The sequence below is a fragment of the Ascaphus truei genome, chromosome 3 (genome assembly GCF_040206685.1).
Source record: "Ascaphus truei isolate aAscTru1 chromosome 3, aAscTru1.hap1, whole genome shotgun sequence".
NCBI classification, from domain to species: domain Eukaryota; kingdom Metazoa; phylum Chordata; class Amphibia; order Anura; family Ascaphidae; genus Ascaphus; species Ascaphus truei.
In genome coordinates this window covers 326,358,087-326,470,020 of record NC_134485.1, presented here as the reverse complement: position 1 = coordinate 326,470,020, position 111,934 = coordinate 326,358,087, and the positions used below count along the sequence as shown (strand labels likewise).

Below are 111,934 nucleotides of genomic sequence, written 5' to 3'. Positions count from 1 at the left end.
GCATTCTTATAGGTTTAAGACTCCTATCCTTAACTTGTACAGCCAATCCCCCCGTGGGAATAACTTTTCTCATCTATCCCAGACTTGCCAGTAGCTCAAAAACCTGGCAGAGGTGGCTTCCCGGTTTGCTAAGAGCATGCGCTAACTTGGCACCTCTGCTGCTTAGCATACGGGACCCAACCCCTTACCTGGCGACAGTAAATCTGGGTGTCGGCTACCATTTGTTAATAGCCCGCACTTTACACCGGTACAGGGTACTTTACTGTATCCCGCCCGCCCTAACACTTCAGGGTCACTGAGGCTTTCAACTCCGGACTTCTCTAGACATTGGGGCACCAGCGCAGCAGGGTGCCCTTTGAAGTATGGAGTTGGAAATCCCTTAGCTCATTCATCCCAAACATATGTGCATGTTAATGGATTAACTGCCGGGCTGGCAGGAAAAAAGTTCCTGTCTTCATATTTTAAAATACCTAAAACACAGGTTATTTTTATATGTGATTTCTAGATGAGGTGGTGGTATTATAACAACATGTACAGTATGTGCATGATCAGTCTGTAGCTAACAGTATTCCAAAAATTAGAGTGCTAGCTCCCTCCTAATGTAAGTTAGCTCCTAAATTGAATAGGCTCTGTGATGTGGTTTGCGGTTTGACTTATAATCGTTCTGCGGTTAGAAGCCTGTATACAATGTAGCATTGCTTACTGGGATCAATAACCGCAGAAGCACTAAACCAATTGACCTTAATTGGTTAACGAGACTGCAGGATACATTGTTGCACTCCGCCACTTCAACTCGACCGCAAGCCACTTATCCACTGAGTTTGTGGTTAAGGCTTTACCGGAGGGTTTGCGGTTTAGGAAGTGATTCAGGGCTTCAACGTAGCCGCTCACCACAGGCACGCTTATTCAATTAACTCTTTGTACAGCGCTAAGAGCCCCCCTTGCTTAGCGGGAACATTTTACACATACAGTACATTTTAACAGGACTGCAGCTAGGTTCTTAGCTGCAGAACTGACACTTTATTTTCCCGGTATGACCCAGGGGACATCATAGTTGATATTCAGGGAAAACATGGCATTACGGTGACCATACCATTAACCCCCTCATCCCCAACAGGGTTTAGGGGCAACCATCTGGGCATAATACCTTTATTATTAGTCTGGTTACCCCTTCACTGTCACACTGCTTTGTCCAGACTTTCCGGCGCTGAGCCGGCAGGATGTCTAGCATGACAAATGGGAAAAGATGGCGTTTGTTGCACATGCCCAGTTGCTATGCTGAAGCTCCCAGTGCCAGTCTACACAGGTGTAAGGAATCCGTTCCTGGGTTTGGCTGGAGCTCACTCCTACAGAGTTGGTGAACTCTCAGACAGACCACCCCTTGGATTTGCAAGCACTATCACCTGTGCTTGCAATCACTGCAGCTCTGTCTCTCTGCTCTGGCATTGGATGAATTCCCACACACCCGTCTTGGGATTGGCTATCTGCCCTTCTTATACTGGGCTCTCCCTTTCCCTCATTGCTGAGCATAAACCAAGATTCACTTGGATGTAACTGTGTTTGCCACAAACACTCCTGCCTTAGCCTTGCCTTGTTCCTGAGACCTGCTGCATTCACCCCAGGCAGGTCTGCTTCCTGGTTCCTGTACTGAAGCACTGGATCCCCAGTGCTAGTCTTGCCTTGTTCCTCAGACCTGCTGCATTCACTCCTTGCAGAGACCTTAATCATGGGCCGCTCCCGCTCCTCGTACAGAGTACGCTTCGCACCAGTCCACCTGTTGCCGAACCCCAGCCTGGATATCGACTACTCTGACGTCTCCAACTCTGAACCCGGCTTGTCCATGGATTACCCTGCCTTCTCCAACCCTGAACTGGCTACAATTGACTACAAACTGCGCAATCCAGAACCGGCTTCATGGTCTAATGTCGGTGTATTCACATCCCCACCTCAGCCCCGCGGTCCGGTCCCGGTTTGTGGCGAGCACGTCCGTAACAACAGGACTGGCAAACGCCAGGATAGGTGGGATCATTTATTCCCACGCAGAGATTGGCTGGCCAAGTTAGGTATAGGGAGTTTTAACCCTATAATAATCCGTGCAGCCCATCAGCAATCAGTTCCATCTAAGAGTCATCATGCGGTAACAGTTCCATCTAAGTTCCATCCTGTAACAAGACTTAACATCTTAACTAGTAAGTGTATTTTTTTTGTTGTAATTGTAAATCAAGCTGTGTATGTTCATTGTGTAAATAAATTACAATTTGTTTTATCTCTTGCTTTGCTCAATCAAAGGATCCGGGTATTTTGGTGTTAAAAGTTCTGGTCTCCCGTGACAGTGACATTATACATTAAAGTTATTTATTGGCTTGCGGGCACTTTCCTTCTGTTGATATTTACCAGAAATGCTGATATGTCCTAGGTGAATCTTTTGGATGCTAAAACTGTTGGTGCAACCTGCAAAGAATTATTCATTGCATTCATTATAATGCTATCTTCAATCAAGCAGGTAAGATTTGGGGAGTGATTTGAATTACATTGCTCTTGTTGAAAAGAGAGAACGTTTTCACAAAACGCAAAAAAGTGGAGTTTTCATTTTGAGGCTAAATAAATATATTTAAGGAAGCCAATTACATTGACAAGTTGTTAAAAACAGCAAGTGAAGAATACACGCATGTTTTGCAAGTAAGTGCATTGTTAGCCCTGGAGAGGTTATGGGTTCTAGAGCACGTTCTACATTTCTACAGGGAACCCATGTGGTCTAATTGCTGAAGCACCCAAACCGATTGGAAGTAATACAGTTCATTAAAGTTGCTATACACATTTGTTGCTACCAAACACATTTAACTGGGACAGGGTAACATGAGCTTGCACTATATGTTGGACATCTAAAAATGGCATCAGTGATACTTTATTTATTTTTTAAATGATTTTAATGGGCCTTTTGGGCTACCCACACATTGTGTGACCTACTGGTGGCTCCCCACAGACTGGGCCTGTGCTGGAGAAACTGGCACATTTGGCGCTGTAGGAGAGAGCAAAGAAAAGGAAGAAAATGAAAGTACATCAAAATAGTTATTTTTTTTTCTTACTGTTCTTAGTTTGTAATTTAGCGGTTTAGTTGTTAGTATTATTCCCGATAATATTGATAACACTAAGGCTGCACTTATAGTGAATTGCAACTATCACGACGGCGACAGGTGACGTCATCGGTCGCGTCGCCGTCGCCAATGCGATAGTTGCAGTTCAAGTTTGGGCAAGGTCGCTGGCTACAAGACCAGTGACGTCATAAAAGGGGAAGGCAGAGGGACGGAGAAGATCTCTGATTGGCCACAAGGAGAGACCGTCGCCGAAAAAAAATCAAATTACAGTGACTACCAGATTTTTGGTACCGCTGTCGCTTTGTCGCCATTGCGTGCACTGTAAGCACCGCCGCCGGCAGCAATGCATTTGTTTTTGATGCGACGTCGCAGTCGCTGTCGCCGGCACTATATGCGCAGCCTTAATCTGGTTATTATGGCTCCATAATAGATCTTTATTAGAGTGACCAGATGTCCCGGTTTAGCCGGGACAGTCCCGTTTTTTTAATGCCTATCCCGGCTGCTTGACATTCTTTAAAATGTCCTGTTTTTTTGTGGCTGTCCCGGTTTGACCATAAGAGCAGGGGGGGGGTGGGGCAGCAGAGAGCAGAGAATACAAGGAGGAGAGCAGGGGGGGGGGGGCAGCACGGAGCAGAGAATGCAGGGAGGAGAGCAAGAGGAGCCGGGTCTGAGCTGCGGAGCCCCAGCAGTGAGACCCGAAAGTGTCAGTGAGAACTTCTGGTGTCTGCTGCCATGGCTCAAGATGGCTTCCCCCCACCCATGCAGGTAGGGTCCAGAATGGGGACACACACACACTCACACAATGGGGGGGGGGGGGGGGCGGGGAGAGGCACACAGCATGGGGAAAGAGACACAGCATGGGAGGAGAGAGACACAGAGACACAGCATGGGAGGAGAGAGACACAGAGACAGCATGGGGAGAGAGAGACACAGAGACACAGCATGGGGAGAGACACAGAGAGAGACACAGCATGGGGGGGAGGGAGAGAGTGAGAGAGAGACAGCATGGGGAGAGAGACACACAGAAACACAGCATGGGGGGGAGAGAGACACACAGAAACACAGCATGGGGAGAGACAGAGACACAGCATGGGGAGAGAGAGACACAGAGACACGGCATGGGGAGAGAGAAACAGAGACAGCATGGGGAGAAAGAGACACAGACACGGCATGGGGAGAAAGAGACACAGCATGGGGGGAGAGAGAGACACAGAGACACGGCATGGGGGGAGAGAGACACAGATAATGGGGGGGGAGATAGACACAGATACTGTGGGGGGGAGAGAGAGAATAGGGAGAGAGAGAGACATAGAATGGGGGATAGAGAGACATAGAATGGGGGAGAGAGACACAGAGAATGGGGGAGAGAGAGACAGAGAATGGCGGAGAGAGAGACAGAGAATGGAGGAGAGACAGAGAATGGGGGAGAGAGACAGAGAATGGGGGAGAGAGAGACAGAGAATGGGGGAGAGAGAGACACAGAATGGGGGAGAGCGAGACAGAGAATGGGGGAGAGAGAGATATGTCCCGGTTTTTACTTTTGTAAATCTGGTCACCCTATCTTTATACCTTGTTACATATTAAATAAACCAATCAAGCAAAAGAAACCAGTGTCACTGATTTTTAGCAGTAGTTTAGTCTCACTTATTAAAGTTAGTAGTTTTAGAATAAGATGCCTTTTTATGTTCCTGAGCTCTTCATATACAGCAGCTCAGACTGTGGTCCTTGCGAGCTGTTCGATGAGCTCAGCGCTCTGCATTTACCTCACGTCCTGGATTATCTCTCTCTCGGTAATCGTTTTGTTCTACTGCCTGTCTTCTGCTCGATACGCTCCGCGCTCGGTTGCAGCTCCCTGGCCCGGCTTGTTTGTGCGCTCCGCGCTCGCCTCGCCGCCCTGTCGCCTGGCAGCTGCCCCGGAAGTTGTTGCGGGGCCGGTTTACCTCGGGTGAAGTCTCCGCCGGACACCGCGCTTCCCGCAGCGGGCGGAGTAGACACAGCACCGAGGGAGCAGCGGGACAGGCCGGGCTGGCGTGAATGAGGCTCCCGGGGGAGCCGGAGCAGGTGAGACCGGACACCGGCAGCACCGGGGGGAGTCCCGGGGAAGATGATCCGAGGCAGCCGAGTATGAAGGGCCCGGTGGAGGCCGCCAGTGAGATGTATACTGAGTAACCCCTCCACTGCCAGCGTCATATTGCTATTACAAGTCAATGATATGACTGTGTGTATATATATATATACACACATATAATTCCTGTGATGTGTCACTGAGCAGCCTCAGTTGTGTGGATTACCACCTGGACCCATAGACTTTATAGGGTGGAGGAGCTTACATGATTACATGGCAGTAGATGCCTTTTTTTTCTATTTTATTTATAATTTTAAAGAAAGTTTCCCCTGATTGCAATCCAGAAAAGATGAAGAGACCTCCCTCCCTCTCCTGAGAGCAGCTTGTGATAAATTAGGCTTGGTCCCCACTGGCTGCTGCAGCGCTCGCTATTGCGGGCGCTTCGGGAGCAAGAGCCGCCTCTCAATGGGGCTGGGCCCGCTGCGAGGGGGGGCCGCCGTGCTGCGCGGCGAGTTTTTCTTCCAGACCCGAAAATTGAGATGAACACGGGCGACAGAGAGCTAGGACACGCCCCCCGGCGGTTCAGCCAATGAGGGCGAACCTGCCAGGTAACATCATGGCTGCGCCCTGTTACGCCCCCCGTTTCTTTCCCCCTGCAGCTCTCTGCAGACCTGGGGACTCGGCTGCACGCGCCACCAGCCTCGCAGGCGCGCGTGCAGCGGGGCCTTAGCCTGTAAAGGACCACCACAGATCTCATTCATGCTGTTTAACCACCAAGAGCTGCGACTGCTGTCTGAAGCCTAAATTTAATGCAGGGAAATGCTCTGTTCAGTGTCGAGCACTTTCACCTTTCCCCCATTGTAACAGAATTATTTGAGCATGAGTCTGACTCCAATAAAATCTGAGGTGAGGGGAATGATTGCTATGGACTCGTAGTAAATAACGCTAATAATGACGCTTCAAATAAATGACACATCACACTTGTGTAGTGTAAAAAGGGCCTAATGGTGTTAGGCGGTAGGGATACCAACATTTTATTATGCTTGTTTCTCTAGTCTATAAACACAGATACCCAGCAAGCTCTATGAAACCCCCCAAAAGGGGGGTTTCTTTTCATGCAGCTGGTTGTGACAGGTTCAATGCTAGGACCATCCTGCCTCTAATTATAGAGGTAAATAAGAATTTTAATCAGTTAGTGTAAGGACCTGCGAACTGGTCATTCCTTGAAAGTGTCTCGCAGGCTTATACGCTTTGGCCAAAGGGTTAACTAAATGACCCTTTTTTGAGAGCTATATAGGTATTTCACTGTGTATTTTTGGCACATTGAATGTTGCTCTGGATTTGTTTCTTGTTCTCTAGTCCAGCGTGTGCGCAAACTGGGGGGCGCGACCCCCAGGGGGGGGCGCGAGACTGCCGACGCAGGGGCGCGGGGTTTACAGAGGCCCCGCGCGATCTTCCCGAAGGCACTTAAATTAAGTGCCGGGGGAGCTGCAGGGCCTCTGTAAACCTAACTTACCGTGGCTCCGGCGGCTTCCTCCCTGCGTCGCCATGGCAACGCGGCGTCAAAATGACTATGGCAACGTAACGTCATTACGCCGGTGCGCGGGGAAGTTGGGGTTGGGGGGGGGGGCACGGGAGTGAGGGGACAGCCGGCAGGGGGGCGCAGGGAAAAAAGTTTGCGCCCCCCTGCTCTAGTCTATACCAGATTGTGTGTGTGTATATATAGATACATATAGTTATATATCTCTAAGTAATCATAGTACTGGCACAGGATGCAAAGTTCCCTCCTGGGAACACAAACGTTGGGTTATCTGATGTGGAATGGTTGGATAAACACTGTCACTACTTTTACGTGTGCTGGTACTATGATTATTTTGTTAATCATTTCTTTTTTCTAACAACTATTATATCTATCTCATGACTGGAGCTGCCTTTGAGGGCACTAGCTGCTAGGAGGGGGCAGCCAGCTTGAGATATATCTCTCTAAGTTGTGCTCTCTGTAAAATACTGTATTAAGTTCTATTATTGCGGCCTTTTCGTACATCCAAAACAAAAGATACTTGCCTTGCACACAGGATACAAACAAAACGTATATAGCAATCTATGGATAGTGCAGTCCTTCCTCAGTTACGGGATCCCCTTTAAACTGCCAGTAATATAAATCTAGCCATTAAAAAAAAATGCGGTTAAACGAACACTATACATGGAAAAAAAGGCTCTGTGTTAGACATTTATTATTAACAAGAGAGCACCTGGTCTCTTAATAGTAAATGGACTAAGACCCTTTTTTCTTTTATTGTCTTAACCTCACTCTTTTGTACATCATGAATCTGTGTTTTACAGCTTTCTAATTGGAACATAACTATTAGATCCTTCAGTATAAGGAATACCTGAGCACCCCCATTATCAAGGAGCATCTTAAAAGAAAAGTCTTTGTAATAGGAACATTTCTGCACAGTCCTAAGGAGCCAACATAATATCAATCACATTTGAGCATCCAGGGACATTAGACAGACATAATAACCTGCCCTTTCCTGTGGATGAAGTAGCAGTTATGTACATGCTTGTTATAGTTGCCTATCACAGCCCTGAGGAAATCAATCTTATGAGTCGAACGTCCCATGTGTACCAATAACCTCACCCAGCCCAAGTGTGCCTGTTTCTATTGGTGAGATCCTGTTATGCAACAATTACATTTATTTAGAACCATAGTAGATCCTGTTATTTGCAGCAAAGTGAAAAGACCTCCCAAGTTAAAAAGGTGAGGAGTGAGCTCTGGGGGGAGGTGCTACCTACCTCCATACAACTGTTACCAGTCAGAAATTGATTAACACACACATCCCCAGCTAGCTCAAACTCGTACACCCACCACATCAGAAGTACGTTACTTTACAAGTCACTACAGATGATTAGGTCACTACACCGCTCAAGCATAAGGTAACAGAGTGCTTTATTAACAGCATGGTCCAGCTCCTTTTTTCCCCTTTCTTTAATTTCCCTGTGTGTCAGAGGTAGCAATTACTCTTGAAAAAGCTTCCTATGGCTAAAGTGTGCTTGATCTTGAGCAGAAATTACGTTCGGTCACCCCCATTTGTCCCTGAGCAATGATATTGCGTTCCCATCCTGCATTGGAAGTGGGTTAGGAAATTTGGATGGGGAGTACCAGTCGGCAGCTCTGTTCAGTGCAGCGGCTGCTGCCTTCAGTGATGTTTCTAGGGCTAAGGCCCCGCTCCCAGAGTCAGCGCGCCCGCATTGCAGACAGGCGGGGCGCTGACATACACAGACCGCGATATGCGGTCTGTAGGGAGCCGGAGCGGGAGGTGGGCGGGAGTGGGAGGCTTGAGTGGGAGGGGGGGCGTGGCTTGAGCGGAGGGACCCGCTACTCTCCCCCCCTCCCTCCACGGCTCGGGCTGCTGATTGAAGGTAAGTAAAGCAACACACACACACAGACAGAGGCAGGCACTCACGCACTCAGGCACACACATACACACACACAGACACGCACGCTGCTTTCACTCCACACTCCTCCCCGCTCCCCGAAGCCTCTCCTCCTCCCAAAGCCTCCCCTCCCCATTGGCTCACAGCCACACCACGTGACGCGTCAATGCTAGGGATCACCATTCTCTTGTATCCCATAGCGGCTGACGCGCCACAGCGTGTAGTATGCTGTGCAGCCAGGGGGGACCGGGCCCGGCTCCGCAGGATTCCCCTGCTGGTGGGGAACTCGCGTGTGGCCGCCCGCGCCACCGAGCGCAGCGGGACCGAGGCCTAGGGCTTCGGAAGAGGCTTGGAAGCGTGTAGATCTATACTCTGCTTTAATTTACATTGAAGTATTTTTATGTGGTATTGAAACTTAAAATGCGTACAGTTATTTAAGCATCAGTCAGTCCACAGCAGTAGTTAGCTGATGTTTTCCCAACTCCTGTAATGTGCTGTACGCTCCAGCAGCCCTGGGGGATCAACTGTTTCTACTATACTAATTATGTGTGGTAATAAAAAGGCAGGTGCTGTGTAATGTTTCATAAAGGTGTTGAGCTGGTGTCTGTGTGTGTATTCACCTTCCTTTTATGAAGCACTATTAAGTGTTTATTAATTAATAATCTCCACCTGAGTAAACCGAGACCCCTGGCTGGGACTCAGTTACTGCTCGCAGTTCAGACCTGATAAGTATTTATCCCGGGAATGTACATGCAGAGCCTGTCTCCTTCCAGGCAGTTCCTAACTGTGATGTCGTATCCGTCATGGAGTTTAATACCTATACAGAAAAGTCCTCTGGCAATGAAGTGTTTAATTGATCTTGAGCTTCCCCTGTGTTTTTGTACTTCATTTTAATGCCTAGAGGTTTGATTTTCCTATAACATATAATGTGTTCTGTGTGTATATGTTCACACACTTTTATTTATATGCGTGTGTGCATTTACATACATATGTGCTGTCACGTTATCACAAAGTTGAGCTCATCCTCCCTAGTTTTCAGTTTTGGAGAAATGTTGTTCCATTTTTATTTGGGCCTCTTAAATGGCCACTGTTCTGAATATCTGAGCAATTGCTTTATAACTCGGTAAGGATCACTGCAACTTTGGAATGTTTTTTTTGGTTTCAGCCCCTAACGGACAACATACATTGCACGCTCTGATATGCGTTTGTGTGCTGTACCTAAAAAGCAAATATATCAAATCTTTCATTCCGAGTGAGACCTAAAAATGATACAGAAGGCATTAGATGGCTAAATGCTCCTATTATTTATTGCATCTTCAGTAGGGCTAAGTGGGGAAACCCCTTTTATGCCAACTGAATACACTGCAGATTGCCTGTCCTCATCATAAATTTTATATCACCACTGCGTTATAGGTCCATTTGGCAGCAAAGGGGTAAACCGTTTTATTATCCACAACAACCATCTGTCCCCCCTATTTGTGAGTCGCATGATTTCATGGCTCTGTTAGTGGACAATGCCTTTGAATGCATTCAATGACTGTTAACATGTCTTGATTGAAAATGTAAACTAAGTGGGAGTCTTGTGCTTTCCCCTTTTTAGTTCACTTGGCTTGTGCTTTGCATGCTCCCTCACCCCCCACATCAAGTGCCATTTCAAGATCACTGCATGAGCTGCCATTGAGCAGCGATCTTTAACTGGCCCTCCCTCTGCCAACTGCAGCTCATTTAAGAATTATATTCAGAACGTTCTCTGTGCCCAGTAACCATTCTGCTCTGCATTTATCTGCTGGTGCCACAACTATCAAGACTAGATTGCAAAACCACAGAGCTCACAATCGGTTCTGCCTATGTTGATCGGCTGCACATCATGCCAGTACTGTATGTATATACATTAAATCCGATCTGCTTGTATTTTCTCCTATATACAGATTAGGTTGTACTCCATTGTGTCTTTCGCATTGTACATTGTCAGAACTAGACATACAGTGGTGTGAAAAAGAAAGTACACCCTCATTGAATTCTATGGTTTTACATATCAGGACATAATAACAATCATCAGTTCCTTAGCAGGTCTAAAAATGAGGTAAATACAACCTCAGATGAACAGCAACACATGACATATTACACTGTCATGATTTATTTAACAAAAATAAAGCCAAAATGGAGAAGTAATGTGTGAAAAAATAAGTATACCTTATGATTCAATATCTTGTAGAACCACCTTTAGCAGCAATAACTTGTAATTGTTTTCTGTATGACTTTATCATTCTCTCACATTATTGTGGAGGAATTTTGGCCCACTCTTCTTTACAACGTTGCTTCAGTTCATTGAGGTTTGTGGGCATTTGTTTATGCACAGCTCTGTCCCGCCACAGCATTTCAAGCGGGTTGAGGTCTGGACTTTGATTGGGCCATTGCAACACCTTGATTCTTCTCTTGATTCTTCTCTTTTTCAGCCATTCTGTTGTAGATTTGCTGGTGTGCTTGGGATCATTGTCCTGTTGCATGACCCAATTTCGGCCACGCTTTAGCTGTCGGACAGATGGCCTCACATTTGACTCTAGAATACTTTGGTATACAGAGGAGTTCATGATCGACTCAATGACTGCAAGGTTCCCAGGTCCTGTGGCTGCAAAACAAGCCCAAATCATCACCCCTCCACCACCGTGCTTGACAGTTGGTATGAGGTGTTTGTGCTGATATGCTGTGTTTGGTTTTCGCCAAACGTGGCTCTGTGCATTATGGCCAAACATCTCCACTTTGGTCTCGTCTGTCCAAAGGACATTGTTCCAGAAGTCTTGTGGTTTGTTCAGATGCAACTTTGCAAACTTAAGCCGTGCTGCCATGTTCTTTTTAGAGAGAAGAGTCTTTCTCCTGGCAACCCTTCCAAACAAACCATACTTGTTCAGTCTTTTTCTAATTGTACTGTCATGAACTTTAACACGCTAACTGAGGCCTTTAAATTGTTTGGAAATGGCCTTATAACCCTTCCCAGATTGATGGGCAGCAACAATTGCTTCTCTAAGATCATTGTTGATGTCTTTCCTCCTTGGCATTGTGTTAACACACACCTGAATGCTCCAGACCAGCAAACTGCTAAGGCTTCGGAGGGGGGGCGTGCTTAATTGCGGACGTTCGATACAAATTGTTTAAACTGAATAGCAGTTGTCAGGGTAGCAGCTGCCCTGTTGCCGAAGTACGGAGTTGACGCTTGCTACAGTTTCAATAAACAACTCTAGTTGTTTTTTGAAGCTGCATCAGCGTCACTGGTACTTCGGCAGCCAATGAAATCATTCTTGAGAATGATAGCAACACCGATCCCTAAGCTGCTGTCTGTCGCCCCGCCTCCTGAAAGCTTGAAAAGGTCTGCTGGGGATGATGTGCACACATCGCCCAGCAGACTGCCGCGCGCACACGCGGACGCGCGCCCTCCACCTCCTGTCTCTGGCACCCTGAACTCAGCCTAAAACTTCGGCTTTTATAGAGGTGGTCACACTTGCTGATGATCAATTAATCAGGGTCATTTGATTAGTAGCACCTGTCTGCTACTTAGCATCTTAATTCCTATGGAAGCTGTAAGGGTATACTTAGTTTTTCACACATGGCTTCCCCATTTTGGCTTTATTTTTGTTAAATAAATCATGACACGGTGTAATATGTCATGTGTTGTTGTTGATCTGAGGTTGTATTTACATAATTTTAAGACCTGCTAAGGAACAGATGATTATGTCCTGATATGTAAAACCATAGAATTCAAAGAGGGTGTACTTTCTTCTTCACACAACTGTACATTAAATAGGAAGCACTTTAAGACAGCTCCTCCTTTTACTCTATATTAGTGTGTATACTAGAAGCGCCATATAGAGCCTTTATTGTTAACTTCTGGGGGGCCGAGACTCATGATGTCTTTGTTATCACATGACATCACTGTCAGCCATGTGTACAAATTAGATTTCTAGATTCCAGTGGTTCATTGTACTTTTGCTTCTACTGCCATCGCCATGTCTACATTAGCGTAAGCGTAAGATGTTTGGGACTCTTCCTTTTGCCTTTCTTGTCCTGCCTCCTGTAGACTCTAGAAGTGATCTGGAAACAATCAGTGAAACAAAAGCCTACAGACATCATTAATGCCTTCAGGGCCTGACTGAACCGCAGCACTTTTCAGGCCTTCCAACCCTGAAACTCCACTGCATCATCTCTGGCCCTGGAGTGGCTGACAATACATTATTTTGCCATCAGACAGCTCTGTGTGTCAGCCAAGATCTCAGATTGTTGGTGACGCTGTCTTGTGTCTGGAGCACAGTGCCTTAATTTGAAACATTTGTGAGTTATCCCCAGCGCTGTGTTTGGTTTAATCTCCCAGACTATAATAGTGCAGGTTTTGTTGCTGGAGAGATGTGGATGTCCTGGAACAGGAGTGAAGGAATTTTCCTTAAAGCACCGTGATTCACTGTCAAAGTATTGTAAGTTAGAAAATGACCAATTTTGGCTGTGACTCCCCCTGAGCAAGTGACCTCAGCTCAGGGGTCACTTGCTATCATAAATATCCCCTTACTAATTATTGTGTGTACATACATACACAATTGTAGAATAAACTGTGCACAGGACGACTTGCAGGTAAAACAAATATTTTTTATTTAAAAAAATATTGACGTTTCTGTAAAAAACAGACCTTTATCAAGGTGGCCTTAGTATAGATCCCTTTTTTGAATGGAAATGTCAATAAGGCAAATTCAATTCTATGCCTCTTTTTGCATAAGAGGTGTGTGTGTGTGTCTCTCTCTCTCTCTCTCTCTCTCTCTCTCTCTCTCTCTCTCTCTCTCTCTCTCTCTCTCTCTCTCTCTCTCTCTCTCTCTCTCTCTCTCTCTCTCTCTCTCTCTCTCTCTCTCTCTCTCTCTCTCTCTCTCTCTCTCTCTCTCTCTCTCTTTTTTTTATTTTTTATTTTTTTTTATTTATATATATATATATATATATATAAAACTATATCTCTTAGGCAGGTCTGCAATCCTGCATTTCACCATTATCACATAGCATACAGTGCTTCCACTGCAGCAAGGGATTCTGGGAAATGACATGCAAATGAGCACTCTGTCTCACCTTTTTCCTGGAAAACCATTGTTACATGGAGCCCATATAACCCCCCTTGGAAAGCTGTTTAAATGTGTAGGGAGAACACCAGTAAATATTTTGGCAACCGAAGGGTCTCCTGGGCTAAAAATAACAGGGTTCCGCTCAGGAGGAACCACTCCCCGGTACATATAAGAAAGGATAGGTTCAATGGAAACATTAGTACAAAAGTGAGGCACTGTTTAAAAGAAAACCAAAGTAGCCGGACTACAAGACAAAGTGGCTGTGTCAGTCAAAGGTTAAACCCTGTTTTTCATTCCCTTTAACACAAAATCACATGTAAGGGATCCCAGCTAAGTGCCTGGAGGACTGGAAAATGTGATTCCCCTAGTGGGAAACTATAAACCGTGGTTATAAAGGGGTGTCTTGCAATAGTTTCACATTCGTCATACCTTATGCTATCGTTTGTCCAAGAAACGTATAAGGCAGGTTCATATTGATTCCTTTGTGTTATAAAGTGTCAAGTGTACCTCACGCTTGAGGCGTAGCAGCAACTGATTTCCACCACGGGCTGGACGTATTAAGCGGTCAATTGGCATAAAGCACGAACTGGGTAGAGGCTAGGCCGCTTACCACTGTTTTGTTCTTAGGCAAGATCCTAGATCCCTACTCTAAATGCTTAAGTGATATAGTGCCACCCTTTCCTTGCCGCTCTGTTTTGCCCACACAGTTAAGTCCTCAGGGCCACTTAATTAAGTACACCACAAAGGCGGAACGTTCTGGTGTAATTGGGTTGTTTAGAAACAGTTTGTCCTGTAATTAAACCATTACAAATCACCATTATTTGGTGTCAACTAGTAAGAGGCCGTATTTGTATATCTGTATGTCTGTATGTCTGTATGTCTGTATGTCTGTATATCTGTACTTATCAACCGACTCTGGAGAAACCAGCAGTGCCTCGGGTTGCAGCCTCTCCTGTACCCAGACATTGGTTTTTGATGCCGTTTGGTTGAATTCCAAAGACAAGATATTCCAATTTCTTGATCGCTGACAATAATTGCTACACAAATCATATTTTGAAAATTTTGAAAAATGGGAAGCCCCTTTTTACTCTACTTTACTTTTTACCCTTTAACTCTTTATTTATTGTCCGAGTTCTTCGCTGTTTTTAAAAGACCACTCAATACTACCGGCGAGATCATACAGGTAGTGCGTAGATACAGGACATCAACAGGTAAAATCGCGTAACAGGAAATCTAGTGGAGAGGGAGCGGCTCTGTTTCAAGCAGGGGAGCCTGGTTCAATTCCTGGTGTCGGCTCCTTGTTACCTTGGGCAAGTCACTTTATCTCCCTGTGCCTCAGGCACCAAAAACATAGATTGTAAGCTCCACTGGGCAGGAACTGAGTCTCTGTAAAAGTGCTACGTAAAACTAGCAGCGCTATACAAGAACATGCTATTATTATTATATTATTATTATTAGTACACTTGTAAAAAAAAAAAAACTAAACAAATAAAACCTAGCAAACATTCTATCGTATGGGTACAAAATAAAGATGAAAAGGAAGCATAATAGACACACTAAAATAAAACCAAGTGGAAGAAGGCAGAGAGGACTATGAGGGAATGTGTATGAAGTGGTTAACAAAACTTGACTTTTAACTTGGTAGAAATACTGTAGCCGGTCCCCTCAGATTTTTGAAACGGTTCTCTCTCTTGTCTTGTCATACCAGGTGCACCTGTAGTTGCCTGGCTGTATTAAACCTCCTACATAATATCAGCCACTGAATATGATTCTTTTTGATTTCTTTGGTATCTATTGCCTTGTTAGTTTAATACCTCAGGTCTGATACTTGATTATATTTTTGGTTCTTCTTTGCCTACTTCTCTTTCTATTAGGGCTTTATGCTTTTATTATATTCTTAAATACCCTTTTGTCCTCTAACCACTTATTCTTCTATGGATGACATTAAAACTCTGACCTTGTGTTCACCTTTTCTACTAAATAATGACATAATTGTGACGTCGTTTCATGCATCTTTTGTGATGCGATTGCCCATTTGCTACCAGAAGGTTTCCTCAGACAGAAAATAGGTTTTAAAGAAGGAACATCCAGCGTTGGTAGCAAAATAAGTTACTAATGAAGAAAGGGCATTAAAAGGAACGCTGCCAATTTATTTCAGTGACCTTATCAGTAACTATAAGAGGGTCTTTGTGATATAATACAAAGAAATGTCACAAACACGCCCCTGTCACTGAATGTTCCCTTGACGTGTTGCATTTTATAACCCTGCAGTAACTGTTACCTTGGTAACTCTGAGCTTCCCTGCACTCCAGAAGTTTGGTTATTATTCTTGTCTCATTCCAGTGGCGTCCACTGGCCCGTAATGGGCAACTATATTCTTGTGGTTGCAGTGATGCTTTATGCCCAAGGCCGTAAATACCAATTGGAAACACTCCAGCTCATGTTACTGAGGTAATAATACTTCAGAACATGGTACAGTATTATCAAACTGGTAACCTTCCATGGGAAGGATTCACTAAACCATTAGAAGCAAACTAGCTATTAACGGCCAGTTAGTGCATTGTTTTACATTTTAATCATATGTGATAAAATATACCAGTTTCCTTTATTGTAGTAAGCTTAGTTTGTGCCCTGGAATTATAATACTACTGTATTGTAACTACCGTATTGGGACTACTGTATTGTGACTACTCACATTTCTGTTTTTCCTGTTACTCTCTTTAGCAGGTGATTTTGAACATAACCCAGGCCCCTCCCTTTTCAACTCTGTCCCATACAACTGAGAATACCCCTTTCAAATTCCAAAAAGGTCTATCTCTCGCCCATATAAACATCTGGAGCCTGCTGCCCAAACTGGATGAACTAAGGGCCTGGTGCCTTATGCATAAACCCAAAGCCATCGTTCTTACAGAAACATGGCTAACCCCTAAAACCCTCAATGCAAATATCGCCATTCAGGAATACTCCATTTCTAGGAGAGATAGGTCAAAGAGAGGAGGGTTGTTATTTTATATTGCAGACACCTAAGGCTGAGTCCATAGAGACTCCAGCCGTGCGGAGGCTGAGGGAAAGCGGGTGCTTTCCCTGGCCTTACTACGCGCGCCGCATGGGGGCGGGCCAGTGACGTCATGGAGCTGGTTCGCCCTCATTGGGCGAAGCACTCACGTGACCGGCCCTCTGCTCCCGTGAGCGCTTAAACTAAAAAAACAATTTGTCGGCTACACCTTCGCACACCTGCGGAAGCGTGCGTGATCCCCTGCTAAAGCCGCTCTCATTGCGGCTGCAGGGGCTCACTGGTGAGCGCGGGTCAGCGTCTAAGCGCTGACCATGCCCACGGCCTTTCAATTTACGCTGCTAAATTGCATACCCTCATTTAAAATCCTGGTTGGCAAATTGTGCCTCCCCTTTTCTAAGCCCGTTCTTATTGCTGGCATCTAATGCCCCCCTAAAGCCCCACTACAATCCCTGACTGATATCACCCATTTTCTTGGCTTAATTTAGTTAGTTCTTGGGGATTTCAACTTCAATTGGCTTGACCCTAAAAACAAGAAAATTCAGATACAACTCAAGTCACTTAACCTAAGCCAACTAATTTCTCAACCCACACGGACAAACCTAAAATCTCACAACCATTCCTTGCTAAAACAGAAAGTGAATCCCTGCGCTTCTCCCATTGGGCTAACAATAAATGGGGAAATAAATATACATAGTGAAAACCAAGTCTGTAAGACAACGGAGACTTTTGGTTACATCCTTTGATCAAATAATGCCAAGCCTGCTAATTAACATCAAGGTAAGTCTCCATAGCAGGTCCCTATGCTAAATGCATACAAATGTTCTGTGAAATATACCCTGAAGGGGTTAATATACTAAGCATAAGCTTGTATAACTTAGTGCAGTTAAAAACTGGTACATACCAGTGAAGATACTTACATGTATGCAAGAAAAGTGAAAAGTGAATTTACAGGGACCTTACTGGGAGATTATATACCTTGAAAGCACGCTTCTAGAGGGCACCACTATTCGGGTGTGATTAATGTATTTAGCCAATCCACCTGTAACTGCTTATTGAGCAGCTTGTGGGAGGCCAATCCTCCTTTTCAAGGATTTCCCCATTTATTGTTGGCCCAGTGGGAGAAGCGCAGGGATTCACTTTCTGTTTTTTCACTTATGTATGGCCAATCCTTTCACTAGCATGCACTTTGCACGGAGAAGATAGATATATAATATTTTTGTTTGTTTTACATTCGTTGTTCTGGCATCCTACCTGACATTTTCAGTGACCATGCAATAGTGTAGGGGCGTGCAAACTTTTTTTGCTGTGCCCCCCCCCCCCCCGCCTGCTTTTCTCAGTTCTGAACCTCCTCTCCTTACCTTGCGTGGCGTCAAATGATGCTGCGGGGTCAATTGACCTGCAGTGTCAATTGATGCGTGTCACGTCACATGACCCCGCGGCATCATTTGATGCCGCGTTACCATGGACACGAGTGATGCCGGCAGAGTCGAGGTAAGTTTTAGAGTTGCAGGGGCCTCACGCGATCCCCCGGCATTTCATTTAAATGCTTCTGGGAAGAGTGCGGGGCCTCTGAAACCATCCCAGCCCCCCCAGACAAATCCAGCGCCCCCCACTTTGGGCACAGCTGCAATAGTGTACTGTGTAAGAAAAATCAGATCACCCCAATCAAGCCCTAAAGGTCTCCTCACTAGAACATTTAGAAACTTTAACCCACAACAGTTTCTGGCTGATCTTACCAGCTGCCTGTGGTACAGAATCGACTTAATTCCCGACCCCGATTCTGCACTCAACTATTTCCAATCTGATTTCTTAAAACTTTGTGATACCCATGCCCCACTACGCAGAATTAAGAGTACGGGGGGCCCACCTTCTGTGGGTAACAGACTTTATATCGCTCTACCATCTTAGGGATACGTTGTGGAAAAGCTACAAAGTAACTGGCACTATCAAGGATCTTGATAACTACAGATGCCTGTGGAATATGTGCAAAAGGCAAACAAGACTAGCAATAGCCCAATATTACGCTGGCAATCTTCACCAGAATATATTAAATCCAGCTAACTTCTGGAAGGGTTTCAACAATATATTCCAGCCTTCTAGCCATAAACAACAATGTAATATCATTAAAGAGGATATTACTCTGACACATCCCACTGATATTGCAAATGCATTCAATGAATACTTTGTGAGGTGTGCTACTAACTTACTAGTGAAATGCAACCCGAACTACAAACATGAACCTCATTCTGGGAGTTGCCCTATAGACCAACACTGCCCACAATTTTCAATTTGTCCCAGTATCTGAAGAGGAGATTACACAAGTGCTCCTCAAATTAAAACTAAGCAGCCAATGTGGACCTGATTTACTGCAACTTAAGTTCCTAAGACTTGGTGCCCCAGCCATTGCCAAACCGCTTGCTTCCTTAATCAACTCTATTCTGTCTGCAGGCCATATCCCTAATACCTGAAAAACTGCCAGAGTTGTCCCAATCTTCAAAAGTGGGGACAAAAACACTGTCTCAAATTACAGACCAATCTCTCTTCTCCCAATACTATCCAAAGTTATGGAAAAATGTGTTCACTCCCAATTAAGCGAATTACTATATCAAGACAAATTTGCTGAGCCAATTCCAATCTGGCTTTCGTCCCAAACACTCCACCGTAACTACCCTGCTAAAAGTTTGCAATGAGATGCAGTGTGGAATGGAACTGGGACAACTCACTGGTGCAATATTCCCAGATTTTGTAAAGGCTTTTGATACTGTTGATCATGCTATCCTGCTTAACAAACTCCAGTGCTCTGGAATAGGGAAGCATGCTTTAAACTGGTTTCATTCCAACCTATCTGGTAGATCCTAACATGTGTCTATCTCGGGCTCTAACTCCAACCCCTTGGAAATCACCTGCTGTGTCCCGCAATGCTCTGTTCTGGGGCCCCTACTCTTCTCGGTGTTCAGTAATGATCTTCCCACAGCTTGTAAGGGAGCTTCAATACACATGTATGCGGATGACACAATCTTATATGCACACTGCCCTAACCTCTCTGACCTTGAATACGTACTTCAATCTGACTTTTTGAGACTTGACAATTGGATTTCCCAAAACAAACTGTTTTTAAACATTGACAAAACTGTAACAATGGTATTTGGGACCAAGGCTACATTTCTAAAGCTACAATAATGAGCTCCAGATCAGAACCAACTCTAATACTATCCTTGCCCCTGTCACTAGTGTAAAATATTTGGGCATATGGTTTGACTCCCATTTAACATTCGGGATGCACATTGATACCCTAATATCCAAACTCTATGCCAAACTAGGTGTACTTTATAGGAACAAATCCTCCCTAAGTCTGCTGGTCAGAAATCGCACAGCATAGCACATGCGGATGCCAATTATAGACTACGGGGACCTAGTATATGGCACAGCACCCCAAACTCAATTTGGCAAACTTGATACCCTCTACAACTCAATATGCCACTTTGTCCTCCAATGTAACTACAACACACATAACTTTGAAATGCTCAAAGAACTAAACTGGCCATCACTTGAGTCTAGGTGCAAAGTTCATCTTTTCTGTCTTGCCTTGAAATACTTTCTGGACAAGCTACCCGCCTATCTGAACAAGCTCCTCACCCCTACCACATGCAGCACTACTCCTTCTCTTACAGTGCACCTCACAACTAGAACAATCTATCTGAGACGCTCAAAGCCGCCTCCAGTCTTTCAAACCTAAAGCTGTCTCACATTTGAATCTGGTCTGTAACAGTTACATACGCCTATAATATGTATTATTTCTAACTGCATGCAATGTCTTGTATATAATGTACTAGCTGAGAGACCCAGCGTTGCCCGGGATGTGAACCGTGAATAAGTACAGTATGTGTAAATGTTGTATTGTAAAGTGTTAATGTTTCAAACAGTTTCACACAGTCACAGACACTTACACACACTCACACACACTCACACACACTCTCACACTTACACACACACTCACACACAGTTACAGACAGTTACACACACTTTCACACAGTCACAGAGACTTACACACACTTACACACACACTTACACTCACAGACACTCACACACAGTGTCACACAATTACACACACCAGCACCAACACCCGTTCCCCCCCCTCCTCCTGCGCAGGCAGCGGGGACAACGGTGGGGAGAAGGTGAAGCGGGGACCGGAGGGGCATCCCCCCTCCCATCTCCTGTCACGCGGTGACAGGGGGAAGCCGGGACCGGAGGGGCATCCCCCCTCCCATCTCCTGTCCCGCGGCCTGTCACGCGGTGACAGGGGGAAGCTGGGACCGGAGGGGCATCCCCCCTCCCATCTCACGTCCCGCGGCCTGTCACGCGGTGACAGGGGGGAGCCGGGACCAGAGGGGCTTTCCCCCCTCCCATCTCCGGTCCCGCGGCCTGTCACGCGGTGACAGGGGGGAGCTGGGACCGGAGGGGCATCCCCCCTCCCATCTCCTGTCCCGCGGCCTGTCACGCGGTGACAGGGGGAAGCCGGGACCGGAGAGGCATCCCCCCTCCCATCTCCTGTCCCGCGGCCTGTCACGCGCGGCGCCGGGGTGTGAGCTTGGGGGGGGGGGTGAGCTTGGGGGAGGGGATGAGCTTGGGGGGGTGAGGTGTGTGTGTGTGTGTGTGAGACACTGTGTGTCCTTTGGGCCGTCACTCCGCCTCAGGCCAATGAGAGGTGTGCGGGGGCGGCCCAAGGGACCAATGAGATTTCCCCTAGGGACACCGGACAGGCAGGCAGGCATACAGTGCTTTCAATTATATAGTATAAGATACACTGTTCACTTAAGGTAACTATGTATTGTAACCATGTATTATTTGTTACCTTAACTCTATGCCCAGGATATACTTGAAAACGAGAGGTAACTTCTCAATGTATTACTTCCTGGTAAAACACTTTGTAAATAAAATAACAGTGGGATATGTCAAACAGGGCATTCCTATGAAAATAATGTTATGTAAACCTGCTGCAAGTTACTAAAGGCAAGGACTTGTCTATTCCATAACATGTGATGGTAGTCTGTAACGATTGCTAACAGACATGAATAACTGTTAACAAACATTCATGACTATCACACGTGAGTGAATAGTAACCTCTATCCGTTGGCAGTGTTTCACTGTCTGACACACGTGGAAGCTTTAATGTTGGGTTACACAGAATGTGTGCTTGTGAAGTGTCCATCACTGATCACTAGGCTAAAGCCGTTCTTGTTTTTCTCTTTGCAGAGACGCATGTTGAAGATGGAAATTGAAGACTACAATGGCCGCTCTTACATCTCTGGTATGTGTAACTTAGTCTTTCCCTCTGATGTGCACAGCTCTGTTGGTTTGTGAGGAATCCTTCCCGGGTGAAATGTTACTTTTGAGCTGTCCCCATATGACTTCCCCAATGGTCCTCACATCCACGAATAGCCCAACACTGAGCAGTGGGCATCCTCATTGATGTTCAAAGGTTTTCATTGGTCATGCAGACGTGTAGATGGATTGTAGCTTGTGTACCTTTTAACGCAGCAGTCTGCACTGATCGCCATTTTTTAAAAATGTTTTAACTTTATTTTACTTGACCTTTCCTAAGCGGTTATTATTTAAAAAAAAATCTGATACTTTTTTCAGGAGAAACAAGCTTTTTGAAATATTAAGTGTCCAGGAGGTTAACATTAAGCTTTCTCCAGAGCCCAGTGCAATCTAATGGTCATCATAGTAATCTCAGACACTAGATCAGTGTTTTTCAACAGGGGTTCCTAGGAACTCTTAGATTCCCCTGGCATCCCTAACGGGTTCTCTGCCATTTTCAGGTCAAATACAGAAGAATTTACAATGCACCTGATCTCAGACGCGCTATTAGAGAGGGTTGGGGTTCCGCAGAATTTCACAATATTATTATAGGGTTCCTTAACTAAAAAAAATTGAAACCACTGTGCTAGATATTAGAAAAATTATAATTTTTAACACGAGCACACTTTAAAAAAAAAAATTTAAGAGCAGGACAAACTCATGGAGTTAGATACGAACATTGAGTTACACTTATCTAGGCTTCCTGGGGTGTATATTGCTGCTCTAAGGCAGCGGTGTGCTCTAAGACTGCCGGCGGGGGGGCGCGGGGTTTACAGAGGCCCTGCGCGCTTCCCGAAGGCACTTAAATTAAGTGCCGGGGGAGCTGCAGGGTCTCTGTAAACCTAACTTACCGTGGCTTCGGCGGCTTCCTCCCTGCGTCGCCATGGCAACGCGGCGGCAAAATGACGCTGCGAGGTCATGTGACGTCGCGTTGCTACGGCAACGTGACGTCATAGCGCGGGTATGTGGGGGTGGGGGTTGGGGGGCGCGGGAGTGAGGGGACCGCCGGCAGGGGGGCGCAGGGAAAAAAGTTTGCGTCCCCCTGCTCTAAGGTACAAACATGAGTTCTAACTATATATACAATTACACTGTACAGAGCTTAGTAAACCTCACTGGTTTCTTTAAGTGCCGCGTCGGAAGAAGATATCTGTGAGGTTTCCACAGCTCTGTACACTTATACCATCCATAAAAAAAAAAAAACCTCATGTTGCTCCATTGATGTGCTTCATAACCTGTTAAAATAATAGTCCTTTAATAGCTAGAGGTATTCCTCCGTGTAGCTGTAAACGATTCTGGATTTAGAATCAATACTAACCATTACCGGCTCTGCATCCATTGGAACAATATCAACTTATTCTTACCGACCTGTTCCCTGATCCGGGGATCTCATGGGGAGGCTAGCGCACTTAACTTCCTGTTCATGTAACGCTGTGCTTTCAATCATTTGGTGGGAATCATTCAGACACAATTGTGCTATAACATAAAGGTGCCCTTTTGAGGACCGGGAATGCTGTGTTGAGTTACTGAAGTTATCAGAAGATGCTCATGGGGATGAGATAATTACTTTTTTTGTTGCTTTCATTGATCCATGAAAGATTGATCACATACCATGAAACGTAGGCAGCAATCCCTAATCTGACCCCTCCAGCTGTTACTCTGCAGTATAGCTCCCTTGTGTACGGTTTCCTTTACTGAAAAATATTTCTTTATTGGCTGTGTATGTTTGGCCTTTCCTGCTAAACTCATGTCAATGATGTAAACACTAATTTATAGCAAGCATCTATCTATCTGTCTGCCTCTGTCTTCCTTGATGTATTTCATGCAATAATCCATAAATTGGTATTACCTAATGCTTAGGCTGCGGCCACGCTGCCGCTGAGCTCGCTCATGCTTGAGAGCGGTGACATCACCAGCAGGGGGCGTGGCTATTATGTGAGGGGGCATGTCATTGACTGGATTGGGGCTGTGTCTCTGTCTGTCTGTGTGTGTGTGTCTGTCTGTCTGTGTGTGTGTCTCTCTGTCTGTGTGTGTGTGTCTCTGTCTGTCTGTGTCTCTCTGTCTGTATGTGTGTGTCTCTCTGTCTGTATGTGTGTGTCTCTCTGTCTGTGTGTGTGTGTCTCTGTCTGTCTGTGTGTGTCTCTGTCTCTATCTGTCTGTGTGTGTGTGTGTCTCTGTCTGTGTGTCCCTCCATTTTCTCTCTCACCCCTTTCCCTCCTCTGCTCCCCCCCTTCCATGTTCTGTTTTCTCCACGGAGCTGAAAGTGACAGCACATATTAAAACACGCCCTCTCCCTCCCCATTGGTCAGAGCAGCCTGCTCTGTGCCCGAATGTCAAGCTCCCTTGTCTCCCCAAGCACAAAGCTTGGGAGAGCGTGCGTGCCCGCACATGAGCGCACCTCGTGGGTGTGAGGATAAACATTTGCAGAGGTAAGCGCGGTAAGCGCCAGCGGGGACTCAGCCTTAATTAGACGCGCACATCTTGTGGCCTCTGATTTATAATTGTCGGCCAATTACTACTTGACTTCCCATCTGGTAGTTTACAGCCCAGAAGAAGTTCCCATTGGAATGAAACGCGCATCGGGTTAGAATGACGTTGCTACTTACACGTCACTAGCGTGACTGAGACGCAGGTCTAAATCTTGGCAATATTATAGACAGCGGGCAATGTTTGAACACCATTTATAATAGCATGTTAAATACGATTTGGACCCACACAGGGAGCTACTTTTATCAGTAAATACAGGATTTGCTTCAAGTATAAGCAACCGCATCTTCTCACGATTATATTTGATATATCACAGCACATATTTATGTTGGTTTGTCTTTCACTTGCTTAGTTTTCAATATTTATCTCAAACAGATACATTTGATGTGGACCCCCGGAGGTAACCACTAGCCTTAGGCTGAGTCCCCAGTCTTCACTGTGACACGCGCGCCCGGCGGGGGGCGGCGCGTGCACAGCGCTGCACCGCGATCTGCGGTCTGGGGGGAGAGGGAAGGTTTACGACGGGCGGGGGCGTGGCCATGACGTCCCGCGGCTGGTTTGCCCTTATTGGCTGGTTTGCCCTTATTGGCTGAACCGCCGGCGGGGCGTGGCCACGCCCCAGTCGCAGATGTCGAGGTCAAATTCCCCTGAAAACCTGTCGCGCACCGCTGGGGAAAGGTGCGCGACAAGGTAGGGACTGGGACCGGCCGGACTGGGGGAGGCGGGGCTTGATAGCACAGCGCACGCTGAGCCGTGCGCTGTGGCGGTGACTGGGACCGCAGCCTTAGATGAACGTAGGCTCATTGTGGGTGGGCTAGTGATTAACACAGGTCACTTGTTAACACTACAGCACCACTGTGTGCTCCTCATGCACACACTTACTGTTTGTATATGGTTAGGCAGAGACTGCGATGTGGATCCCTGCAGATATCCACTAGTGTAACATCTACACAATCTGTCTCATTGGAACAGCAGTTTTATTACATTTCATTACACTTCCTGGCTTCTTTGATAGAGGAACCACTTGTATTGAGTTCTCATCACCATAATATATTAATACACTTTATGACTTCTGTATTTATCAATATACACGGCTACACACAGTGCCTTAAGTGGTTCTCATTACTTACCCCAGATACTGTCATATATCTCCTGCACTATAGAGAGGTATTAATCGTATGTTTTCGTTTTGATACCCATTTATTTTATCAGTGGAGGTGGAGTGCATCTAATAGGGACTATTTCCTCTTATTGTACCCCAATCAATTATTTCCCTGATTGCACCACCCCCTCCCCCTCCCCTCCCCTGTACGTTCTGAGCAGGCAGGGACCGCTCCCCTGTTTGCTGTTTACATGTACAGGAGCCGTAACCTCAGAGATCCTTATTATTCTAGTATGTACCTAGTGTCTCTCCAATGCCATTATCACAACTAAAAATCACACACGGATTGCTTTCTGTGTGGTCAGGATGTTCATGGAGTGGCTTCGATTTTAGTTTTGTATGCTTTAATCTCTAAAATGTAGAACTATTGACCTTTTCACTGTGTGCTATAATTACTGTATTGCTTCAGTTTTGCCTGTTAGCAACCCCTTAGTTCAGGGGTGTGCAAATTGGGAGCACGCCCCCCCCCCCTCAGGGGGCGTGGGATTTTCTAGGGGTGGGCGCGGTGTATACTGAGGCCCCGAGCTTCCCTGAAGGCATTTAAATTAAATGCCGGGGGACCACGCGAAGCCACTGTAAATTTACTTACCTTGGTTTCCAGTGACACGTCTCCATGGCAACCCGTCGTCAAACGCCGCCGCGGGGTCACGTGAAAGTTTGCACACCCCTGCCTTAGATGATACCGTTGCATTGCTTGTAATCGGGTATTGTTGTGTCAGTGTATAACTGAAGATGTGTTGAATTTGTGCAAAACTCACCAATATGACTATCAGTAGCTTCCTATTTTAAGTGACACACCAGTTGATCTACGTGTATTTTTTTTACAGGTCAGCTTACATGTCTTTTCACCCTTGTTATGTGATAAAGATGGAAACGCTACTAAGGTTTTCAGGGGTGATGCAAGGGTGTGCTTCCATTCCAACCTACAGTTGTACACTCTGATTGGCTGAAATGTGCTGGCATGGTGCTGATGTATGACTCTTCAAACGGATCAATACAATTTCAAACGTTTTAAAAATGACAATGTAGCAGTTCATTATAGGACAACTATAGAACAAACTAAACGGAAGGGGCAAATGGGTCGAGCGCCCCTAGGCGTCACGTATTTAATGTGAGCCTCACGTTTTCTTATTGTTGTCCATCGGATCCTATCTAAATGTAAAAGCCGTTCTGCTTATAGCTCCATAACATGGCTCCCCAGGTGCAAAGCATTTCTAGAAAGAGAAGCGCAGCCTAGTTGCACTGCGGCCAGAGCCTTTGTCATCATTTCTATTGCAAGTGAGAGGGCAGCTGGAAAGTAAGAGCAGCATAACAGGCCGCCACCATAGACCACGTGGCTGGTCACTTTCTTGTAAATCACCACCCTGTTTGTTCTTTTCACACATCGTTGCTGACAGAATCCGGCTCCTCCATTGGGTCGCCAATGAAATACTGTTATGCGAGCTGACATTGTGCCTGGATATTACGGTTTTTAACCATTGCCTAAAATATTTTTGTTGCGGTCTGTGCATCTTTTACCTTTACATAAACATTTTACTTGTACATACTACACCATGAGGTCTGCCCTTGGTCCAGGAGTGCAGTATTTTCTTTGGCCTTTTCCATATCCAGGAATCCTGTTCCCCTGGATCATATTTGAACTGGGTAAAAACCCAGGTAATTCTCTAGTATCTGGTATATTGTAGATCACTCGCTATTTTCCAATATGTATTTATTTATAAAAATGTTTTACCAGGAAGGAATATGTTGTTACCTCTCGTTTTCAAGTGTCAGTACTGCAGGATTAATGCTTATGAATGACAGTATATTACTGCTAAAAGTTGACTTTAAAAAAGCTGTATCAAATCTGGTATAAACACCCCCTTTTTACCTGTTAGCCTATATTTAGGCATCTTTAAAACAAAACAACAGCAAAGATTGATAATCAACTTCCTGCCTGATGATAAAAATGTCCCCTCATCCCCCTATGGAACCCTTACTTGTTTAATCAGTGTTGTATATCATTCTGCAACGCCGCGTCCGCACTAGGAATAAGGAATAATAGCAGGATATATGTAGGCTGCAAACAGAAGCATATCCTTGATAAGTTTATTTATCAGGTCTTTGGGGTACTTAAAATAAATAAATTAAGTGTTTATATATCTATGTCTCTATGTTGTGACCTTGCTTATTGCTCTATGTGTGGAGTTGTAGTTGACAGTATGAAGAGCCGTGTACTTAAACATTTTGACAGCTTCACGTGGCTCGCGTTATTATTCCATTCCACTTTCTACTTGATTGTTTTATTTAAATGACTAGGCTTATCAACTGTGAGTCTGCATTTTATTTAGTACTTGGTTGTGCAGACTAGCAGTGCTGTTGAAAAATAAATATGATCAGTGGGTAAATACAGATATACAGTGGTTATATACAGTAGTTATTCACTATGTAAGGCTGAGTCCATGCTCCCTGCTTGCTCGCTGAGGTGCGCTGAGGCTCAGGGAAAGCGGGTGCTTTCCCTGGCCTTGCGGTTGCTTACCACATGCGCTGTCAGCGGGCCTTCAGGGGGCGGGCGCGTCACTGGCCGGGGGCGGGCCAGTGACGTCACGGAGCTGGTTCGCCCTCATTGGGTTGCACCGCTCACGTGACCGGCCTGTCTCGCCGGCAAGCGGGGGAATTTTAAATTCCCCTAAGACCTGCGCTTCCGCAAGCGCGCGGAAGCGCAGGTGAGCCCCTACTAAAGCCGCTCTAATTGCGGCTGTAGGGGCTCAGCGCTTCCGCCAGCAAGCACTTAAAATGGCCGAGGCCTAAGACAGTAACAGAGGTGTGACTTGTACCCTTGATTTTGTAATCCTGAGTACGAGTAATCGCTTTGCCACACATCCTGAGTCCTGTATCTGTTGCCTCCTGTGTCCCTTGATATCCTCCAAGAGTTACTGTGTCTCTAATGTGTTGAGTTTGTTTTAGGTAATTGGTATCCTGCCTGGTGCCAACCAACACCCCTCCCAGTACCTGTCTGAACTGATTATTTTCCTTGACACTGCAGCTGGTGACTCCTCTCTGGAAAAGGATTTCTCAGAAGCACTGATTGGACCCACCGTGAGCACCCCAAACAGCCGGCACTCCTCCCCAAGCCGCTCCCTTAGTGGTGAGTACGATCTCCTCCTCCCAACCACCTTTTGCTGCTCTTATGACCGAGGATTCATCTTGCAAAAGCAAGGCACTGAACTTTGCCTGTGATTAGCTACCTGCTTTGCTGTTTCCCTTGCCATTTTATGAACTCGCTGCCGGAAAGCTGGCAGAGTGAGCATACATTCATTGCCTTTATTACTAGTGGAAAAGGGAAGCGCAACATCCAGGTAACAGTTAAGTGTTAACACAACAGTCTCTTACTGCTTTGGGTAGGCAAGCTCGGCTAAGCTGGGGCTCCAAGTGAAGAAGTCTTAATTACACCCAATGACTGTAAGAAATCCTTTTACTGTACTCTTATGCTTAAGTTTACTACAAATATGATAACATCAACAACCCATCATAAACAGAATAGCAGCTGATGGTGTGAAGTTATGCCTTATTTTAGTGGCTGATAATATTTTGTAGTGGGTAGGAGCAGGTCATGCAAAAGTTAACCCTTTTGGGGTGGTGCAAATTTCTTACTACTGTATTCAAGTGATCCTTGCCTTTGTGGACATAAGGGAAGTCATTGAGTCTTCTGACTTACGTGATTAAAGTGTAGGAGAAACGTGTCGCAAATGCTGTGTTCTCATTGAAGTTCTGCCTGGTATTACTGATTTTATAACAAGGGCTTTCTTGTGTTGTTTTTTTTTTTTTAATGGTTTAGTAGTTGGAGAAATGTAATGTGGAAATGTATGTACAGTACAAGAAGTCTGTTTTTTTTTACTGTGGGGCATGGACTATTTATGATTGTATTTTTTAGAATATTAAATTTCTCTTAGTGAAGTCCCAGTTCATAGAGACTCGGGCAAAGGCAGACACAACACCTATTCCATAGGGTCCCATCAAGCTCTTTGTGGCACTCTTGAGCTGGGCTCATCCAATACATTTTTAAATAAGTGTGTGTGGGGGGGAAGGAGGGGCAATGTGTGAAGGTAGGGATGAGAGCAATACAAGAATTGAGATCCCTGTGACTAAGGCAGTAATAAGAAATAAGAGTGCAAATAAAATGGTATACAGGCATACCCCGCATTAACGTACGCAATGGGACCGGAGCATGTATGTAAAGCGAAAATGTACTTAAAGTGAAGCACTACCTTTTTCCCACTTATTGATGCATGTACTGTGCTGCAATCGTCATATACGTGCATAACTGATGTAAATAACGCATGTGTAACAGGCTCTATAGTCTCCCTGCTTACGCACAGCTTCCGTACAGGTAGGGAGCTGGTATTGCTGTTCAGGACGTACTGACAGGCGCATGCGTGAGCTGCCGTTTGTCTATTGAGCGATATGTACTTACTCGCGAGTGTACTTAAAGTGAGTGTCCTTAAACCGGGGTATGCCTGTAATTGATCTTGGAAGTAACAGCTGCTGTTCAGTACAGTGAGCCTGGGTAACATGCAGTAACTTCTATTCTCTTGTGTTGCAGCGAATGCATTATTAATGGTGTGTTGCCCTGCTTCTCACAATATTGAATAGTGACCGAGTGTGGGTACAAAACAAATGTAGTAAAGGTAGTAGATTGGGAAGAGGGACTTTAAATGTGATATGTTCCAAATGGAAAATATTGGAATCAGCACATTACCAAAATATTGAGCAGAACATGGGGAAATTTAAAGGTCTGTACCTCTGTACAGACCTTTGCAAACTGGCACATCCTGGAGAACCTACCAAGGTCTTGGACGCAGGAATGAAACATCACATACTAACCGTGTCAGATTCCAGTACAAGAACACCTGTAGGGTAGCACTTTTGCCAAGCGGAGCATTCACTGTTATTCTTATGTATATTCATTGTTTATGGAAACTTTATATAACATAACAAACTAAATATTTTCAACTAAAATCATTTTAGCAATTTACAGTGCCCATCCTGCCAACCTCCCCACCCCCTAGTTTAGAGAAGATGTTAGCCTAATGCCCCATTGCAAATCCCTTTATTCACCATGTGGTCGATCTTTCCTAATTTTCTTCTGCTAAACTCTCTCTATTCCACCTAAAGACTCCGTAAACTGCATAGTCTAATCTTCTCCCCTATACACCTTCTGGGTGTATATACCTACTGTATGCTTTCTCCTCTATGTGCTGCTACAGTACACATGAAGAAGAGACCTTAGATGAAATTATAATGAAGGCTTTCAAAACCTCAATGTAGAGATCTCCTATTGGTTTATTAAAAAGCATTATAACCTTTGACAAATTCACATTTCCCAGCCAATACAGCTATAAAGTTGACTTACTAGAATGAGCAATATACAGATGCAGCCACCAGTATCCGACGACTTGCCTGGGAAAATACTGTGGCTATCTCACTGTAAATGCTGCAACATTTCTGTGAGATTCTGCAGCCAGACTAATGGCCCATCGGATTAACACAGCCGGGGGTTCCTGTTGTCCCATTCAGTTTGAAGGGGAAGAAACAAAAAAGAATTGGGCAAACTCAAGAGGGCGTGTGATGCATCATGCATGAGTGGTTAGAACCAGAAATAGGATAGACACTAAAGAAAATGAGGTATTTAAGGCAATAAAAGGATGGTGAGCGGAGATGTCAAATATGTAATGGAAATAAACAAAGTGACCAACAGACCATTCCATTGTCAATAAATAATTTCCATCAAGGCATTGATCCTTTATGTATGGTGTTGTAGTGCAAGATCTATCTATGCTATATTGTGAAGTAAAGAGAAAAGGAAACCATTCCAGAAACTGATTAGAGGGCAAATAAACTGTATATAACGGAATATCAGAATAAGAAAGATCAGAAGTTTCACCAGTATAGTGTGTTGGGGGAGGCTAATAATTCGTAGCTCTGCATTTGGATTGAAAACCTTAAGCATTTGTAAAAATGTGGTAGAATATAGAGAAAATGATTGACTGAGCCTCTCCTAGAAAATTAGTAGGTATGGATGTATGGCATACTAAGTAATACTAACAACGTTATTTACAGAGTGGTTTTCTTACAATGGGATTCAAAGTGCTTCACAATTAAATAAGATAAATGGCTGCTGGTCTCACAACTTTTGAATTGTATAGGGACATCGCTCCCATCATGTATTGAATCTGTATGCACCTTTTGTACCTTTTCTCTGATTTTTCCAAAATGCAATAATTTAATCTACCCTTCCCCTCCCTTTTTAATTTCTGTACCCCTCCCAGGACCACTGTCTTACCACCTCTTACCAACTTTAAAACCCAATCAAATGTAAGTTTAAAAAAACAAAACATTTAAAGCTATAAAATAAACCCAGATGTAGCATGTACATGGAAAATTATTTGTGATGTAAGATTGAGCCCTATGCCATTTCGCATGCAGTGATCAGAGGAGTATATTCCTGAAGACACACACTGCGACCTGCCAGTGAGAACATCTGAACCAGTTGAGAACTGTGCCATCCAGTCCACAGAAATCCTTTATGCCCTCAATTAAAATTCCTTGGCCCAAGGTATCAAATATTGCAGACGGGTCAAGGAGGAGTAAGATTGATTGTGTCTTTTGCCACCAGAAGATCATTAAGCTCATGAACCATAGCTGTTTCAATACTATGCCGTCTTCTGAATCCTTACTGGAATGGGTCATATATCTTGGGTTGAAAGCTGGGTTTCCAGTTGGGTTACAACCACCTTTTCAATCTCCTTCCCTAGAAAAGGAAGTTTTGATACAGGCCTGTAATTATACATGCAGTCTGGGTCTAATGCAACACAGAAAAAAAGTGCAAACCCAAACCACCTAATTACAATTAAATAATACAACATTTATATCACCATCTTGGGAGATGCAGCTGGTATGAGGGTGTTTCTCAACACCCTAAGATAGACGCAACAAGAACACTCCAAAGCGCAAAACTCCCCTAAGGCATGTGGAAAAAAAGAAAACATAGTGCAAATGTGTATTACACAAAAATACAATTAATAAAAGGATGAGTGCCCACTCACGTGGTAAAAATATAATTCAGGTGCTTCCAGATTTCTGATCTGGAGCAGATATTTGGCAGGAACTCTCCTGGACCATAAACAAAAAGAAGAGGAAATATAGTGTAACACAATTTAATTTAAAAATACATATATGAGCAGTGAGCCCATCAAACTCACATGCTCCCACAAGAACACAAGCAGATTGATCGTGCTCAGCTGAAGCACCAGTAACTGGAAGCGGTATCCCTGCGAGTTTCTCCTCCGTAACACAAATCTTTCCTGTCTTACCTTCAAATACTTACTGGACAAATTATTCAATTATCTGAGCAGCCTTCTAAGGCCTGGGACATAGTGCACAAAACAGTGCTTTCCCTGGCCTTACACAGCGTGCTGTCCGTGGGCGTGTCGGGGGCGGGTCTGGGGGCGGGCCAGTGACGTCACGGAGGGCGAACCGCTCACGTGACTGGCTCTGCGCTCCGGCGAGCGCCAAATTTCAAAACTTCGTCAGGCACGCTTCCCCAAGCGTGCGGACGCGTGCGCGAGCCCCTGCTAAAGCCGCTCTCATTGCGGCTGCAGGGGCTCAGTGCCGAGCAGCAGCGCACCTCAGCACGGGTCGGCGCATAAGCGCTGACCATGCCCGAGGCCTTATGCCTACTCTACACTGCACTTTCCATAGATCCTCCTTCAGAAACCTTCTTATGGTTCCAAGGTTCAATAAATAATCTGGTCACTCTTCCTTCTCTTACAATGCACCCACTTCTGGAACAATTTACTGGAGTTCCTCAAAACCAGCTTCTGTTTAAGTTCTTTCAATACATTAGCTGTTTCTTGCTTTAAACATATTTGTAACTGCAATGTTGTGAACTTATTATTTTGTGCCCAGCACATACTTGAAAACAAGAAGTAACTCCATGTATTTTCCTGGTAAATATTTTTATAAATCTGCAAAGAGCAAACTATTATTTTGGCAAATACTGGGATGATTACATCCACACACTATAAGCATGTGTGCTGACAATTCACAGGTAGTGGGATGCAACCCCTGGGTAGTTTGAAACAGATTTGCGTGAAGACACAAATGCAGTCCCAGGGTAGGGACATCCTCTAGGAGAATCAAGTGCTTAACCCTGGCTATGTTCTTCAGGTGAAAGAATGAGGATTTAACCACAACTGAAACCTTATGTTTAAGTAGCAAGCCACAATCCAGGACAAAATAAAGATTCCACATACACATTCAGATGGTCAAAGCTAGCCCATGGAGCCAGAGAATCCGTGTTCACGTGCCTAGAACCCCAGCACTCGGACAGCACTGTTGAAATTCTGTCCCGGAAGGAGGATAACTTATCAGCAAAGTAGAGGGCAAACTTCAAACTGTGACTGGAAAAAGACTACAGGCATCCTGGCTTGCAAAGCCTTTCCATGGTGTGAAAGAGCTGTCCCTGTCTATTGTCTGCTGCCACAATCTCTCGTGACAGGAAATCTGACTTCATAGAAGTGATTGTGAACTGGTATTTCGCGATATGGTTTATCAGTTTAAACTCGTCCTCAACAATTCAAGTTCTACCGTCAACGCCATTCAAGTCTTCAACGATTCTTCTTTAATTCCTTTCTAGTACTATCGAACCAAGTGGTGAGGTCGTATACAAACAGGTCTGTTAGTATCCATTGTAACCATAATACATCTATTATAGTTACGGACAAGAGCACCGTGATCCTCACAGGCACCCATTATGTCAGAGAGATCCAGGGTTGCTAGAAGGCCCTAGGGTAGCGGTTCTGAACCTGGGATCCATGGACTCCCAGGTGGTATACAGAATGTGACATCTGTACCATATCACCATATGATTTACAAAGAGAAGTATCTGTGATTTTGTTTTATGTCCGATTTTTAAAAGTCCCCTAGTTTAGAACCTCCAGTTTTTTTTTTCCTCTCCCAAGCCACTGATGTTTGATCGTGGGTTTTGATTGGTCGTTGATACAGGCCTGCCAACAATGGCCACAGGAACGTCCGGAGAGTTGCCACATTAACAAGCATGTTTTGTATAATTAAATGCATATGACATTGGCAAAATACTTGCAAGGTTTTGGCAGATTTTCTGCTTTCAACAATAAAGACCAGAACGAGCAACAAGCTCAAAGTCAAACATGACATTCTTGCGACTCTCTCGAAGGTGTCGCCTAGAATCAAAGTGTTGGTTGGTAATAACCAGTCCTTGCCGTAAGGCTAAGTTTTGGCATGAAGTTGTGCAACTTTTTTCTGTGATGGAATGACGTTTGTATAAAGTGAAAAAATCTTTGTATTCTCAATCAAGTTTTTTGAATGATTGTATCTTGGTCTTTGTGATGGTGCACATACTGTAGCATAACAATACAAATGACTGAGTCACCATTGAGAGGGTGTACGTAACATCTCCCATTGAAACCAAGGGGTACGCCAACCAAAAAGGTACAGAACTTCTGCCCTGAGGGGTCAGAACCCTAAATGGGTAATACTGTGTCATTTCCTTGGGGGGGAGGCCGATGGGAGGGGGGGGGGGGTGGCTCCATTGAGCATAAAATCGAGTGATGATTTGACCAAACAACTTAGTCTGTCAGGTCAAACTTTTAACCTGGAAAACCAGATCAAGTGCGTGTCTACTTTTATGGGTAGCAGAGGAAACAAATTACGTGAGGCCCAGGACACTCATCACGCAGAGGTAATTGTAAGAGTTTATCATTGACCAGGTATTAAAATCCCCCAAAATAAGCCACCTGGCTTTCTCCAGGTTTGGGCCAACAACGTTATGCAATTTCCTTCAAAAATATATTTTGGACTTATTTGTATTAGTAACAATATTACTGACAAGTCACATCTCCAACAAAATGCTTGCAGTGGACACATGTCTGTTAAACACTGTTTAATTCCAATTGCTAACAGTAAAGAGCAAAACTAGCAGTGCAGCTTCAATAATGCTCTGCCTGCTGGATTGTGTGCTGCCACACACTGAACTCATGCATACAGCCGTGTACATTAGTCTCAATGCATCTCCCTCTGGCAAGTCGACACTCCATACAGTATTTCCTTCTGCCAGCCAGTTAAAGGATTAAGTCACCATCGGGAGTCTGATTTGCATTGTTCATGTTGCAGTATTCATGCAGGACATTTCTCTTAGACTGGAATGTTTGTTTAATTTCTTTGCCTTCAACCTATTTTTTTATTTTTTATTTCTTCCTCTGTTGCCTAACTGTTTTAATTAAACTGGCAAGCCAACGATTTAAAAAATAAATTATTTTTATTTATTTTGTAACTACTTTGTTCACTCAAGCCTTATGTCCCTGCTTAAAAGTATATCCCCACATTAAAGTGGCAATCCCACCCAAATTTAAACTGTATTCATACCAGGGAATCCTCTGGTGCTTTCCCGCTTTATTTTCACCTCTGGTAACCCACCTGTTGCCGAGATACTTGCTTTTGGGCGCAGGTACACTTCCTGGTTATTTAAACATGGCGAGCATGGTCGTCAAATAATAAGCTGCAATATCATCCGTTGCAGTCCGCCGGCCGTTTTTGATTTCCCTGGGATAGAGAGGAGAACACTGGTACTTTAATAAACCTCTGAATACTGTAAGAATATCAATCAATAAAATAAATACAGAAACAGGTGGGATTACTGCTTTAAAAAAAGATGTGCTAAGATTATTTTACTGCCCATTCAAATATAGTAAATATTGCCCAGTCTTGCAAGTAACAACTCCTAGGCGCCTTTTGGTTCACATCTACTTTCTCCAGGGTCATATAGTACAGGGGCGCGCAAACGTTTTTTGCTTTACAACTGCCCCCCTCCCACCCTTGCTGGCTTTCCTCCTTGGCGCCCCCCCCCCCTCCTTCGACGCCGCGGGGTCGTGTGATGTCACGTAATTTGCCGCCACGTTACCGTGATGACTGGAACTTGTTTGTGTATATCTACTATACTAGGGGTGCGATCCCCAGGCATTTAATTTAATGCATTGGGGAAGAGCGCCTCTGCAACTGCCCGTGCCCCCCAGAAAATCTCCCGCCCCCCAGTTTGCGCACCCCTGGTATAGTAGATATACACAAACACGTTCCAGTCATCTGGGAAAATAACCTGGCTCATTTGCAAATGTTATATTTATATTTGCACATTCCCTTTTTTTGTCACAATTTGTTTCAACTAAACCTGATATGAGTCTTCATTATAAAATGTCTCACGGAACCCATTGTTTATACATTGTGTTGATTGCCTAATTCCAGAAGTGCATTCCTTTTTCTGGAATATACAGTACCACAATTGTATTCCGTTCTGAACTTATAAATACCAAAAAGGCTGCTTACCTTTGGAAAGTTTCTGATAACTGCAGGTGCAGGTGAAGGTGACTTGGCTCATTTTCTTGTTTGCTACAAAATGAGACTACATTTTAGATTGCTAGGTACCCCCAAGCACCATAAAAAAAATAGTATCATGTGTATTTCTATATACGTGGATGTAAGGGTGTGACTCCAGATAACACAGAAAATGGATAGGATTCAATGCAAGGTTGGAGCAGTATATCCCAACATATTCTGTATCACACCAGAAGGAACAATTAAGCCCACGACATCTGTGGTATTTTTATTTGCGGGAGTCCGCTACCAAGGGTACTTTAGAAGCAAGAATAAATGCAACGGTCACGTATGGCACTCCCTGTGAGCACGTGACCTGCATATGGAACAAGGATTTATACACCGCTATCTAGCTGACCCACTTCTCACATTCCGCAAAGGTCCCTCAAATGAGTAATATCTCCCCTCACTCCCACCATTATACTGTCACAGGCAGCACACTTGTGAGCAAGTGACTTATATATGTGTAACACCCCTTCCCTCCTCCACAGGGAGATTTGGCTGATACGGGTGTTATGGTGCTAACCTGTTAGGCTAACAAGAGGCCTAAACCTCCACGCTTGGGGAGCCTGGGGTGGCTGGTGCAGTGCCTCCACTCGTGAGGATCCCTGCATTGGCGGGATAGCCCCTCATGGGAAACGGTATACCTATATGGTATGCCACCAATAACCACAAGGTATATGCGACCTATTTACTATGGTCCCATAGTCTCAGCAATACAGTATACACACACAATCACAGTAACTGTCCCCCAAAGTACTGAGAGTGCCCTGGGCACCGGAAACCCAATGTCCCTCCCAGAAATATGTGAGGGCCGCGCTACCCTCCCTGTGTGGTGTTGGTGCACTTGGGTACCTTCCTGGGTACACCAGAGTATATTCAGGCCGCATCCATGATCCAATGATGCAGGGCCTCCGACACAATCACCGTCTCGCCTTGCGTCCGGTAGCACTGTGTGGCCGTTCACCCAGGCCTGGGGGAATCCTCCGCTGCGGTTCCGTCTGTTCCGCTGGATCTTCCGCACACTAAGGGGCATGTCCCTTACTATTGGCCAGCTCTACAACACCACTACAGTTTAGGGGAACTAGCTGGGGCCTACAAGGGAATGGGTCTGGCCTAGTCAAGGGGGCTTGACTAGCTCCCCGGACACTACCTCTCCCTTTGCCGATTTCTGTCAGGACTGATCACGTCGCCTCCAGTCCGCGGAGGAAATCCTGAACGACAGGATCTCATCTTCCTGCAGCGCCAACCTCAAGATGACCGCTGCCTTACACACAGTCCCTATGTATATGGCTGCGCCAACCACAACATGGCCGACACAGCTCACTAAACCCTCCCACGTGACGGGACCACTGCCAGGGAGGAGGCAAGGCAGGGTACCCTGCTACATATGCAACCAGGGTTTATACACACGGCTAAACTAACCAACTCGTCTTTCGCCTCCGCAAGGTAGTTCAAATTAGTTAATATTTACCCCTTACTCGATTGCATCGGTCCACCACCACCACCACCCAAGAAATATCAAATATGAAATATGCAGAGTCTAACAAGTGTATTTTTCATACAATTTCTAACCAATGTTAACCCCTGAAGTGAGATTTGATTAAAATACTTAATATCTCATGATATTATCATGACAGCAACATTAGATTATTTGTGGGCATTCATATTTGTTTACTTTGTCTGCAGTAGTGTGTATAGTTTCTTTCTTTTGTAGCCCAGGAAATACCAAAAAAGAAAAACAAAACACAGAAGTACTGCACATCTAAAAGCAGCAATTCAATTTCCCCTCTCCCCTCTTTCCCTTCCTCCCCCCCCCCTTTTCCCCCACCCTCCTCCTTCTTTCCCCACCCTCCTCCTTCTTTCCCCACCTTCCTGAATCCCAATGTGCTGCCACTCTCTCCCATGGGTGCCTCGGCTCCAGGCGAAAACTCAGCTGGCCGCACTGCCTGGAGATACGGAGGCTGCGATTTGGCTCTTCTCTCTCCCACCACAGAGGAGAGAGAAACCTCTTCATCTGCAGGCAGCGCAGGATGTGTCCACTGAGCAGCTGACATGTTTGGGGGGGTGGGAAGAAGGGCTTTGTTTTTGGAGACGCGTGCGTGCGTGACGCGTGCGTGCGTGTGTGTGTGTGTGTGTGTGTGTGTGTGTGTGTGTGTGTGTGTGTTGCGTGTTGCGTTGCGTTCTGAAAGTAGAAGTGCTCGAAATGTAAAAAATCCTTCATGGTTGCCTCTGCTCAAAAAAGGTTGAACCACTGCTCTATAGTTATCCAAAGTCAATCTATCAATTGGTAGCGGTTCTGCAGGTTTCTGTGCAGGTATCCAGAGTGTGGCGATCAATGGAAAGATGCTCTCTGATTTTCTGGTTGACAAAGAGCACAATGTAGCAACTCTCAGCAAATTTCTACGAGGCAGATATTGGTTAACAGATGCTATGCAGCGTCCGTAAGTGTTTTACTGAAGCAATGCTCTGTAAATATCCAATCGGTGAAGCAGTGAGTAGCAGATCGATCAAGTAATCCACTTATTTTCCTTTCCCATCTATCTACCTTTACAGCAAACTCCATCAAGGTGGAAATGTACAGTGACGATGAATCTGGCCGCCTTCTCGGACATGAAGACCGGCTGAGTGAGAGAGAGGATGGGGCCATGGCTGACGACTCGCTGGGCTACTGCGACGGTCCTGGACATGACCCCCACTCTCCGGGAGGCATCCGCCTCCCCAACGGCAAGCTGAAGTGCGACATTTGTGGGATGGTCTGCATCGGACCCAACGTTCTGATGGTGCACAAGAGAAGCCACACGGGTGAGCCAGGGTACCAGAAACTACCAGGGCACAGGGAGAAACTCGGCATGCAGGGTGGTACCGAAGCTCCCACCGTAGCAGATACAGACACCCTCCGTGTCTTATATCCACGTCCACCAATGATGCCGGGCCGACACTCTAGCAGTTCCCTTTGACCTTTGGCCCATGTTTTAGCAAGTGGTGCAATGCCATAAGACACCTGGCAACGGAAGACACCTTACAGCCCTCTTCTGGCGAGTGAAGGTGTCTTATGGTATTGTACCACTTAGTGAATAGGGGCTTTAGTCTATTAAAGAGAACTGCAGATCAATCCTTGGCCCTAACAACGTCAAATCAGTTCACAGCACGTGACTTTTGCCCATTCCCTTGATACTGACAGGTCCTTTTCAGTGTGATATTTAAACGAACAGATTATGTTCTTTAAGCATTTTAGAGCACTGCTCTCTTCCTCAAATCACACAGTACTAGTATTTTTATCAAGTAAAGAAGCAGAGTCTCATGACACTTTTCAACAGGTATCTAGTTTTAAAATGGAAAATGCTACTTTACCCATCAAATTGACTATATGGAAAGACTTCATAGAGCACAAATCCGTGTTTGTGTCACCTTGTGGTGGGAGGGACAGAGTAGATGGGCCGTTGGTCCCATGTGTGTCTGAGTTACTAACCAACTTGCTGTTGTGTTGCAGCACTCAGCGGGGACTTTATGTTTGATGCTGTTTCAGGTGAGCGGCCCTTCCACTGTAACCAGTGCGGTGCCTCATTTACCCAGAAGGGGAACCTCTTGCGGCACATCAAACTGCACTCGGGTGAGAAGCCCTTCAAGTGCCCATTCTGTAACTACGCATGTCGCCGTCGGGACGCACTCACAGGTCACCTACGCACCCACGCTGGTGAGTTTACTTGATGTATTTTGCCCTTCAATCCATCTTTTCCCACTAGACCCCAGCGTCATTAGCCAGGTAGCCCTACTAGTATTAATTGGTACTCTGCCATGCAGAAGTGGCATCGTTTCCACACCACCTTGTGCAGAGTAAACGTTAATTGTAAAATCCGTCCAAATGAAGTGCTCACCTTTTCTCTGCAACTCTGAATCCCCAGAAAATTAGAAGATTTGGATATTTCTTTGGTGACAGCAAGAAACTAAAATCTATTATCACGTCAAGGTTTTTATAAACAAAACGGTCCAATAAACGGTATCATACCCCCTACTCCCTCCTTTACTATATCGAATAAAGGACCAACGTGGCTACCCACCCCGTCTTTGATAAACAAGACGTGATCATTTATTTTAAAAATCATTCTTCATTGATAACTTTGTTCCTATATTCTATTCCACTTTTCACCTGTGAGATCTTTTCAGGACTCCATGAAATAGTACCACATTTAAAATGTGGGTAACACAAGTTTAAAGAATATTTCTGCACTGTCTCTTGTCGAACAAATGCAGAGTAAGTAAGGTAGTGAACCACAAGAGCGTACGTGCTCATGGCTTTTGATGGCAAATCAATGCAGCCCATACTGATCCCATGTTCATCTTGTCCTATCAGGGAGTTTTTCTTTTTCAAATGAGATCCAAGTATTTCAAATATTAAAGTGTCCAAGAGGAGGGAAACCAGGAGTTGCCTGGAGCTCAATTGCATTATTTTCAGCTCCGGGGACCACGTGGTTACGCAGATACATACCGGTAAAGGTACTGCTGGTGCTTCCTGGAGGGGAATGCAATGCACTACCTTTGCCGGAAGTATCTCAGAAACCAGGGGGACGCCAGAGCAGAAAAGATTGCGTTTTTGCTCTGAGGACCCCAGGTTTCCCTCCACCTCATCTCCCCCCCCCCCCCAAAAAAGGAAGGGAACTGCTGCCTTAACCACAGTGTTTAACACCTTGACCGTCAAACATTTAAAACACCAACCACATCCCGCTTATTAATTAAGCAACTAAAAACATTCCTACTGTTATTTGACCCAATTGGCATGGGTTCTTCAACTCCAGGCTTCCTCTTGCCCACTTGAGCCACCAATCCAGATGTGGCCTAAAAGTAGAGATGTGTGAACTTGCTAGGATTCGCTTCGCCACGGTTTCCCTCAAACTTTTCAAAAAGTTCCAAAATTTGCAAACTGCCCCTCAAACTTTTTTGATCAAAAAGTTCTGAAAATGTTGCTTCAACATGTTGACGTTTTAGTGTAATTGGTGAATTTCACCTGCGAATCTGTAGTCACACAACATCCAGATTCTGAGCTAGGGCTTTCTTTTCTTAAAAAAAAAATAAATAAAAAATAAATAAAAAATATATATATATATATATATATATATATATATATATATATATATATATATATATATATATATATATATATATATATATATATACATACATATATACACATACACACATACACACTATATATTTCTGAGTTCACTGTATGTCTGCGTCCCTAGCGGCAATCTCATTGGTCCCTTGGCCTGCCCGCCCCCGCACCTCTCATTGGCCTGAGGCGGAGTGACGGGCCAAAGGACACACAGGGACACCCACACCCACCCACCCCCCCACCCCCCCCCCCTCTCCCGGTGCCCCTCACTCTCTCCCCCCTCCCCACCTCACCCAAATCCCCACGCTCTGCAACATCCCCAGCCGCAGCATCACCCTCCCCGTGCGCCGCGGAGAGCAGCAAACTACAGCCTCCTCCTCCCTCGCGGCGCGGCCCGGGCCTCCTGCACTCCCCCTCACGTGCGCCGCTCCCGGAGGAAGCGCGGCCCGGGCCTCCTGCACTCCCCCTCACGTGCGCCGCTACCGGAGGAAGCGCGGACCGGGCCTCCTGCACTCCCCCTCACGTGCGCCGCTACCGGAGAGGGGAAGCGCGGCCCGGGCCTCCCGCCTCAGATCCACGTGGGAGCTGCCGGACGGATGACTTCACCTACCCTCACCCCCCTTCACCCAACCCTCACCCCCCTTCACCCAACCCTCACCCCCCTTCACCCAACCCTCACCCCCCTTCACCTCCCCTCACCCACCCCTCACCTCCCCTCACTCCACTTCCCTTCCCCCCCCCTCCACCTCCCCTTCACCCCCCCTTCACCCCCCCTCCACCTCCCCTTCACCTCCCCTTCACCTCCCCTCCACCCCCCCTTCCCCCCACCACCTCCCCTCCTCCTCCACCTCCCCTTCACCCCCCCTTCACCCCCCCTCCACCTCCCCTTCACCCCCCCTCCACCCCCCCCTTCACCTCCCCTCCACCCCCACCTTCACCCCCCTCCACCCCTACCTTCACCCCCCTCCACCCCCACCTTCACCCCCCACCTTCACCCCCCTCCACCCCCACCTTCACCCCCCATCTTCACCCCCCTCCACCCCCACCTTCACCCCCACCCCACCTTCACCTTCCCTTCACTCCCCCCTTACAACCTCCCACCACCTCCCCCCTCCTCACCACCTCCCCCCACCTTCACACCACCTCCCCCCACATTCACACCACCTCCCCCCCCCTCCCCCCCTTCCCACCACCTCCCCCCCTTCCCACCACCTCCCCCCCTTCCCACCACCCCCCCCTTCCCACCACCTCCCCCCCCTTCCCACCACCTCCCCCCCCCCTTCCCACCACCCCCCCCTTCCCACCACCTCCCCCCCTTCCCACCACCTCCCACCACCTCCCACACTTCCCCCCTCCTCCCCCCCACCACCTCCCCCCCTTCCCCCCACCACCTCCCCCCCTTCCCCCCTCCTCACCACCTCACCCCCCTCCCCCCCCTTCACCCCTTCCCCCCTTCCCACCACCTCCCCCCCTTCCCACCACCTCCCCTCCTTCCCACCACCTCCCCCCCTTCCCACCACCTCCCCCCCCTTCCCACCACCTCCCACACTTCCCACCTCCTCTCCCCCCCCCTTCCCACCTCCTCCCCCCCCCTTCCCACCTCCTCCCCCACTAGTGTGTGTACACACACTATCCCCAGCACCACCACATCAGCACACCGGTATCCCATGCCCCCCCAGCACACTGGCATTCTCGGCTCCCCGCCATTCCCAGCCCCCATCAACACCATCAGCACTCACACATCGGCACCTTTGCACCTCCCCCATCGGCACACCCACATCCGCACCCCCACATCAGCACCAAACCCTCCCAAATCAGCACACCGATACAATCACCATAAGTACAGCCACAACAGCACTACCACCGCACATGGGCCGCGTGGACCACTCCCCACCCAAATGCCACACACACACCACAAACATCCCGGGCAACGCCGGGGCTCTCAGCTAGTATATATATATATATTTTGGGCTAAGGAATTTAGTTTTTTCTGTACCGGGCAACATTTTAAACCTGTGCAAATGTTTCTTTGGTAAAAAAAAGACACATTTTGCATGGTGGTTGAATTTGGGTGAAATGATTGTACTTATCCACCTAAGAGTAGCCAGCCACAGCTGGGCCAATCGCCAGTCAACAGCTAGACCAATCATACGCGAGCCCCCACATCCATCCAGCTGCCCCATTCACTAGCCTACTACGCATTACATAACCAGAATAAACACATGAGGAGGAGGGAGGAAAGCATCCCCTGGCAGCATGTTGCCTCTTGGATGAAGTCCCAGGGCTTTCATTCCAGCTGCAGCTTTGTAAATGAGGTTCTGAGAATCCTAGAAATAGTTTCTTGTTGCTTTTCTTTCTATGACACCTTTTTTCCTAAGTGGGGCTGCACCATTCATGTCAGTGTGCTTTTATATCCGGGTTTTATGGGCAGGCTCTGTTTTCATTTCTTCCAGTCTCCTCTCCCACAGTCGGCAAGCCCTACAAATGCAACTACTGCGGCCGCAGCTACAAGCAACAGAACACACTGGAGGAACACAAGGAGCGCTGCCACAACTACCTGCAGAGCCTTGGAACGGAAGCCCAGCACCTGTCTGCACATCCAGGTGAGTGACCGTGTGTTGCAAAAAAAAAAAAAAAGGGTGTTTTGCAGATGGTTCAAGCTGAAAAAGTATTTCTATTCAGTGTTCGGAAGGATGAACTTCAGTCAGTAGTATACTGCAAGGTATGGTTTAGTTGTGAGCACTCTTCTGCGTTTTTCTCAAGCCTTTGTTCTTTATCTTGTCTCCCTGTTCCCACCAGTAATTGGTAACTGGTATGATGCCGTGCAGGGCAGAGAACACCATATATGTGCTCCCTGTGGTCTACTCAAGAGTTGGCTGTATGAATATCTCTGCGTTATAGTTGTAAAGCTACTTGGAATTGAAAACGTAGTGCTATAAATATTTTACTATCTTTATTAACACAGGAAGGTAAGAAAACACCCATTTTAAATTACCAAAATAACCTGGTCTTGCCTGTGGTTGAAGCATTGATCTGGTTTCTGTGCCCCAAAATTGTTTGTTCTTGTGAGATGAGATCAAATATTAATAAATGAACTTTGATTATTTTTTTTGGTTCTCGGTGACATTAAAACAGTCACTCTCAATCTTGTACTGCATATAAGAACCCCATCAGATGGATAAGGTGCAAAATAGTCCGTCAATCCACACAATGTCCCCAGTATCGCAAAGGAAATGGCAAGTCTGATTACTGCACTTCAAAAACCTTCTCCAGGATCCAGCAATATTGGGTATAGCTGCAGACCTTTAACTGGCTAATAGAGAACAGAGAAGTAAAGAAGATGTATGGGCTCTTTAGCAATTAGAACTGTTAACTCGTAATTCCTCTCCCTTTCCTCAACAGAAATAAACTGTACTATAGGGATTATTAATATTATTGGTATTGTGGATCTGGCAGACACAAAACTAAACATACAGGCCAGTATGAAGTGTGTATATGTATACACACAGTTGCTTACCTCCAGGTCACTAACAGAGGGAACCTTAAACCTGGCTCTCTCTTTGCAAAGACATGGCTGCTGGCGGACACTAGGCCACACCCTGTCCGTAGAATGCCATAAAAGCATAGCACCCTGTCACAAATGTTTCCTTCATATAAACCTAACAAGGGCAGATTGGAGGGGTTAATACCTCCTGGTCCGGAGCTCAAAAATTAACCCCCAGCAGAGTGAACCGATTTAAAGTGGTACAGATCTCTTGTACATTCAGCAGGAGTATTGATTATGTATATATATCATGACATGTCCATATCAATTGGAGCACCGTGAGTTTTAACTTGTCCTGATGCCCGAATGAATCTAGGAAGCCTGATGCCGCGCTCCCACTTCAACCGGCTCTTAGGATTCAAATACACATAAGATCCCACTGGCATACGCTTCAATGCACCATAATGTGGAAAGTGTTTTAACTCACGTTCTCGTTGGACGAAGCTCCTGCTGTGCGTGCTCCCATGCGCTGATAGCAGAGGAGAGTGGTTCCCGGTGAGAAGAAATGCCGGTGCACAGCAATACAAAAGTAGAACGGGATGACCAGAAAATAAAGTGTTTATTGAAGCTTGGCAAACATATAAAATGGTACCGGAGCTGACACTCTTGTCATCCCGTTCTGCTTTTGTATTGCTGTGCACCGGCATTTCTTCTCACCGTGGGAACCTCTCTACTCTTCATATAAACCTCTCGGAGCACAACCTAATTGGTAATATTACGGTGGTACATGGTGCCAGGCTTCTGTATTCACCTGCCCCTGCCGCTCCTCTGAGACTTAATACCTCAGTAACAGGATCACATTAGGCAGGGGTGCGCACATTTTTTTGTTTGCACGCCCCACTCCCACTCCCGGCTTTGCCGGATCTCTGGCATCGGTGGCATCCTGTGATGTAATGTTGCTATGGCAATGCATTGCCATTTGATGCTGCGTTGTCATGGAGGCACGTCGGCGAGAGCAGGTAAGAGGGAGTTACAGAGGCCTCGCGGCTCCTCCAACATTTCATTTAAATGTTGTGGGGAGAGCGCGGGGCCTCTGTAAATGCCATGTGCCACTCGCCCCCCCAGTTTGCACACCCTTGACATAAGGAGCCCCCAAGTATTCAGAACTGAACATAAAATGATACAGGTGAAGTGAATCCTACCACACATGCTTACAATCTGTATTTAATGCCTGAGTGATTTACGCAAGGTAAGTTATGTGGTTTTGCTCATTACCTACCAATGCATAAAATAAGACTTTAGCGAAGGTCACATCCTTTGGGTTATTCCAGTGAACCAATAGCCATGGTTCTATTGTGCCTAAATTAAGCCTTAATGTGCAGACAGACTGCACTGCTGAGTCTCGTGTAGTTTGGTTTTACCATGGATATCTCACTTCATAAAACTAGTTCACCCCCTGCTAAGAAGGGTTTCCTATAGACAATTGTTAATGCTATGTTGTGGCGCACATTACTACATAGCATTGACAATTCCCCCAATCTCTTCTCCTTTCCCTCCAGGCGAGGAGATTCGGGACCTGGAGCTGGGACCAGACACACTGCTGCACCCCTCCTCCGACCCGCCGTCTTTTATGGACCGGCTAGCATGCAGCCTCACAAAACGCAAGCGCTCCACACCTCAGAAATTTATGGGTAAGAGCGCATGCGCCTGTGTGCAGGAGGGGGCACTAATAATACAGGAGGGCATGTCTGTCTCAATATTATCATATACTGGCTTGTCATTTAGATTAGCATAAAACACCCAGCTCCACATTATTTGAAATTTCAAGTCTTACACACTGCTCCTCACACATTTACTGAATGGTTTTGTATCTGATCATGTTTCCATTAGTAAAGGAACAAGACAAGGATGTCCGCTTCCCTCTATCGATGCTTTTGCTTGCATTGGTATTAGAACCCTTGGCTATTAACCTTTTGAATGCCTGAACACCGGCAGCAGATCGACCACTCGTCACTTGGGGTAGCGATCACATTGTCGAAGGCAGCCAGACCCTCATGACATGAACAGAAATGGAAGGGGCTCCACTTCTGTTTCAATTGCACGTAGGACCCGTGAATGCGGTCTCTACCTAGAAAACTAGCATTAATGGCGTGACACACACTGTTCATCATATGACCTCCAGAGTGCTGGCCCTCATGATCTCCCGGGTTTGTCACAGGGCATTCAAAGGTTAATTTGAGAAGGGTTAAAGCTGTATAAAGGCATCAAAATAGGATCACCGGAAATGGAACGTGCAATGATTACAGATGATATGCAATTGTTTATTGCACATCCAGAAGAAGCATTGCTGAAATCTGTAAAATAATTTTAACTTAGTCTTAGGAGAGACAGTTGAGAAATGTTTTGTTTCTCTGGAGATTTAATGCCATTCTTTTTCCTTACAGCCCTCTTGGCGTCTGTACTCTACAGTCTGATATATGGTCTAGCCTCATACTGAACATTAACCCCTTTTGTGCAGTAATGGAACACACCAGGTCATACTCAGTCTCAAGTCCACTCCACCCCTACAAAAGGATTTTAAACAATTTACACAGTAAATAATTCACTGAGTCACAATATATTATTTTTTGATGTAATAAAATGTTATTGTTTTTGTTTTTAACCGAGTCTACTGATCCACAGGCCAAAAATAGGCTTTATTAGCACATTTGTCTTGCTGGGACAACTTTGTTCTAAACCTGAAAATAATAGTATATAGAGTGCAATTAGGAGGAATCTTTTGTATCTTCTTTGATATTTCTGTGCTTCCATTATTTATCCTCATGCACCTTATCACCTCACTCTAAGAGTTATTTACAGAAAGGATGAGCGGTTATACAACCATCTAGCAACACAGCAGCAATATCATCAGTTATTCCCACCTCCCCATACCCAGTCCAGTACCCCAATTCAAGCATACCTTTTCCACTAGCAAAACGTGGCAAACCCCTCCCGCCATCCCCATATGCATGAATTATTTTCTCAGGTCGCAGGAATGATTTCCTCAGGTTGCACCAGTCCTGGCCGCACCAGGGTAACTGTAGCACTTGGGTCTCTCAGTCCTTGGATGAGTTTCTGACCCAGCATGACTGACTACAAGTGGGCAACTCTGTTTTCCTGCGGCCCAGATACCACACAGGCACCTAAGCGCACTCCCGAGGGGCGATTCCCCTCCAGAGGCAGTTGCAGGTCTCTTCCTTCCTGGGCAGTTTGTGCTATGTCCCAGCTGTTTGCAGGCAAAATACTGGCGGGTATCCCTATCCCCCTGTTCCTGGTGTGCCAACCATCTCAGAAGAAGCCTCAGTAGGTGTAACAGGAGAAGGTTGTGGGTTTCTTGGGAGTTACCCCCCTTTCCATCCTGTTAACCCCTTGTTAACTGCTGGCCAGCCTCTGGCTGACGTAGGACCTCAGTCCTTCACCCACTCTCACTTCAGGTGGGCACAGGGATTAAAAAAAAATGCGCATGAACTATAAGGCCTTGGACATGGTGATAAGAAGAGCGCTGAGCAGCGCTGACACTCATGCTCTCCTGCTCAAGCAGGAGCTCTTTTGTGTCCCTGCATGAGCGTCAGCGTGCGCGCTTGTGAGCCGGGTGCGAGGCGGGGCTAGCGCCCGCCGACGTCACGGACTGCCATTGGCTTTTGGCAGTCACGTTGCCGGCCCTGCGCTTCCCTCAGCGGGAAAACTTACATTTGTCTGTCGGCTGCAATTCCGCACGCCTGCGGAAGCTTGCGGAAGCTTGCGGAAGCGCAGTCTAAATCCGTGCCGATAGGGATAATGTTTCCCCTCAGCGCGGCTCAGCCCGGTTCAGCACGGTCTTTTTGACCATGGCCTGGCCTAAGATCCAATAACCTTGCAAAGCTTTCAATTTCCAGCCCCCCAGACCATTTTCTCTCCCTGCTGCACATTCTGCAGTATATGTCGCTGACTCTGGCTCTGCAGCATATCTCGCCGCTTCGCGTTCTGAAGCTGGTCTTTCTCTTTCCTGGTCTTGGAACTGGGTGACGCGCCGCATTGGCACTGCGTCATCTACCGGTCCCCGGTGCTTGAGAGCAGTTTACATGCACACATCCAGGGAACTGGCAGGGTGAGAACTATGGCAATCTTCAGAATATGAGTCCTGAGTTCCTTGACCCGTGGGCAATTTCCAGGGCCACTGCTTCGGTCGTCCTGGCCTAGTATCACATCTTGCTCTCTATCATTTTCTAGAAAGATTTGTATCAGCCCTTCTTTATTTTTACCCAGACTTTGGAGATCCCGCTCTTCACACTGAGTCTTCAGCATCTCTTTCGTCTGGTGTCGGTATAAAGCAGCCATCTTCACTATACTTACTATACTTCCTCAAAATTAAAAGATGGCGGGAAAAAAACAAAAAGTGGGAAGGGTACGAAATGTTAGCCCATGTAGTACCAGATTTGATTAAAATACTTAATATATCATGATATTATCATGTCGGGCATCTGCCATTTTTAAATACATAATCCTTTATGTGGAAACTTTAAACAATGGGAATCTTCCATAAATGAACCAATCCCATCTATAGTGACGATAATAATAATTACTTTAGCTAAAAATGTAATTCCTCCGCATCTGGACAAAGCCCCCTCCTCCATTTATCTTGGAATTAAAAGCAGAAATGTTAACAATCTTACAATGATAGAAAAGATGCAGGTATTCGTATTAAAAAAAATGCCTCAACAAATGTTTTCAAGAAATGGGAACTCTGTTTGAAGTCACTACCCTCCTAGCAGAGAGACCACATTACCAACATTTTGGGAAGGGGCCGAATGGGTGTTGAATAAAATAGGAATAACAAGATTATTTCACTTGCCTCTTTGAAGCTTGAATCCTTGCAGGAAGAATTCACTGTGTCCTGAGAAAAGAATGTATGTTTTACTGCTATTCTACTTTCTTATATTATTTATGCTTTTGTATTTGATTTGTAGAACTTTTATTTAAAAATGTATATGCATGTACTTTTTTCTTAGTCTCCAACACCTATTTTTGTTCCTATTACTCTGCTCGTATTCTACCCCTTGGGAGTGACCCAAGTGTTTGGGTCATATTGCAATGCGATACACTGACAAACATTAATTTAAGGCCCATATATCCTGTGATGCACTGCACGGTTAAGCTGATTTGATAGGCTGCAGATGCTCTCTATCTCCTTATCACTATTATCCTGCAGTAAAGGAAAACAGACAAAATAGGCCATTATTTCTTTGTTTCTCTGTGTCGCTCCGATGGTTATATAAACTATTCAGTCCCTTTGCCTACATTAGGAGGGACATAGTAAACATTTTGTTCGTGTAAACATTCTGCCTGTATATTAAGTGTGGTCATAATGAATTGTATTCGGGCACTGCATCTTTTCTCTGATTTAGCTAACGCTTCCTCTTCTCCAATCCTCTCAGGGGAGAAGCAGATGCGACTCAGCCTGTCTGACCTCCCGTATGACATGAACTCCAGCTTCGAGAAGGACGTAGAGATGGTGTCTCACCATCCGCTGGACCCTGCCTATGGCAATGCACTGGCGTTTGTGGGCGGTCCCCTGCGCCTGCCTCCTACAAACTGCATCTCAGAGATCACCCCAGTCATCAGCTCTATGTACACACAACTCCAGTCTCTACCGGGACGGCCAGATATGCCGGGAAACCGGGAAGCGGCAGAGGGCCATGAGGACCTATCAGATGGGGCACACCTGCATTACAGAGGCCGGAGTGAGCCGGGAGCCTCCCCTACCAATGGCTGCCAGGACTCCACCACGGACACAGAAAGCAACCACGAGGAGAGGGGCTCCCAGGCCACCAACAGCCGGCAGAGCCCGGCTTACGCCAAAGAGGACCAGAGGCCACCCGAGGCAGGGATGGGGTTCTCCTCCCGCCCTGCGCCTGGCACAGCCAAAGAATCCTTGCGGGTGCTGGGGGAGGACGGGGAACAAGTGAAGGCGTTCAAGTGCGAGCACTGCCGGGTACTCTTCCTAGACCACGTCATGTTCACCATCCACATGGGCTGCCATGGCTTCAGAGACCCTTTTGAGTGCAATATCTGCGGCTACCACAGCCAGGACCGGTACGAGTTCTCCTCCCATATTGTGAGAGGGGAGCACAAAGTTTAACGGAGGGGCGGGGGTGAGGCAAGCAAACTACACTGACCCCCGATATGTCACAGACGCACAGTCATGCCTAGGGGCAGACACAGAGGTTTCTGGCCGGCCCTATAAAATGTACACCCTCTAAAAATTAATATTTGCAATTTTAAGGGAAGGGGGGGGGGGGGCTTGTGTACAGAGCAAACCGAAGCACTTTTTTTTTGTTAAATGTATTTTGTGTTTTTTTTTTTCCAATTCATCATCTTTCGCACTACTGTCTGCAAAATCATTGCTTCTTCAATAGCAAATGGCAGTCACTTCATTTCAACCACAAAGGCTTAAAAACAATGCAGGCATAGATTTACAATACAAGCCCTAGAGATGAGAATCGCTGTACAAAGCATTAAAATGTCTTGTTAAAAAGGCACATTAACAAAAATGAAAGTGAGCAGTGGGGGGCGGCTCTTTTCTTTTTGCCTGATTTTAGAGGCACTGCCGGAGAGAGACGCAGAGTATTGCAGCAACAAAAAAACTGCGTTCTCTAAACTCACTCTGATCGGTTAACGCATTTCGTGCCTTGTTGCCTTTTGGGGGCCCACGTATAACATTTCAAGAGAGAACAGTGGTAACTTGCAAACGCTTAACCTCTTTGCTGCCTGATGGGAGCACCTGGATAGTCCAGCAGAGGACAAGCTAATAATACACTATAGGTCTTGTTTTTCTACACTAGTCTCCCAGTTTCCGAATTGATTAACCCCTTGACTGCTAGATATGCGTAACGCTCCCCAGCCATCTCAAGCAGTCCGGGGGGATGGGGGCCGGCCAAAATCTCGGGAGAGGGCAAGAGCAACGGGAGGCCATTCTCAGCACCTTGGGGGGGAGAGGGTTGGAAAACAGCATAGGAGTTACCTCCTCCTTCACCCCTCCGCACTCGAATCAATGGCGCTCCCTCCTTCCTTCCCCTCCATTTTATTCTCCTTTGCACTGACTGACTAGCAAAAAAAGAAAAGGAAGACGTGAACTGGCTCACGGACTTAAAAAGAAGAAACGCGCTACCAAGAAACAACCCTTAATGGTCAGTTTTGTTTCTTTTTTTTTTTTTTTTTTTTTTATATATGAAAGCCATTTAAATATTGTTGATTATGAAACGGAGTATTTCCCTGGTAGATATTTATTTTTTCCTTTGATGCTGGGTGGGGCTGCAACTCTTTGCACTGCATTGTATTGTAGAATCGCCAGCACTGAGGCAACCTCATGCTCTCACCTTCAATCCTTTTAGACATTTTTTTTAATTGAAGTAACAGTTTTTATATCCTCTTGAGTTGTCCACTCACCCTAAGCTGTCTTCTTTCATGATTCTTCTCTTCTGTTGCACATAGAAACACACGCACACAACCTGAACTTCCCCCAATTCAGTACTGGAGATTGAAACCAATGTAGAGCTTGTTAAGCCCTGGAAAGACCTGCAATGCATTGCACATCAGCGTAACAGGCACAATAATGCTTTGCTGTTCTCTCCAGGCGTAAAAGGCTTACAGATGCATTCCTCTTGGCAACTGCGTGTAATAAGCATCTTCACTTTACTTCCTTGGTCTCCAGTTCTTGCAATTTGGTTTTCCAGTTTACAATAATACTGAGTGTAGAGCTGGCTTTCCAGCTTGTAACTTGTATTTTGGAACAGCTTCTGATGTAATCATTGAAAACTGATGCAATCCACAGACACGGAAGTCTGTTGTGCGCATTGAATTACATACACTGTATTTACTTTTCATCACGTGTAAGAGTGCACACAGCTTTAAAAGGCTCACCGGGTTCTCTGTTCCCTTATATTATGTGCTGCAACTTCTTTACTCTTTGCTACTGATGCCTCAAGTCCCCTACATTACAGCACTGCCCATTAGATTTAATCTCTAGTGCCCATGGCACTGGAAGGTTCAAGAAACAAATGATACACCTTTTACTTCTCCATAACTACAGTACTTTCTGTTATGAAAGAAATGTAGGGATATCCCTCTTCCACTCTTCAAGAGTGTCTGGAAACCATTTATGAGCAAGTTGAGCACCAACAATGTGCTTCCTTGTCTAACATTTCAACAGGTTCTGTCTGCTCTGGCTTCAGTCCCTCATCTATCCAGCTATGTCTAGACGAATCATAACTTTTATCTGTTCCTTATATGGCCCATAATGTACATCTTCTAATACACTACGTAGACAACCAAACCCACACTTACTGCCTCAAAGGGATGTATCTGCCCCTTTACTCCAGTCACTAACAAAAATGTTAGAGACGGAATTCAACAACCGCTATGAAACATGAAGGGCCATATTTACTAAGCGGCACTGCTCCATCGGGCACCTTCCGGGGCCGAAAGAATCTTACGTCCATTCAAGAGAATGGGGCTATAAGGTGTCCTATTTATGGAATATCAGCACTAACTAAATATGAGCCAATGGTCACTTCATCATTAAGTCATGATGGAGCATTCCATAGGTAGAAAGGAACCGCAGGTTGACCCCAATAAAGGGTGCTAACTGTAACAAGACCGCAGGTTCCCACCTATCCTCTGCATGGGTTTGCTTGACATCAGATAGTACCACCTTTATTGACCATTATCTGCCAGTAAGTGCTTTCTCTCAGTAGTCTATAAATGTCACTGCTTGCAGAACACATGGAACACACTTCAGGAAATGGGGCTTAATGTATACAATTATAACAAATAGTCGTATTTCAAAAATGTAAATGAACCAAAAACAACCAGGAAACTGGTGATATACTGTGTGTCCTGTCCAACCAGAGCCTACCCCAAACCTCTGACTTCAAGCCTCCTTTTAAGTGAAAGGTCACAGCCTTGAAGCATACTCGCCATGTGTACCACTTCCTTTCAAAAATATTTCCTAGATTTAGCTGCAAAACTTTTAAACGGCACAGGCAAATATCACAGAATAAATGACCAACACGGCTTTTATTATTGGGTTTTACTTCAGCAATTAAGAGTGCTGCACTGATTAAAATTTGCAGTGATTATGGGATTTTTTTTATAAAAACTTATTAGAAAAGTATTAATACTAATTTTATTTTTGACAACTTGGGTCACAACTTTTGTACTAGTTATCTTTCAGATTAAAAAAAAAATCCAACTGTAGTCAGCACAGATCACCAAAATATTGCCACCGTGTTCCTGGCTCGGCTTGCCATCAGCCCTTATCCTGACCCACGAGTGACATTTGTCATTGTGGTGTTCCTACAGAATTTGAGTCCAGCTATAAATCTGTTATTTAGAGGTAGCTGTTTTAACGTTGAATCGGATTATGAAACAAGCATTGCAAATTGTAGAATAGGGTGCCACACGAAGACATTTCTCATCCCTTCTGCTGCAGTACACCATACTAAATAGGTCTGAGGCTTTAACCCAGTGTCTTTTACCTGCTCCTTAGGGATCATGTGTCCTGTATGAATATTACTTGTTACACAAGTTCTTCGGAGAGCTCCTCCCTTGGCTCATGAGGCTGAGGGGTGTCCTTCTCTTCTGTGCTGCAGATGGCAGGATAGAGCCTGTTTAAATCTCATAGCTGTCCCCTCCAGCAAAGGGATTGCTACACATCCAGGGTGCATAATACAAATCTCACGCAAGGACAGCTCTTTCTCACTCACTGGCTGCTTCCTTGAACTACAAACCAAAGGCTGTTCTATCCTTTTCTACAAAGAAACACAAAACACCTCGTGAAACACCTCCTTTTTCTATTCTGCGCACGCATGAAATGGTTTGTAAGGTTGTGTGCACATATATGCGGCCCATTTCATGTCCTCCAATCTCCTGCAGGCAAGGTTAACATGCAGTCATCTTTCTCTTGGAAATAGACTCACGTTTGCACTAAACTGGAAAAAGAACAAGATTTATTAAAAGCAGTGATAGAATGAGAAAGCAATTGCGTGTTTAAAGGTTTCTTCAGTATAATCAATGCTTCACCGTCCGTTATTTAATAATGTCCGCTGGACGCAAAACTGGGGAAATTCAAATGCAAACAAAAAAACGGCATTAGGTTGATCAAATAATAAGGTGGCATTGATGTAACTGTTTTTCTTGGATAATCTAAAGTTGTTTTGCAGTGTTTGCGCTCCTGTTTTACAGTCAGGAGACTTTGATAACATTTCCCTAATGGGCCCTGTTCATCACTATTCCTGTCTATGCTGCCAGAAAGGATTGCTATGCTTTGCACTGCAGGGCCTATGTGCAGCAAAAGAGCCCAAGGCCAAAATATCGGTCTGCTTCCTCAGCTTAGGTGATTTAGAGGCCCAGAAGGTGGTCTGCACTGCAGCAGGAGCCTATGTGAACATCCCTTTTTCTCGGGATGCAGACAACTAGGATGTGGCACCTGCAATATAATCATTTTACACGTTATAGTTTGTAGTTCAGCGTTCTAGTAGTCATTTCAATCCTTGAAAGTGTACATTTTTTTTATGCTGTGATGCCTTTTAATGGACTAACAAAAAATTGTATTCTGTAGGTGACATAGGGTACAGAGCTTTTGAAACCTCACAGGTGTTTCTTATACTTTTCGGTACAGAAGAGACCTGTAAGGTTTTAAAAGCTCTGTAAACTATAATTTATACTCTGGAGGGCTCGTCCATTAAAAGTTATTTTTTCCGACGTTAAGAAATATATTTATATTTTATAGTGACAATTTTACACGGAATTGCTTTCTCGTGATTTGGATTTGTAACCAGTGGGATTTATTTTGTAGGAACTTACCTTTCGCGGTTTACTTGGTGCAGAAGTATGAAAATGTTACAACAACACCTAAGAAGCGTATGACTGTGTTCTGATGTCTAAAAACAATCTTTCACATAAACCACAAATTTGGGGTAAAATTATGGGCCACTAATTTCAAATGTAAAATCTGTCAGAGGGGTGTGACATCTTGCCTTTTTAAAGTCAATCAACTTTGATCTACTTTGCTTTTTTAGCGGTTTCTTTCTTCCGGTGAGTAACATGGTATCTTCTTTCCTCCTTCACTTACATCAGATTAGGTAGATTATGGGATTAGCATTTTATTTTCATAGAAGTTAGCCGCTTTCTATCAACCTTTTCTGTGCTAGAGGTGCCTGCAATATGCAAATGGGTTGCTGGCCCATCTGACACACAAAGGGTTGGGGGTTGTTGTAAAATGTTATCAGACCAAAGTCAAGCTGCGGTCCAAGAATTGGATGTCTATGAATCATTTGTACTTTTGTGTGGGATAGTAACACTGGAACCAGCATGACGGTCAAACCTCATCTTTTCTTGCACAGTACAAAGACCAGACAGTCCTAAATATGGAGGTATTAACAGTGGGACATGGTTGGCAATGACAGCTAGTGTCTGACACCTCCCATTATTACTTGGCCTTCCCTCCATATTTTTCAACGGCGGGTACCAACCATTGCTCTGTGTTCCTTCTCTCCATAGACCAGCACTTAAAACAAATGTCTTGCCTTCTGTAGAATGACAACCTAGGTGAAGCATGAGCCCAGAGACACTACAAAGCATGATGTGCTCAAGAAGTACGTGTGAACACTTTTTTAAAGGATTCATTTTCAATCCTTCCCATGTAAGAGGGGCCTTCATCACATTACATTACAATGCGTTGCTGACCTCCCCTGTAGTGATGAGGCTGAGCTATCTTATACCAAGGGCCACTCTGTAGCGTTACACTTGCACTAGTCAAATTAGCGATTAGCGGTACAACATTACAGAAACAATCTACGTTCATCAGAAACAATATTTCTTGGTTAGTAGAGCCCAGTCATCAGCCTTGATGGACATGTGGTGCTAACACAGAAACTTGTCTTCCTGTTTTTATGAGTGGTTGGTCGGCCAGCTGCTTTATACTGTAGTTCACGTTATCTATTTAATACCTCTACCTTGAGGATCTTCCTTTCTGTGACTATGATGGAGGTCATTTTAAGCAGTAATCCCACCTCAGATATATATATATTTACATAATTGGAATCAAGGCCTACCCCCCTCAGAGACAAACAATGCGGGGGAAACGTTTTCATTCTTGCAGGAACCGCAGACCATTCAAAAGCTGCAACGTTATATGTTGTGGCTTCCTATTGGTGAAAAAGAGGAGGCTATGTGAGATTTCCTTGAGGGTCACTGGTGACCACGGCGGTAATTATCTTGGTAACCGGGGGCTTCCCTGATCTGAAAGTAGCTGCTGCAGCACCAGGGCCCCCCTGGTTCCAATTATGTAAATAAAATGAATGTATGTTTCCCCGGGATTGCTGCTTTAAAGTTAACCCTGCCGTTACAATGTTTTCTGCTGCAAAACAAGAGCATTCTGCTGTCTATTAATGAACCCCCTATTGTGAATTCCCTTTACAGGGTAAGTTCTTGCTCTTTGATGTGGTTGGTGAAAGCACTTTGTTCCCCCCTTAGAAATACTCTCATACATATTTAATACAAAAGACGCCTGTTGCCGCCAATGAGGCTTATCCACTGTGCTGAATGTTCAGGACTTTTAATGCCTGGTCCCTTGAAAGGCTGTTGTGCGCCAACAACAATTGCAGTTTTGGGTATACACGGCAATGGGAGAAAATGGTGGCTGGTTTTTACACTCTTAAAATCTAATGAATAGAAAAAAGCAAAGTAACTTGACTTTCATAAAGACAACATTAAAAGAAAAGCTAACATTTAATTTCTGTAAAATCTACCATCCTGAATAGCTGAGACACTATAAAATAGAACTATACAAGTATGCGTTCCTTGTTTCGAACATTAAAAAAAAAAAAAAAAGTGCAATATTTTAAATGGTTCCTGTGAGTTCAAATCTTTTACTACCACTTGATTCTGATTAATTTAATTAGCATTCACCCCTTTTGTTTGTGAGGTTAGACTTGCTTTTAAATCTTGCTGCAACGCGTTTTTTGTATCTGTAACATAGTGTAAGTAAACATTTGTGTAATGGAGATAATGTATGTTTTGTATTGTTCTGGCTGAAGATCTGTTATAAATAAAACATGAGTAATTTATTACGGCTCCTCTCATTCTATTGTAGAAGCAAACTGGTGTTGCACACTCGTCTTTGAACTAATCTAAAACTAATTGAAGTGCTCAAAAGACAAAGTATTTTAAGCCTACAACCACGTCCCGGTATGGCCCCTCTGTAAGGCACGTTCTATAGTGCCGGGCGCGTGCTACGCTGTGCGCGCGCGCGCGGATTTTTAGTTGGCTGACGTTAGTCAGCCTTTCTATAGAAGGGTTGCGCGCGCACGGCAGGGAGAGGGGAGCCGATAGACAGTGGCGAAGATGAGGAAATTCATATTTTTGCGCCGCTGCCTGCACTCAAATGTATGTATGTGTTTGTATATATATATAACAATGTTTTATTAAAAAAAAAAATTACACACACACACACACACACACACACACACACACACACACACACACACACACACACACACACACTGTATACTCACACAATATACTCACGAAAAGCATGCGGCACGCGCACGCGCTTTCGCATAGGCACGTACGGCCGCATGCTGTATAGAACAGCCCTAAGTCCTAAGGCTTGGTCCCCGCTGGCTACTGCAGCGCTCGCTATGGTGAGCGCTGCGGGGGCAAGAGCCGCCCCTCAATGGGGCCGGGCCCGCTGCGAAGGGCGGCCGCCGCTCTGCGCGGCGAGTTTTTCTGGCTGACATTAAAATTGTGTTTAGCTCTAGCGACGGAGCGCTAGGCCACGCCCCCGGCGGTTCAGCCAATGAGGGCGAAACTGCCGGGTGACGTCATGGCCGCGCCCCCGTAACTCCCCTTCACGCCCCCCCTGTCTTTTCCCCTGCAGCTCACTGCAGACCGGGAAACGCGGCTGCACGCACTGCTAGGCCAGCAGGCGCACGTGCAGCGCAGGCAGTGGAGCCGTAGCCCAAGACCGGTGGTTACGGTGACACACACCAGACACTCGCCTCTATCAGGCAGGCCCCAGTGGTTAATGTTCTAGGCACTCACGAAGCGCGAAGGCGCGTCAGCCAGCAGGGAAGACAAAAATGTTGTCTTCCCTTTCAGCGACGCGTTCACATGGTGTGCAGCGAGCCAATGGCAGCGAAGGGGGAGTGGGTCTGGGGGGGGGGGGAGAGAGAAACACAATTATATTTAAAAAAAAAAAAAAAAAGCCCGAGTGTTTGTATCTGCTTTTACTCAGTCACATCTCCACGGCAGTGTCTCGCATGGACATGAATAGGCCGGATGCATATTAACATTCAGTAACGGCCGTGCCCTCCCCCCACCTCCCCCCCCCATACCCCCCGCGCCTCCCATCGCTCTCTACAGACCGCAGATCATGGCTTTAAGCTGTGCACGCAACGATAGGGCGCCAGGCGCCCGTGCAGCAGCCAATACCAGGACCGTAGCTTTACAAGGCAGTACCTGCAAAAAGCTCTCATAACCTCTCTAAGCCCGTGCTTATAATGGCGACGTGCAATGCCGGAACAAACGTATGCATAGCAATGATGGCGCACACAGTGCGCGCGTGAACACCACATCCAGGTGCGCGCTTTTTCAACAAATTTGCCAAATTGATTTCCCTGTGCGACGGCCGCATCACATGATCGATTCAGCCAATGGGGGCGAACCGCTCATGTTATGCCGCGCCTCCCGATGCCTCCAGCCGGCAGTGCAGATTTTGCGTGCACGTACCACACGAGTGACATCACGCGGTTTCAATCTCGTGCACTGCCGACTCTACTATAAACGAGCCCTAATGGATGGAGGGCTGTCTTAGTAGACTGTAGTTCTTTCTAAGAACCAGACAGAGAAATGCAAAGAGCCCCATTAAGTGAATACTAGTAGACCATAAAATTACACTGGTATAAGGGTATCATCCTCCGTTCTCCAAATGAGTAGTGGGACCTCCTCTGTACAAGATAGCCCTTAAGCACTGACAAAAAGAAGAAATTAGGCAAACCTAGCGTAACACTAATTATATTGTATATGCAGGCAATCACAATTGCACTTACAGAAAGTCCAATGAATTCAAACCTTCGGTGGTATTTATGGGACAAAAGATGGGGGTGCCCAATGCTACTTCCAATTGACAAAACATATAGAGTAATAAGTATAAAGTTTAAATACTTTAATAATATTTACTTGGTTATTTAGTTAAACCCTTTGCCCAAAGCGTCATAAGCCTGCATATCAAATGTCAAGGTATAACCAAATTAATGCAGGTCCTAACACTAAAACTGTGATCTGTGGTATTTATGGGACGCCTGCGCCTTTCTTGCAAGCAACCACTTCTACCTTAGAACAGCTGATGGTCTTCACATGTCTCCGACATCTACAGGGTGCTTGCACACCGCGTCCCTCATGCATACGTCAGACTAAAATCTGAGCTCTGGGAAGGTACCAGCAGTGCTAGCTACAGAAAGCACAATAGTAGCCCAGGGCTTTTTGGACTATTGTGCTTTCTGTAGCTAGCACTGCCAATACTTTCCTAGAGCTAACCTGATGTATGCATGAGGGGCACAGTACACAAGTGTGACATTGGAGATCTGTGAAGGCAATCGATTGTTCTAAGGAAGCGGTGTTTGCTCGCATGAAGGGTGCGGGTGTCCCGTCAATACCAAAGTACTGAGGAGGTCCTGCTACTTATTTGGAGGAGCACGGTATCGTTACACCAGTGTACTTTCATTGCCTACTAGTATTCACTTTATTTGGACTCTCAGATGTTTGTTTGTGGTACTCTATCATACAGGCAAGGAACCTGTTCTTTGTGAGTAGCAATCCTCTAATTGAATTAGCATAAATCACTGACTATTGTGTTATTTGTGTTTTTTGTTTTTATTCTCATCACTGCTTAGCAAGAACAGCAATTAAAAAGGTGGAAGTGTTAGGACGTACAGATGGGCCATACCGTGACATGGTTGCGGGCTTAAAATACTTGGGCCAAATAATTGAACTAAATGACCCTTGCTTATGAGAAGATAACCAGATAAGTATTTAACTATATCATTTGTTATGTTGGATGTAGCACTGGGCCTTTCGGTCTTTTGTTCTATACATGAGGTCACAAATCCTACTAACCCTCCTTTTGATACAAATATATATGATGTGGTGGATTTGGGTTCTGAGCTTACAAGGGCTTTGTGTATTTGTTAATTGAAGTGCTCCAAGTGGGAATATCCTGTATCTAGTGATAAATCTGCTACTTGCATATGCTTTCTTTCTCTGATGAAAGCCCACTGTGTGACGCTGAACCGTTGGATATGACCAAGCATAAATATTGCTACATATATTGTACAGTGAGGCCCAGTATTTCCTTTTATTTTATCTCCAAATAAATGTAGTTGAGTATAACACTAGTGATTATGCATTTCGGACAAATGGCTTGTAATTTGTAGCGTTTAAAAGTGATCACGTACCTGCTTTGAAGTAATAAGACTTCTGGAGAGAGACCATGCAATGAAGAGCCGGTGATGGAAGGGTGGAGACTAAATGTGTGGCAGCATTTCAAAGGGTTTGGAAAATGTAAGAATACCACAGTTTTGCTAGCAGGTTCTCACAAAGGGCTTTCCATTGATGAATAACATGACTGGGAAGAACATTTTTGCAGGAGATGGACAGACGGACACGTGCATTCTAAATATAGATTTATAAACAAAAACAGATGAGGATATCTCCTCGTTGTTAAAATATAAATCTTTCTATAATAAAAGTTGGATTTAGTTCTGTAACTATATGTTCAAAGTTCTAGCAGCTGTATGGTTTCTGGAGAAGTTTTGAATTGTCTTGTTTGTGATACCTTTAAATGGATGAACATGATAATTCTGCACAAGTGTACTATTTAGTTACTGTATTTACAAAAAGGTTTCCAGGAAGTAATACATTGAGAGTTACCTCTCGTTTTCTCGTATGCCCTGGGCATAGTGTTAAGATGACAAATAATACATGGTTATAAATACAGTTACATAAGTGAACAGGGTATACATTATATACAAGACATAGCATCCCCATATAATTGGGGATTCTGGTTTTCTGTGTTAATTTATTCATAAAGTCAGTGTTTTCTTTTATTTCCGGTGTCTTCATTTTATTTAAAAAAATCAGTGTTTCAGTGTTGTCAATGAAATAAAATTGACAGGGTTTAGAATTTTTGATGTTGATCTGTTCAACCCCCCCCCCCCCCCCCCGTTTCCATACTCTCCCGTGACGCCTTTGTCTCCTTTGGACCTGTTGCCACAAGAGGTGGAGTTTAGTAGGACAGAATACTTCATTTCCGGTGTTTATCGGTTCTAACCCAAAGTGCAAGATCATCAGTCGGTGTTGTTTTTCCTGTGTGTTTTCAGTTAAAACCTGAAGCCGGAATCCCTAATTATGATGTACAAACCTTTTGAAACGTCACAGGTCTCTTCTTCATATGTAAATAAAAACAAGTATTTGTAGCCTGTCCCTCCCTCGTACCATCACACCTCACCCAGTCTCATTACATCACTATATACATTGTCTTATGGGAAAGAAATCATTCCTAAATCCGTAACCATATGAGTGGTTAACCACAACCATTTCAGAACTGTTTACACACAATCATCACACAAACATAGTGACTCATCGCTCACCTACTGTAATAAAAAACTTGGTGCATAGGGAAAAATATAATATCTGACACTTGAACAAGTGACCACCAGGGGTCACTATAAGCCCTATAAATTGCACTCTGAAGTTGCAACATCCAATTATAGATGTATTAATGAGTAATTCATTGGACCATTAGGGGATCCTGAGGACCCCTTACAACAGACTCAAAAGCAATATTAAAATAAAACAAAATAATATAATGTAATTAAATCTATCAATAACACAACAAACAAAAATAGGAAACATATAGACAAAGGATATTAAAATCCCCAATGGAGAGAGACGGACGAAAAAGGGGTGAGTAGGTGTATGATTACAACCTATGCTCATAAGGAAAAGGATATCCTATATGTGTACAAGGTATATATAGGGTGGATGAAAATATGTATACAGTTAAGTTTGACACCAAGGGTTAATTTCCTTAATAATGATTATAACCACCTAAGTATAGTATATATATATATATATGTTAAGGACATAGACACGTTACTCCCCCATAGGATAGGTATTTCCATATCAGTATAAATCACTATATTAGTGACCACACAGGAAGTTCGCAGTTAGTTATATGTATAGATAGATGTATATCTAGTGACCAGCGAGGGTGATATTTCTCAAAGTACACACTTAGCAAACTGACCAGGAAACCTACGGGTCACAGTGATGTAATACTGTGGCATATCTACCCTCATATCCACGCAGGTACGGTCAGGGGGAGAAAACAGGTATATCTCTGTGTCCTGCGCTATACTACCTTGTCTTCAGACCCCATGTAACAAGCCGTCTCTTCCTGGTGCACGTTATGCGTCTGACGTCACCATACCCCGATGTCCTTAACATGCGCTATACTAACGCGCCCTTAATGGGGTATTTATTTTTCACTCTAATTGAATTGCCCTTTAGATTAATATTAATCTTGACAGATTGGTTAGTACAATTTATTTACAACTTGTAGCAGTCTCGTTGTAGTGTTAAAGTGAGGGACACAGCCAGGACCCGGCTGCATCCTGGCCTCAAGTGCTCTGGGACCAGACACCATCTACTACAGAGACTATCAAAGGTGCTACAATCCCTGCGGGACCCCCCACCGTAGAAGCGGAGGCTCCGCAGGTATTCCTTGGATCCGTAGATCTTTTCATCGCGGCATCGGCGCACCCGGGTGTGGACACACCCGGTGGGTACCCAACTAAGTGCACCAACTCACCTTCACACATTAGTGGGCAGCGCTGTACCACACATTGGGTGGGGGGGTTGACCTTGTGGACACCGGGTTGGTTGGGTGCCCCAGGGCCCCTAGGTAGTTTGGGGGACGGTGACTCCATTGAGAAGGGGCGGAGTATTGGAAGGTACGGCTGTGCGAGGCCTGGTGGGTCGGCTGTAACTATATTAGTTGCATATAGTAAAAGTGTTCTGCTTTACAAAGTGTGTATTCTTATTGTGTCCTGTGACGGGGTCATTCTACACCATAGAATCCCGCACAAGTGGAGGCGCTACAGAGCATCGTTCCAGGATATACGCCAGGCTCCCAGCCAGGGCCGCCAACAGAAATCATGGGGCCCGGGACAAATGAAAGGAGCAGCCCCCCCCCCCCCTGAACTCATAGCGCACCCCCCCCCCCCCCGAACCCATAGCGCACCCCCCCCCGAACCCATAGCACCCCCCCCCCCCCCGAACCCATAGCGCACCTACCACGAAAAAATATCTTTTAGCGCGCAATGACAGTGGTTGGGTGGGTGAATGACAGTGACTGGGTGGGTGTGTGGGTGAATGACAGTGGGTGGGTGGATGAATGAATGACAGTGGGTGGGTAAATGTTGAATGTGGGTAGGTGGGAGACAGTGACTGGATGGGAGACAGTGACTGGGTGGGTGGGTGACGGTGACTGGGTGGGTGGGAGACAGTGACTGGGTAGGAGACAGTGACTGGGTGGGTGAATGACAGACTGGGTGGGAGACAGTGACTGGGTGGGTGGGAGACAGTGACTGGGTGGGTGAATGACAGTGACTGGGTGGGAGACAGTGACTGGGTGGGTGGGAGACAGTGACTGGGTGGGAGACAGTGACTGGGTGGGTGAATAACAGTGACTGGGTGGGTGAATGACAGTGACTGGGTGGGAGACAGTGCCTGGGTGGGTGGGGGACAGTGACTGGGTGGGAGACAGTGGCTGGGTGGGTGGGAGACAGTGGCTGGGTGGGTGGGAGACAGTGACTGGGTGGGTGGGGGACAGTGACGTTGGGAGCGCGGGGGGGCAGCGGGCCCTGCGCATGCGTGTTGGGATCGGGGGGCGGGTGAGCGGGCCCTGCGCAAGCGCGTTGGGAGCGGGGGGGAGCGGGCCCTGCTTGCCCTGCCCTGCGCATGCGCGCCGGGACTGCGGAGAATCGCCGCCATTTTTTTAAACTTTTTTTAAAAATGTTTTAATTAATTAAGTAAAATCGTTATTAGTTTGTATATATATATATATATATATATATATATATATATATATATATATATATAATGAAAAGTAATCTATTATGGCGGTTTTACCTAATATTTTCATGTAAGTAAAATCGTTATTAGTTTGTAGGTTTAGGAATAATTTGCGTGTTTATAAAATATATATTAATATTTGTTCATTTCTTTTTTATTGTATTTGTATCTGATTTGTAATGTTAACATTTTTTCACATAATTTCAAATTATGTTAATCCCAAGAATAATTTAACGTTACTATTAATATTAAAATATATTAACCACATGTCTGCTGAACAGACCAATAGCAGCCAATGAATTAAAGGTCGTTTTATTGTATTAGTTTCCAAGCCAACCAGGTTCCTTGCACTGCTGTGCTGCCTGATCTGCGCGTGCGCAGTGTATGACCTGTTCCATTCATCAGAATGATCCCTCCGCTGCATCACTGAAAATAGTCCGCCTGCAAACGCGCTTCCGGTCGGCATCAGGGCGGGGCCGACTCCTTCCATGCAATGGTGAAGGCAACCTCTGTCTGAGAATCCGTCACCAACCGGCTGGTACGTCACGTCCGGCGCGGAGGGATAACCTTTATAAACGGTGCGCGTCGTCTGTCGGTCCTCTTTTCAGCCCTCGAGCCCAAGATGGTGAGAGCGCGGTAGAGCGAGTGCAGGGCCCGCGATATAGCCGTGCATATATAATACTGTGCTGTACAGGCGGCTGCTAGATGTATCGCACGTCTGTCCGCCTGTTTATAAAGCTCAACGCGTTGTGTGTACGTACGGTCTCCGCGGATATATAGATATATACACGGCGCGCCTCTTTCCGGGCAGGGGTCGGGCATGGTCCTGGAGGGAGCGGGCACCCGCGGGCTCTGCTGTGAGGAGGGCCCCACGCGCGGCCTCTGCTGTGAGGAGGGCCCCACGCGCGGCCTCTGCTGTGAGGATGTCACCGGCCGCTTCCTCCTGCCTAGCGATAAACCCGGCCCGGGGCCTGAGCCGCATGATGGGCCCGGGACGCAGCGCTTTGTATGTTACACTCCTGTGTGCGGTACAGGGGTTAATCTGCGCCCCGCTGCACAGAAACACATTGCAGTAATTAGCACAGCGACTTTAACTCTTCCGGGGCCTGCAATGTGCTACAGTGACCCCCTAATGTTCCGGGAAGTCACATGTTTGGCTATAGTTACAGGAAATAGAATCGCACGTGTGTAGTGTTACCCGTTTTATAAGGGTGGGAGCGTGTATATTTTAATACTGTTTGTGGGCATTCCCGTATTGCTCTTTATTTTCTCAATCCCATCAGGATTATCTGTGGGATTTACTGAGGTCCAATGTGAGCGTTATTGGTTTGAATGGCCATTAACGCTGAATCGGGGTGTGATACACTGTCGAACCTGTGTGAATCTGTTGCACTAGTCCTGGCACTGAATGGTATCTTGGTGTATTCGTTTTGCTGGTACAGTGTAACGAACATCTTCTCACCTGTCCCCAAACAGACCAAGAAGAGAAGGAATAACGGACGTGCCAAGAAAGGCCGCGGGCATGTCCAGCCCATCCGCTGCACCAACTGCGCTCGCTGTGTGCCCAAGGACAAAGCCATCAAGAAGTTTGTCATAAGAAACATCGTGGAGGCAGCGGCTGTCAGGGATATCTCCGAAGCCAGTGTCTTTGATTGTAAGTTTACAGTTCAATGTTGGGATAATGTGGCTCTTTTGTGTCTTGTGAAGTGTAAACTCTTTGGGACAGGGACTCCTCTTCTAATCGTAATGTCTGAAGCACTTATTCCTATTGTTGTCACGTGTGAAGCGCCGTGTGCATGGATGGTGCTATGTAAATACAGGTACATATAAGGGGACATTTATATATTGTCTGGTTGCATAGCTTGCAAATAAAAAAGGCATTCTGACCATAATGGGGTTGCAGTCAGTGGATCCTGCGGCGCACCACTTATTTGTATATTGGGAAATAGTCAACACTTAAGGTACTTAAGGCCTATGGATTTTCTACAACCGTGGCCCATTTGGTGTTTGTTACGCCAGTAATACATTTTTACTTTAGCATGCTTTGCCTTGACGATAAGATGCTCAGTAGTGTAAATGTAGAGTTTTACAGTGTGTAAAATGTATTCCACACTGTACATACAGTATTGTACCGGAGTGTCATGGCAGCTAGTATAATTTTTCTAAAACTAAAAATGTGGGGCTGCTTAGTGTCCCAAGTATTTTTTTTTTTTTAATGGGTTTGAAGCAGGGGGTTCTCGTGTTGAACCCCCATTAATTTCGGCTCCAGAGACTCCCTTACAGAGAGACCTCCGTAGGGGGTGCTAGTATTTTCTCCATCACGCTAACTAGGGTTCATGTAATGGCGACGTTTTAAAACTCGCGTCTCCTGAGACCCCTGCTTCAAACCTATTTTTTAGTGTGTGTTCCGAGCACGTGCATTTTAAGTGAAACTTGTTTTTTGGCACTGTTTTGTCACAAACTGTATTTGTGGTGTTTTTATTTAAAATCCAAACAATTTCAGTGAGAATGCAAAGAAGTTTGACTTTAGAATGCGTGGGCTTGGCACCCCCACTCCGTTTTAGCTATTTGCACATCTATATTTGTACTAACTGAATTCCTCGTGACTCTGTGCACGCGTCTTTGTGCGCATTGTGAGTGGGCCCACCTATGCAGCAGAGAGTTTGCTGGGGTCCAGGCGCCTGAGCATGGAAGTTGTGGTAGAGTTCGATGATCCTGCGCATGTTCCCGGTACCGCCTGTGGACGCGCTCCTGACGGGCTTGGGCACGGGCGTGTCGCAGAGCGGTTGCACGCACGGCGCGTGCCGCTACAGCGCATGCTGGGGGGATGACTATTATGGGCTTCTGCAGTGCCTACAATCTGTGTGGCTTAGGTTGTTATGCGCGCGATCAGCAATACCGTGACGTCACTTCTGTCATGGTTTTTTGTAAGCAGATTTATTTTTTATTTTATTTCATCAAAACACCATAGGTGGCTGTAAAGAAGTTTCACTTCCAAAAAAAGGACGGCCCGCTTGGATTGCTCCTTTAAGGAGAGCTACATTTTTTGCTGTGGTCCTTTATGTAGCACAGAATTTATTCCTGAGCAGATTTACGTATAACATTTAAAGGTTTTGTTCATTTAGCACCATGGCTACTAGAAGTGCTGGCAATTCATTGGTTGCCTGACAGCCAAGGGGTTAAAAAATGCTAGGGAATTTAGAATATGGTTATAGCAAAGTGAGGGTCAGTGCTGGTGCTGTTCTCAGAATAACACAATTCTACTTTTGCTCTTCATGTTTCCACTTGTGACCATCTCATTCTTCCTCTTCAGCCTACGTGCTGCCCAAGCTGTACGTGAAACTGCATTACTGCGTCAGCTGCGCCATCCACAGCAAGGTGGTCAGAAATCGCTCCCGCGAGGCTCGTAAGGACCGCACTCCTCCTCCCAGGTTTAGGCCGGCGGTATGTACCCTTTATAGTCTGTTTAAAGTGCTGAGGAGGTTTTTTTCTACCTGCTTGTAGCTCTGCATGCATCTCAGGCAGCACCTCTAATGCAGGATGCTTCTATGTGATGTTTGCCTTGGTGACCTTCAAAACGCAGGTCAGATTCATTGGTCTTAATACAGGTCTAATCTTGTAATAATAATAGCATGTTTTTGTATAGCGCTGCTAGTTTTACGCAGCGCTTTACAGAGACATTTTGCAGGCACAGGTCCCTGCCCTGTGGAGCTTACAATCTATGTATTTGGTGCCTGTGGCACAGGGAGATAAAGTGACTTGCCCAAGGTCACAAGAACCAGCTTCCCCTGCTTCAAACTCAGTGCTAGTCAGTGTCTTTGCTCATTGAGCCACTCCTCCTACACTACACTCCCACTATACAGTTCTTGAGCGGTTAGTGCATCGATTTAAGTTTAAAAGGGCACCAGACATGAGAAGTAATTTGAATAACGACCAGCAGTTATCACAGCATGCTGGGCTCAAGACTGGTAAAATGTAAATGTTGGGTTCTCAATGGAGGACGTTTTTTGATATCCAACACATTTCACATTTATTTTTGTTGCAACGTTATTACAGTGCTGTCAAGCAATATGTTCCAAATTGATCAGTGAAACCATTCACATTTGATCTTGGAGTGTAGATGATAAAATAAATGGATGGAGTTTTGTGTTGCTACATTTATTCCTGAGGGGCCAGCAATGCACAGGAGTGGTAAGAGGAGCAGGTTATGCATACAAATGGTATTCTATCCTGGCAACAGCTCAGACCTGTAGAATGAATATAGCGCCCGGTACCATATGGCATGTACTAATCCAGGGGTGCGTAAAGTGGGGGAGCAAAGTTTTTCTGTGGGTGCGCAGCGTTTGCAGAGGCCCCGTGCTCTTCCCCACCACATTTAAATTAAATGCGGTGGAGGGGGGAGCGGGAGGCCTCTGCAATGTCTCCTACCTTGTTTTTGGCAACGTGATCCCGCGGCGTCATTTGACGCAGAAGACAAAAGTTTGTGCACCCCTGTACTAGTCTACCATGCAACACTGACATCCATTGTCAAGGGGATTTTTACTCATATTTGAATGTTTAGTAGGCATTTTTGGCTTGAATAAGTTGCCCATCTTGAGCAATGTTTTGCAGGCTGCTTCAGCATTGGACAGATCTCCAGATACACGTGTCTGAATCTGAAGGGGCTATTTCATAGCATTTCTTGTAGCATTGTTGGTGTTCTTGTATAACGTGCTAAATGTCTAAAATTCTAATGTCTTTAATTTTTCTTTATAGGGTGCACCTCCTAGAGCTCCTCCAAAACCAATGTAAGAAGACACTGGCTAAGATGTATCTTACCAAATAAACTGTTCCAACAAACAATGTGTTGTGTGTTTAGAGGGAGGGGGAATCTCTTGGAAACACCTTTTGACCATTGCTCATTGAACTCTAATATTCTTTTAAGTAATTTTTTTGTGTATAAAAACAGCCATCTGGCAGAAATCGTGGCACCTCAAATTCTGGAAACTGCTCTGCTAGTATGTGGTTTAAGCTAAAATATACTATTGACATTTTTACATTTAGATGCTAAGCCTTTGTAACAAAGGAGGGAGTCATTTAGTTGCATCTTTTGATCAAAACATGATTCAAGACTGCCAACCTAGTCAAGGTAAACTCTGTATAGCAGGTACCTACACTGAATATATGCCATTTCTTATTGTCCTGTGGCCTACTTTGTGAAGTATGTGAGTGCCCTGAAGGGGTTAAATAATTGAAGCATATGCTTATTTGTGATTTAGTGCAGTAAAAAGCTGGCCAAAGCCAGTAACAAGTTTCCTTATAAAGGTAAACTGCACAAATAGCCTAGAGTGAAATATTAATACTTGCACGTCTTCCGGCCATGACACTCACATACTCTTCAGTGGACAGTGATGTGTAGACTGACATTGGGGTGTATACCTTTTATACTAATTGGAGAATTGGTAGCTCTATCCTGAAGGGAGGAGCATACACCTCCAAGAAACTGTTTAGAACAGAAACAAGGTGAGGCAACACTTACCCCTATGATGGAATTGGATCAGTAACACTAATTAAATGCCCCGATGGAGTATGCAGGATAGAAAAGACTTGGCCTAACATTTATAGAAAACAAATACTGGAAGCATTACCTGTTACTTTTGTGAAGTATGCAGCTGGTAAAAGGATTGGCCTTAAATGTATGGAAAACACAACCATTTCTGTCCTCCCAATTGAGCTCAAATATACTAGTGACATTTTTACATTTAGAGCCGAAGTCTAAATAACAGGAGTCATTTCGTTTGATCAAACCCCGATTCAAGCCTGGAAACCTCATCAAAGTAAACTTTACCTTGGGGTTGGTTTGTTTTAATCTTGTTTTGATCAAAAATGCAACGAAATGACACCTTTTGTTATACACTTGGGTTCTAAATGTAAAAATGTCAGTACGGTATTTTAAAGTGCTGGTCTCTTCTGAGAAATGCAAAGTAGAGCTCTACTCAACAAGTTAATTTCTTCACTTTGAAGACATTTTTGTCTGTTATCTGCACACGCAGGTTTCTCTTCGCCTGAAACGGTTTCCCCGCACTTTGGAATTGTAATAGTAATATTTTATCCTAGTTAGGGGTGCAGGAATTGTTCTGTTTTCCATAAATGTAAGGCCAATCCTTTTACCAGCTGCAACTTCACAAAGCGAGGGCAGGTAATCTGCACAGTGGTTTAAAACTGAATTGGGAATTTGTATATAGGTGTTTAGTGTTCCTTAAAGCTGCAGTCCAAGTGACATGGTCTGTGTATGTATGTATATATATATATATGTATGTATATATATATATATATATATATATTTTTTTTTTAAATCGATTTGAAGCTGGGGTGGCAGGATGGAGATGAGCTGAACCATGTCGATTTCAGTTCTGGGGCACCCCCACCCCCTGCTTCATAAGACACTTAAGGCTGAGATGCCATGTGCTATTCTGTGACATCGCCCAGCGCTGCCGCCGAGCAGCATCTTGAGAGCAGGGGAGGCGTGGCCGTGAGTGGTTCGCCCTCATTGGTTGAACCGCTGACGTGACATAGCTGTCGCAAGAAAAAAAACATCTCTTCCCCAGCCGTCCGCTTTGCAGTGCGGTTGCAGCGCGACGGTCGCCAGCAGTATGAGCAGTTTCATAGGATTTTTGCATGTTTTGGCGCCGCTACATGCAACGCCGCTTGCATTTTTGGGTATAATCACGACCTAAGTCAGAAAGGAGCTGCTGGTAGCAGCTCTTGCTGGGCTATTTGGGGATATTGAAATGACTTAAATGTCCTGCAGACTGAGGCCTGGACATAGTGCCCCAAACAGTGCTGAGGCTCAGGGAAAGCAGTGCTTTCCCTGGCCTTACACAGCGCACGGATTGGGGCGGGCCAGTGATGTCACGGAGCTGGTTCGCCCTCATTGGGCGAACCGCTCACGTGACCGGCCCTGCGCTCCGGCAAGCGGAGAAATGTAAAAACGCCGTCAGACACACGCTTCCCCAAGCGTGATGGCGCGTGCGCGAGCCCCTGTTAAAGCCGCTCATTGCGGATGCAGGGGCTCAGTGCCGAGCAGCAGCGCGATCAGCGCATAAGGGCATGGTCAGCGCTTATATGATTGTTGTGTATTACTGCTGTGAAGCGCTATGTACATTAATGGCGCTATATAAAGACATACATACAATGCGGTTCAGCTCTGGACCGCACCCGCTTCAAACCTATTAACATCTTGTAGTGCTGCTTTAAAGGAACATATTAATAAGGCCACTTGATTTATTTTAAACTGAAAGCGGTAATTACTGCTTAAACCATGATGCCATTAAAGTAATTGGGGTAGGGGTGCTGCTCCTCACAATACTTCTAGAAAAAATTTCTACGGCCAGCTCCAAATGAACATCACTTAGCTTGTGGGTACTGCTATTTGAGGTTAATTGAGGCAGCACAATAGTACTTCACACAGTAACCCTGAACGCCTATGAAATATTACCCGTGCTAAGATTGAGCTTCTTCAAGAGAATATCAAAATATACTATGTTGCACATTTACAGATTCAATTTTGGTTACTGATAAGTTTAGATTACTGTGGTCATTGTGCATTTACCTCACATGCTAAAAGGGGTTAATTCTGGGCAACGATTATGCACCAACAGGGACGGCTTTTTCGTGAGTACTCCTAACCTCCACGCGGTATTTCAGGGAGATTATTGAGGTGGTTAGTGCCGGGCTGTGATTTACTTGGGGGCGCCCCCTAGGGAGGTGTCCCCCTGTACCTCTATCCGGCTTACTATTACCCAACTCCCTGTTCTCAATACCGGAGGCTTATTGTTTCATTAATCATTGCTGGGTCTCTCTTCAATCAAGTTGCCAAAAAGTGTGTGCACTACCTGTTAGCAGCCTCGGTATACTGGGTAATTCCAAATTCTCTAGATTATGGCGGGTAAACTGGCAAAAACACTTCACTGTGTAAGATGCAACAAAAAACTAACACTGCATTCAATGTTGCACAATCAAAAATTGTAGTGTGCAGAACAGAGCACAGCCTGACGATTCAAACTTGAAAAAAGAGGGAAAAAATCCAAGGCAGACTCCAATATATGCTGATCAATTTACTGCAAGTTTCCAAAACATAAGGACTCCATGAATGCACCAGTGCACAATTCTACAATTGAGGATCGCAAGTATTTTGTGTGTGTTAGAATTTCCAAAGACGTTTTGTTTACACTAGTTGCATTTTAAGCGACGGAGCACGGCTGACGTCATCAGCAGTCTTCGAGGAGACGCCTGTAGCGTGCAACCAGCGTTCTTGTTAACACCAGAGGGACTACCTAACAACTCTCCCGGACGGGAAACTCCCAACAACCCACCGAGACGGAGCAAGTTCCCTACGCGTTTCATGCGCCTGCGCGCACTTCCTCAGGGGAGCACAATCCCCTGAGGAAGTGCGCGCAGGCGCATGAAACGCGTAGGGAAGTTCTTTTAAAGCTGTCTGTTGGTGAAAGAAGACGTGCAGTTGATCCAGGCTTGAAGTTGAAAAAAACGCCGTTCCAGGAAGTCTCGCCTTCCAGTCACGTGACATCCGCCTGGAGGTCCCGCCCCATAGTGACGCGGCATCCATCCGAGGCAGGGGAATCACAGGAAGGCGCTCCGGTCACCACTGCAGTGGATGAGCAGCACGGCGTTTGTCTCCATTGCCTGTTACAAATTGATATCTTGTGAGTAGGGTCCCAATTTTACAATATCTGGACCTGGCGATTTTCTAGTCTTCTGGAACCCTTCATTTATGTTGTTTTAATAAATTAGGTTTTTATCACTATTAGCCTTGCTATTGTTTGTCTAGTTTGTCTGTCTTGTTTTGTCATTAGTGTTTTGGGTCATTTTGTCAGTTATATTAGTTTGACATACTGCACCATAATTTTGTTTGTTTGTTTTTTCTCCACATAACTCTTCATGCACGGTGGGAGCTGCACAGCAATTCTTCCATCGTTTTTGCAACAGAGGACTTTGTTGGGACTTTAATGATATCGTTTTGGACTTTCTATATACTACTGAACTTGTAAGGCGCCGGTTTTCTTTTTCTTTACTGACTAGAGTGGGGCGTGACGTCACATCCTCCGCTCCATCTGATTGGTGCTTGTGACTGCTGTTCTGTCATTGGCTCTTATCTGGTCATGTGACGCGCCATCACGACGGAAAAACAAATTCTACTGTCTCCCCAAGCACAGCTCCGGCCCAAGCACACGTGCATGCAACAGCACTTAGGACGCGTCCACCAGGAACAAGGTATTTAAACGCGGTGGGCGCTACCGTGCACCCGCGTGTTTCTACACCCTGGCCGCTCCCTAAAAGTGTGTGTGCAGTACGGTGAATTAGGTGAATGGTTTTGTCTTTCAGTGCAATACTAGGAACTTTCACTAGATGGCACCAGACACCTGTTTACTTGGAATGTGCTGGAGGCCTGATGAATTGGAAATAATCATTGGCTGAAGTGGCTTTAAAAAGTAATGGTGCTGTGTCTGATGTAAAAAAGATCAACAATTCTTAAACAATGGGGCACTTTGTACTGAAAGAGTTAAGATATATTTATGCTGATGTAGCACTGTTTCCCCCCTGAACACAGAAGCTACGAATGCTGTATAAACCTGTTGGCTCGCAGGGCCTGAGCCTCTGCCACGGAGAGCCAGGGGCGATATAATGATATTACTCGGAGCAGCGCCTCCACCTGGGAGGGGTCCCACCGGAGTGGGATTTGCCCCTCACAGGAACTCAATACAATAATCACACACTTGAATAAAACAGAACTGGCTTTACTATACATATGCACACTACTTATCACTCTATAATTCTCATAATCAATAAACTCACCTATAGAAAGTATAACCCTTCACCCACCACCGTGTACCCCCACACCGTGTCCACAGTATAACCCCTGTCCCGTGGTCAGCGCTGCCACTATGTGTGAGTACTCAGTTGGTGCACATGTGTAACGATACCTGCCCAGTGCGGCGGCACATGGGCGTTCAAATATCTTCGCAAAGAATCCGACGACCTCCTGGGCGACGTCCGGTTCTACCAGCGCGATGCTCTGTCAGGGCAGTCCACCCTGAATATAGTCCTGCTCTCTCTGTGTAGTAGGCCTGATCCCAAGCCTCTTCGCGGGAAGCGCAGCGTCCACTGTATCCCTTACTGTACTATATAGCACTAATGGGGCAGGGTCCCTAACCTAGGGCCTGTCCCTGAAGCACAACAAACTATAATATGGCTCGGGGCCTACGGGGCTGCTGGCCTAATGCAGTGGGTCACAGACCCCTGCACTCACCTCCTACCCCTAGCTCTTCCTGGTCCTGACTCACTAGTGTGGGCTGAGCGCGCAAAATGTATCAATCCCTGGAAGCAGGGAATTGCTGCAGCCCTATAGGCTCCCTGACGTCATGTGTGTCCTGCCCCTATTCCTTCTGGGGCTGTAATCCCCGGCAAGGCCTCTCTGCGCAGGCGCAAGTCTTCCTGTAAGGCCGCTGTACCTACTATAACTGCACATGCGCGAGTGCAAAGAAGATGGCGGTGCCCTGCAACGGGAGCCCCCGGGAGTCCCTAGCGACGCAGTCGCCACCTGACACCGCTCCGGCACCCGCCGCGCCCACTCCCCCTGCAACGGAGGCCAACGGGGACAACCCTGGGCACCGGAGAATCCCGCCACACTCCTTACCACCCGTGGAGGTAGGGGACACACTACAAGCCCACGGGGGACCTGGGCTAAACTGAAAAAACAAAAGCATACCAGGCTGTAAACAACATCTGTTGCTTTAATTTAAAAAAAAAATGGAATTGTAAGTTTGTAAATAAAAGACATGGTGGTAATCCGGGTGTGAAATAAAAAAAGCAGTGTTTACTTGTACCCCCAGTATCTTCACCCTTCAACCATTGGCCGTCATCTATTGCTCTGAACTATTGTGCTGGTCCTTGTGGCAGTAAAGTTTACAGCAGATAGAATATATAGCTTTAAGAAAAGGTTAGACATCTTTATAGAACGGAGAAGGCATACAGGGATATAACCAAATAGGTTAAACATTAGGAGAAATCAGATGGCCAGGCAGGAAGGAATGTATTTCCCCCCTTCATGAGATACTAGCTGAAAGTACCTCGCATTGCTCGGGAATTGTAAGAGACCACAAAATGCTGAGATTTATAAATGGATAATTACAAGTTTTAGTTTCTTAATGCAAAACCCCCCTGCTAAAACAACACCGCCACCTATAATAGTTTCATTGGCTCTGAGGTCCTGAAGTGTGCGATCCAGAGCCTCTAATGCGTGTTTGTGGGACATAGTACTCTCGTCCCAAACAATGCTCTCTGCAAGAACTTTGGCTGCTCCTGTATTTTTGCTAATGTTGCCAATTGGATTTTCAGAGTGACCAAAATTAAGTAGTGTTATTTGTGATGTCATATGTGATGTCATTGTTGATATCATCTGGCATGTCATCAGGGATGTCATTTGTGAATTGTAGCCAAACAGACAAAAACCTGCTCCTGGATCTCAGGAACCATTATGCACAATGTGGTTACGATATCTTAAGAGGTGTCCAAATGCACAGCGAACAGACAAACAGCATTCCAAAATATATAGGAGGTAATTGTCTAATGTATCACTCGGGTTTATTGTTTGCGCACTCTGAATCAATATAAATATATGTGTAGAATCTCATCCACTTAAATTTAGTGTAGGTTGAACTGGATAGACATATTTGTACCCTAATCTATTACGTAGCAATGTAATGTTCTTTTGATGATGAGACTGTTTGTCAGTGTTAGAAGTCACAAGTGTATTGTTATTTTTGCTTTGTTTGTTGATGCCTTCATTAGCCAAACAGATTAATAAAATAGCTGCTATACTTGGATCAGTGTTCCCAGAATATATTTGTTTTTGACAAGGTACAGGTAAGTAGGAGGTTACTTAAAGAGCAATGGGTTACATGCCCAGGCCCCCTATTTCTCCTGGTCATTAATAGGAAATGTATACCTTGCATCCATCCAAATTCCAACACATAAAGTTAAAAAGAAATAATATCTTTTATTGGACTAGGTATTAGTTTGCAGTATATACATTTTCAAACCTCGCAGGGTTCTTCTTCAGGCCCATGCCTGAAACAGAAAACACCTGTACTGCCCAATCAAGTGGAAAAGAAGGGGTCCCCAAAAGAGGCGCCCACTCGATTCCCGCTGTTCTGCTTCAAAGTGTCCCCCAGCTGAGAACAACAATTTGTATCTTGTTTAACAATGTGCAGTCATATGTGTGTACTTGCTGTTTGTTGCAGCATGTTCATTACCAGGGGAGGGGAGGGGAGCGTGTTCCCAAAGTGGCAATAAACCTTTTAAACCTTTCCAATAAAAGCAGTGAAAAAAGAATGATGACGCGGCTGTAAGGTGAGGAGAGGTAATAAAAATGGTGTCTGTGTGTCTGTGTGTCTGTGTGTATATTTAAATCTTGGTCCTGTAGACAACATTGTATTCATCACATGAAAATGCGCCGTGCTGACTTGGTTTTCCACCTCCCCTACTCTTTAATCGAGGTCCTGGTGCCTGATGGTCGGGAAGCCCAGTGATGATTGCTGTGTGCATATTCCACAACGTGTCTGGCAAATAATGAATTCACCTATTTGAGTCCGGCACTTGGTTTCCTAGAGCATGTCACATGGTCACTACAACGTGACCACAGCAATTGTACAATCATAGCTCCTTGTACCTTTCCTAAGGAACAGAAAGATATCAGGATTGGTTGGAGTCAATATGCCAGTTGTAATAAGAGCATCCTAGTGGTAACAGTCGTAGTGATTCAGGCTCGTGCGCCAGCTCCTTGTCAGCTGGAACACGTCTTTTTACCCGTTTTGTCTTGGATACCACGTATAAAAGTTCTGTGGGCCCGGCGTGCACTGATCCGTTAACACCCTCACTGCCAGACTTGCAAACCACGGCGTTGCTGGCAGTGAGCGAGGTGAAGTCCTGTTTGTGTTTTTGTTCATGTGTTCTCTGTCTACTGGTCAAACGCCTTGACCGATTCTGCTGACATTTTGTGGGTACCTTTCTGCCACCCTAACTTAAATCGCCCAGACGTTTCAACCGAATCGTTGCAGCCCCCATCTTAAAACATCGACCGCACTCTTGCTACAAAACATTAAGAGTAATATTTATTTTTCAACTTGTACTACATTTTCAGACAATTTGCTTGAACCATTTCAGGGAAATTAAATATTAATGTAGCGGGGTACCCCCTGCCTACTAAATCTACCCTGTGGGCTGGCAGTAAATCCTGGTGTTCATAGGTTTGCCAGTAGTTATCATGGGGTTTTCCCCCTTCATCCTTGGTGCTGCACTTGAGTGACAGCAGGGGGTGGCATATCCTGTTGTGGCTGGGCCAACGGGATGTCCGCCCTCTGGCTGTACTTAAGGGCAGGACCGCCCTAAAGTTGTTGGTTGTCCTTCCCCATGAGGAAGGCAGGTCACGTCTGGGAGCCTGAGATTGGGGCCTACCCATGTGCTCTTCCCTCCGGGGAGGAGTAGAGTGACTATACCTCTGCCTGCTCAAGGGAGGTGGGGAAGAGCTAGAATAGCTGCGGGTGCCCTAGGGCTGTAGTGACTGTCCAGGGACTATCTCCAGTGATACCTGAGAGCTGATATAAGAGACTGTGATCCGGCAGGTGACTGCTGAGTACCTGTACCTTACTGCACTGAGAGTAGTAATAAACCGTTCCTGTTTGCAATATACCTCCTGCCTGGTGTGTGATCTAACTGGGGGGAGAGGTAATCAGTTCTACCGTGGGAGATCATCTCTATTTCCCTGGAGCCGACGGCAGATGGAGGCGCTGCTAAGTATTATGTGGAGTATGGACCCCAGAAGCCTGCTCCTGAGTCCCAATGTTACCGCGGACGACTCAGCCCTCCTGTTGCCAGCAGGTATATGCACCATACACCCTGTAATGGCCCCTATCTGCAATTGGGGGGCGGGGGGGAACACTGTTACATTAAAAGGGGAAATAAGTGTGTTTACTACGGTATAAAACACTGTACATTCTAATAGGTATATCAATGTAGATGTACACAGATGATCAGACTCCATGAGTAGTTTTTTTGATATGTATATACAGTCTTATACATTTTCCACTTCTGCCATTTTAATTTCCCCCTTTTGTTTTTTAAATTGTTACCAATACATTATTTTTCTTCTAATTTTTGTCTTTCTTTCTATAATCTCTTCAGATGATGTTCTTGATCTGTCTCTACTGCTTGGGTTGAGAGATATAGCTACAGATAGAGTTGAGGTATGTGGGTAAGAGATACACTGTCCATGTTTTGTGAGGGTACAGTTGTGATCTAACATATCTTACGTAAGAATCATTTGTATATAACAGCTTTTCAATTATTACTAACATATGCTCAGGTTAATTGAACAATTAGGCCATTTGTTGGGACTATAAAAGACTCAGATCCTGGTTATCATTCTCTCCCCGATAAAGTGACACTGTCACGAAATGCGTATGATTGAACTTTGCAAGTTGCGTATCCAGTAAAGCGGAGACTTAACCAGCCCCCATGCCAACTGGAAATCCAGCGTGCCTCCTACAGGAAGTACCCAAGTAACAGCAGTTGGGAATAGACGGGGTCTAGCAGAACAGTGAGGAGCCCCAAGGACGCATGCTAAAGCAGGGGTGTGAACTCTTTCCCCGCTGCACCCACCTGCCTGCTTCCCTCCTTGCTCGCACCCCCTCCCTTACCTTGTCTCCGGCGTCAAATGACGCCGCAGGGTCACGTGACGTCACGTTGCCATGGCGCAGTGATCCCCCGGCATTTTATTTCAATCCCTTGGGGAAGAGCTGGGGCCTCTGCAACCACCCCCACCCCCACCTGAAAAATCCATATTATACCATCTGTATGTGGTTTGTTTTCTTCTTGTTTTTCTCCCTATATACCTCGGAGAGGAAACAGTGAAACCACGCGCTGGAGGACTTTTGTTTTTCTCTTCTGATTTTTATTTATGATTGAACAATTCTTGAATTTTTTTAATTCTCCTGACAAAGCCGATTACTTGGCAAAACGCGTTGAGTCCTTTTGATAGTGCCGGGCATCTGCTGAGACCTGCTCATAGATCCTGCATTTTTCCAGTCCCCTGCTCCGTCCCGAGAAACCGGGAGTGACAACAACCGGAAGTGTCGTAGGAGAGAAGACGCCGGATCACAGACGGGCAGTCGTGTTGCAGCTATCGTGGGCATCTATAGTTCTATATACCTACGCTTGTATGACACTATGTGTGTGTTCCCTTTTATTGCTTATAAACGTATTAAGTATAGTTCACGCTATGGTCTGTTTCCTTTTCATTGTCTGAGACCAACACAAGACTGAACAAATAGAACTTCACAACAACAAAGAGTCTCCGGGCTGTACATCACATCTTAAGCCCAACAAAGATTTGGTTATGGCTGATTTTATTCGGAAAAAGTGTGAGTTCCCACCTCATAGATACCATCAAGTTATAACACTTCGCATACATTACTGCACTATGTTGTTTAACTTTATTTTTGATATGGGGTGACCACTGCGCTCCCTAATTCTGCTTGCTTCATCGATCAATGGAGAAGAAGTTTGAGCCATCCTCTATGGGTTTTTGAGCTGCATACTATCACATATCTCACAAAGCACTAAGCACTTATCACTGTGTTTACTGTGTTTTTTCATCAATTGTGTTTCACTGGCAATGTATATTTAGAGCACCACTCGCTTAATTTGAAATAGTAATTCACTAACTATAGTACAAATTAACTCTTCACTAGAGCGCCTAATTCTGTCTTTCTTAGACACCTGGCAGAGAGGCTGATTCAAAGTGAAGTAACACCTAAGGAAAACTATTATAGGAATATAAGAAAAGGCCAGGACTATAGCCATCAGGAGTCTGTTGTAGATCTGATTTTTATTTATGATTGAACAATTCTTGAATTTTTTTTAATTAAATGTGATATTTAATTGTGATAAAAAATGTGATGTTTATGCACTTTCACATATTATCACATCATTGATATAATATAATTTGAAATACTTTTTTTTCGTTTTGTGCAATACACATCTCAGTGTATACATGTATTTTATACACTGATAATTTGTTGATTAGGACACTTTTTAAAACGCACTTTCTCTACTTCACAAACTGTACAACAACAACAAAATGTAGATCTAGGTGGCCGTGATAATTATTCACTGTGCCACAAGTTTTAGTTTAGTTTTCCACAGTAATCACAACGTCACTATAACTATTCACATAGAAAAAAGGAGCACTCGCAATTCCAAGTAGAAATCCGTTGATCCTGCCATGGTGAACGTCTGTCCACGGTGCACGTCTGCCCACGGCGCACGTCTGCCCACGGCGCACGTCTGCCCACGGCGCACGTCTGCCCACGGTGCACGTCTGTCCACACATCCGGTTGATTTTAGTATACAATTCAAAACTAGAAATCCAGCTCTCACGTGGACTTGGGAAGAAAGTTATTCCCATTTATTTACTTAATTGCAAGCAATTCAACAACATTTTGTTCCCGACGATAACAAAAACAAAACATACGTGTGCTAAATATAAAAAACAAAACTGTGCGCTACTACCTAACTACCTATAAAGTTTAAATGTATAAATATATACAGTGCAGTGACTATACCATCAATTTAGTGATAAAAAATGTATAAAAAATTAAACCACAACTCCCACAGTGAGATAGTTAAACATTAAATAATAAGTGCCACATAACCGTGTTGGGGATAATGGCGTCTGCAGCTGTAAACGCAGGGGTGGCTCAGCACCCCACACACACTAAGAGAAGGGAAACAAAAGAAAACAGCGCACAACGCCAAATAGTGAAGCAAATTTAACAATATATTATAGAATTAAAAAGGGGGTAATATATCTGCGTACATAAAAAAGGTTGGTAAAAGGCATGTAGTGTGTATCACACTGTTTACCACTCGGCTGTTAGCTGTAGATTCAGGTGCTTGCTTCCCTCTGCTGCTGCAGCTCAGCTGATTCTGGGGCAGGACGTCAGTCTTTTCACTCCCAAGGGGATTTCCCTTCATGCAGCCAGGTTCAGCAGCTGGTACTGGGGCTCGGTGAAATCGCTCCTGCTTCCTAGCCGATATGAAGCTGCTCCTGTACCTTGGCAGGTGTATCCTCTGCAGAGAGGTTAAAACGCAGCTTGCTGCTGTCTTCACAGCAGTGGTGGATTCAATAGGGAAGTTTGAACAGTCTTACAGAGTCTCTCACAAGTGTCCAAAACAGCACACAGGATGAAATAAAAACAGGACAGGCCAACACATAGACAAAGGCCAATGTAAGCAGATATAAGGCAATAGAATGTTACATCCAACTAGTTTCGTAGAATTAACTACTTCTTCAGGGAATAATTAGGCCATTACCCAGAGGTCTTAAATACCTCACATAGATACCTTATTGGTCAACCAATTAGGGATAGACCAATCATCTATAATAGGTAATGGTCTGCGTGATAGGGAAGATGTGTAGTTTACTTTTAAAACAACAACTTTATTAACAAGAAAACAAAAACAAAACAATACCTATTTAATATAAACTTACATATAGACAAAATCTAGCATAAATAATTAAAAACATGCTGGAATAAAAGAAACACAATATTAGTCGACTTAAAATAGACACCATCATTACTTGCATAAAAAGATATAACTAGAATAAAGCGTAGGATAAAGAAAGGAAAACAGAGATACAGAGATAAATGATACATCCCCTAGGTACAGAGGGGTGGTGAGCTAAAGATTCAATAAAGTGCCCAAATATCCACATCCTCATTTAACCCCTTAGGGGACATAGTATCTAACTTATGTATCCAATATGTCTCTTTAGAAGACAATGTTTTAACTCTGTCCCCTCCTCTTCTATTTATAGGAATCAACTGAATCCCCTTAAAAGTGAGACTTGACGGATCTTTATTATGGTGTATCAGGAAATGTCTAGATACACTATGTTTTTCAAAACCATTTTTAATATTTCTGACATGTTCCTGAATCCGAACTTTAAGGCTGCGTTTGGTTCTGCCTACATATTGATACCCACACGCACATTCCAATAGGTATACAATATGTGTAGAGGTACATAAAATAAAGTCATCAATATTAAAAACTTCCTTCGTTACTTGTGAATAAAAAGTGTATTTGTCAGGATGTTGGTATTTACAAATCGTGCAATTACCACAGATATAGTTGCCTTTTGGTTTAGGCCCTAGCCAGTTCTTTTTCGATGTAGTATTGCTCTTACTTATAAAAACATCACTAGGAGCTAACAAGTTTTTGATATTTTTTGCTCTCCTGTAAATAAACCGTGGTTTAACGTCAAGATGTGATCCCAAAATGGGATCATTGCACAATATACCCCAGTGTTTGTTAAAAACCTTTTCAATGTCTCTATGAACCGAATTAAAGTCTGTAATGAAAGCCACATTAAAAGTGTCCTTTTTTGTGTTTTGACCTTCTTTATTTTTAATTGTGGATCTATTTTGAACTAACATATCCTTACGATCCATATTACGTACCCTTATGATCTCTCTTTCTAGAAGTTCCTTAGGATATCCCCTCTCTCTAAATCTCCAAAATAATTTGTTAGCCTGTTGGTTGAAAACCTCTAAACTACTACAGTTACGTCTGAGTCTCACAAATTGCCCCCCTGGTATGTTGTTTATCCATGTCTTTTTGTGATTACTATTCGCCATCAGCACATTGCTGGTATCCACCTCCTTAAAGAAGGTCTCAGTCTCCACGGTGCCATCCATTTTGGAAGTTAATCTTAAGTCCAAAAAATCTATCTGGGTGGCATCCACCTTGTGTGTGAACTCAAGGTTGTAGTCATTCCTATTAAGGTTGGCTACAAATGCACTTGCTGAATCGTAATCACCATCCCACACACACAGGATGTCGTCTATGTAGCGTCTCCACACAACGACATTCCTGTGGTATGGTTGGTCGGGCATGATAAACTGAGACTCCCACCTTCCCACGTACAGGTTTGCGAAGCTGGGGGCAAACCTAGTACCCATTGCAGTTCCGCAATGGGTACTAGGTTTGCCCCCAGCTTCGCAAACCTGTACGTGGGAAGGTGGGAGTCTCAGTTTATCATGCCCGACCAACCATACCACAGGAATGTCGTTGTGTGGAGACGCTACATAGACGACATCCTGTGTGTGTGGGATGGTGATTACGATTCAGCAAGTGCATTTGTAGCCAACCTTAATAGGAATGACTACAACCTTGAGTTCACACACAAGGTGGATGCCACCCAGATAGATTTTTTGGACTTAAGATTAACTTCCAAAATGGATGGCACCGTGGAGACTGAGACCTTCTTTAAGGAGGTGGATACCAGCAATGTGCTGATGGCGAATAGTAATCACAAAAAGACATGGATAAACAACATACCAGGGGGGCAATTTGTGAGACTCAGACGTAACTGTAGTAGTTTAGAGGTTTTCAACCAACAGGCTAACAAATTATTTTGGAGATTTAGAGAGAGGGGATATCCTAAGGAACTTCTAGAAAGAGAGATCATAAGGGTACGTAATATGGATCGTAAGGATATGTTAGTTCAAAATAGATCCACAATTAAAAATAAAGAAGGTCAAAACACAAAAAAGGACACTTTTAATGTGGCTTTCATTACAGACTTTAATTCGGTTCATAGAGACATTGAAAAGGTTTTTAACAAACACTGGGGTATATTGTGCAATGATCCCATTTTGGGATCACATCTTGACGTTAAACCACGGTTTATTTACAGGAGAGCAAAAAATATCAAAAACTTGTTAGCTCCTAGTGATGTTTTTATAAGTAAGAGCAATACTACATCGAAAAAGAACTGGCTAGGGCCTAAACCAAAAGGCAACTATATCTGTGGTAATTGCACGATTTGTAAATACCAACATCCTGACAAATACACTTTTTATTCACAAGTAACGAAGGAAGTTTTTAATATTGATGACTTTATTTTATGTACCTCTACACATATTGTATACCTATTGGAATGTGCGTGTGGGTATCAATATGTAGGCAGAACCAAACGCAGCCTTAAAGTTCGGATTCAGGAACATGTCAGAAATATTAAAAATGGTTTTGAAAAACATAGTGTATCTAGACATTTCCTGATACACCATAATAAAGATCCGTCAAGTCTCACTTTTAAGGGGATTCAGTTGATTCCTATAAATAGAAGAGGAGGGGACAGAGTTAAAACATTGTCTTCTAAAGAGACATATTGGATACATAAGTTAGATACTATGTCCCCTAAGGGGTTAAATGAGGATGTGGATATTTGGGCACTTTATTGAATCTTTAGCTCACCACCCCTCTGTACCTAGGGGATGTATCATTTATCTCTGTATCTCTGTTTTCCTTTCTTTATCCTACGCTTTATTCTAGTTATATCTTTTTATGCAAGTAATGATGGTGTCTATTTTAAGTCGACTAATATTGTGTTTCTTTTATTCCAGCATGTTTTTAATTATTTATGCTAGATTTTGTCTATATGTAAGTTTATATTAAATAGGTATTGTTTTGTTTTTGTTTTCTTGTTAATAAAGTTGTTGTTTTAAAAGTAAACTACACATCTTCCCTATCACGCAGACCATTACCTATTATAGATGATTGGTCTATCCCTAATTGGTTGACCAATAAGGTATCTATGTGAGGTATTTAAGACCTCTGGGTAATGGCCTAATTATTCCCTGAAGAAGTAGTTAATTCTACGAAACTAGTTGGATGTAACATTCTATTGCCTTATATCTGCTTACATTGGCCTTTGTCTATGTGTTGGCCTGTCCTGTTTTTATTTCATCCTGTGTGCTGTTTTGGACACTTGTGAGAGACTCTGTAAGACTGTTCAAACTTCCCTATTGAATCCACCACTGCTGTGAAGACAGCAGCAAGCTGCGTTTTAACCTCTCTGCAGAGGATACACCTGCCAAGGTACAGGAGCAGCTTCATATCGGCTAGGAAGCAGGAGCGATTTCACCGAGCCCCAGTACCAGCTGCTGAACCTGGCTGCATGAAGGGAAATCCCCTTGGGAGTGAAAAGACTGACGTCCTGCCCCAGAATCAGCTGAGCTGCAGCAGCAGAGGGAAGCAAGCACCCGATTCTACAGTTAACAGCTGCCGAGTGGTAAACAGTGTGATACACACTACATGCCTTTTACCAACCTTTTTTATGTACGCAGATATATTACCCCCTTTTTAATTCTATAATATATTGTTGAATTTGCTTCACTATTTGGCGTTGTGCGCTGTTTTCTTTTGTTTCCCTTCTCTTAGTGTGCTAAATATGCCCACCAGATTCCGAGGGAAACATGTAAGGGGAGGAAGCTGGGAGGGAGGCTGTAAAATGGCACCAAGACTTGGCAGCACTTTCGCTCTCTTGTTATATATATGTTCTAGTAGGTGTTGCTTTGTGCAGACGTGCCATGCTCGCTATACGCAATCTACTCTAATCACATTTTGTCTGCAGTCCACAGCGAGGCTGTACCTCTCCTCATTGATACTGGACCGTAGTTGCTAGAATAATAAGGTATTCATATTTGGCAGTGAGCCGCTAGGACTTTACAACAGTCGTATTATACAATGAGCGTATATATTCTAATACTGTATGCAGTTTCTTTTTGCTTATTTGCAGGGCTCGACAAACCCACTCGTCCCCCCAAAAGTAACTCCCACACCCCCCCTCCCCCCTCACGCCCAGGGTTGCCACCTTCTACTGAAAAAAAATCCCTTACTTTGTGAGGCGTGGTGGTGCGGCGGCGTCTCCCGGCATCCTGCTGCAATTTCCCCTCCTACTGCAGTGAACATGGCTGCACGGCGTCGCATTGCCATGGCAACTGGACTCAAACGTGACGTCATGACGCTACGCCACGTAGCGTCATGACATCACAGAGCATCTGGCAAACCCTGGCAACACGGCGCAACCATACTCACTGCAGTTGGAGGGGGAAATTGCAGGAGAATGCCGGAGATGCCGCCGCCGCCGCACCACACCGGCCGCCATCCGTAGATTGACGACGGCAACCCGTAGCCGGTAAGTGCCCGAAATCCAGAGTCTCTGGGTCAAACCTGGAGAGGTGGCAACCCTGCTCACGACTCTTACCTGCGGCAGGGTCTGTCGGCGTGGTGCGGCGATCTCCATCTTCTGCCCTGCAGGTCCAGAAAAAATGGCCGCCGCGAAAAAGGTCCACGGGAGGACCGAACTGTTGAGGAATTGCTAGTAATTATGTATAGAAATTTGAATAACTTTCTTCACGGGTCCCCCATTTCTATTTTTGAAATGTACAGCATAACTGTGGGCACATTACGGCCTTCTTGAGAATAATGAGTTTTGTGTGTTTTTTATTTTTCAACTTCCGGGCAGTTTGTTGTGAATGAGATGGTTACGTGCAAAGTGTCTAGCAATTTGTGATATTATATTCAACGCATTTCTTTCCAAGCCGCCATAATGTGAGAGTTGAGGTGGTATTCAGTATTTACATCTGTCTTTGACTTCAAGACAGTGCTTGATCGCTGTGACAGACAATAGCCGCCTTTTCGGGGCAACGTCGTTGCCGGTTCCTCAACTGACGGTGGAAACTAGGCTTATATATATCGGCTCGTATAATACCACACACTAGTGTGGGAATGAATTGGCCAAACATTACCATTTTAACTGGTTTGAGAATAATAGGACAATTTAACGACAAAAGCCGAAAATGTATGTTGTTTGAAATGGGGTTTTTTTTGCCCGGGTTTCATTCCGTGTTATGAATCTTTGTCCTATTAGGTTTAATCGCTCATCCAACAACGCGGTCTAAAAAAAAAAAATAGTAAATAAATCCACGGTCCTCCTCCGTACTAACTTGTATCCAACACAAGTAATGCTAGTGGTAGTTGCTTTAAATTGCTGAGCTGTATAAAGATCGCACACCGGGAGTAACGCCTTCATCAGGTTGGGAAACTCAGTAGTGAAAATAAGACCCTTTTATACCGCATCAGTGTATTAAAACCGGTTTCATTAAAATTTTGCGCCAAAAACCGGATGCAGCCAATTAGCCATTATGTGAACTAATTTTTAAGAATGATCCCTGCCCCCAGTGGTCACTATGATGAACTACACTTCAACAGAATACAGGCATACCCCGCATTAACGTACGCAATGGGACCGGAGCATGTATGTAAAGCGAAAATGTACTTAAAGTGAAGCACTACCTTTTCCCCACTTATCGATGCATGTACTGTACTGCAATCATCATATACGTGCATAAGTGATGTAAATAACACATGTGTAACAGGCTCTATAGTCTCCTCGCTTGCGCACAGCTTCGGTACAGGTAGGGAGCCGGTATTGCTGTTAAGGACGTGCTAACAGGCGCATGCGCGGGCTGCCGTTTGCCTATTGGGTGATATGTACTTACTCGCGAGTGTACTTAAAGTGAGTGTCCTTAAACCGGGGTATGCCTGTAGCATGTTCTCTATACTGTACCTCTATCTAGCTAGATAAGACACAGGGATAAAGATGGTAAAACGTCTCTATATATAAATACTACAATATAAGCACATAGTTTACATATTCATGTTATTCAATACGTTGACCCCCACTTAACCTCCCAATATCTAAACCAGCATATATCATTATCTGAATTCTATGACATTTAGACACAGTTTCATCTAATAATGGTACTGGGGAAAGAAACAACCACCCAATAAGTGTAAACACATATATATGTACGCGAACAACAAGAGAAAAGCAACCTTTAAATAGCACGCGGACATAAATGAAGGTGTAACAAATATGGTTTTTATTCAAGTGGTTTAAAACAGGGGATGAAATTTAAAAGGAGAGGGGGGCTCAACACTACCTAAGCATATTAGACATGGAGGCAAGAGTCAAGTAAAGATAAAAAATCAAGACACATACAGGGTGTGGGTGGCTATGTCTAAGCACACCTACGTGACAATCTACCTGTACTGAGACCTTGTGACCACATGTAAAGAGTATTATGCCATATAATTTGGTGCAGTAATTACATGATAAGGGTACACAGGAATAAAAGGTGACAGGTTGCAAAAATACGTTACAACTCAGCAGGTGATTGTCACAAATGGTAAAGTCAATACTCCATGTTGTAGATAGGAAAGGTAGGGCCCCCCCTCTGCAAGACTCCCACTCCAACGCGTTTCGACGAGAAACTGTCTTCTTCTGGGAGTGATGAGGGGAGCAAAGAGCTAGCATTTATAGGGGAAATCATAATTGCAAAAATTGCGCCAAAATTCAATAGATTGCAAGCAGCTGTATGAGTAAGGAGTGTTTACAAATGTTGCAGCATCCTGGAGCCTGTGTTGCAGTGATTGTACATCTCATTGGACTACACTGATCATGTGGGCTCTCTAAGGTCAACCCTTATGTAAATGGGGTGATGATGCATCAAGCGTCATCACATGGGAAATAGGGAAGTATCTATCAGGAAGGCCGTATCATTGGGGCTGCTGTTTAAGACTGCAAGCGTCTGATAGGCCAATATATGACATGTGGTTGTCTATTGAATTAATGTATGCTAATCTGGTGCGTGACGCGCATGACGTCATCGTGTATGTGCGCGATATCGAGCGCGATCCACAAGGGAATTAAATATCAAAACCTGAGACAGCCACTTTGTAAACAGAACATTGTTTACAAAGTGGCTGTCTCAGGTTTTGATATTTAATTCCCTTGTGGATCGCGCTCGATATCGCGCACATACGCGATGACGTCATGCGCGTCACGCACCAGATTAGCATACATTAATTCAATAGACAACCACATGTCATATATTGGCCTATCAGACGCTTGCAGTCTTAAACAGCAGCCCCAATGATACGGCCTTCCTGATAGATACTTCCCTATTTCCCATGTGATGACGCTTGATGCATCATCACCCCATTTACATAAGGGTTGACCTTAGAGAGCCCACATGATCAGTGTAGTCCAATGAGATGTACAATCACTGCAACACAGGCTCCAGGATGCTGCAACATTTGTAAACACTCCTTACTCATACAGCTGCTTGCAATCTATTGAATTTTGGCGCGATTTTTGCAATTATGATTTCCCCTATAAATGCTAGCTCTTTGCTCCCCTCACCACTCCCAGAAGAAGACAGTTTCTCGTCGAAACGCGTTGGAGTGGGAGTCTTGCTGAGGGGGGCCCCTACCTTTCCTATCTACAACATGGAGTATTGACTTTACCATTTGTGACAATCACCTGCTGAGTTGTAACGTATTTTTGCAACCTGTCACCTTTTATTCCTGTGTACCCTTATCATGTAATTACTGCACCAAATTATATGGCATAATACTCTTTACATGTGGTCACAAGGTCTCAGTACAGGTAGATTGTCACGTAGGTGTGCTTAGACATAGCCACCTACACCCTGTATGTGTCTTGATTTTTTATCTTTACTTGACTCTTGCCTCCATGTCTAATATGCTTAGGTAGTGTTGAGCCCCCCTCTCCTTTTAAATTTCATCCCCTGTTTTAAACCACTTGAATAAAAACCATATTTGTTACACCTTCATTTATGTCCGCGTGCTATTTAAAGGTTGCTTTTCTCTTGTTGTTCGCATATTTCTATTTACCTTTAGCACCACTGTTCAGTCTTAAAAAAATTGACTTATCAACAGTGTTCAGGACAATATTCATGTAAGTGTTGAGCGATATCCTTGTGTGTTCTAACATATATATGTACAAACATGCAATACAAATATAATCTTAAAATATCATTTGTAAGATTTTTTTTTTTACCTCACTAACTGCCCTTCATATGTATTTCCAGTAATTGCCCATAATATCTCTAATTGCCTCAGTAACGGCTTCCTCATATCAATTTTACCTCAATTGCCCCCTCATATCTATTTTACCTTGGTAACTGCCCTTTGCTGTCAGGAGCCAATTGCCTGATGTACAGAGTGAGCAGAGAGAGGAGACCCTGAGTGAGGAGCAGAGGATAATTATGTGCAGTGTGGACAGATCCATCGGACATCAGGTCCGGGAGGAATCTGTAGTCTGAACCTGCAGGGTGAAGATAGAGATGTGAGTGTGGAAGCTTCAGACACCCCCACGCAGGACCGCCATTAGGGGGGGGACAGCCGGGACATGTGTCCGGGACCCGGTGGCACCGGGGGGGCCCGGCCGGCGCTGCAAGTTGGGCCTGTCCTCTGGCCAGGCTCGGCTCCCGGTCCTCTTGCGGCCGGGCCCCGGCACTCCCCTGCTGCAGGCCTCTTCCTCACTGAGCTTCCAACGCTGGCACGCGCTGGGCCTCTCTGACGTCAGCGTGCCAGAAGTAAGCTTGGTCCAGCTTCCGTTGAGCGCAGGCATGAGAGGGAGGCCCGGCACACTGACGTCGGAAGCTCGGTGTGGGATAGAGGGAGGAAGAGGCCTGCAGCTGGGGAGAGCTGGGGCCCGACCACGAGAGGACTGGCAGCAAGGCCTGGTCAGAGGCCGGGCCCAACTTGCAGTACCGGCCGGACCCCCACAGCCACCGACATCCACAAGGTAAGTCTGTATATTTTATATGTATTGGGAGTATTTTTTATATTTATTGGGGGTTGGGGGTATTTCTTATATGTTTTGTGGGGGGTGGGGTTTTTGTTTATATGTATTGGGGGGGGTGTATTTTATATATACTGAAGGGGTGGAGGTATTTTTTTTATATATGGGGGGGATATTTTATATGTATTGGGGGGAGTATTTTTTATATGTATTCGGGGGTATTTTTATATGTATTGGGGGGTGGAGGGGGTATTTTTATATGTATTGGGGGGTGGAGGGGGTATTTTTATATGTATTGGGGGGGTGGAGGCTGTATTTTTAGATGTTTGGGGGGTGGAGGCTGTATTTTTATATGTATTGGGGCTGGGGATATTTTTTATATGTATTGGGAGGGTGGGGGTATTTTTATATGTATTGGGGGTAGGGGTATTTTTATATGTGTAACGGATTTTCTGGCCTGACTGACCCACCCAATCTCACATTGGCCCCTGTGGTCTAACCAGTCCCCATTACATGGTCGTGTCTGGTGGTGCACCTGTTGGCAACAGGACTCCTGAGTCTCTCGAATGATGTTGTGTGGGGATTGCCAACCCAGACAGGCATCTGAGGTAGTGTGCATGAGTCCTACCTATATCCAGTGCAGCGCCTCCACCTCATCAGGATCCCTGCGTCCGCAAGGGGATGGTTCTGATGAGGAACTCCTCCTTGGTGGTGCCTTCCGCTGGAGAGTAACTTCACACTCACACAGTGGGGTTGTCTTTGAACAGAGCATCTTTATTGTTGCTTGGTGGTATGGGCCAGCTGCCCCTCACAGCTAGCAGTCTAGCCGCTCATCTCTCTGCTGCACTCCATTAGGAAGGTTCCTTCTCTAATAGAGTTGCTCTCCACCTCTCCCCTCAGGGAGATTCACCAGCTTGTCTCTCTGCTTTGAGCTGCACAGACTCACAGCTATTGCATCAGACACTGCAACACTGTTGCAAACCTCCACATGACTTTCCTGAACAGAGTCAGAACACCAACTGAACTGAACTGCTAACTTTAGGCAGTTCTGTGTCTTATATCACCTCTAGAAAACAGACACCCTCTGTGTCACTAAGGGTGGACACAAAACATGTCACTTCCTTTGGGACATATGACACCTCACCAGGGTTTGAGGGCAAACCTCCATGATTGTTGCTGGCAATCCTGCATACTTACCAGGTTTACTGCCAGCATGAGAAAGAGATATGTACACCAATTTTACACATGGCTACATATGTATTGGGAGGGTGGGGGTATTTTTATATCTATTGGGAGGGTGGGGGTATTTTTATATGTATTGGGGGTATGGGTATTTTTTATATGTATTGGGGGATGGGGGTATTTTTTATATTTATTGGTGGTGTATTTTTATATATACTGGAGGGGTGGGGGTATTTTTTATATATATATATATATATATATATATATATATTGGGGGGTCTTTTTATATGTATGGGGGGTTGGGGGTATTTTTTATATGTATTGGGGGAGTATTTTTTATATTGGGGGTGGGGGTATTTCTTATATGTTTTGAGGGGGGTTGTTTATATGTATTGGGGGGTGTATTTTATATATACTGGAAGGGTGGGGGTATTTTTTATATATGGGGGGATATTTTTATATGTATTGGGGGATGGGTGTATTTTTTATATGTATTTTGTATTTTTATATGTATTGGGGGTGGGGATATTTTTAGATGTATTGGGGTGGGGGTATTTGTATATGTATTTGGGGGGTGAAGGTATTTTTTTTATATGTATTGGGGTTGGAGGTATTTATTTTTATATGTATTGGGGGGTGGGGATAATTTTTATATGTATTGGGGGTAGGGGTATTTTTATATGTATTGGGAGATAGGGGTATTTTTTATATTTATTGGTGGTGTATTTTTATATATACTGGAGGGGTGGGGGTATTTTTTATATATATTGGGTGGTCTTTTTATATGTATGGGGGGGGTGGGTGTATTTTTATATGTATTGGGGTGTGTGTTTTTTTATATGTATTGGGGGTGGGGGTATTTCTTATATGTATTGGGGGTGGGGGTATTTTTTTATATGTAATGGGGGGTATTTTTTATATGTAATGGGGGGTATTTTTTTATATGTAATGGGGGGTATTTTTTTATATGTAATGGGGGGTATTTTTTTATATGTAATGGGGGGTATTTTTTTATATGTAATGGGGGGTATTTTTATATGTAATTGGGGGTCGGGTATTTTTTAATATGTATTGTGAGGGTGGGGGTATTTTTTATATGTATTGGGGGGTATTTGCTATATGTTTTGGGGGGTATTTTTATATGTATCGGGGATGAGGGTATTTTTTTATATGTATGGGGGGTTGGCGGGTGTATTTTTATTATGTATTGGGGGGTAGGGGCGGGTTTGTTTTTATTACCGTATTTCCTCGATTCTAAGATGCACCTTTTCCCCCATTTTCACGTGTGTGAAACCGGGATGCGTTTTAGAATCGATGTTTACATTTTTTTTTTTAAAAGAGGCTGCAAAGTCTGTTCGTCTCCCTCCCCCCCTCTTTTTCCCCTCCCTTCTTTACCCTCTACAAGAAACCCCTATTGGTCATCACAGTATTTTATTTTATTTAACTAAATTTGTTACTATGCGTTTATGATATCACTGTACCCATGCCTGCATGTGATTGTTACCAATAATAAAAAAGATTGATTTAAAAAAAAAAAAAAAAAAGAAAGAGGCTGCAAGGGGGCGCTGGTGAAGCAGCTGCAACAGGGAAGCTTCCAAGATTTCCCAGCGCCCTGCAGCAGCTCAGCAGTCTCAAACTTTTCACAAACATTCACCTTATCCATCCAACCTGAAATTTCAGATGGATTGGTGAATATCTGAGAGCGTTATAAGCAGCTGACACTATGGATATGCATCCATAATGTAGCACATCCCCCAAAACTGGAACCGTGATATCATCGCGGGATCAGACTTGATAAAAATTCAGCACCACGCGGGAAAGTAGCAAGAAAAAAAAAAAAGTGTAATTAGAGGTCCATACGAAGTACCTACGTTTCGGTGCTCACAGGGAAAGTCGTCACAGTTAGCCCTGTGAGGACCAAAATGTTGGTACTTTGTGTGGACCTCTAATTACACTTTTTTTTCTTGCTTCTTGCCTGCGTGGTGCTGAATTTTTATCCAGACAGATTTCCCGGGGGGCCCAGGACTAGAGTTACGACCGCCCCCCACCCCATTGCACACCTCGTGAGCCCCCTCCCATATTCCCCGCCCCTCTTCCAATGTATTTCTCTCCCCTCCTCACTCATACCCCATCTCTTCACTCACTCCCCCCTCACACACCCCCTCTCGCCCCCCCCCTCCATAAATTACCCCACTCTCACTCAATCCCACTCCCTTAAGCCCCCCTCACACTCATTCCCTCTCCCCCCGGCCACTCACACACGCACACACAAATTCCCCCCCACACAAAATACATACCAACCCCTGCCCCCCAAATACAAAAAAACACAAAAATTAGTACCCCCAAATACAACACCCCACCCCCCAAATAAATATATATAACCATCCCCACCCCCAAAAACATACAACCAACCCCCACCCCCAAATACATACAACCACCCCCAAATAAATACAACCACTCCCCAAATACATACATCCACCCCCCAAATACATACATCCACCCTCCAAATACATTTAAAAAAGAAAAAAAAACACCCCCCAAATAAATACAAAATACAGACTTACCTGCCTGGTGATGGCCTCCGTTCTCTGCTGCCCCAGCTCTCCCCCAGCTGCTGCTGGCCCCTGGACACCCGGGTCTCTCTCACTGACAGTGTCAAACGCCGAGCCTCTGACGTCAGCGTGCGCCGGGCCTCTCTCTCATGGCGGTGCGCACCGGAAGCTGGGCCCAGTTTGATGCCAGCGTCAGAGGCTGGGCGTGGGACAGTTAGTGAGGGAGGCCTGGCAAGAGGGAGAGCCAGGCCCTGGCGGCAACGAGAGGACCGGCAGCCGGGCAGAGAAGTTTTTTTAGATTAAATTGATAGAAGTATTCAACTCAGGCAGACATACCTGTGTGAAGAAATGAATGAGAATGCTAAGTCCTGGTATTCAGTGTGCATCCATGTTTAAAGATATAGAAAACATCCAGAGATGATAACTCCAATTTTAACTCTGTAGACACTTCCTATGTGACACTTAAGATGTTACACAGCCAAAAAGGCCGTTGAGTGACCTAACGGAGCTATGTGTGTCTGGTCCTATGTCTCCTCCTGCTGTGGGGATGGCAGAGGCAAAGAGAAAATAAGTACAATATTCACTTTAAATATTTTTTTTTAGAAAGTAGAAATCAATCAATCTAAACTGCATCAAAAGGAGAAAGAAAAATATATTCGTGTGAATATATAAGTTTAGATGCACCTATAAAAAATGGTGGTTTCGTTCTTTTATATTGGTGGAACAGGGCAGAGGAAGGTTGGCAGCAGGCGTTACAATAGAAGTCCTTGTTGGTCATGTTTTTAACGTTCTCTTTTATCTCTGCACATTTTTACTGTCAGCCCTTTGTTCGGAGACCTCGCTACTCACTGCCCTATTCTAGGAGTCGGCGGGGCCCAGGCGACTTGCAAGGGGCATCTCAGAATAACAGGACACAGACACACTGAGTGGCAAACAGACAGAAAGAGGGATCATAAAGAGTGACAGACACAAGAAGCAATGTTAGTTTCTCTGCATCACTAATCCACTTAATAAATTCCATTTATTCTCAGATGAGATTTTTTGGAGGTCCCAAATCTCAAATCTTGACATATTTTATTGCGCGCCAAATACAGAACAGGGGGTTCAGGTGCAAAACAAATATATTTTTGTTTGGGGTGGGGGCGGGTGGCCCTGTTAAAAATGTTTGGAAACCACTGGTTACATCACTTTCTGTCAGCAAAGGGTTAATAGTTGCTCTCAGGTCGAAGCTACTCACACAGAAGAGATTATTACACTCTGTTGGTTTTTCGTGAGGGGGGGGGGGGGTACTTATTGATTGAATTATTAACTTGTTGAGCTGTTACTCCAAAGGTGAACCTCACACATAATGCTGTACTAGCCTTATTTATCCTGGGAGGTTCTGCCATAGATAGCAAAGCTCGCAGCTCACGCTCCGTGAAATTAGTCCACCTGATTTTCACAAATGTTTACATGAAACTTTTGCTCTCATGGGGTTATGTACTAAGGCAGCGGTGCGCAAAATGGGGGTCGCGGGATTTTTTTGGGTGGGGCGGGCGCTTGCAGAAGCCCCGCGCTCTTCCCTGAGGCATTAAAATGAAATGCCGGGGGATCGCGGGAAGTCTCTGCAACTCACTTACCGGGGTTCAGACGCGTTGGTGTGACGCGTCGCCATGGCAACGCAGCGTCAAATTACGCTGCGGTGCCATACGGAGTGACGTCACATGGCCGTCTCCATGGTAACGGGGCCACGTGACGTCATTTGACGCCGCGAGCGAGGTGAAGGGGGGGCAAGGGCAAGGGCGAGGGGGAGCATGCAGGGCAAAAGTTTGCACTTCCCTGTACTAAGGCAAAGAGAAGTTTGCATGGACGCACTACACCATTTCTGGCTCAAGTTTCTATCAACCAGCGCATATGGTTAGCAACAGAGGTTTATTCAAATGATCAGAATGGGAAAGAGATGACTCACAGAGAGGCTGAATATGATAGATCCAGTGAAAGGATGGACTAAGAAGTATTGGTACTTTCACAATTTATAAACACTTGGCATTTATTAAACATTGGGTCAAAAGTGTGGGGATTGTATTTTAGGAAGATCTCTACAAAATCTATCATACGAAAACAAAAACGTAGAGAGTCATTGAGACCTCCTGGTTTTTAGGGTGAAGATTAGCATTGACAGGGCTTAAGGTTAGGGATTTTATGGTAAGGGGTTAATGGGTTAGGTTAATGACTAGGGGCTTTTGGGGTAAGGGGTATGGTTAGAGTACCTTCACAGCGAGCTGCCCTCAGGGGCTGAACGACGGCGACGAGTTGGTTATGGAGGAGTGGCTGCGGTGAGTTGGTTATGGAGGAGTGGCTGCGGTGAGTTGGCTGCAGAGGAGTGGCATGCGGCGAGTTGGTTAGGGAGGAGTGGCATGCGGCGAGTTGGTTATGGAGGAGTGGCTGCGGTGAGTTGTTATGGAGGAGTGGCTGCGGTGAGTTGGTTATGGAGGAGTGGCCTCGGTGAGTTGGTTATGGAGGAGTGGTTGCGGTGAGTTGGTTATGGAGGAGTGGCTGCGGTGAGTTGGCTGCAGAGGAGTGGCATGCGGCGAGTTGGTTAGGGAGGAGTGGCATGCGGCGAGTTGGTTACGGAGGAGTGGTTGCGGCGAGTTGGTTACGGAGGAGTGGCTGCGGCGAGTTGGTTACGGAGGAGTGGCTGCAGCAGGTTGGTTACGGAGGCGTGGCTGCAGCAAGTTGGTTAGGGAGGAGTGGCTGCAGCGAGTTGGTTACGGAGGAGTGGCTGCAGCGAGTTGGTTACGGAGGAGTGGCTGCAGCGAGTTGGTTACGGAGGAGTGGTTGCGGCGAGTTGGTTACGGAGGAGTGGCTGCAGCAAGTTGGTTACGGAGGAGTGGCTGCAGCGAGTTGGTTACGGAGAAGTGGCTGCAGCGAGTTGGTTACGGAGGCGTGGCTGCAGCAAGTTGGTTACGGAGGAGTGGCTGCAGCGAGTTGGTTACGGAGGAGAGACTGCAGCAAGTTGGTTACGGAGGAGTGGTTGCAGCGAGTTGGTTACGGAGGAGAGGCTGCAGCGAGTTGGTTACGGAGGAGCGGCTGCAGCGAGTTGGTTACGGAGGAGTGGCTGCAGCGAGTTGGTTACGGAGGAGTGGCTGCAGCGAGTTGTTACGGAGGAGTGGTTTCAGCGAGTTGGTTACGGAGTGGCTGCGGCGAGTTGGTTACGGAGGAGTGGCTGCAGCGAGTTGGTTACGGAGGAATGGTTGCAGCGAGTTGGTTCCGGAGGAGTGGTTGCAGCGAGTTGGTTACGGAGGAGTGGCTGCAGCGAGTTGGTTACGGAGGAGCGGCTGCAGCGAGTTGGCTGTGGTGGAGCGGGTGCGGTAGGTTGGTTACGGAGGAGTGGCTGCAGCGAGTTGGTTACGGAGGAGTGGCTGCAGCGAGCTGGTTACGGAGGAGTGGCTGCAGCGAGTTGGTTACGGAGGAGCGGCTGCAGCGAGTTGGCTGTGGTGGAGCGGGTGCGGTAGGTTGGTTATGGAGGAGCGGCTGCAGTAGGTTGGCTGCGATTCAGTGACTGCGGTAGATTGGTTACGAGGAGTGGCTGCTGTAGGTTTGCTGCGGTGGAGTGGCTGAGGTAGGTTCGTTACAGAGGAGTGGCTGCAGCGAGTTGGTTATGGAGGAGTGGCAGCAGTGAGTTGGCTGCGGTGAGTTGACTGCAACGGAGTTGGCTGCAAAGGAGTGGATGCAGTAGGTTGGTTACGGAGAAGCAGCTGCAGTAGGTTGGTTATGGAGGAGTGGCTGCAGTAGGTTGGTTACGGAGGAGTGGCTGCAGTAGGTTGGTTACAGAGAAGCAGCTGCAGTAGGTTGTTATGGAGGAGTGGCTGCAGTAGGTTGGTTACGGAGGAGTGGCTGCAGGAGGTTGGTTACAGAGAAGCGGCTGCAATAGGTTGGTTACGGAGGAGCGGCTGCAGTAGGTTGGTTACGGAGGAGTGGCTGCAGTAGGTTGGTTACGGAGGAGTGGCTGCAGTAGGTTGGTTACAGAGAAGCGGCTGCAATAGGTTGGTTACGGAGGAGTGGCTGCAGTAGGTTGGTTACGGAGGAGTGGCTGCAGTAGGTTGCTTACAGAGAAGCGGCTGCAATAGGTTGGTTACGGAGGAGTGGCTGCAGTAGGTTGGTTACGGAGGAGTGGCTGCAGTAGGTTGGTTACGGAAGAGCGGCTGCAGTAGGTTGGTTATGGACGAGCGGCTGCAGTAGGTTGGTTACGGAGGAGCGGCTGCAGTAGGTTGGTTACTGAGGAGTGGCTGCAGTAGGTTGGTTATGGAGGAGTGGCTGCAGTAGGTTGGTTATGGAGGAGTGGCTGCAGTAGGTTGGTTACTGAGGAGTGGCTGCAGTAGGTTGGTTATGGAGGAGTGGCTGCAGTAGGTTGGTTACAGAGAAGCGGCGTCAGTAGGTTGGTTACGGATGAGCGGCTGCAGTAGGTTGATTACGGAGAAGTGGCTGCAGTAGGTTGGTTACGGACGAGCGGCTGCAGTAGGTTGGTTACGGACGAGCGGCTGCAGTAGGTTGGTTACGGAGGAGTGGCTGCAGTAGGTTGGTTACGGAGGAGCAGCTGCAGTAGGTTGGTTACGGAGGAGTGGCTGCAGTAGGTTGGTTACGGACGAGCGGCTGCAGTAGGTTGGTTACGGAGAAGTGACTGCAATAGGTTGTTACGGAGGAGCGGCTGCAGTAGGTTGGTTATGGAGGAGTGGCTGCAGTAGGTTGGTTACGGAGGAGTGGCTGCAGTAGGTTGGTTACGGAGGAGTGGCTGCAGTAGGTTGGTTACGGACGAGCGGCTGCAGTAGGTTGGTTACGGAAGAGCGGCTGCAGTAGGTTGGTTACAGACGAACAGCTGCAGTAGGTTGATTACTGAGGAGCGGCTGCAGTAGGTTGGTTACAGAGGAGTGGCTGTGGTAGGTTGGTTACGGAGTGGCTGCAGTAGGTTGGTTACAGAGAAGTGGCTGCAGTAGGTTGGTTACGGAGGAGTGGCTGCCATAGGTTGGTTACGGAAGAGTGGCTGCAGTGGGTTGGTTACAGAAGAGTGGCTGCAGTAGGTTGGTTACGGACGAACAGCTGCAGTAGGTTGGTTATGGAGAAGTGGCTGCAGTAGATTGGTTACGGAGGAGCGGCTGCAGTAGGTTGGTTACAGAGGAGTGGCTGTGGTAGGTTGGTTACGGAGGAGTGGCTGCAGTAGGTTGGTTACAGAGAAGTGGCTGCAGTAGGTTGTTATGGAGAAGTGGCTGCAGTAGGTTGGTTACGGAGGAGCGGCTGCAGTAGGTTGGTTACGGAGGAGTGGCTGTGGTAGGTTGGTTACGGAGGAGTGGCTGTGGTAGGTTGGTTACGGATGAGCGGCTGCAGTAGGTTGGTTATGGAGGAGTGGCTGCAGTAGGTTGGTTACGGAGGAGTGGCTGCAGTAGGTTGGTTACGGAGGAGTGGCTGCAGTAGGTTGGTTACGGACGAGCGGCTGCAGTAGGTTGGTTACGGAGAAGTGGCTGCAGTAGGTTGGTTACGGACGAGCGGCTGCAGTAGGTTGGTTACGGAGGAGTGGCTGTGGTAGGTTGGTTATGGAGGAGCGGCTGCAGTAGGTTGGTTATGGAGGAGTGGCAACAGTTTTTTGGAGGTAAGTGGTCCCTCCTCCCAGAGCTCACCCCTCCCCACCCTTTTACCTTGGGAGGTTCTAGCATTTTGCTGAATGGACAGGAATCACTGTGGTTGTTTCCCCTCATACAGAGGTAGGCTGACCATAAGTACCGTTTTAAACGGGACAGTACTGTTTTTTTTTCATATTTCCCGACCGTCCCATCGTTTTAATATAAATGTCAATTTTGTCTCATTTTTAATAAACTATATATAGTTTTTAATTTTTTGTATAAAACTGAACGCGGGTTGTTTATTTCTCATAAGGCTCTATGCTAATCAATGTGTACAGTAAAACCACTAGTGTGACGAAAGAGGAAGCTCCATTTACTTTATCCAATCAGGGCCAGGCTTCTTGCCCAGAGAGAGAACAGCGCTAGTAAGAGACGGAGCGAACGCGTTCTCGCTGCTTAGTACGATCGGAGTCCCACATTGTACTCATATCGTTGTTTCCTTAGCGTTGGTGCCTGGCAAACTGATCCCCCACCACTGAACCTACTAGCCATTGTGCTTCTGACTCAATAAAGTAAATGCACTGTAGTGGGGTGTGGGGATAAATAAAACTTTTGTTATCGTCTTACTTTTTCATGAATACGGAATATTACATAACCCCATCTAGTTTTTGCCATGCCAATGTCCCGTTTTTGTCTCAAGGAAATATGGTCAGGCTATATAGAGGTAAAAGGAAAGGTTCACAGTTTAGTGTTAGGACCTGCATATTTGGTTATACCTTGACGTTGGTATGCAGGCTTATGACGCTTTGGCCAAAGGGTTTAACTAAATAACCAAGAAAATATTATTATTGAAGTATTTAAACTTTATACTTATTACCATATATGGTTTGTCAATTGGATGTAGCATTGGGCACCCCTGTCTTTTGTTGTGTGTGTGTGTGTGTGTGTATATATACATACATATATATATATATATATATATATATATATATATATATATATATATATATATATATATATATATTACAGTCATGTGAAAAAGAAAGTGCACCCTCTTTGAATTCCATGGTTATACTGGTCCATATCAGGACATAATAACAATCATCTGTTACTTAACAGATCTTAAAATTAGGTAAATACAACCTCAGATGAACAGCAACACATGACATATTACACCGTCATGATTTATTTTAAAAAAATAAAGCCAAAATGGAGAAGCCATGTGTGGAAAACTAAGTACACCTTATGATTAAATAGCTTGTAGAACCACCTTTAGCAGCAATAATTTGAAGTAATCGTTTTCTGTATGACTTTATCAGTCTCTCACATCGTTGTGGAGTAATTTTAGCCAACTCTTCTTTACAACGTTGCTTCAGTTCATTGAGGTTTGTGGGCATTTGTTTATGCACAGCTCTCTTAAGGTCCTGCCACAGCATTTCAATCGGGTTGAGGTCTGGACTTTGACTGGGCCATTGCAACACCTTGATTCTTTTCTTTTTCAGCCATTCTATTGTAGATTTGCTGGTGTGCTTGGGATCATTGTCCTGTTGCATGACCCAATTTCGGCCAAGCTTTAGCTGTCGGACAGATGGCCTCACATTTGACTCTAGAATACTTTGGTATACAGAGGAGTTCATGGTCGACTCAATGACTGCAAGGTTCCCTGGTCCTGTGGCTGCAAAACAAGCTCAAATCATCACCCCTCCACCACGTGCTTCACAGTTGGTATGAGGTGTTTGTGCTGATATGCATTGTGCATTATGGTCAAAAATCTCCACTTTGGTCTGGTCTGTCCAAAGGACATTGTTCCAGAAGTCTTGTGGTTTGTTCAGATGCAACTTTCCAAACCTAAGCCGTGCTGCCATGTTCTTTTTAGAGAAAAGAGGCTTTCTCCTGGCAACCCTTCCAAACAAACCATACTTGTTCAGTCTTTTTCTAATTGTACTGTCATGAACTTTAACATTTAACATGCTAACTGAGAGTCTGAGATGTAACTCTTGGGTATTTTGCAATTTCTCTGAGCATTGCACGGTCTGACCTTGGGGTAAATTTGCTGGGACGTCCACTTCTGGGAAGATTGGCAACTGTCTTGAATGTTTTCCACATTTTAATAATCTTTCTCACTGTAGAATGATGGACTTTAAATTGTTTGGAAATGGCCTTGCAACCCTTCCCAGATTGGTGGGCAGCAACAATTGCTTCTCTAAGATCATTGCTGATGTCTTTCCTCCTTGGCATTGTGTTAACACACACCTGAATGCTCCAGAGCAACAAACTGCTAAAAGTTTGGCTTTTATTGAGGTGGTCACACTTGATGATGATCAATTAATCAAGGGCATTTGATTAGCAGCACCTGTCTACTACACAGCATCTTAATTCCTATGGAAGCCATAATGGTGTACTTAGTTTTCCACACATGGCTTCTCCATTTTGGCTTTATATTTGTTAAATAAATCATGACACTGTGTAATATGACGTGTTGTTGTTCATCTGAGGTTGTATTTACCTAATTTTAAGACCTGCTAAGGAACAGATGATTGTTATTATGTCCTGATATGTAAAACCATAGAATTCAAAGAGGGTGCACATTCTTTTTCACACCACTGTACATAAATCAGTTATATACAGCCAAGTGTTGTGTCCCCTTACTGGCTCCACACACGTGGGGTAGTTACCATTATTATAAGGATGTAGGCCCCCACCTCAGCAGCAGGCATATAGTGTGAGGTACAGTAAGATTTGAGGGGTTACACATCAATAACCAACTTTGTGCTCCGATATTACTGCTGATTCTCTGACAATAAAAAGCGAAGCCATACTACAGGATTGTTCAAGATAAGCGGGAGAGGCAGATACTAGGCGCCTTTCAAAGACAAAAAGTGGTTAGCTACATACATTGTCCAGTCAATATGAAACAAGTGACTCCTACTGATCTTAATTGTTCTGTTCATCAGAACAGAAGAATAATTAAGTTCTATATGGTGTTACCATCTCATGGTCAATAGCGACATCTACATGCCTTTATTTGTTTGCTGACAGAAATATCGCTGACATGACACGGGGGTGACCTATCAACCATCGACTTGATTGGCTGGGACTGTTCTTAGGGTGTGGGTGTAGTGTGCCAGGGAAAGTGTAACAAACATAGCTTCAGCCTATTGTTAATGAAGTGGCGTGCAGAATTGGGCTGGTGTGTTCTTACGCAACATATTGCAGCATATCCTGTGAAGTCTGTCTGCTGAATAAATCCTTATTTATTGGACTACCTTATTCAAGTACTTTTGTATCCAGTTATTTCACTATCAGTTATAGGACTGTGTCTGATTCCTTTATGGGAAGCGGCGGTTTGTACAGGTCCTTACAAGCATTTTTTATGTCCTGGGGTAGTCAACGAAAATCAAGTTTCTTTTTGAGCTTTATCATTGTTGTTGCAAGATGTCATTCTTGCACTTCTTGCAATCTTTTTTAGGGTTGGCATTCTTTTCGTTAAGACTGTCACGAGAGACCAGGACTAATACCAGGGATCAATATCGCCAGACAGAACACGAGAGTTTATAAAATTAATTTATTGGAAAAGAATATATATACAGCTATACAAAACACACAAATATCACACATACCCAACTGGGTGAACTGGGGGATACCCTGCATACCTAGTTGCAGGGACCGCTTGCAGAGATTTCTCCTGTTCTCTCTTCTTGCCTTGTGCATACAGGCCTGAGACCAGCACTGGAGTGGACACTGCGGTTTCTCCCTGTCACAGCAACACCTCCGTAACTCTCTGCAGGCTCTGTTCTGCTAGGGGTCTGCCTCCCCAACTTTTTATACACTTAAAACATAAAATTGCCACACTCAGGGCCAGGTGCTGCCTACATGCCCAGGCCCTGTTTGGTGGGTAGAACTGCAACATAACATTTGCAACAAAACAAGGATACAGGGAAAGGTCACAGACCAAGTTGCAACAATTCTCCTGCAAACATATTAACAAAAAACACTGTGGTGCTCTAAGAAACAAAAGCAGTTATCGCTAGATTTCGCTTGATTAATAAACAACAATACTCAATGGAGTAAGGTACATGAACATATTAGTGTCCCAAATTCTGACGTAATAACTGGGAAAAAATCCCACTGAGCACTGTAGTAAGGATTTTAACACAATCTGGTGTCCAGATTAATATACATCAACGAGGAATGGGTATCAGGAATGATAAATAGGGCAAAAACCACGGACTCACATGTATGTGCAGCATCCTGGTATAACAGCCCTGTAACAGGGATTTATCCCTGTTAAGAAACTTGCCTCTAATCCAGCAGTGTGCTGGTTAATTGCATACCAGCAATTAACCAACTCCACCTGGCTGATTAGAGCTCTCTCAGAAATAGCCTGTTCTGAGACAGGAAGGAGGATTCCTGAGTCTCACAATTGGGGGCTGAACCAAGGAAGGACAGATGTCTTGAGCTGCAAAGAGACTGCAGGCTGACAGCAATACAAAGGGGAGCAGACCTGTATACTTGGACAGACATTGCCTTAGCACACAAGGGTGCTGACCCAGGAGAGCAGAGAAGCCTTCACCTACAGCTATAAGAAACAGATAAGACTTTCTTATGGGACTGTTGTATATCTGTATAAATGTATATATATTCGGGGCTGGTAATTAGCTTAGCTAACCACCCAGTTAGAGAGGGCTGGACTACATGTGTAGATGTTCTCGAAAGTGGAGTAGGTTTTCTTTTTGCTGTGTTATAGGGAATGGCGCAATAAAGCTTAATTTTAGTTTCACTTTAAACGGTCTCGATTGTGTACCTCTGCACACGTCTGTTACATATGGTGTCAGAAGTGGGATGAGAGGTGGCCCTTGACGTTTAAAGGGGCCCGGAGACTGCCTGTGAAAATGTTTGTGCTTTTGCCTGCATAAGTTCCTGCAACAGTCTGAGCAACAAAACAAAGAATCACATGCAGAAGTGACCAGAATTAAAGGGCTACACATCCATGCAGGAAAACTACACTGCACTGAAGAAAGCCACAATGCCACAGTTGGACTGGGAGGACTGCGTCAGACAGTGACCCACAAAAGGGACAGATGCTGTGTCCAGAGTCTACCCCACCACTGGTGAAAGAAAAGAAAGGGGAATAAAACCTGGGAATATAAAATGGCTGCCTAGCTGAAGTCAAATACAGACTCTGCAAAAATGGGGAAGAAAATGTGTTCCTGGTGTAAAGAGCCCCGCCACATGGAGCAATGTCCCTTCAGGCCTTATTCAGACGATGAGGATGACCCCTACGTGGTTCCAGAAAAAGAGCAGCAGGCAGAGGACTATTTTTTTCAACGAGCCAAGGAACTGCAGCAGCAAGTAGTGTGCTGTGGACCCAAGGAAGGTACAGAAGTTTAACTTAGCAATTGCACATCCAGTATCACTGATGATAAAGATGTGGAATTCCTGTAATGAACCCTACCCCACGGAAGAGTGGCCCTTCCGGTCCGGTAAGGAGGAAGACATCTCTTATTGGGAACCCGAACCGAGTCACACCTACAAAAAACCCCAAGAATGGTGGGGGTGCCTGAACTCGGTACGAACCAAAAATACTGCTCTCTATGATGACGAATGTGATCGGCAGGAGCAAGAGCGGGAGCAGCAGATCACCGAATATTCCTGCCAGCTAACGCAACTGCAAGAAAAGCCTGGCGGATACAGTGAAGTTGCTGAAGTTTCAAATCAATATGGGGACCCCAGTATTCTTGATACAATGGTCTAAGGTCATATGTATATATTTGTGTGCTATTGTTCACCTATATATGTGTGGTGATTTGAGGGACATTGTATTTTCTTCCCTTTTGTGAGTTAATTTTAGTTGCGCACTTTATTTGTTTCATTCTTGTCAGTGAAGCTTGATGCCCTGTACGAAAACTAGAGTGGTCTAGGACATTTGGGTTCAAATGTTTCACCGTGTCCAAGTGACCGCCTGTAACACTGCTGACTGCAGGACAGGATATGGACCCGCAGGGCAGAGGTCAAGCACAAGCAGGTAATAACAGAGGCAAAGACAGAGCTCAAGCAGAACAAGGTACAGAGTACTTTGCACAAGGTTATTTAAAGGCCCGCTGCAGCTCCTGGCAATGAGAACCAGAGTGAGGCTTACTTCCTGTCGGGCTAGGGCAGGATTTGCCGGCGGCCATCTTAGGTGTCAAACAGATCCCTTATACCGCCGACATTTAGCCACTACTCATCTTGCTGCAGGGACACTCAGCCGCCAGATGCTTTGCAGCCAAGGTAAGTCCATCACCTTAGCCCTTACCCTAAAACCCTCTAATCTGAACCCCTAATACTAACAAAAAACCCTACCCTAAAACCCTTAACCCCTTACCCCAGGCCTGCACAACTCCAGTTCTCGAGGGCCGCAAACAGGATATCCCTACTTCAGCACAGCTGGCTCAATTAGTAGCTCAGTATGACTCAGTATGACTGAGCCACTAATTGAGCCAGCTGTGCTGAAGTAGGGATATCCTGAAAACCTGGCCTGTTTGCGGCCCTCGCGGACTGGAGTTGTGCAGGCCTGGCTTACCCTAACCGCTAAAACCCCTAAAGCTAACCCTCTACCCTAGCCGCTAAAACCCCTAAAAATAACTCCCTACCCTAACCCCTAAAGCTAATCCCTACCCTAAAACTTAACCTATCGTAGAAGCAGCCAGAGGCGGGGGTTCCAGTGGCGGAGCGGCTGCGGAGCTAAAAACCTGCAGCTTAAAACCGGCGGGGACTTGGTCACGGCGAGACGACCATGACCAAATGTCCCATTCCGGAATACAGCCCCCATCCATTTGACCAAGACTTCCAGCTCCCCTAGCAAAGAGAAGACAGCTTGGGAGAACATTGAATAAGGGGCTGGCTATCTAAAACAAATTAATTTTAAGAGACTTCAAATGATATGACATAGGCCTGGCAGAAGGATGTATCTTATGAGCCTGCTGTTTTATAATTGTATCTGATGTGACTTTGATGAATACTATATTAACGGCTTTAACGCAGCAGAGGGTGTGGAGTAACTGGCATGACATGGGATTTACATTTTGACATCATTGTAACCTATTGATGTGTCATTGGACATATTTTGCTTCATAGCTCATAGAGAATGCTGCACTTTTCTCCATTAACGCTCTTTTTGACAGTACGCTGCAATCTCACTCCATGTTTAGTCCACAATAGATTATCCTTGTAGGTTAGACAGATGGTGCACAGAGCTTTCTGGCACCGATAAGGGTAGTAACGTTGTAGTCTCATTAAAATGTAGCATGGCTTCTAGATCGCAGTGGGACATTTGGTGGAAATATTTCTCCTAGTTTCCTGATGCTGTATAAGGCTGCGGTCCCAGTCACTGCTACAGCGCACACCTCGGCGTGCGCTGTGCGTGTAAGCACCGCCCCTCAATGGGGCTGGGCCCAGTACTCACCTTCCCGCTGAAGGTGCAGCCGCGCTGTACTCGCAGTTTTTTTTAACTCAATGGAATTGAGTTCAGAACTGGCGACGGAGGTGTGGCCACGCCCCCGCCGGCGGTTCACCCAATGAGGGCGAACCAGCCGCGGGAGGTCATGACCATGCCCCCGCAAAACCCCGACCACGCCCCTTCCCGTCGCAATCTTCCTCTCTCCCTAAAGACCGCAGATCGCGGGTAGCACTGTGCACGCGTCGCCCCCCCCCCATGCCGGGCGCGCGTGTCACAGTGATCACTGGGACCGCAGCCTAACCTGCACTGGTTATACCTCCTTCATTCCTGGCATATATCTTGAGTCTTATTCAGACTTCCGGCCACATCTATAATCCATATATCTAGGACCTACTGAACTCACTGCGACTCTGCTGAGGTTTATCGGACCACTGAAGATAAACATAAGTGAGACCCACTGCAAATCAGGGACTGGTCTGTACATGACAATATATGGGAGACACTCATTTGCTCTTTGCACTTTTGTACTTAACAATTGCACTAGCTTGCCAAAGTGGAGTGTCAATATTACACACTCGGATGTCCCAATATGATACACAAAATGAAGGTTAAAAAGTGGTCGTAACTTCAGACCTAGAGTTCCTGGTGCCACTGTACTGTAGTTAGAGCTGGTCCTCTACCTCTTCCAATGGACAGAGATACAAAGACAGGTTTACAGTCTGTGGTTTAGAAGTAAAGTAGTATTAGTATTTCTTAGTTCTTTCTGGGGAGCCATAACAAGTGAACTAAATATACAATGCAAGTTGAAACTTTAGGGTATGCAAATGTATTGCAAAAATGTGATGACTCACTTTCCTATACAGAATGCACCAGCATCAATCATCAGGTTAGGCTTATCTTGACACAGAGTATTATTCCATGGACAACCTGTACCTGGGATTCTATTACTCCAGCCAATGATGCTGCAGTTGTGCAATCCTCCAGTTTGAACCTTTCTGCGTATGCCCTGTGGTTATGTATGGTTACACGTATTTATTCCCATGGCCATTAGAGAGTCAAATCCATTCAGTCACCCACCTCTACTGTCCATCTTCCCTTCTCTTTCACTCGGTTTCTTCTGTCCTGTTCTTCTTTGCCAACTGTTTGAAAAGATAGATCTTGGATGGAGTACATGGGGGTGATACAGGGATATGAGGAGCAGCGGGACCATGGAGCAGCAGATATGGTACCAAAGCAGGCAGGAAGCAGTGTGGAGAAGCATGATAGCTTATTAGGGTATATACATCAAAGATAACCTCTGTAACGTGGCGCAAGAACTTTCTCCTGTATCTGCCGCCTGCTCTGGCATCAAATACAGGAAACCTATTACTTAACTTTATAAGATCTTCTGATAATCTCTTGGGCACTCACTGTAATTGCACCTGGCAGACACAACTGACATTGAAGACTCAGACTATAGTATGTCCCATTGCCATGAGCAACCACCATCCAACAGTTCATTCAACCACTCCCCAAATTGATCACTGCCATAAGGAAAGCAAAGCTGATGCAAAGCACATAGATACACTGGTGCACAGTAACACAATGTGAATTGGACAGGATTGGCATCAGTTTAACATGGTAACATGCCTATTTGCGACCCATCATACTTATCCCTCTACTTCAGAATCTACTGTTACCGCCTCATCTTTAATATCTCCCATTTTCCATATTCTGTCAGGTTATTACACTCTTACGTTCAGAAGTCTAACATCTTCTAGGATTCTGCACTTTCCCTCGTGCCCACTTTTTGGCCGGGTTCAGTGATTCCCACCTCTCTTTTCCTCCTGGCTCCCCTCTGCTGTTTTCGGCAGACAGCATTGTTCACCAAGCGGTTATCAGTCATTGCTCTTGCAAAAACCGAACACCAGTGCTGTTCTGAGGAATTTGGCAGGAGCCTATGAACCTGTAGGGGGGATACAAACACGAAACTCTCAACAAAAACCTCAAATAAAAGCGAAGGAAAAGCCTCATGATGCATGTCACTGGGTTCATGGAAACAGTAGCAATTCTGTCTCTGTGGTGGCTGCAAACATATTTCAGCCAGGAACAGCTGTCAAACAAAACATCTCATTACATGGATGGGGAGGAATTTGTCATCACAACAGAATAAAAGAATGTAAGAACTTGATTTTCATGCTCAGCACAACTTTATGACTCAACATAACTTTTCAACGAGCAAGAGACAGTGCACAAATCCTCCCAGGGTAACAGTGCACAAATCCTCCCAGGGTAATGTATGGAGATAAACACAGAGAAAATACAAATAGTGCAATCAACTAATATAATATTGTCTTCTAGGGTAACATATAGTTAGTACACTCACAAGTGTTGCAGGATTTTCAGCATTTGTCAGAAGGAACCTTCTCCATGGGTCTAGGTAGATGCAGAGACTTCCATACTCACCTCAGGAATAAAAGAGGAAAATACATATTGCAAATAATTTTTGCTAACAAAAAAAGAAATAATACAGTTATAAACTGACAAAAAAAATGTGGGTATCAGGCATGTAGGACACTCAGGAGGGGTCCAAGAGAGATCAGATAGCTGCTGGAACAGTACTGCTAGTCTTCTGTTATGTAGA

At 45.2% G+C, this 111,934-nt stretch overlaps 2 protein-coding genes across 12 annotated transcripts; both read left to right on the top strand.

Moving 5' to 3' along the window:
- The first annotated feature begins 4,955 nt into the window (after nucleotides 1–4,955).
- IKZF4 (IKAROS family zinc finger 4) lies at nucleotides 4,956–66,414 on the top strand. 10 transcript variants are annotated; one of them, XM_075591352.1, is made up of 11 exons: nucleotides 4,957–5,156; nucleotides 21,958–22,012; nucleotides 28,737–28,838; nucleotides 39,713–39,961; nucleotides 40,650–40,853; nucleotides 44,723–44,872; nucleotides 47,313–47,444; nucleotides 51,207–52,958; nucleotides 57,331–57,425; nucleotides 61,725–64,608; nucleotides 66,292–66,414. In XM_075591352.1, exons 1-8 carry the CDS (start codon nucleotides 5,130–5,132, stop codon nucleotides 51,908–51,910), a joined length of 1,623 nt encoding a protein of 540 aa, XP_075447467.1. In that variant the 5' UTR covers nucleotides 4,957–5,129; the 3' UTR covers nucleotides 51,911–52,958; nucleotides 57,331–57,425; nucleotides 61,725–64,608; nucleotides 66,292–66,414. The 10 variants fall into 10 exon arrangements, with proteins under 10 accessions (XP_075447470.1, XP_075447469.1, XP_075447468.1 ...); XM_075591355.1 differs by lacking the exons at nucleotides 61,725–64,608; nucleotides 66,292–66,414 and having other exon boundaries at nucleotides 4,956–5,156; nucleotides 40,686–40,853; nucleotides 44,738–44,872; nucleotides 57,331–58,898; XM_075591354.1 differs by lacking the exons at nucleotides 61,725–64,608; nucleotides 66,292–66,414 and having other exon boundaries at nucleotides 4,956–5,156; nucleotides 40,686–40,853; nucleotides 57,331–58,898.
- Nucleotides 66,415–66,456: 42 nt separating this feature from the next.
- RPS26 (ribosomal protein S26) lies at nucleotides 66,457–70,809 on the top strand. Of its 2 annotated transcripts, none has more exons than XM_075591363.1 (4): nucleotides 66,457–66,592; nucleotides 67,444–67,621; nucleotides 69,281–69,411; nucleotides 70,723–70,809. In XM_075591363.1, exons 1-4 carry the CDS (start codon nucleotides 66,590–66,592, stop codon nucleotides 70,756–70,758), a joined length of 348 nt encoding a protein of 115 aa, XP_075447478.1. In that variant the 5' UTR covers nucleotides 66,457–66,589; the 3' UTR covers nucleotides 70,759–70,809. The 2 variants fall into 2 exon arrangements, with proteins under 2 accessions (XP_075447478.1, XP_075447477.1); XM_075591362.1 differs by lacking the exon at nucleotides 66,457–66,592 and adding an exon at nucleotides 66,658–66,720.
- Nucleotides 70,810–111,934: the final 41,125 nt, after the last annotated feature.

Coding starts and splice junctions, on each gene's coding strand:
- IKZF4 (XM_075591352.1), top strand. CDS start 5,130: ATGAGGCTCCCGGGGGAGCCGGAGCAG. Junction 5,157..21,957: donor TCCCGGGGGAGCCGGAGCAG/GTGAGACCGGAC, acceptor TTCTCTTTGCAG/AGACGCATGTTGAAGATGGA. Junction 39,962..40,649: donor GCACAAGAGAAGCCACACGG/GTGAGCCAGGGT, acceptor GTTGTGTTGCAG/CACTCAGCGGGGACTTTATG.
- RPS26 (XM_075591362.1), top strand. CDS start 66,673: ATGTATCGCACGTCTGTCCGCCTGTTTATAAAGCTCAACGCGTTGTGT. Junction 66,721..67,443: donor TAAAGCTCAACGCGTTGTGT/GTACGTACGGTC, acceptor GTCCCCAAACAG/ACCAAGAAGAGAAGGAATAA. Junction 69,412..70,722: donor CTCCCAGGTTTAGGCCGGCG/GTATGTACCCTT, acceptor TTTTCTTTATAG/GGTGCACCTCCTAGAGCTCC.